Genomic DNA, 112,567 nt, shown 5'->3' on the forward strand with positions numbered 1-112,567 from the left:
TGATCCTTTATTTGACCTTTATTCAACATCTTTAAAATCAGAGACTGAAATTCCTTTTATATATTTCACTGATATTTATGACACCTAAAAAAAAGGCATCAAAAGTACGGAAATGTTTGCAATAAATTGAGAAAGCAGCAGTATAGCTTTCACTGTTGAAAAACAAAATTAACACCAGTCCACTAGCCAAAAATTGATAAAATAGGTAAGTGGGTGTTTGATTTGCTTCACTCATCAGCCCAAATAACCCTAACACAATAGTAATCTATCGAGCGACTGGTAAAATTTGAACATTTACAAACCATTTGGCTGCTGGCCCTGGCTGAAGTAGATCTCCAGTTCATTCTTTACAAATTTGGAAAGAAAAGAAAATCATTATGAGACTGCATAGATCTGTTAATTGTGATTAATCATCTGAGTCCTAAACTTTGTCCCCCAACAGAAAATCTTTTTAAAAAGCAGCAAACAAATAGATGAGTGCACATGGCTGGCATCCAAAAGGGCTTTGTGACCCTCCCTCAGTTAATACTAATGAGTAAACCTATTTGTGGTGTCTCATGTAGTTTTCCGTTAGAGGAACTACAAGGACAGAGCTAGAGGAACTACAGTTATATGTAATCGTGTATCTATGTCTGCATTGTGGCTGTGTGAATGAAAAGGAATACAGTAATATTTTATAGAATTTTCTAGAAAGCTTATTGACTTTTCAGAAGTTCAACACATCAAAAAAGCAGCCGTGCAGATACCCGAAGAGTCTTTTTGGTGATGAATATTTTAAAAATGAACAGAATGCTTCAATACAGAAATTCAGACACTGGCTCAAAGTAGCAGAATTAAACTCTAAAACACTCATGAATAATGTCTAAGGACTTAGAGGATCAGTAAATTAACACAATTCATGTTTTTGATGATAGTTTTGATGAATGGTAAACCGTTTCAGCCATTTCATATTTAAAAATAGGATGAATAATTATAACCACATATTAGAAGTAGACGTCTTTATTATGCTTTTAAGAACTTATGATGGGTAACTCATTATGTAGAAAAATGACAGTTCAATACTCATCAGATTAATTGATCACGTATTGTTTATAGTGTAATAATGAAGCTTTATCTGTCAAATAAAAGTAAAATGAATCTTACATGTATAAAAAGATTAAGGAAGAAAAGTTGTTGTCTAACTGCATGAGAAGAAAACCCTCAATTGTAGACAAAACTCTAAACACTCCTAAATGATGTGACTAATGTGTTATTGTGGATTTTTACTTGAACACAGAGCACAAAAAGAAATAAATAAATCTCAAAAAGAAAAAAAAATCTGTTTGCACTTATTCTCTCTCCGCTGAGAGTTTACAATCCTTCCCAATTATCTTTTGTAATACCAAGTGCAAACTCATTCACATTTGCACAACAAATCAAATCTGAACTCTCGGGGAAAAAGCAATAAAAATGAAGACGTTTAAAAATTTTCTATTGCTTCAAGAAGTGTCACTGGGATAAAAAATTGAATTCAACCCACAGTGTGAAAAAAAAAGCTGGTCTCATGCAGTGCAGTGTGTCCTGTTGTATTCCTACAATGGTGGTGTATTAACTAGAACAGAAAGAAAAAAAAAAAGAGCCTTGATGTGTGATGTGTTCAGAGCCGCATGACCCTGCGGACTAACTGAAGTGACACACCTTTCCTTTGCAGCCTAACTATGAAAAATGGGCCACTGGTTACACTCATCGCCAACCACAACAGAAGCAGACCCCATTTTCTGTGGTATGTCCCCATTTTAAAAAGGCAAGAGCACAGCAGCACTTTGCACCGATAGTTTGAATGCATGGTTAAAGCCTCTGTGAGTGACATTCACTTCTCTAGATCACTACATTGCATGATGTTAATCTTCTAGGTAGATTACCCAACATGCAGTATCCTTCCTTTTTGAGCTGCTGTGAACACATTAATATGACTGTAATCAGACAAGTGAGTCACAAAAGCCAAGTGTTATCTTAAGTCTGCTTATATGGGTCAAAGTTTAGTAAAACGCAGCCCTGGAACAGGATTAGCGCTTACTATGTTTTATATTTTGCTTTCAGTTTGTTTCCTCTCTGAAATTTGATTCTTTCGACGCACTTTATCCAAGCGTGCCCATTCAAAATTTGCACCTGGTGGGTCACTCCATCGAGAACCGTGCTCCAGAAAGATTCAGATCCTTCAGTTTTACAGTAGTGTTGAAGTGCGGTGGACTCGTAAAAACCTCAACAAACATAATAATAGAAACAATCCTTGACAGGATGTGATATGGAAGCCTTCAGAGGACAGCGCACACAGGAGTTATTTGTGCTGCTCCGAGGTCATCCGATGTGGCTGCTTGAAGCTGCTCAAAAACACCCAACAGCGAGGCGTTCAGCCGAAGGCAAACAAACAAGGGCAGCGGGCATTTTAATTAACGCCACTCAGATGAACAGAAACACTCAAAAAAAACATCTGTCAGCTGTAGATCGTAGCGAAAGATTAAATAAGCAGGATGATACGCATGTAGTAGTTGTTATTCTGAGGTCATGCTGCTGCTACCGTTCCACGATCTCAATGAAAGCGTTAACATTCTCGGACAGTGACCGTCCTCGGCTAAGTCAGGGTCTAAGATGATTCACTGCGCTGACTGAGCACGACTGTATAGATACACAGGACCAACAGAGTGCCGTGTAGGTGGAGGAATAACTCTACAGACGATGTATATTGAGTGTGCAACAGCTCATCATGCTGTGCGTTGTGAGAGAGTGATTCATGCCTCTGAGGAGAGAACAATGCGCAGACCACAGAGCTGTAGCGGATCATATTCTTTGGTTTACGTGACTGGGCTTCGACTAATATGTGACATTCACCACGCGCATGCTTCTAAATGACTGTTTATAGAGAGATGCTGAATATTAAGGTCATGAACTCAAGTTAAATGGGTGATGCTTAACCCTTAAATAGGCAGGAGTTGAAAATGAGATGTTAATTATTCTTTTTTATTTACTTTAATGTTACTAGTTATGTTGTTTGCACCTAAGTAAAACATTTCCACAAATAACTTTTAAAAATATTTTGTATATTTTGGACTTCATGAGTTGTTTCTCCCCCAGGAAATGTGAAAGGTCATGCTCATGGCCTGTTTGAGGGTCAAAGGGTTATGTTTCAATAATACCATTTTTTGTTTTAATTCAAAAAATAGCTTGGCAAACTGTCCACCTTCCTCGAAACTGCTCCAGGTCTGCTTTTCATTTAAGTTTGCAAAGAGGACTTGGATGATCCTTACTAAAATGTTAAATATGAAATAAAAAGCCTTTTTCTTAAAGCTCTGACTTTGCAGCCCTATCAGGATATTAAATAATGACCCAACCCTACAATAAAATAAAAGTGAAGACAAACCAAAATGGGAAATGTTTAATTAACTTGCAGACCAGATTTAATGATATATTCTAAATATGTCGGGGGGGGGGGGGGGGGGGGGGGGGGGGGGGGTGTCCACATGGGATCGAGGCCCCCGCTGTTCATGCTGTAGGTCAGGTGTGGTTATTCTGTAGCAGTCAACATACCATCTGGGTGGTCTGAACTGTAGATTCAGTGAGGACTAGATGGTGTAGTAGCGTTAGGTTTACTGCTTCCCAACCTACATACACACATGCAGACTGCAACATCATTAAATATTAACTATACGGGCCAACAATCCAGATCATCCATATCACAGTTCTGTGGGCTGTAACAGCTACCTGCAGTCCAATTAACACAGACAGGAAGCACTCATTGTTTTTGTCACTTACCGGGGTGCAGTCTGTTCCCGTATAGATGCACGAATCATAAACAATCATTGAGTTTTACATTTTACATCTGTGACAAACCAGCTAATTCAGACGTCCCCAGTGTTTGCTGAAGGTCGTCAGTTTTTAACCCGAGGCCTAGTTTATCTCAAGCTCATTATTTATAAAATGCCATGAGGCCCTAAGAGCATATTGCCCTGTCACTCAGAGCCCTGATTATAATACCCATTGGCTGCATGCAGTTAAATAATTCAACAAGCCCGAGGACAGCTTGTCACTCTGAAATTAACCAAAAAAAAAAAAAAAAAAAAAATGTACTGATGGTGAGGACAGACAACTGCTTCTCAGCAGATGTGGCAAGCTGCCAGCACAAAAATCTGTCAGCTCCATCTTCGCCCTAATTGGACACATTTGAGAGTTTGTTGAAAGTTGAATGAGGAAAAGAGGTTTTTCCTCACTGTTTGAATCCAGGCAACGCCGGCTGAGGTGAATCATGAAAGGCCTCCGTGAACCATTCACTACCACCTCATTAGCTCTAAGAGACATGAAGATAATAAGAGATGGGTTGAAATATCCTATTATGTGCCAGAGTTGCAGACAAAGCTAGTTTCTATTTTTGTGGAGGACTCACTTTGTGTGGTCAAACTACGGTGAGTTACAACATTTCCAACCAAGCCACTCCTAAATGTAATTACACATACATCAGTGGTACAGCTTCACTGCACCGTGTGCTTACATGGAGCTCAGCAGGCACCATAAAAATATCTAAGTAATGTGGTTAACTAATCTCATGATGTCAACACGCTGCCAGAGTGAACGCTGTATTCTCTGATTCATCATAAGACAAATTCAAATATTGAGGCTAAAGTTGTGTGATAGAGGCAAAAATATCACACCATCATGTTTTTGTGAGGTCTTATCTAATTCTTATCTCTAAAGCAGCTTTAATCAATATTTTTTGTGATAATAATGTATCATGTGATAATGGCTAGATGTCAGAGATTTCACTTTACTGTTTTGGTTCCATCTCTCCGCTCTCGTAGCGTTGTTTTTAGCACCAAACAGCAATCAGATGCAGTTATCACCCAGACAGATAGAGAATGATAATGCTGTTCCATTAATAAGCAGCTGTCTGCTAACAGGTTCGCTATATTAACTTACATTAGGATATGTCGTGTTCACAACTTGTTTCTGCTGCCTCCAAATGGTCAAAAAAAATCAGTTAATGCATATTTTAAAACGATCATTCGAAACATTTTGAGAAGTAAGATAATTAACTTCCTCGTTGAGCGTGAGACGAGAAGATCAAGGATCAGTATCAATTTCCCCATCTAACTCTTAGCAAGAAAGTTAATAAGTGTATTTCCCAAAATGTGGAACTACTCCTTTAATTAAAAAACAGCAACGCTTTTATTCAAATGTTGTCAGCTCTCACCATAAAGTTTAGCCTCTGTGTGTAACTACATACTTAAAGACAGTCTCATAATAATTAAGTTTATCGAATCTAACCTTTACTACCTTAATTATATCACAGCTGCACACTTAAAATAGTCGAGCCGCCGTTTTTTCTCATGCTATAAATAGTTTTCACTGCAACTCTGGATTACATCATGACAATGCATAAATCCATGGAGAAACTCAGACATAATGACTGGCTCAAGTCACATGCTTTGTGTGAGAGCACAGCAAGGCTACAGGTGGAATTTCCCCTCGTCTCTCCTTTCTCTCTGACGTCATGTCCAGCATCAGCAGTCTACCGGCCCTGGCTGCCTCAAACATGTCTGACAAGGTGATATTCAGGTGTCAAAGGCCTGGGGGTGGTGAAACAAGCAGCACTACAATTAAGGAACTTTACAAACAAGCAGTTCCCCCTGCAAGCCTTCAACAGAAAAACAGGCCAACAAGGGCTTCTTTTTTTTCGGCACTCAAAAAGAGGGAAGTTCAACAGTTTTATTTCTCTTTTCACAAGTCGGTTCCTCCATTTCTGCAAGTCATTTACGGTTTCAGCCATCTCGTATGATTGTTTGTTTAGTCAAAGCATATGAACATTGCCATCTTGTGGTTATTTCTAAGGCACCAAATTACAATAATTTACACCTATAAGAAAGCGTCATTACAGCACGTAAACACAGTGGCCTCAGTAAATGTCACTCAGTTTACACAATCTTTTTTAAGCTCCAAATGGACAAAGTCGCATGTGTCAACACTTTGCACGCTGGAGCTGCATTTGAGCTCAGACAAAACAAGCGCTGTTACAGGAAGGTTAACCTGTCTTTTACAGACCAACACAGAGGCCAAGTTGCCAAAGAAAAAAAAACAACTATTGGATTCCCTGTGCCTTTTCTCTTGTAAGGCCACTCTGAAAGCTTTTGTGAAACTGGAGTGCAGCTTTCTAAATAGGATAAAAGCTCAGTTCTTCTTTTTGTGTAGTCAAATCAATATCCAGAAGCCCATTAAGGAGGTCGGGCGGGCGGGCAAGTCTTAGGCAAGACGAAGAAGACGTGTCTGATGTCTGAGGAGCCCTCGTCACTTAAGGGAGCACAGAACAGCTCTCGATTGTTGTCCGTGGTCATCGTTGCAGCCCTCAGCTGCTCAGACTGCTGATGGTGACATCACTGTCACAGGATAAGAAGACTACCAGGAACTGCATTAGCCTCACAACCGCACCGTCTTCAATCTGCAGCGTGCATGAACACACACACACACACACACACACACACACACACACACACACACACACAGCTGACCGTAAGCCTGTGAGCCTGTGCAGCATGAAAGCTAACAAAGCAGAGAGTGTAGGGTGAAAATAAAGGGGCTGAATATGTGAGCGAGAAGCATGGCAGGATGCTTCTAAAAACAAGGGTACACGCTTGAAACAAACAAGACAACGACTCCACACTGGAGGCAAAGTATATTTGGAAAGTCTCGTTCTGGATAATTGCTTTCAGTGGATTGAAGTTTCCAATTATCCATGAGCCTCTGCCAGCGTTCCCACCATGGGAAAACTGTAGGGGAGGGGAGTGAGGGTGGGTGGGTGAAGGGTTGGTGGGTCCAGCTGGTCCTGTCTCTGGTGGGACTGACAAGCAAGAAGCTCGTAACTCTCCCCCCCACCCCCCCCACCCCCCTCTGCGTCACGGCCTTCTCGTCTGAAGGGAGCAACTACAGTCGACCAATGAGAATCTGTTTGTACGTCCCATGGTACAAGCATCTTAGCCCAAAAATGTAAACATCTGGCAAACATTTAGACTCGCCACAGAATAAGGTCGATCAACTATTCCCAAAAAAAAAAGATTGTGTCAAGCATTGAAATATTTGTAGAAATGGAGAAAAGTCATACATATGAGTTCATATTTGTCCTCCAGTGAGTGAGTATTTACGTCTGTGAACAACTTTCTCCAAAATCATCTCTCTCTCTCGCCCATTTTAGCAAATATTTTCAATCTGAGGCCGTGTCGGGGGAATGGGTGAGTCAGATTATCAGTCTCTGCTGTAGGTTTCATATCAAGCGATCAACAGGGCTCCAACTAAGTCTGCCAATTTTGTAAAATAGTGAAAAAAAGCTCAACACAATTTCCTAGAATCCATGTTGATATATTTAAAACTGCTTGTTGTGTCTGACAAGTGGTCCAAAAGCAAAATATATTCCATTTACTATCCCTCTAGACTAAAATAAAACAGCAAATACTCACAGTTTAGAAGCTGGGACCTGTGATTATTTGGCATTCATGCTTTAAAAAATTACTTAAAATGATGAATCTAAAGCCCAAATTGCTACAATTTATTTTCTGATGACGGACAAATAGACTTATTGAGTAATCATTTCAGCTTTAAAACTAATGAACTCTAGCCTGAGGCAGTGAGTGCAAGTGGACCATATTCAAATGGTTTTGAGTGAATTCATATTTTCCAAATTTTCTAGGCAAGCCACTGAAGGCGATTGCCACATCTGGACTCACAGACCAGAGTGAAGACATATTTCTGACTAGTGAGGACAAAATAAACACTCATACAACTGAATTATAGTATGGGAGCTCTTATGAGTGTAATAAAACACAACTGAGTATTAAAACCTCCACTCTGGCATTCATCTTATTATTGTGTCTGCTATCTGATATGTGTAAATGGATTGTTATGACAAAGTTGTGGCTGTTGTAGCTTTGTCATGGCTGAGTCACTGTAACAATAATATCCAAGACTTTCTGCGCGCACACACACAGACACATACACACACACACACACACACACACACACACACGCAATCAGTCCGGTCACATGCCGGCTGACTGACACAAAGGGGAGTCACAGTAATCCACGGAATAGTATGCAAAGCAAAGCCCTATAGGTCAATGAATCCCAGAGGCTACCATTCACATCATATGAGTTCAGTCACACTCCTTCAGTTATAGCCTAATAAACTTTTGTCTCATATTGAAACAATGCATTCAAAGGCCTCTGGACATCATCCTCTAAGTGTAATTTGCATTATCTCCTAATTTCTCATGATAAGCCCTCTATAAATCTATAAATTTAGCCTGGCAGTATACAGTCGCATTAAGCTGTGTACATCTTTAAAACATGTTCTTAAAAAAAAGGAATACTTACCCTGGTAGAAGTTGTCAGCAGAGCAGCATTATTCCCTGGTTTTATTCTGGCAGAGACAGGCAGTCCTTAGAAAAACATTATCCCCGGTGTGTCTTCACTAAATGGTGCTATAAGCTACATCATCGCACAGTCACCGGTCAGCTTTTTTACCCTCCCGCTGCTGCTTTTCCTGTGCTTCCTGACACAAGGTTGCAGTTTTTTCTCCGACAGACAGTGCGTGGGGAATTCCTAGCAGTCACATTTTCCTGGGAAGTGATTGGCCCTGTACCAAAGTTTGGCTGTGCCCTCGCAGCCGTAAGCGAAACCGGAGGAGTCGGGACCGGGTTTCAGTAGTAGACTTGAGCAGTTTAAGCATTGAGAAGGATGGAAGCAAGATGTCCTTTAAAATAACTCAAAAAAAAGAGAGAAATATTTGCACTGTCCGCGGTATATCTCATGGTTTAAAACGTATAGCCTAGGTTGTATATTGGTGGACACATCGATATTTGTGGATCATTTGTGCAAATAGCAATGAAGTTTGCACTCTAAGTTAAGCTTTTAACGCGATTCAGCTAAAAGTTTCCGACCAGAAAAATGTAGGAAACAGCCTTTAAATGTCGGCTGTAGTTAGGTTAGACTACGGTTAGTATTAGCGCAGGGAAGTATAGGTGGGAGATGGGCATCTTCCGGGAATGTCCAAGCCCTTCGTGAGATGGGAGCAGCTGAGGACTTGTCACCGGGCGGGGTCGATACATTGGAGTCTCTGGAAATGATGAGGGCATGTTGCGATAGATGTATCAAATAACCAACACGTAAAATTTAAAAAAACGCCCATGTTTCCATTGGTCACTAATTATGTTCTATCAAAGTTACATACACATACATTTTTGGAGTAGTAAAATAAATCGATTGATGCTATTTGGCACAAAAAAGAAAAAGTTAGTTCCCATACCGGGAGTCGAACCCGGGCCGCCTGGGTGAAAACCAGGAATCCTAACCGCTAGACCATATGGGACTGTTGCGTTGCTCTGATGAATACATGGTTTTTATACCATAATCAATCATTCAATTGAGATCGATATACTTATATGTATGGTTTTTCAGTACACTGACAAAATCATTCAAATGCCCTCAGTTGCAATTGTTAGCTAAACGGACACCGTTGAGGCAATGAAATGTTATTTTTCTGTTCATGTCTGGTTGGTGTGGCGTAGTTTCAAACAGTAGGTAGCTGGCTGCCATCTAGCGGCCATCCAATGCAACTGTAGATTTAAACGCAGGCCAAAAATACCTTGTAAGCGTCACAATTTTTTTAGCTTAAGTAGCTGATTTATTATGGAATTTATGTTCCAATTGAATCGATAAACTAACAAGGAAAAAAAGAATATGATGAAGAAGGGGGTGATAAAACGCTGGAAAAAAACACGAAGCTCTACCGTTTTCCAAACATACTAAATATGGGTGCTAAACACATGACGTAATTTTCGGTGGAATGGTACAAGTGTGCAGACGGGGGTTTTCTCATCTATACAAAATATACTCTCGCTATATTTTCAACGAGCTTGAACTTGATTACACGTGTAAATTAATATATTATACAGTATTTCGTTCATATATACTGTTAGATCGTTTATATGTGGCTATATAGCTCACTAAATTGGTGGGTAAGGGCATTGTTAACATCCTCTTTGTAACGCAGATGGTAGCGCCCTCAGAGCAGCAAAGGCAGCCAAATATTTGTCAAACCTAGCAATCGTTGCCTAGCCAAAAGCTCGGTGTTTAAAGTAATATACCATTAAAACAAATACATTTCACTCAACTAGAGCCGCTCACGTGTATGCTAGGTGTTTAAGTTTTCCCGTGAGCAAGATGTCAACCCCAGCAAGACGGCGTTTAATGAGAGATTTTAAACGGTAAGCGAAAGGAAAACAACAAGAGAAGTAGCCGCAGCTAACGTTAGCAACCTAAAGCTAGCCTGTTAGCATTCTACAAAAAACACCAACAATCATTAAATAATAATACAATTAGACATATAAGTACCGTTTGACTGTAGTTGAATGATTGTTTAACCGTAAGGGCATAGTTTCCTATCGCTTATTTGGGGGGTTAGGGTCAGATATGGATTGGTAAGCTATAAACAGGTAAGGATATTAAGAGGGCGCTGACACGAGAAAGAGGCGAAACGTCGATGTGAAACTTTTTGGTAGCTGTTCAGTTTCTCTTCTGCTGCGATTTAATATCATACGTAACGTAAACCCAGTGGCGATTTTAGACCCTTTTTAGGGGTGCTCAATTTGATCTAAGCACCCATAAATAAATAATTTAGTATTGTATTTTTTTTGTTAGAGATGCTGTGCAGGTTCAAATAGTTTTATTTTAACAGGTATAATGTACTTTGGATAGTTCCCTCAGGGTTCATGAACTATCTTGGTGTCCTCTCTGTAGAAATCTGTAAACGTTTATTCTGAACCATTATTATTATACATTATAGTTGACCACTCTACTATGTGTTGATGTAATTTACATTATCCAGTGAAATGAATTATTTAGCAGGGGGGTTTAAGACTTGCAGGGTGTTGTATGTCAAATTCTCATAAGGAGCTGAACCCCCTAAAGGTCTGATCCTAGAATCACCCCTGCTCTAACCTTTCTCTGATGTCGTTAATACATCTGGTTACATGTATGTGGGCAGTATTTGTTACGGAGAGTATCAAAACAGTCCAGAGACATTATTGAAAGCCAGACGAAACATTTGGTAGATGTAGACTGTCCTACCTCCGGGCATTGAGAGATCTCTATGTAAGCCTGAGGATAAGCAACCATCTGCCATGCAGTCAGAAAAAAGCTGCAGATACTCAGACACAGCACATGGTTTCTTATCCCTGATCTACAATATGTTGCAACTCAACAGTACTGATGGTCACAGAGTCCAGGACCTAATCCTGGTTGGCCCAATACCAAATATAATAGAATCAAACACCACAGTATTTTCTTTTAGATGGTTTGTACACAATAAAATCTTTAAAAATGTGGTTGCAAGAACCAAGTAGATAAAGGCTTTCATTGTTCAGTCTAGTTAAGTATTTTACAGCTGAACTACACTAATATTACAATAACAGGAATTTCAAACAAATGATTTGCTTTATGTCATAACACAAGGATTGGGTTGATATCTCGACCAGCTGTAAACCTGGGCAGAGTGTTAGTCAGCTGTAATGGTGCACTGCAAATTCTCAGCCCTCCTTTGACACACAATTGCCCGCCCCAGGCTCAGAGATTTGCATTCACGTTTCATTTTCAACAAGTTCTTACTGGGAGCATGGTATTTGTAAGTGGTGATGACTTTGTCTGAAATGCTGTGTTTGACTTCACTGTGTTTACTGTACCTTTTAGGCTGCAAGAGGATCCTCCAGCAGGGGTGAGTGGAGCCCCATCAGAAAATAATATCATGGTATGGAACGCTGTCATTTTTGGGTAAGTTGAATTTATTTGTTATAAACTACAATACTTATTTGTTGGAGAATTATTCATTATTTCGACATAAAATTTCTAAAAAGTATGTTAAAAATTAGTGCATTCTGAGTTTTAAGGTCACAAGTTGTACAAATTGACTTATCACCTGTCTGTTACCTGTCTTTTAGACCAGAGGGAACACCTTTTGAAGATGGTAAGTCCTCTCTATAGCTCTAAATGCATCCATATCATGTTTATGCCCAACACAGCTTTGAAATTCATCTAGTAAACATTACTTGTTGTGGAAGATAGTACATACAATTTTAGATGATGTCTCCATGACATTACAACGACTGAACAACACTGCTACATGAATGAACTGATTTTATAAAAGTGTAATTATTAAGTCATATGTTGTTTTACAAAACATGTATGAAGTATGATGCTGGTTACCTAAAAAGGACAAACCCTGAGCTTGATTTGACTTTCCACATCTGCATAATTCATAAGAGAATTATTCAAGACACTTTTGGGCTTTGAGATGTTATTTTAAAGGTACTGTTTCACCACAAGAGTCAGTTTTCAATCATTATTAGTGTTTCATATCAGCATCACTGGCAGGCTCTGAAAAACTGATGCATGGATTTTCCAGGGGACATTATTACTGTTAAACACTCATTTTTGGTTCCACTATTAACACCATAAGACTATGACTACAGTTTATTTTTATCACCCTGTTGCTCAGATTTTTGTGTTGTCTCTTTGTTCCCTATTTGTCTTTCTATTTCAATTTCTGCTTTGTTATTGTTCTTAACTTTCAGGAACCTTCAAACTTACCATTGAATTCACAGAGGAATATCCAAATAAACCTCCAACAGTGCGATTTGTCTCCAAAATGTTTCATCCAAACGGTGACTAATTGCACTGATGATTTAAAAATTGTAACATTTATTGTTTCTTTGTAACCCAAGAAGCAGTGACTTGTTTTCTGGATCAATAAAGGATGTATTTTCTTTATGTTCTTTTGCAGTGTATGCAGATGGCAGCATATGCTTAGATATACTTCAGAATCGTTGGAGTCCAACCTATGATGTGTCTTCAATCTTAACTTCAATACAGGTAATCTGACAATCGCTTTGTAGATCTGTACATGATGCGCCAGTGCTGATAATCAATAATAAGACTATGATATGATGATAAAGGGAAATGTTGCAAACACCAGATTTTTAAATAATCAGAAATTTTATACATATAGCTGCACCCCGCCACCCAGTCCTGAACATCTGACATCTAAGATAATGTCATAAACATTTTTAGAAACCTAATCCACTGACATTCTCTGTTGTGTATTTAAAGTCTTTACTGGATGAGCCAAACCCAAACAGTCCAGCCAACAGCCAAGCGGCCCAGCTGTACCAGGAAAACAAACGGGAGTATGAGAAGAGGGTTTCTGCTATTGTTGAACAGAGTTGGCGTGACTGTTGACCCCAGTTATCGTTGGAGTATGAACAGTGTGCAGCCCCAAATCAAGAAACCACCGATCAAGAAAACAACAGATCTCACAGAAATAAAATAACACATCTTTAAAAAAATCCTTCTCAGTATATTTGTCCCATAACTGTTGCTAAGTTTGTATGCTGTTGTGTTGTGGCATTCACTCCTGCCGAATGCTATTGTTGGGCAATAGCGTATGTTTGTTAAAAGTTAATGTACCTTGTTATATCTGGGTTACTTGCTACATGCCCCAACTGTTTTTCTTCTTTTTTTAAAAAAAACCAAACAACAAAAAAAAGGCAATAGTCTCTCAGTTGTCATTTTTCTAACCGTTTCTCTATACATGAAGTAAACTGGTTGGATGATTCGGTGAACGTTTATTAGATGTGCTTGCTGTGTGGTTTGCTGTGTAGATACCAACAAGTTCATATTTACAACAACCCCCCCCCTCTCCAAAAAAAAAACAAACAAAGTTGTTCATGGGTGTTTCTCCTCCTGTTTCAGTGGGCTCACTCCTTTTTGGTTTTGTTCTTTTTTTTGCCTTTTTAAAGCCTTTCAGATGAATCAATTAAACAGAAAATTAACCTGGCATGGACATCCATCCCTTCAACAAGTTGTTTCAACAGATGCCTTAGGGGATCTTTTTTCTTTCAACTGTACTTGTAAAGCCATGCCTTTTTGATTTTAAAAAATGTTATAGGTATTCGTGAACACGTAATGTCCCTCTTCAACACAGAAACAAGACATTTTCATAATGCTGACATTTAAAGGCTGTGTGAGGACATTTCTATGCTATTTTACAATCTTACAAATCAGCTGTCATAATAAGCTGATCATACTGTATAAACAAGATGGTGTCTGTTTTCAGATTATAAAACTTTGCACTGGTAACCCATGTAACAAATTGTACATTTTCTTGTAAATAAAATAAATATACATTAGTTGTCTTTGTTGCATTTTTCATCTGAACACACTCACACACAAAAAAAAAATAGCCATCTTAATCACAACCAGCCTGTAGATGGTAATCAGTTTTAATTTATTCAGTTATTACAGCTGTGAAAACAAGCAGACAAGTTAACTGTACTCACATGAACCAACACATCTGACATTTCACAAAGGTCACAGCTTACAGTTTCCATGTGATGGTTTTTTAACCATGGATGCAACTTGTAGAATGATCTCCAGATGTTAAAAGAGCCGACAACATTGCAGGTATTGCTGAGAAGTGATGTATCACTACAGTGAGACTGGTATGAGCACCTAGTTACTGTTCGATGTTAATGCCTCTCTAATCCTGTCATGAGTCAACTGTCTACGAACAAATGAAACAAGCAGTGAAAAGCTGCATATTCTGCCAGGTTCCTCAAGTAAACACTAAACAGAAAGTGGATTTTGGTAACCAAAACTTTTTGAAAAGTTTTTCTTTTTTTTGATTCATATAACTGGAGCATCATCAGGACATGATACCACAGAGCAGTGAACACAAGCTTGTTGTGCAAAAGTGAAACAAATATAAGATATGTGGAATGGCAGGAGACAGACAAATTACTTAAAGCTGAAGTACTTTTCATGGCAAAGGAATGCAGAAACCACAGGTGTTACCTGAAAGACTCAAATTTATTCATGTGTTGTAAATTTGTCACACACAAGTATAAACACAGCAGTTACACTTGATGTGTGTGATTTGTTCTCAAGTCCGAGCCGGTGACTTTCTTCTTTTTTTTGCTTTGCATGCAAATTAGTGAGACGCCTGAGGTTTCACTAACTCATATCGTCCCACCTGTCCTTCCTGTAAAAGTTGACCAATGAGCTGGTCTTTGTGTACTTTGCGGCTGACAACAAGGAAGCGTTGCCTTCCTTGTCCGTACGACTTGCTTCGAAGACCGTATTTCTGAGATATCTGGTGGATCTGCTTGCGTTCGTCGTTGGTGAGGTCAGTGGAGAACCGGAGATCATCCTGGCGGTCCGAGCTGGCATAGTTGCGAATGATGTCCTCTATGTCACGCTTACTGAGCTGATTCCCTGTTTTATCTGTGTCCATACCCAACCCTTCTCTGGAGAACTGCTCTTTAACTCTGATCGGTTCTGCGATGCCTTCCCCGTCTCTGCCCAGACCGCCTCCCTTCCAGCCCATCTTACGGAGCAGCTGGTTTCCGATGTTGTCTTCCTTTATCTCCTGCCTTGTGGCCTCCTCTCCTGAGCGAGCCAGGATCTGGGAGCGGGATATGGCATCGCTATGTCCTTCCTTCCTTAGGTTGGATTTCACCACAGCCTGTGTCTGTCTCAAGGTGGCTAAAGCCTCCTCTGCTGCGATGTGCTTTACTATTTTTTTGGGCCCAATTCCTGCTGCGACGTACTGTCCTTCCAAGTAAACTTCACACCTCCAGCGATGATCCGGCAGAACGGTGAACTTGTAATCGGCAGTCACTTTATTAAACTGAGCTGTGTCATTAATGATACAGATAGCATTGTCAGAGTTTTCCAGAATAACCAGCTCACTCAGATGCTTCTTTTTGCCGACCGGCTGCCCGAAGCGTCCACCAGAATCTGACTGATTATTTCCTCTGGAGTACTGAGACTGCTGCTGTTGCTGAAGCTGCTGCTGCTGTTGTTGTTGTTGCTGCTGCTGCTGCAGTCTGGCTGCCTGGTTCATACGGAGTTTCCTCACTGCCTCTTCTGCCGCTGCATGCTTTGAGCTCTTTTTAGTGCCGGTGGCCTGTGCCACGAGCTCGTCCTGCAGGAAGACTCTGCACAGCCAAGCGCTGTTGTTTGGGAGCAGGTCAAACTTATAGTCTATCTTCATGCGGTTGAAAGCTGCAGAGTTGTTAAGTATGCAGATGGCATCGTGAGCATTGTCCATAACCACAAACTCTGTCCAGTGCTTCCGTTTGTCAGGCTCGTATTGGCCCTTGGAGCTGGGAGTAGGTTTATCCTCGGGGTTGCGAAGTGCCGGTAAAAAGGCCGGGGTGGGGCTGTGCATCTGGCACACCACCATGTCATTGACGATGGAGTGTCTGTATTTGCGCTGCACAACACGAACCTCAACTGGTTTCAGGAAGAGTTTTACTGCCTGCTCAGAGGCCCGGTCCCTCGCTCCATTTTTACTGCCAGAGTATCCAGTGGCAAGATAAACACCCTGGCATCTCAGTTCACAGGCATAGCCATCTGTTGGTACTTTTCTGTTCTTGGGTAGGTCAGCCTGAGGAATATCCTTCAGGTTGACATAAATATATTCAGGATTGGTTTTGCAGGCCTGGATGCTGCGGCTCAACATGAAATTGTAGTTTGGAGACTCACTTCCAGTCATGAACATCGGGTCCCTAAACGCGACAGCCAACGCAGACGCTACGTTGGCAATCAGCCTCTGCTTCTCATCTACTGTTGACTGAGATATAGGAAGAGGCTGTGATGAAGACCCTGACTGTGAAGTGGCAGGACTGCTTCTGCCTGGGCTGTTGTAGACTCTGCTGAACGGCCTGCTTGATGATTGCCTTTCTAGATGACCATACCCCAAACCCTGACGTCCTGAATCCCAGCCTCCTGATCTGTTCCCCCCTCCCCCATAACCATTGTACCTGTGGGACTGAGAATAGGAATCTGAGTTTCGAGTGGAGTGGGCATCATACTTGGCTGTGTAGTCCTGCTGTGTTTTTGACATAAAGTTTGGAGTCGACCCACGACCTCCATAACCTAACCCACTTGTACCACTAGAAGAAATCTCTCTGTCTCTCTCCCGGTCTCTATCTCTATGGGAACCCCAAGAGTCAGAGCTGTACGATGGCACTCTGTCAAAAGCAGGCCTCAAAGATGAAGAGCCTTGCACCCTGCTGGTGCTGCCGTATGAAGAGTGTTCAGAGTCCCATTGTCTCGCACCATACGGCTCATTCCTCCTGCGCTCCTTATCGTTCTCCTTCTCATCAGCGCCGGTTCCTCCGCTGCTTCCGCCGCTAACAAAGTGTACAGGCTCAAATCGAGGTCTGGAACCAAACTTTGACACAGGCATTTTCCTCATGGGCTCTTCTCCTGCAGTAATGTGACACAGGTAAACAGTTAGAAAACACAGATTAAATTTGATTTATAACACTTATAAGCTCGAATAATTATTAGTATGAATAGCAGAGTGCAGCAGAACTGAGCAGTGGTTGTGGTTTTTCCCTACACCAATTAGTCCTTACACAAGTTTCAAGTCTGTTCCGCTAGATGCCACTTAACTCTACACAGTGCACCTTTAAAGTACACTTTCATGAATGAACTGTTTAGGATGCACTGTTGGTTACGGTCTTTTAATAATGTTGGTTGACAGTAACAAAAAGATAGAATATTACAAACTTTACCCTTTAGCAGTAGCGAGAACTGCAATGAAGCTGAAACCTGACCCTGAAAAACACACCTCTGACTCATGTTACTGCTGCTACTGCTCCAGAGCCTGGCAGACTTCAGGTTTAGTACAATGTTATACAGTATATTCCCAAAATCACAAGTTTTTTTTAACTGGATAAACTTTACTAGGAACACCTGTGCAATCTAATGCAGTCCAACACAAGAGCTCTGGCATAAAGTTGCCTTTTACAAAGCTTATACATTTTCAGTTTTTGCCGACACTGTTAGAAAGGTGATGATTTTACTTTCTGTGTATTACTGGGGTCCTACTGGATGGTGTTGTACTGGAGTGCATTAGATAATACACTCACTGGCATCTTTATTAGGTACACATGTGCAATCTAATTCAATCCAAACAGCTCTGCTTTAAATTTTACTTCTATGAAGTTCATACATTTTCAGTTTTAGTTGACATTGTCAGGAAGGTGATAATTGGAGTGCACAGGTGTTTCCTAGTAAAGTGCTTGGTGACTGTGTGTACTTCATGTGACATTTAAAGATGAACACTCACTGCCATCAGAAGAAATAGGTCTCTTTTTTGCTTCAGAACTAGGACTCGGGTCAAAGGAGGGCATTTCGCCAGTGTCAGTCCCTTCTGCCATCACCAGCGCGGTCCAAATCAAACCAAGGCCATACCTGTGAATGGGGTCAGACATGAAAGTAAGTCAGACATGGAGTGAGTGAATGAATGAATGAATGAATGAGACACAGACATGGACAGCTGGACGTGGTGACTTAATGCTGCTCACAGAGACTCACAAACATCACCTGGAAAACAAACACCACCTGCCACCAGCGTGCAGGGAAGTCAATACAACTACGTGCTAGGACAGGAAATTGTATCACACAACTTTATACGTCTGAAAAATACTAAGAAAGGCGATAAAAGTGTTGGATTTTGGTGCCAACACAAGGCCTTAGCAGAGTGACGCAGTAGGCCGACTAACACATACTAACACATGCTAACACAAGCTAACACAAGCTAAACACAACACACGTGTGTAAGGAGATAGTTAACTGTGCCACAGCCTTACCTTAAGGTGCAGCCTTTGGTCCGGTAGTATATCCTTCAGCTGAGCCAGAGACGATATTTTTATTTCTTTAAAATAAATTTAAAAAAATCAGCCGGTTCTCATTATGGTGCTAGCGTTAGCCAGCTAGCCTCCAGCTAACCAAGCTCCACTTTAACCCCGTCTGGTGTCACAGTTTTAGAGCAGATTCACAGTAAACCTGGCGGGTAGCTGTGTGTCCTTAGTGAAGAAGTGTCGGGACGGAAAATGCTGCGCAGCTACAAATACTCATTGAACTAGCAGGAAGCCTCCATTTTCTGCTCCGGCTACAGTCATGGCGTCTGTCGCTGCGTGACCCACAATGCACCGCTGCGGCCGGACAGTTCAAAGCCAGCATGTCAGTGAAGCAATATGAAGACTATTGTTTACATTGTTAAGTTTATATTGTTACATTTAAATTGTTACGATTATAATTATTACTGTCAGTGAATCAATATGAAGACTATTGTTTATATTGTTAAGTTTATATTTATTACTGTCAGTGAATCAATAGACTATTATTAAGTGTATACTGTTAAATATATTACTGTATTATTTCCATTTAATGCTACTTTATACTGCCACTCTACTACACTTCACAGGGAAATATTGTACTTTCTACTTCCTTACATTTATCTGACAGCTTTAGTTACTTTTCAGGTGAAGATTTGACACAATGGATAATATAACAAGCTTTAAAAATAAATAAATAAATAAATTAGATACGGCACATTATTAACCCTTAAACGGGCAACGTGCAAGAGGAGATACATATAGATACATCTTTCATACCCTAATAAAAAATAAAAATAAAATATTATTTTGAAAAAAATGATTTATGAATAAAAAATAATAAGAAAAGTTTATCTGTTATCAAATTTTATTCCGAATGTTTTAATTGAAGATGTCTGTCACTTATACCATTTTTATTTATTCATTTTTTTCCCATTGGAGTTTTTTATTTTTCTTATTTATACTTCCTTCTTTTATTATTTTATTCATGAACTGGAATGCCCGGTTGTTTGTATATTCCTTGTTTATTGTATTATGTCCAACAAAGAATAATAAAATAGCTCCAACAAATAGTGATTTTTCCCTCTAAACGTCTCATATGGTTTCATTTCAATAAATGTTCAAATGATCCGATATTTCAGCAAAAATCAAAGATTAGAGAAAAAGTCCAAAAGCTAAAAACAGATTTGTGTATCAGAACTTTGTTTTTGTCTTCTTTCCTCTCCAATTCATCAGCTCACAAGCCCTCACATTTATCTGCTGACCCTTTGGAGGGCCCTGACCCCTAGGTTGGGAACCACTGAACTAAACTAGATAACTGTATATAAAGTAGTTGAAACCATCTGCACCTCCAGCAGATACAACATTAACATGCTGCTCTAACACTGATGCTTCAGTAATATCATTGGTTGTATAACACATCTATTGATGCACTTGGACCCATCATCAGTGATAGAGGTCATAGGGTGTTTCGGGTCTTTCAACTTCAGACACCCTCACCCACATGACTGGACCGTGAGTGATCAGTTCCCAGCCTGAAGAAGAATTAACCCACAGTTTGTCCCTCCTGATCCACAACTATCTTGATGCTCTCTCTGCTGCCTCTGAAGTCTGATGGCTTCCTTTTCTGTGCCACAGTGATGCCCAGGACACTAAAAGCTTTGCAGAGAGGTCTTGCCCCAAAGACCCTCACCTCCACTTCGACCGGCAAGTACCGTGGCCGCCACCCCCTTTTGCAGCATTCCTCCACCAGCTCCACATACCTGCTTCTCTTCCTCTCACTGGCCTCCTCCATCTCCAGCTTGACACCTGCTTTGGTGTATCTGAAGCCATACAATGTCTGGCCTAAGAGTGACTTCCATGATGTTCTCTGGGAATGTACTTGATTAGGATTTTTCATGGGGCACTTTTATGTACTTTTACTTAAATAAAAGATGTGAATACTTCTGCCACTATATCTGGACTGTTCAGTTGTGATGTTAAAACTAAAGTAGATAACATATCTTACTGCAACAATATGCAAAATGCAAAAGCTGAGAGTAATCTCAGATTCACTAAAAGCTGCAGCTGTCAAACAGAAGTCTTATCAAAAGATATTTTACATTTTTAGTTTATGTATATTGTTAAATTTGCAGCATTTTGTCAGTCTAATTGCTTCTCTTACCTTAATGTAGACATGGAGGTTAGTGTGTGTGTGTGTGTGTGTGTATCTCTTGTGCAAAGTGCATCACATTTGTGGATTATACATCAAATATTTGATCAGAACTGATTCCAAACTAGCTCTTGTAAATCAACATATGGGTCCTAACCTTAAAATTATATTTTCAATGAGCAAAAATAAACTTGACATTTAACCAACAGGGCTCACTGAACTTTTATGTAATTTGTTTGCAGCTGCTGTTTTGGCTCTATGTCAGTGTGTATGTGTGTAAGACAGGCAGCAACATACTTTCAGACATAAAAGACAGATCTATCACTCTTTAGTCCATATAAAATCATGAATAAAATTACAATAAAAATAGAAGATAAAAATAAAACCTGAACAACTATTGGAGAAATAGCAGCAACTTGAAGCATTCAAACCTCTTGGAAAAACACCCTGACACTTGCAGATAAGATGATCTGCAGGGAAACCATATATGGATATGGAGTGTGTGTTTCTCATATCTGCCTTGTGGTTTTATATTATCTTTTTTTTAACCAACATTACTGAGTTTTTTATTGTGTCCTAACAATTTCATGTATCCATGTATTTGTTATTCTAAACATTTTATGTTTAATTTTTGTCCTAAAAATGCAAAAACAGTTTAATCTTTCTTAAAATGTATTACAATTTTCTGCCATGTCATTTTCTCATCATGTATAATAACAATAAGACTTGAAATGTTATATTTGACAGTTGTGGGTTTTTTATTTGATGGAACTTCATTTTTGAACTATAAAAGCAGAGTTGGGAAACAGCAGCTAACAAGATAAATCATCTTTTGGAAGTGATGCCTCGTTAACAGGTTTACAGTACACACCACATTTAAATCATATTTAATGAAGAATATAAGGTCAGTTATGGTGCTGTACGTCATTGCTGTAACTTTATTTTGTGTTATGTGATACCTCTATGCCATTTAATTTTTGTTAAGAGACTTCTAGACTAACATTTCCATACATAAAGTAAATATTTCACAGTACAGACACTGACTGAGCAGATTTCAGATAACTTGAGTGCGTCTGTTGAAGAAAAACTAAACAGTACGAACAGGAGAATATTTTACACCACAATGAACTTAAAACACTTGCAAATAAAAGACAAAAACTTAATATGCTTGGATCACATTTTTTATTGAAAATGTACATCAATGGAATTAAACTAAAGTAAGATATTGAATAATTTGTAGTGTGGGAGAGTTTTTGACTACAAGAGGTGATGACTGATACTAGAAAAAATGTATGGCATTTTCTGACACCAAAATGTTACTTTATACTCGTCACGTCCAAAGATCATAGTAATAAACAACAAGTCTCCACTTCAATACACAAAATATATCCTTATAAATTATATAAATGCATGAGTATCTTTTTTTCATTTTTCTTTTTTTTTTTTAATACTCCTATCTGGGATTCAGTTCAACTCCACGTCATACTAATATTTGGCAAAAAAAGGGAGCTGAAATCAAAGGGCTGAGCAAATATACATTAATAATATGCACCATTGGAAGAAAAAAAAAATAACAGCAGTGAAGTTGAAATAGACTGCGAAAACAGAGTTATTTTAAGGGATAAAAACAAGCAGGTCAAAGGTCAAGATCACAGCTGTAACAAAATAAAAAGATGCATGCAAAATATAGAATAGGCTGTTGAATATTAAAGCACAATGTGTGAAAAAAAGGCCATTACATGTGACCTTCATGGTATCCAACAGTGACGTGTAAACATGGGCAGCATCGGATGAAGTGCTAAATATAAATATTGCTTTGGCTTTTGCATGATTACGACTCTAATTATGTCCTGTGAAGATGATCATTCGCTGATGTTCGGGAACCCTGGAAGCAGATTTGCATTTCAAACATGACTACTTCCCTTTTATGATTCAACACACACTTCATACAGTGCAGTAAGTGCATCTATCATTGATGAGTTTATCTTTAATCAGCAAGCCTAGATGTTCCTGTAACGTTTTATTCTAATGTGCATTTAAAAGATGAGTGCATAGTGCAGATCATTGCAATTCTGTTTCAAGTCCTGTAAAAGCGTGAACCCCTCACCGACGACTTCTACTGAATTACATTAACGACACTCTTTTATTTTATATACATTAAGACATGTTAGATTTGAATTGTGCCCGGGGGTTTTCCAACCTGCGCGTGCCTGGGTTTAGAGCTTCATTAGGTGGTCAGAAATACCATGCGAGTCCACATAAGGCCAACAAAAAGAGATGCGATGGGAGAGAATAAAAAAGGTTGATACAGCGAGAAGAAACAGGAAGAGGTAAAGGGTGCTTAGTTCTTGCTGAAGCTGCAATCCCCTCTTCAGGTGGTCAAGACAGATTAAAAGAAGCTGAAGAGACAAAGAGAAAGAGCCAGCTGTTAGAGGAGTCGGCAAAGCAGAAACGCTCACAAAAAGAGAGAATCTGAAGTGCATCTGATAGCAGTGAAGAAAAAAAGTTTATGCTTTATAATAAATACAAACTCTGAGGGTGATTAAAACAGTCATTCTAGCAGATAAAGTACAAATATATGAGAAAATATTGTGCCTACTGACAATGGTGCAACACTTTTAGGCTTTAAAGTAGGTGTTAAAATTCAACGTGATGTCTACATTCCCTATGAAGCCTTTCATTCAGCAAAAATGTAAATATACAATTCAAATATGACTTAAATGAATAAGTGCAATCACTACTGAAGTGGAAAAAGGTGTTAGTCACAGCAAAAACAGCAACAACAAACAAAAAAAAAACAGTACACATAAAAGCAATAAAGCAAGAATTAGCTCAAGGTGAAGTTAAGAGCTGCAGTGACACACAGATAACACATTAACCCTGTAGTATGCAGAGAAGGTAACTATTGAGAAAACCCTGAAGAATGGGAGAGGGGGGGAGTCCACAAAGCCTCTGGTCACATTTGAGGTACTCAGTACCCACAAAATGCTGGTGGTCCCTCAGCAAAGCTTGAGGGCTGAGGACCTACTCAGTGCAGAGCCAGGGATTACTGCAAAGGAAAAGTGAATACACACAGAGCAGTGAGCGGAGGATTAGGAGGAGGGAATGGCTCTTCTCTTCTTGTATGTTGTATTCTGGCATCATGTGGGACCAAAGTAGTGAAAAACACTGAATAACAACACAAGTCAACAGACACTTTGAGTTAAATATTCAAAAGCTGTGGGATACTTGTTTTGGTGAAAAGGGGAGACTTTACTAAAAACTTAATGATGTTTAACATTTATTTTTTATTATACCTTTTTTTTTTATTTAGTCTTGTTGACTTAGAGAGGAATATCTTAAATGAACCACAACCAACAGATCAAACACACCCACTGTCACCACTGTGGCTAATTTAAGTTTGATTTAATCTTATAAACATACATGCAAAGATCATTGCATCATCATCAAGTCTATAAAATATCAGAAAATAGTGAAAAATGCAGATCATGATTAGCAACTGAGGAGCTGAATGTTTGCTTAGAAAATGACGTAAACAATCGATGATCAGAGTAGCTGCCTGTTTCTATGCCGATGATAGACTCATTCATTAATCCTCTAATTGTTTCAACTCTAATTTATAGCAATATTTGTCATACACAATGATTATGGCCACAGTTGTAATATTCGGTGAAAAAATTTGGCCTTTATTGTCTTTTAAGATAATGTTTTCTTTTCTGTGTGACACTGATACAAACACACACTGGTCCCTGCAGGACAAAGGACATCATGATGAATGACTTTCAAATGTGCCTTCATGAAGAGTAAAAGTAAAAAGAAAGTTACAATTGCACTGACAACATATATATAGTTTTTTGTTCTTTTAAAAAACATCACATTTGTGTATAAAAAAAAAGTGCAAATGTGAAAGCTAATACAAGTATGCATGTATCACATGACAATGAATGAGGTATGGGAGAAGTGGCAAAGAGATTAGGCTCACATCTATTCATGCACGGAGCTAAAATGAAACAACATCAGCAAAGGGACGTAAATACCACAATAAGAAAAAACTGTCATGTTCGTTTTAAATCTAGAGTATAAATGGCTGAGGTAATATTTAGTCGAACCTTAAAGTAATAATCATTAAGATTTTCATGAAATGTCAAAACCCTTTTTTTAAAGCTCTAATAGGCAGACTACTTTTTATTGCTGCATTACAGCTATAGTTTTATCTCCCTGTCAGCTTCATTGTTTACTAAACACTTACTGCTGTAACTGCTTCACATTAATAGTTTTGAATTACGGTGCTCCCAGAGGGTCATGGACATTTTGAAGTGTTCGGAAAGAAAATATGCAATCCCTCACAGTATTTTGCATTCTCTTGAAATACATCTTTGTGTTCTGGATCAGCTCTATTTTACTGTGAATGGAGCATTAAGTATGCTGATATAGTACCACAGCCCGGTAGGCATGGATATGTGATTAGTGAAAGTAAACTTAACCAATTCTAAGATCAAGAGGTCTCACCATAAGAAAGCAGCGGTACTGTAACCTGCAGGACGCTGACGGTTTAACTCATGACCAGTTAATGTACTCTGCATGAATCACGATGGATCTATTCTACACCTCCAGGGCTGAAAAATGAAGTGCCAAAATCTGCAGTTCCTCCAATGGCCGCTTGAGGCTGGCTCCAAATACTAGCAGCTAGCAGCTTTAGGGTAAGCTCATCCCTCTCATCCAAATGTAGTCCCTTCTGGCTCCAAAAATCCAAGATGGCAACGGTCATAATTGCAAATTCAAGGCTTTAAAACGAGAGTCCACAAGCCAATGGGTGATATCACAGTGGCTATGTCTATTTTTATTTATTTATTTTATAGTCTGAGAGTTTAAATGTACAGACTCTAGCCTGTGAGTAAGAAAAAAGGATGTATGTGTGATTATCATAGAGGTGGAAACTCAGGAAGGCTGAACTATTGAAAGGGAACACAAAAGTATTGGGAGGTAAAAACACAAAATAAATCTTGCAGTGACCCCTGGGGGCCTCCGTACTGAACTGTCAAAGTGGCTTTAACAGTGAAAGTCACAGAAGACTCAGTGTTCATGTCAGATAAATTATCCTTGACAACGATCACTGATTAAAAATGCTTCTTTAAAACCAAATAGTATCGTTGTTTTTTGTATTTTTTTTGACAGCGCCAGTGTGAGCCGTTGACGACGAGCTGCATACGTACTTTTCAGCAAACTAACAAACTTTACTGTGCTCTGCTGTTGTGTAGAAGAATACAAACACTGTGTGCAGCATTAATCAGATTATGATTGCTCATGACATGACGGAAAAAGGAAATTATTGATTGGCTTCTTTACTAACACGAGGTTGTTTAGCTGCACTGTTAACTAATACAATGGTTGCTCTTATGCTATATGTATTGTATGTTGTATTACATCTGTTAAAAAACTGAATATGTGTTGTACAATCTAAGCATTTACATCACACACTGCTGTTGCATTGAGTTCATGAAATCACTGAAATTAGCCTGAATTAGTTTTATAGATCTACTGCAGATTTTACACCACACATACACACTCAGGTCCCGATGTTTGATGCATGTTTCGTTTTAGCCTCAACACAATTTCTGCCCATCACAACAGTAGTCATGTATGTTAATAATAAAAAAAGCACACTCCACCATGCAAAGAGTCACAAATAACAACAATGGTAGATTTATATAAAAAATAGACAAGCTGAATAATTGCTTGTACAAAAAAGAAAAAAAAAAAACACACATAATAGACAAGCATCATTCAGCTAACAAAAGGTGATGTGTAAAAAGGAGTCAAACTGATAGCAATGCCCGGGGTCTTCCAAAGAGCGGTGGGACATGTGGAGGGTTGAATAATGGAGGGGGGGGGGGGAGGGTTGGGTGAGGGTGAAGGTGGGGAGGGGGTACTGTAAAAGGATGATGGGGTGGAAACTCATTCACAGCAGGATGGTCACAAGGGAGCACTTTTCTACAGGAATCCTTCTCTGGAAATAAGAGAGATGGGCTGTTATTGCTTTCTTTGAGTTAAAACATCATCAGGACACACACTGTTTAACATCGCTCACATCACATCAACATTAGTGACTAGACGGCATTTAAAAAAAGGACATCATGCTATCAAGAATACTCAAAAAGTGTATAGAGGTGAGAGTGCACGTACATTGGTCTAGTTTTTGGCTCAGGAGCGTTGGCTGGACACAGTAATTTTAAATTAAGTGTTTTTTGGGGGTTTTCTTAGAGGCTTTGTCCCGCCTCTGCACTTTAAACAATGTATCGGATTGTGTCTCTCTCCCTCATTGCTCAGCAGACAGCAGCTTGCTTTCATCTATTTTAACAGTCTTGAGCTGCTTAAAGGAGTTTACAGATTGCAAGACAGATGTCTTCATTCACTTCTGCCCTCCCCAGTGGTTGAGCCTCAACAACATCTCTCTCTCTCTCTGTGGATTTGGCGTTTGTATCCAAACAGAAGGGAGGGGAGGCAGTAGGGGGTCGTCATATGGCTGTGAGATCAACAAAACATGTCATCTCTCTAAACAGAGATGGGCCCTGAGGCTGTTAGCTGCTCTGGTGTGACCTGTTAGTCTCAGTTCAGCCTTGAATGGCTCTTTGTGCAGAGGCAGGGCCGGATGGAGAGAGACTTGGGAGCGCCACAAAAAGGAGGCTGTTGTGGATTTAGGGAGACAGATGGGACAGTGCATCAAATGGGTGTGTGAGGATCTAATAAAGTGGTTGATTTAGAAGCTGGCGCGGGGACGATAAACACTTGCCAGCTCGAGGATATGATCGACACAGATGTTACAAATGAAACGGTGCGCAGGCACTTTCGCTCACTCCTGAATTACTGGAACCATTTCTCAAACTTTATCGCATTTAAAAAAAAATTTTATAGGCAAATTAAATCCATGAGAATTTAGATAATAGTTTTAACAGATTCAAAAAGATTTACCGGTATTGGATTATGATTAAACTCTAATTTGGAGATACAGAAAGGTGCAGGATCTGATTAAATCGTGGAGGAAAAGGAGAGTATCTGCACACTGGATGAAATCTCCCAAAACATCACCTTCAGGCCTGTAACTAACCATCATTTTCATTATCGATCATATCGGTACAGAAAATGTCAGTCAGTGTTTCCCAAAGTGACGCCCCAAATGTCTCGTTTTGTCCTGACCAGCTGTTCACAACACAAAGACATTAAGTTTACTGTCTCAGAGGGTAACTAAATAATATTCACATTTGAGGAAATGAAAATTTGGGGATATTCTTCTTAAAATAAAACCCCAAAACAGACTCAAAATGATTAATTGATGATCAGAAGTTCGCAACTAATAATTTAATTGACTAATTGTTGCAGTTCTAATTGAATTTCTTCAGTCCAATTAAGTTTTGGGTACATTCATTCAGTATATAAATACTCTCCATGTGCTCCTAACTTCTAATGTTGAATGTACATTTTAAAACGATTCTTTACCGATATTCCTGTAATGAAAACCCTTTTTGTTTTATCTAATTAAATCACAGTTACAGGTTTTTGTCTGGTGGTGGTGTAACTCAAGAAGGGGGCCTTACCAGAAAAGGTGCCTCATGCAGCATGCAGCAAGTGTGGGAGGAGTTAACTGGAAAACATTATGGATGCAACATAGGTGACACATGCACTCACAGGACAGATTCACATCTACACAACATGCAGTAAATCATTAACTGTCTTCTGGGAACTGACGTAAAGCCTGAAGGTTAAGTACAGACAGATAGACGTCATTGTTATCCTTCTAACACTCTGGAAGGGCAAAAAATTCCCTTGAGTTTGTTTTGATCAGTGACCCACAGACAAAGCTGAAGATGCACAGCAGCCCTTTTTGGATGAGGAATGTTCCAGGCAGAGCTTATAGAGGGAAAAAAAGTGGCTGTGAAGAAAATAAATTAAAACAGGAGAGAAATAAAGCAAAAAAAACAAAACAAAACAAAACAACAACAAACAAACAAAAAAAACCTTCTCAGTGCAAGTGTCTTCTTCCTTTTCTAACAGGCACAGAGTCACATCAGCTTCAACGCACAACCAGGACGGACCAAAAATGTCCATATTTGAATACATCTGGACACAAACACTGCCTCCAAACATGGACCATACTGTGGAGAACAGTCTTGTAAATCCATAATTTAATTAATATAAATATAAATATGGGGGGCAACAGAATCAGTCAGAGAGCCTAAGAAATGATTTAGAGAATGTGGAGAGGCATTAAAACCAGAGTACTGGAATTGCCATATTTATTTTTAATGTTCAAGTTATTGTAACTGTCCAGTAATTGTTAACAAAATTGTAATAAAGTTGTTTATAGTATTTAGTTTTATGATGGTTTTTGGTCACGCCATTGGCAACATTTAATTGCAGAGTGATGATTTCCGACTGCAATGCACTCAAACAGCTTATAGTTGGCTTCCTTTCAACTATGTAGATGAGGACAGTTGGTGAGTTTCACTTCTCTTTCTCTCTCTCTCTGCTCCTCTTATTTTTCCACATTGGTGATAAATTATGAATTCTGGTCAGCTCTCCTAGCGTGGATTGTAGTGCTGACAGTATTATCTATTATTACATGGAGGGTAAACTGGAGCATTTATCCAGAGCTGAATGAGAGTCTTAGCCGTCTTTCATTTCCTGTGTGCCTTAAATTATAACAACTCTCAGGTGGATTTGTTAATGAGTGACAGAGAAACCACTGAGCGCTCGGTGATATTAATGGAAGAGATCCAAACTGAGTGTTCTGACTGCAGCATGTGTGCACAAAAAAAGAAGTGAAAAGAGTTTGCATTTTTTTGTCAGGAAACATCTACATATTTTTGCCTGTGAACAAACAGCAACGTCGGATGTACATATGGACCCCAAAGGCTGTTAAACAATGGTATCCATGTCCTGGTGTGAACCCAAACATAAACACAGAAGGCAATTGTTTTAACAGTTCTCAGAAAGGCTGAAACGTCAGTGCAATAATGTGAGGCCATTTTCCTCCCAGGTTCACGATATCCAGGCTTTTCAGATTTTCACTGGAGGTGGTCGTTTGCACCTGTGATGTGAGGATAAGACATTGAAGAGAACAATACTTACTTTTTCCTCTCTTTGTCCCTCTTGAGTGTGGTGGAGCCCCCTGCCTGCTGAGCTTGGTTCTGCAGGAGCTCTGCAGCAGTCTTTTTCTGTTTGAACATGTTGAGCTCGTCGTCCAGGGACTTCTTCTTCTCCTCCAGTTTCTTTTTCTCGTCCTGGTGGAGCTTCTTCAGACGGTCAAACTTCTCGTGCAGCTATGAGACAGTGACAGAGGAAGCAGTGATTTTATGTCAGTCACAACAGGAACAGCAATTACTGTAGCTTCAAACTGATGTGTGTGGATGAGGCAGGATAACGATGCACACCTCTTTCTCTGCTTCTTTGAGCTCTGCCTCCTTTTCTTTAACTCTTTGGACGAACATTTGCCTCATTTCTTCTTCCTTCTTCTGCAGCTCACCCATGAACTCATTCCTCTTGGCTTCATATGTCTCCTGCAGACTGGAAGAGGAAAAACGAGAAAGAGAACTAAAATTAAACACAGAAGCAATCCACTGTGTTTGATCACTGCGCACTAAATGTAGGAAACAAATAAAAATGATGTCACGGGCAAAATAATAATTAATCTTAATACTAAAAAGGTTTAAATGATGAATAGAAGCAAGAAATTCAGAAAAAAAGAAGATATATGTGGAGAGGAAGAAGGTTAAAAGCTGTAAGAAAGTCGTCTTGAGTCTCCTACCTGAAGGGCTTGCTGTCAGGGTCCGTGTCCTTAAAGCCCATCTCCTCCAGCTTGCAGCGGCGGTAGAGCTCGTAATGGCGCGTGTGAGTCTGCTCTCGCAGGTCTTCCATGTTCACTCTGATCAGCATTTCTCGCAGTTTGACGAAATCACAGTGATTCTCATTTTCCACTGCGAGAGACACACAAGTGACACACACACACACACACACACCACATCAGATGGCATCACATTCATTATGGATTATTAGTAAATGTCCGGCAGCAGAAACAAACATCAAGGAACATTTGCACGATATCACATCTTATAGTAATCTCTCAAGGACCTTTCATGGCTGCAGTGATTCACAATTGTTGAAAAACATTTTATACCGCCGCTGACTGCTGACCCCCTCACTCCTCTTGATGAGCCGGTCGGCCGCGAGTGATCAACAACTTCAGAAGAAACGCATTTCTGGCAATCAGCTAAGCTAAAAACAAGTCTGTGTTAGTCTTGACAGTAAAGGAGCTGGGAGGAACAAAAGAGTGGGATTCAACTCTTCTTTGTTTGGGAGGGGAGTGGGAGGAAGGGAGGGGTTTTATTTAGTGTGGTGTGTTAAAACAAAATGTTCTAAATAAATAAAAATGTTAAAACTGAGAAGTCGGTGCTCATCGTCCCTTTTTCTTGTTTCTATATTGAGTTTATATTGTAAGGTGAACCCAGGACGCTCAGTTACAATACGATAACACTATTCTATACCTCTTACAGACACCCGAGACTACACACGCCCCCCTGGACTAGCCTAGTGGAGACCTGCTCTCTCCTAGTTTAATTCATCATCACTTCAGAGAGTAATCCACAGATGCACCAGAACAAAACTGAGCAGTGTTCATGTCCTGTGGCCTCTCTATTGATCCTCCTAGACTGAACCAAGCACCGCGTTCCCACATACCATGTGACATCATGTGAGTACACATGCGAGCACACGGTGTGAGGTAAACAGACCCAATGTCAGATAACGCCTCGGGTCAGAAATATTACACAGTGTAGCCTGTGAGCATTACGGCAGTGATATGTAATTCAGCACGTTGAACTCCAAATGAAACAATGACTGTGAAGTTAAAGTGCTGACTTACAGCTGAGTGTATTCTCATCTGTACAAACAAATCAGTGTAGGAGTTGTAGTCGTATTAATGGATAAAAAAGGCTAAAATTAAATATATTAACCGACACAAAACTGTCCACATCCTTATGGACTGCACTGTTCTATGGCTATGTGTGTCAGATAGGGGAAAACCACACCACCACCCACAGACAGCCCTCAGACTACAGAGAGTTCTCATATAACCAAAGACTAGTAACTCCTTGTAACTTGAGCTCGGCCACACATTTCTGATACTCTCATGAGCCAATACGTACTTAGTGTGTGCTTGCTATTTGCAAATACATTATACTTTATCTGTTATGGATTGATGAAGCAAGTCAATAACAAATCAATTGAAACATCTTCATTGACGTAAATATCAGTCAGAGCTCAGAGCAGCAGCAGCACTAACATACAGCATAATGACAAAGAGAGAGCGAGAGAGAGTGCTGTGTGGAGATGAGGTTATGTAACTGATTATCTACTAGTTTGCTGTAGTTTGAACCGAGGAGGAGTACAAGGGGAGAGAGTGCGTTCTCATTTCCTGTGCAGGATGTGACCCAGGACTTACCCTGCACCGTCCCCCAGGGGTACTGCCTGGCCTTCACCATCTTGTTCCCGATCTTCACTTCTTCCGTGCTGCCTACCACGGCGAACGGCAAATGGCTCTGTGGAGCAAGATAAAAAGCAAAGGTTTGATATACTGCTGTCCACACCTGAGAGATCAGCAGATTCTCCTTACTGTCCCTCCACGGAGCATCACGTTCCCTGACAAAACTTAACATTTACACTATATACTTTTTATTACTGTAAAATCTGAGTGTTATCAAAACTATCTCACTCATATGTGAGGAATCAGGACATCCTATACACAGCAAAGGATCCCTAAGCAGTGTTGAAGTCATTAAGACAATTGAAAAAATATATTTTTTGTTTTCATGTAATTCAACCACTTACAGCTGATTCTCAGAGATTCAGATATAATGTACGACCTTTTACGAGAACAAAGCTGCGTTCAGACTCTGCATCAAGAGCTGAGAAGAAACGGTCTAACAGCATCAGTCAGGGAGAGGTACGGCAGTTCATAAACAGCTAAGTGAGTCTTGGCCTGTCTGTCAGTGGACACAGGCTTTTTCCCACACTGCCGGCTTCCTGCAGGGTGAGCTGGCTGATTGTGCCGCTCTGGACACACTCCTCCCCAAGTGGGGCGGCTTCCGGACAGCCCGAGCAGACACAGACGATGCCTGTCCTGATTCTGCATCACATGTTGTTTATGCCGGGACACATAACAGAATTTATTATGAAATTACAAGAAAGACAAGAAAGACAAGAAGCCTACTGCACACACACACACACACACACACCACTGCATGTCCTAAAAACTGAAATGAGGATTCAGCTTGACCAAACATGACCTGAAACATCATCTTTAATATGAGTGAAGCTGCATGTAGTGTGATAGAGACAGAAAGCCAAGTTGTAAGCCTTACGTTCATCGTGGAGTTGATCTCCGCCACGGACTCGTCATCGGTGGGAAACTGGTAGATCTGCACTCCGTTGCTGACGAGCTCGCTGGTGATTTTGATTTTGAACTTCGCCAGCTCGCTCTTGGAGATGGCATCTGACTTGGCGACGATTGGAATAATATTGACCTACAGTTGAGAAATGAGGAAAGAATGAATGCAGGCCGACAAAACGGCGATGCTCTCGGATATGCAGCTAAATTTAGTCTTTACTTCTAGATGTCTGTCAGTTGCAACTTTTCTTCACCTCCGTTTGTGTAGTCCAAATTTAGAAATCTTAGAAACTTCAGAGCTGTTCTGTATTGAAAGGTGAAATCATGTTACAAATAAATAAAATCCGGCCTTTTAGAGTAACAGAATATTTATACTATGCAAATTTATTTCACTAGTTGAGTCACTGGTTGTAAAGGTTTTTAGTGGTGATTTAAAATGCTGATTCTTTTCATCTTGACAACATACCACAGTATCTCTATCTAGCTCCAGGATCTCTGCGAATAAGGTCTTTGTGCATGGCAGACTTTTATACACATTCTCAAGCATCGAGGTAAAAATAGACAAACGCAGCAAAGGGAGCAGCAGGCTTCCATCTCCTGCTCCAGATCTCTTAAAAAGCTCTACAAATGTGGCGTTAAGAGTCAGAATCCAACGACTTCAACAACATTTACGTAATTCACGTTATCAGATGATGGAGAGAGAGAATGATAGAGAGAGGAAGGGAGGGGAACGGGCAGGGTCATTCTCATGTATGTACTTACAACCACACTTTCACTCCCACACAAACTATGTTCACTGTGCCGTGTCGCCTACACAATCCCAAATCATTTGCTGTCCAACAAGAGCGGGCCCCTTTAACAAATAGCACGGGACCTTTGGGGTCATGTGAATAAAAAAATACTTTACTGTACCCCCGAGTCCAGTGAGGGTTTTAGTGTTGCTCAAGGATACATCAGCAGAGCACTGTTTGAACCCCCCCCCTAGGTGGATGTGTAAACACAGGAGGCTCTGCTCTGGATCACGCTGTTGCGAGCGTTTGCCGGAGGGCACAGCTGCTCTGGCAAACACTGAGCAGCCTCTTTGTACAAAAGCCAGGGCATCCATGCAAATAAACTACCGGGGAAACGACCTCACAAAAAAAAGAAAGAAGGAAAAAAAAACGAGGCTGCAGTGACTGAGCTGACTGCATTTCACAGCTGACCTACACCAACGCAGTAACAAGACTAAAGCCAATCTGCATTGAGGCAGACGGCCTGGAAAAGGTTTATGACCCATGACAAGAGGAGATGGATTAAATGCTGCAAACAGCAGTGCAGCACCAGAGGATTTACCCACAGTGTGTGTATGACGTGCTACAGTAAATCTATCAGTGCTCACAGACATTATAACAGTTACTCTTTAACATCGTCCTGCTGTGATGTGACTGTCTTCACTTAATGCTTTAAAAAATAACCAGGTATATTTAATGTATGAATCCTGCACAGCTACAACTAAACTACAAGAGGTATACGAGAGTCATTAGTAACTCTAACAGGAACAAACAGGAATTGATTTGGCATTGGAAACATCCAGGAGTGAAAGTGGGTCTCTGAACTTATCACCCCCTGGCTTCCACATCAACAGAACAAAGCAGACTGAAAACACTACTAGGGCTGGGAGATAGTCAGAGATAAAACCAAATATCACAATATATTTGAACAAATACCTGGATATCGATATTGCAGCAATATTGTAAGGATGACTATCTGTGCTTTTACAAAATATTTACACAATTAGATTTTTGATAAATAATCATCAGTCATTTGGATATAATGACAAAATGGGTAAAGACAAATAATAGAGCAGCTACAACAGTCTGGTAAGTTAAAGATATTACATCATTTTGATGTAATGCTGCCTTTAGTCTAGCCTTATATCACGATACCAATATAATATCGATACATTGTCCGGCAGCCCTAAACACTACACATAAAAATGGACATCACTGGTTGGATGAAGCGAAGTGAAGCTCACCTTGCTGTCGAGTTTTTTCATGGTCACCAAGTCCAGGGATTTCAGCGAGTGTCCCGTGGGAGCGATGAAGTACAGGCACGCGTGGATGCGGGTGTCATGGTAACTGTGTAGCGTGCGCTTGATTTTCAGCTCCTCCTGTAGATATGCTTCGAACTGGGCGTCGATAAACTCCACAATGGACTTGTAGCTGTCAGAGCGAGAAAGAAAAGAGAGAGAAGCGATTTTAGCATTTTCTTTCTTTTGTAGTACAAGCATCACAGCTACAGTATATTACAAAAGGTTAAATCCGCTGGTTGGAAACAGAAACACTGTCTCCTTTCAAAAGTTCCTCCATGAAGAGAAATGCAAACAAATTAGATTTTGGAGCATGTGGACTCTTATCCCAAAAATCCATCGTGCTGCCTTCAGTCGTTTCATGTTTATTTCATTCAGGCGATCCTCCTCATCAAGTCAGGAAACATTATGTGACCACATTTTAATAGTAGGTGCACTCTTTCTTCACTTGCTTTGTATCCTGCTTTTTCTGCACAATAAAAACAGGAAAAAACAACAAAGAAGCCTCTGAAAGATGTAAGTGATGAAGACCGGTGCCCTGATGTGTCATTTAACACTGGATGTTAGAGATAAATAGAATCTGTATGTGCATATATTTAAAATACGGACACATAGGTATCATGGAGTTTGTCTCAGTTTACTGCCGGTATTTAATAATCAGCCGCCTGAATGCATCATCATTTATAGTTTCTGTGAGTCCAGACTGTCTCATTTGTGGAGGAGGTGCAGACTCTCTAACCTTCAGGACCTGTTTTACTACATTGTGTCCATCTTAGAAGCTCCAACCCAAAAAAATGAGCATCACTTAATAAATGACTGCACTCATTAGTAGATCATAAAAACTGTCAATCATTTTAACTCAGCTGACTAATCAATGTATTCATTCAACACTACTCATAAACCTGAATCGGGACACACGCTGTAGGAAACGGACATAAGTAAAATATGTGTGACTCATTGAGGACAGGAAGGAGGCGTCCGCCCTCCCTGACAGGCGGAGTACATACCGTAGAATATTCTGCTGGTGGCCGCTCATATGCCTGAGTGTGTGTAAAATGCAGTTTCCTCCGTCATCAACAACTTGATGATGAGTGGAGCGTGAAACTTGGAGACTCCGGCCCCGCCATTGACCTTGCACAGCTATGGCTCACATCACATCATCCTCACCCTAAATTTGCCTCATGGGCATTTCAGAGGGCGAGCTTTGTAAGAAAATCTAATGTGTGATCAAATGTTTCAGATCTACTTGAGACGGAGACACACTGAGGGAACATTTGGATCAACTGAATGAAACTTGAGCTCAGAAAAAGGCTTAGAGCGCTCATGGAGTAATTGTTTGGGAGGAATATTGGATTTCTTACTTAGAAAAACCCAGTAAAAAAAACAAAAGTGTAAGATGTCACTCCATCAGACCAACAGAGCAGACTTTGACCTCTTGCTCGGGTGTGACAGAGGGATTTACCTGTCTTCTTTATTGATCTGGTCTCCGAAGCCCACGGTGTTAACCACAGTGAGTTTGAGACGTACGTTACTCTCCTGGAGCTCATAGGTGTTGGATTTGAGCGTGACTCCCGGCTGGTTGTGCTGGGTGGGCTCGCCCTCAAACTTGGTGTTGAACAATGTGTCCATGAGGGTGGATTTCCCCAGACCCGTCTCACCTGGACAACACAGAGAAAACTGTTACTGTTATGTCATATTCATATTTTTTTATACATTTTATCATTTGAATCAATCAGATTTTGTCCTCTTCACCTCCACTTACATGACATGTTCTGTGATTTTACTTAAATTTAATATTTACACTTTTATTGACCACGTGTCAATAAAAGTCAAAGCAACAAGAGAAGAAGTTGTCTAATAAAGTGAAAGAAGATTCAGTGTGACATGTTGAAGATGCTTCAAACTAAACATATTATTTACAAAATGTGTGCTGCCACAAACGAAGCTGAAGTAGCTGCTTATTAGCTGATGTGTTCTGACATCCACTTACTGTCAGATGACTCAGTTACAGAGCTCCCTCTGTATGAAAGGCTATTTTTATTCCTCACAGCATGGCCTACAGTCGAAGCATGTTAGCCCATTTTTACAGAGTACCTCACTATGTTAAAAATCTCTAAACTTTCTCTCCAGAATAAAAAGTCACTGATGCAACAAGATTGTTCTTGTTTCTGAGCTCCATTTAAGTCACTTTGTAGTCTCATGCTTGAGTGAATTTGGCTTGTTTGGAGAAGCCACAGACTCATGCTGGAGAGGTCAAAGCTAATGTCTAAAATGAGGATTAGAGCTTTCTGAAATTACAAATGTCACTCATGTTTGAGCTTGATGGAGCCACATCACATTTTTTCTTCCCTCTTTGTTAAACCACAACAATGATCACATTTCTTTGCTCCACTAAGTGCTTCTACTATTACATTTTATATGACGTTTTTTATATTATATCATGTTTTATTCTACTGTGCGATGCTGTAATTATGAGACACACGACAGCTCTCACAAAGTGCAGCAGAAGATGTAAATCCCCTGCAACATTTTGCTTCCATAATCTTGAATAAGGTATTAAGCTGATTGTAAATCTTTAATCAACAGATAGATAATAATAATGAAACTACATCTAACAGATCACATATAACAGATATCATACAGTGTGCTATGAGTCCACAGACTGTTAAACAATAGCTGCTGCGTTTGGAGCAGTAGTAAACAACAAAATGAAAAAGCAACACTGCCAGAAATATCATTTGCAAGATATCAACTGAGAATGTAGAGCTCAAATGTGTTAAACATTTGCATGAGGGTGTGCAAAAAACATCTGTGAGGACCGCACTGACATATGCACCAAGTCTTCTTCTGTGCTTAATACAACTAGAAAACAAAATGTAGAATTCATGCTCCAGAAAATGAAAATGTGTGTAAAGGTTCATTTCAGGTTCAAAACTGAAGTATTGTCGGAATCTGTGCAATAGGCAGTAATGCAGTGTTGCCTAAAACCACCGTGACTCTAAGTAAAACTGGCCTTCATTGATAAAAATCTGCTGAACAAAAACATCTCAGTATGGTGCAATTTAATGCAACAGCACCACAAACTGCAGCCATTTCACACCAAGAGGAATTAGTTTTGCATGATCATTTCTGAAAGTCTTGTTTTGAAGACAGAGCATCTTACTCATCGTGTCAGCCGACAACTGACTCGCCCAGAGGAATGAAAGCGGGTCAAACATCGAGCAAACTGCTTTGCATCTTGTGGAGAAGCCTGAGACTCAATGAAGCAAATAAGTCGTCCTTCGGAGTGAGAAGAGACAGAGGAGGAGCATTTTCACGCACGATACACTCACCAACGCAGAGGATGTTGAAGCAGAATCCGTGATTGACAGACTTGTTGACCAGCTGGTCTGGCATGCTGTCAAAGCCGACATGGCCTGCAAGAGGTACGGCACGAGCACCCTCTCCCTAAACAAAAAGAAACAACATAAAACAAGTGAATCACAGGACACATTATACCTTGACTATAATTTCCTTTCATGCCTCTAAACATGCACAATATTTCCTCCCTGACTCTCTACACCGTACATTTACATCTCACTGATTGTTGAAAAAAAAGACATACTCTCAAATTAACACCACATTTAATTCACATTAGTCTCTGAGACATGCTTCAGGTGCAATGTAACCGACTTCCTGTTTCCTGTATGACTCTCTTCCCACAGTCGAGACAGTTGAAACCACTATGTACATATATGGGTAGGTATCGCTGTTGCTTTTAAGACAATTGCAAAAACAACAAAAAGGAAGCGAGTGAAAGCTTTAGAGAAAATATACATTTGAGTTAAAAGCTGATCATGAATGCAAAAACATGCATTTTGAAACTACAAAAATGAAAAAGAATCAAAGAGTCTGTTTATTACTGCCATCGCCGTCTGTGTCAGACCTGAACCTTTAAACTCTCTATTTCTGGCTTGTTTTCGTTCACCCTCACTCTACTATTACACCGTTTGTACACCAAACACATGAGTGTAAAAGCACTATTGTGTTGTTACATGAGCGTGTGGGCGTGTGGCTGGTGGTCGAGCATCTCCATCTCCTCAAATCCCATTTCTGCAGCCTACATCTAACATTATGAGGTGTAGGAAAGCAAAGAATTTAGATTATACGGCGAAGCAAAAGCTCTCCGGCAGCTAAACTTCAGCCAACCGACCATTATGTGGCTTAACATAACACAGTTGCTTTCCAATGTGGCCTGAGCTTTGAGAGGAAAACATTCCAGTTGAGGTTCAATTCAAAATAACCAGACAAGCTGATGCTAGTAGACAGTTGTGGATTATTTGGATAGTTGAAATTGGGGTTTGAACAGCTGAGGGACTATTTGGAAAACTGAGGATAATGTCACTGGACAAACAGCCTTTACTATTTAAGCTTGCAAGTGTAACATTCCTCAAATTATTCCTGCTCTTAGCAAGACACTCACAGCCAAGTTACACACCGCGGGGTTTTTCATTTCATTCATTGAGCCGCAAAAAGGGATATCAAGCTGCAAAACATCGCTATTCTGAGCACTTTCTCTGGGTTTGGTGGCTTCTTTTTTTCCCTTTTTTGGGGGGCCAAACAAAAAAGAAATCCAGGGAAACATAACACATGCGTCGCAAATTGCAGGCCTTAAAATGTCTATAACCAGCCATAATCTGCTTTTATTTTTTCCTGTTTTCCCCCCCTATACACATCAGACAACGCCCGACTGAAAGTTAACGGGACTTGCATGAAACAACATAACGGAAATGAACACCGTAGCTGTGCTGAAATGGGGGCGTTCAAGAATGAATGGCCTACCGATGGCTTTATGGTAGGTGATCGTTTTTCGACGTGAGCTAACACAGTTTTTACTATACACTATACATGTTCCATATATTTAAATAACGCCACACTGAGCATCAATCGTTTTTGGTTTGGTTTTGTTGGTCAATTTTAGCTACTGATTCAATCACAGGAAAACCTGCTGCAGGCGTTAGCTCATGAAACACAAAATAACCTTAATGGGGTTTTTTTTTAAACTGAAAGCTTAGCAACTTAGAACTTAGCAACACTGAAATCGGAAGTCATGAAATATATAATAAAAGGCATTTTTTAAGATTTTTACTGCGTTGCAGTGAATTTTTTGGACGAGAATATAACGATAACCATGAAAAGCGGGTGGTGACTAACTTCCGAGAGCTGTTTCAAATTACATTCTCTATGAAAATTATATTTAGGGCCTATATTTAGACATTTTAAGACATTCATATTTAGACAAATAAAATAGGCTAACGTTACTCACCGCTTGCCTTGCTATCTCAGTTGACGCCATGGTAATAGCCGTTAGCCGGAGGACGAGCCCTCTGCTGAAGCTGCACAGTGACACCGAAAGATGGCCTACTAGGAATGTACCACTGCACGACGGGCTACTTTCTTTGTATATTAGTAGGTAACGTTACTCATATGGAATGCTGTTTGGTGAAAAAAAATAAAAGAAATTACATGAGGTTCGCATTACTTTGTATTTATTTTTTTCTACATTATTTATATATATAAATATTTCAAATGAGCACTACTCACGGAACGCCCCTACGATATTAATGTATGGATTCGTCCATCTAGAATGGCAGTGAACCGCAGTGAATGAACGTAACAAACGGACGTTATTATTTTTAGTAGTTAAAAACTCAACCAAACGTGATGTTACCTGTCGTGACAACTCATAAATATCTTAAAATGGCAAAAAAAATATATGGGGTTATGGTTATATGACGTGGTATTTATATTAATAAAATTTTTTGGAGGGGGGGCGTCATTTCAAGTCACATGTGCAACGGTAACCAATAGGATGGAGGCAGTTAATTTAAAAAGGAACCGCTGTCTCCACCAGTTTGTACCAAAACAACGCTGTGGTTCGAGGAAGACGGTGAAGCACAGCTCAGGTAACGCTAACGGCAGTGTATTAATGTCACTGTTTATAGCAGTCTTAGCCAATAATGTCAAGTTTGATAAAATAACAAAAATGAGTGCCAAACGTGTTGAATTTTAACGCTACTAAGTTAGCTACTAGCTTATGATTAGGGTTAGCTAACGTTACGTTTTACCCACCTTCCCAATACATCCATGATTTAACCCAAAACTCAGCTGAAGTTTAACGGTGCAATGCAAATTACTAAGTCTTCAGACCTTTTATGTTTGTGAAAATTACAACGGTTTTGTGTAACGTTGCCAATGTGATGAAAAAGTAGTATGCAAGTCAATATGAGAAACACACAACACAACTAATAGTACTAAGTGCATCAACAATGGCTGTTTGTTTTAATGATGAGGCTGATGAGAGTATCTTGTAGTTAATGTTCATTTCACATGATCTGAGTCAAAGAAAAAGACAGTTTCTCAGAAAAATGTGAGGTGGAACTGCACAAAACTTTAGCCCTAACCTGTAGTCTGAATATGTTGGGTCAGGTGTGATTTGTATGTAGGTGTTAGATACTTGAATGAACAAAGGCTACATCAAAATGTGTCCAATTGAGATCATGTATGCATAAACTTAGTGTCTTATTCAGTCTGTGCACACAACATGGGAGCCCTGTAACTGACAGGTCTAAATCAAATGCTGCCTTTACACCTGTGATTTTCCTGCTATAATGTGCCAAAATGTTGACCACAAAAGTCTCCATGCTGACGGATTGTCGTGATGTGTGGTTTTTCTTTCCAGATACAATGGACAACATAATCTTTGCAGAGCGAGAAAATGCTTGTCTTCATGGACCAACACTCAAGATGCGACAGCGGCTGCAGTCTGCTCCAGGTGCAGCTTTGTTCCATCTCTAGTGGTAATATTGGTCTGTAGGGAAACTGACTTTTAATTCATACACTTTTTTTTTTTTTTTTTTTTTTTCCTCTACCAGAGAAACTCCTGAAGTCTCCAATGACTGCCAAAACCTTGTTGACTCCTCTGCCATCTGGTCGTAAGGCTTTGGGAATAGTAAACAAAAAAATCTCCACCCCTGCCATCAATGTACAAGAGAAGAAACTCCTAAAACCACAGGTTGGGATGAAACACATGTGTACAGTGACCATTGAAAAGTCAACCTGTTAATAGTTTGCTGTATAACTACTACACGTGCATTAATATAATAATTTGTTCCCCTCAGGAAACCAAAGTCAAACATGCTGCTCAGAACAAAGTGGAGGAATATCCAGAAATTGAGAAGTTCATTCCTTATGACCCAATAGGTAACATACATCTTTTACTGGTTAAAGTTACCACCACTAAATGTTGTTTTTTTTTTTGGACAGCATCAAATAAGTAAAATTCCCATTTGTATCAGGGTACCGTGTCAGTTTGCACTCAGTCACATGTCTAATATAGTAACAACCACTGAACTCCTTTCCTGTTAATTCCCACTGCAGCGTCACATTGGCTGTTCTTCTAGAGAATTCTGTTTATTCCCTCAAGACTCTGACCTTTTGTCACATTAGTTTGCACATGCTGTATATATTAATGGTCTTCCACATGTAAGCCTTGATCACACATGAAGCTTCCACATTCCTTTTGGAGATGGTCCACTTTAAACAAAAGGGTTTTTGTTTTTTTTCCCCCTAGAGTATGAGAGGTACAGTATCCCTGAGGATTTGATTCATCTCAGTAGTTTTGCTCTGCCTGGACTGGCTTGTTTCCCACAAGCTCCACCTTGCTGTGAGGAGGACCTGGAAATGTTGGAGCCACTCCCAGACACATCACCTGTAAAGATGCCAAGACACTCAGGTATCAAGTCCCTGTGAAATTAATGTACACAAATGAAGTAAATATAAGGGGTTACTTTGTAGTATCTATCCATGCCTAGGTTTTTATTTGGTCAGCTTTTGTGATATCTGAGATTTGTACTTTTACCCTACCCAGCATAAAGGAAGTGAATGGTGTTGCTCACTCCATTTTTATATATATATATATATATATATATATATATATATATATATATATATATATATATATATATATATATATATATATATAAAAATAAAATGTACACCTGTGCAATCTAATTCAATACATCTCTGCTATAAATTATTTTATACAGAGTTTAAACATTTTCAGTTTAACATTGTCAAAATGATAATTCTACTTTATTACTGAAGTTTTACTAAGTGGTGTACTGAGGTGCATTATATTGACTGGTGTTCCTAAACTTTGGTTCACTCATTAACATACATGAGGGGGGCAAAATATTAGGAACACCAGTCACCCACTATGACTTATAGTAGTAATAAACAAAGCAGCATTATTACCTTCCTGACAATGTCAACTAAAACTGAATGTCTACACTTCATACATGTAGAATTTTAAAGCAGAGTTGTTGTAATGGATTGCACAGGTGTACCTAATGTGTGTCAAGTTTGGCAAAATTACCATTGCAATTTCCCAGAGCCTATGGTGTTTCATCAACAGTTTAGACACACGATTAATTTCAGTATGAAACATAACAGCAGCACTTTCTCGCTGGGCCCAGAGAAAGTTTGGTAATCACTGACAAATAACTTTAAACAATTAAGTGTGTTTACAACTTTCCTGTCTCAGTGAAACAACAGACCAGTTGTGTAAATGAAACTATTTTGCGCAGACATAAATCACATGCTTTTCCTTTTTGCTTTTTTCCTTCAACTTCATAGTCTCAAACAGGAAACTATCTACATCTGTTAGATGGTGATGACTGTAGCCTTTAAGTATGGGGTATACTGGTTCACTACAGGTATCATTAACTAAAAGTATCATTAACCTGCTGAATCTCTGCCCAGATTATTGCTCGGAGCTGGACGCCTTTCTTCAAACGCTGGATGAGCTGACCATTGACCTTCCTCCAGAATCTGTTACTGACTGAATATAAGTGTTGTGTTGTGTTTTTAAACTTTTTTTTATTTTTGATTATTGAAATAAACGTTTTTAAATATCACTGCTATCTGGGTTTGGGTTTTTTTGCACTGCCGCAGACACAGCCAATGCCAGTTTATAATTACCAGTTTGGAGACAGACTGAAAGTATACACAGTATTACTTACTTCCTGCTTTGAAGTCCATCAGTCAGTGGTCACATGGAAGGCATTCTCGCTATTGGTTTTGAGTGAGATTAGATTGAACTTTGTTTCCCTTTTGTCGAGAGGAACTGACTATCTCCACTTGCATTTTGTCGGTAAGAGTTTCACAATATCCTTTTCTAAAACACCGATCACAAGCCTTACCAGTAACATTTCACAGTGAATGAAATGGTTAATGGAGGACTCAGTCTGAGGGTCACTGCGCGTTTTCATTGTACGTGAGTATGTGCGGTGTGGACACAGCTGAACAGGTGAGCAAGATTGGCGTGGCCAGCAGTCTGACACACAGCTAGACTAACATTAATTTAATAAGGGCTTTTGGTAGTTAAAGAATAATGTGGTTATTAGCATGGCCGCAAAATGAGGAACTTGATTATTTGTCCTTCAGACGCTTGTTTGATATTACATGTTTACGCATATCTGATGTTTTTAGACGGGTAAATGATTAATAAAAAATAAAAAAAAAACTTCCCCCTTTTAACACAGGGAGTCCAAACGCTGTGGAGGGAAACTGTTCCCAGTGTTTAATTTGATAGTGACATCTTCGGGGTGTTGTCTAAATAAAAGGAAGTGGTGTTGAACTGAGGCGTGCGGAATGCATGGGAGCAGACCGGAGGATGCTGGATCTGAACCAGCTGTCACCGACACAGACGCCCACCGCAGGAGGTCGTCCAGACAGGGCACCGTTGTGGAGCGACTCTCGAGGTATGGCATGCAAGTCATGCCCAGTGCTTTCCAGCGTAGGTTGAGGCTGCAGAGGCAGCAGGACGTGTCTGACAGCTCCGCACCGGGAGCTCCGGAGAGAGGCTCGATCACACCCGCTGAGCGTAAAAGGATCCTTAAGGAGCTGGTTCTGGGTAGCTCCACTCACAGTGGGCTCAGCAGTGTGTTGACCTCCCAAACAACCAGCGTGTCTTTAGAGCAGGACACAAAGTGGGCTCTGGATCCAATGGAGCACGATTGGATGATTGCTTCTGTGGATGGAGACTATGAAATCATACAAGGCTTCATCAACCAGGACCCCCTTTTATTAACCAAGAAGGATTTCATCAGCGGGTATTCTGTCCTTCACTGGTTAGCCAAGAGGGGCCAGGACGAGACTCTGCTCAAACTTTTCCGTCACGCACAAAGCGAGGGGATCCCAGTTAATGTAAACATGCGGGGCAGTGGTGGACTCACCCCTCTGCACGTCGCCTGCATGCACAGTCACTACATGGTCATCAAGCTACTGGTCGGAGCTTTCAGCGCAGATGTGGATGCTATGGACTATAATGGCAGGAGAGCCTGGCAGTATCTGAGGGGAGACGCCCCGCCGGAGATGAAGGAGCTGCTGGGGACATGGGATGATGATCACAGCGCTGGTTGGGCGCAAAACGTCAACAACAACTGCGCCACCAATATGAATTTGACCTCGAGTGATGAGGTGGATAGTGGACACACAGCTGAGACGGGCTCCTTTGAAAGGACTAAGAGGGGGGGCAGCTGGAGATTTGGGTCGTTCAAGAAGATGCTACCGTTTTCATTTTTTGGAAATAAGAGCTGAGCTGTTTGACAGACTCCTCCAAATACGTCAAATGTGTGTTGTGTTTGGCATTAAAAGCACCAGAAACACACTCCATATCAACACTACTTTCCAGGAATCTCGATTATGAAAAGGGAATATGAGTACATTTTTTATTTTGCACTAAACCTAATAAAAACACTCACTCCACATGATGTTTTTTCCTTTTACTAACCAAATCCTGCTTGCGTCAACTCCAGTATTATTAACTGCTGACATGGCAACTATTTCTTCAGATTTAGCAGTTTAAGTCAACACTTCATAGTTTTTCTTTCTACTGCTTTTGGGTGTCTTAAACACCAATATTGTGTTTGGCTCAAGTAACACAGCCACACTTTCAAACCAACTACAAATAATCACAGCATTCATGACACAGTGATTCAAAAGTGTTTGCTGTGTGGTCAGGGATTGAAAACCCAGCAGAGTGCTTCTTTCTTGCAGAGCTGTGTCAGCATGTGATCTTTGGTAGAGCACTCAGCCTGTAAATGGACTGTTTAGCTCCACTTAGTGAAAAGGAAGAAGACATACAGGCACGTTTTCAGTTTGATCACAGATCTTTTATTGTCAAACATGAGTATAACCAGAGTATTTGTACAAAAAGACTGCCGCTCCAGATAACATGGCTCCCTCCCTGCACTCAGGCCCAGCAGCTGGAGGTCCTGGCAGATGTTGTTAGGATGGAGGGATGATTGGATCCACAGATCCTCATGTTTACAGGCCGAGCTTGGTCCTCCTCCAGTGTCTCCTCTTGGAGTTGTACCTGAAGTGAAATGAGGCCAAAATGTGTCAGGGTATTATAAACACAACACAGGTGAATATAGTCATCTCTCCTTCTCTAAGCAATAATTTACTGACCCATTTATTTGTGAACAACAAGTTAACAAATTTACACAAAATGTTCAGGAGAAATTTATAATTGCAATGACAAAAAAAGGTCACGATTCACCTTGCTGAACAAGGAATACATTTTACATAGAGATGACTGAACTGAACTTAACTGAGATTAAGATTGAACAGTGAGGTGACATTTTGAGTGACTGGTCACTGGTGTACATAAGGGCTCCAACTAAAAATCAATTAATTGTTGGTAAATCCATTTATTCAGCTATAAAAAGGTCAGAAAACTGTTAAATATTGATCACCAATTCCTGAAGATGCAACTTTAAATGTTCTGTCCACAACCCAAAGATACCCTGTTCACTGTCATAAAAGTCTCAAATATTCACATTTAGGAAACGAACAAGAATTTGGGCATTTTTTCTTTAAAATAGAAAGACTGAAGACAATTAAAGTAGTTGGCAATTTTCTGTCAAAGAAATCATTTCAGCTCTAATCTGCATCAGGAGCTGTTCACGTTTCCAAGATCTGGTTCACATAACACTCAAGCAGACCATCTGTGTCTTAGCAAACATCTTAAATTTGTCTCTTGTGCAATTCTTGAGTCTAAGTTCAGTTCTAAGTACTTCACTGACAGCAATAAAAGTTTATTTTATTTCAATCCCACCCATCCCATCAAGTTTTAAAATAAATCACTTTCAAATCATTGATGAGCCTTTATTTAAAATCCTAGTTCTGTATTTATTCGGTAGGTCAGGTAGGACTGGGCTTTGTTACACTGCCACCACATTCAAACACAAACATGTAGTAATATTAAGGAAAGGTGGCAGAGCTCACTTGAAACAATGCTAAATCTAACTAATTCTGCTCAGATGTTTGTCTCTGACCGCGACACATCAGCTTGTTTGACAGTCACTCTCTGAAGTTACTGCTATAATAATAGACTTAAAATAAATGTTTGTAAATGTCCTTCCCTGAAGCATCACTGAGATAATTATGGGAAATGTTTCAGGTCGAGACGATTACACAAACAGTCAATTTCCAAAGAAAGCTATTCAGTGGGCAGATCTTGTATTTGAGCTACGACATTTAAATGTTCCAGCAACAGACGTTCCTCCTCACCAACATGGCAAGCAGGAGGACAGACTCTGCAGCAGAAAGATGCTCTCAGCAGGGTTAATGACAGCACTCCACTGCAATGAAGTACTGCAATTGCAGACCTGCTTTACACAATGAATTCCGGCCTCTTCCCAACATTGATAACATCTGCACTTAAATGTGGAAGCAGGACACAAACCATTAAGACGAAGAACACTGAGGATTTTACCATCCTCTACACCACTGATTGAGGAAATTCGGAATGCACTACAAGTTTTTCCTGCTAAAATGAGTCAAGTTTTAATCTGATAGTTAATAGCCAGCCATCATACATGTTTGTATACACTCAGTTGCAGTAGCTGCAGTTGGTGATTAATGTTGTATTTACTTTGTTAATGGTATCAGAATAAAAGAAAGGTCACTATGTCTAACCAAATACTGTTAGAACAACAGAGTTTGACATTTGTGTCAAGAGAAACACCACTCTGTTTAACCAAATACAGTTACACAGAAGTAGTTGAGTAACTAGTCATGTCACAGATGAAATGCAACTATTGTGATGTACACACATACGTTCACTTATACAAAATTCAACCATTATTGCTTTCATTCATTTCAGATTTACTTTTTCCCCTTATTGTATTGTTGAGCCGCAAGAGTTTATGCTCACTAATGTAGGGAACAAGAAGTTTGGTGAAGTAGTTTGACATTTTGGTCAGTTAAGAAAACAAGACATCTAACCTAACCTTACCTTCTGCAAAATTGTAATGTTCCATCATCATCATCTTTAACACACCAAATTCATAATTTGCAAATTAATCACCAATTACAGCCTTTACACTGCACCACAAACAGTATTAAGAGTTGCCATGAAGTTGAGTTGACAGCTCTCTAAACTTTTAGTTTATTTTCATTTTTACTAAGTAAAAAATGAATTAGTTGCACAGATGTTATAGTTTATATAAATATGCACCTAATGAACTAGCTCACAAGTACATCAACAGTATATTATAGGGACTTTAATTTATTTCTTGTGTCCATGTGTTCAAACAGTTTGCTTCCAATGCATTGCCTGTAAGATGCTAACTCCATAGACCACTCAACACATTTTAACCCCATGCACACGTAAAAACACACACTATAAACTCACCTGATCTTGTTTCCAGTCTTCATTCTGATCCACTGAGGGATTGGCCTGTTCTGTTTCTGCTTCTTGGCGAGGAAGCGTTTGATCCTGAAAGTCTTGTGGGACGACTGAAACACAAGGCACATTAACACCACGTCAACATAACTCACTTATGCACTTACATTTACAGATAGATATATAGGTCTTAAAGATGATAATTTTGAAGTTTATATAATGTTTGAGTCAACATTATAGCAGCTAAGACACAGTAAAGGAAGCTGTAGGTTAACATGCGTAGCGTTTCAGAGGAGCTACCGGCTAGCATCGCTAATCATCTATAATAAGCTCATATCTCGACTTTTAAGATAAAATAAACATCTGTGGAGCTCCATAGACTTATTTATTAAACTCTCTTGGCATCTTTGCGGGTTTACACAGGCTACAGACGTGGATGTTTAAAGATTTTGTATTTACCATTTTGTCCACAGTCCTTTCCCCACTATGGCGGTGGAAGAAGAGAAAGAAGGAAGTGACGAAGAGGGTTTTATCCAATCAGCGCCCGGTAAAGAGACCCCACTCTCTGCAGACAGCGACACCACGTGGGGGTCTCATAGATTAACAGGTAAAGATCATTTGTCTTGCAGTCAGTGTGAAGTGAATTCATTTATTTACTTCTAAACACATTAAACATGTTGGAAAATGGTTACAGAAAACATGTGAAAAGGCTGATAACTAGCATGGAATTGTGGAGATAGAGCCTTAAACTGTTTATCACCCTCTCATTTTTCCTGATTTTCTGAGTTTGCAAAAAAAAGGCAAAAGTTATATTTCTATTTATTATGTGCATGCATTTATTATCTTCTTCTTCTTATTATTATTATTATTATTATATATTTTTTAATTTTTTAAATTCATATATTTTTGTATATTGTCACTGTAGCCTTGGTGTTGTTTTGAATCTGCTTCCCTCTTCTTTTTTGTTGTTGTTTTTGTTGTGAAGAATACATAATCAATATTCCTACCAGAAATTGAACGTTGTTGCATTGTTCTGAATAAAAAGTTCAAAATAATACTTTTCATTTGTATTTCTATAATCTAAATCCCAGGAAAATTGTACACATGTATATAATCTTCTGCTTCTGCATATTTCACATTTATATATATTGTAGGCTTATTTACAGAGGTTGTTTACTGTATATAGTATATTTATCACTTTCACCATTACACTACTACTTTTTTTCCACACTGCACTGCTGTGTCAATATAAATTTCTCCCAGGGGGGGATCAATAAAGATACATCTTATCTATTAGTAAAAGTAAAAAATTGTGAGTAAAAAATACTGCATTACAATTATAGCAAATTTTTGTTAAGTAATTTTGCATGTATTTAATGAATAATTTATCAAACATTTTACAGAGAAGGTTTTGCAATTTGGTACAAATTAACATTTACTTTATTTATTGGCATTCTTTTTCCTTTGCTATATTTGTGTTAGGTTACTACTGCCTATTGTAGGTTTTCTCCAGATGCAGTGTTTGTATTTTGGTATTGAAATGCTCATGGATCAAGAAATACATTGATTCATTAAATTATATCAAAATAAAATAAATGAACTGCCTCAAGGCCCTTAAGCCCCCAGATTCACTACATCTCAACTGGGTATTAGAAATTTTATCTTTTGAATATTTGTTGGGGAATTTGCATCTTTAAAATGGACAAGATCAACTAAGCCAGGTCCTGCACTAAAAGTTAATTTTGTAGGTATTATGCTATGTTTAAATCTAGTTTTCACATTATGCATACAAACACAAAAAGTATTATTCCAGCACAGGAGGACTGGTTACACTGGATTTAAGGGCAATTTTGAGTGAAAAGGATGTGTCGTCAATAGCAACCAAAAAGCATATTTTTATCCAGGGGTTTCCCATTAGTTAAATAAATACCCAGTGTAACTAAAACAAGAAAGAGAGAAAAGACAAAACTAGAAAAGGCACAAAACCTTAACTTATGATATAAAATAAAAAATAAAATCTCATCTTCCTTGAGTTTTTTTGTATTATAGGACTGAACAGAAGAAAAAAAGACAGGTTCACTTTATCAAAGACCTTTTATTTCCAGTCAAAAGTGGCTGTTAGCATTACCAGCAGTGATATGTCTTCATGCTGTATTCAGTTTAGTGCACAGATTCATGTTTAAAGGGGAGTGTCAGATTAGAAAAGGGGGGAAAGGCCACAAGTCGATCACTCTGATTGAAGTCTGCATGCAGGCACGGCTTTCACATGGCAGTCTAGTCAGAAATGGCTTTTTTCTTCTTAAATGACTGAATGGATGAAGGGAAAAAAACACATGATCCCAAAACAAAGTACAGACTCTGTCATTGAGTATGCATAACAACAGTTGTGCCCATAAGACTAACAACTATTTTGGAGTTATAGACCATGAAAAGTTTTAATACACATATATTTGGATTGTCTAGCTCCCCCGTCAGAGTAAGATGTTATTTCCATGTGTACACATCAAACTGAAAACAGCAACACTACAACAAAAATCTAATTCCAGACAGTGTAGAAATTATGCTGATGAGCTTGGCAATGTTGATAGACTGAGTAAGTAGAAAGCTAAATGCAGGCGACACCTGTAAAAGCGAATGTCTGCAGGCTGTACGACACTTAACTTCAGAAGAAACGATACTGAAATAAGGTCACTTGTTGAGAATTCATGGTCCAAGAAAGCTTTGGCTTCACCCTCATGTGCCCTATAGCCAAATTCTTTCCAAAGGTTACTGTCACCTTTCTTAACAAATGAAACTAAAGAGGGTCACATTCAGGCACTAAAAGGCTCCTTAATCACATCTCTGCCTCTGAGACCGGGAGATGTAGTCCAGCTCAAGCTGCTCGTAGCCCTGAGGCGACACATCGCTGCTCTGAGCCTCACAGGCCTTTTTCCCGCTCCCCACCAAACTAGGAGATGCCACAAGTAGAAATCTGCTCAGTCATCTCCTTTATCAGCCAGTTTCTTAGTCTCAGTATCTGGCTTCCTGTCGACAGAGCCAGATTCAGCTCCCCCTCCCCCTCCCCCTCCTCCTCCTGGACCTGTTCGATTGCGGCTTCTGGCTCCTGGCTGGTAGAGCTGAATAGCCGGTCGGTCCTGAACAGACAACAATGTTTTAAAACAGCAATCACAAGAAATGACTTGATCATTTTGAAGTCCAGAGTCTTTACCTTATTTCGTAGCCGCTCTCTTTTGGCACTTTCCTCCTTCTTATGGTCTTTGGCGGTCCTTTCTGGCCTCTCTGGCCTCTCAGCATGAGCAGAGTCGGCCATGCTTTCGCCCTTCTTCTTCTCTGAGGAACGCTCTTTCTCTTTTTTACCCATCTCCTCCTCCCCCCGCTTCATACCGGTGTTCTCTCCATCCTGCCGTTCCCTCCTTCTTCGCCGATCCTCATCCTGACGCCTGATGCGTTCCTTCTCTTTCTGCCGCCGCTCACGCTCCCTTTCGCGGTCTACATCGCGCTCTCTGAACTCCTTGCGTCCATCTTCGTCCGCTCTGTGTGTGAAAGCACAAATCCTGCTTAAGCATCCTGTTCAAAGAGAGTGATTCCTTTTTATAAACAAAAAAAATGACTGTAAAAACTCACTTCCTTCCCCGGTCCTCTTTATCAATGTTCTGACGTCTCTTATGATCAGCACTTCCCATGGATCTGTCCTCTTTATTTGGTCTCTCTGGTTTCTTGGCTTTTTCCTTGGGTTTCTCAGAATCAGCATCATCCCCCCCTCTGTCTGGCTTCTTCAGGAGCTGCACATTAGAAAATTAAGACAGTGTTATATTAAGATTTGGGGAATTACAAACTCTTATATAACAGCTTCTTCCTACTGCAGCACATACTTTGATTTTTGGTTCCTCTTTAACATGGTCCTTGTCTTTCTCCAGCGGTTTTTCAAGTCTCTTCATCTTCTCGGCCTCTTTGCGTTTCCTTCTCTCCTCCTCCCTCCACTTTCGACGCTCCTCGTCACGCTGGCGCTTGCGTTCGAGTTCCCTCCTCCTCCTCTCCTCTTTCTTTTCTTCCCTGATCCTCTGAACAGCATTAAAATACATGACAAGACATGAGTCCAGCTGCCATCATGCATTTTTACATAACTAATATCACATTGTTGTGACATATTTACCTGTTTATTCTTCAGGAAGTCCAGCAGAGGAGTTGTTTTTTTAGCTTGATGGCAAAAACAAACATGTTTAAGTTTACTGGAAAACTATTTTTACTCATTATTTAGTAACAATACCACTTCTAGGTGCTCTATGACTACGTACATACCTACAAGTTCCTTCGTTTTCGCCTCAATCTCCTCTAACAGGGTTTCAGGCGTGGATGTGAATTTTTCCTCGTCTCCATTATAATATTCCAGGAACTTCTTGTAATCAGGATCTGAAAGAAAATAAAGGACATACAAATACACACATGTTGCTGATTATCTGCAGCTTTAAATAATGAAAAGTCAAACTGTACCTATAACTAGCAAAGTAGGGCATTTTCTTTTTGAGGAACAATTGAGCTTTGATACAAAATTATTAAGATAACCAGAATTAAAGGATAGGTCTGTCTGTCTTAGACAACAATTCACATGGCCATATAAAGTATACATTTTGGGTATTTTCCACTAAAATTCCCCTTTGATTTGACTATGAGACACTGTTGAAATCTCTTAATGGAGAAAGGATGGTACTGCATTAAGATAAGGCTAGAAAAAAAAAGTGAAACTATCCTTTAATCCAAATCAGAAATGTTAATGTTAGCAGTGTCGATGTAGCTTGATAGAAAATATTTTACCTTCATTAATTGTTCCACATTTTGCGTCCTTTTTCTTGCTTCTTTTTTTGGCAGTTTTTTGAAACGGTGCAAACTCCACAATGGCGGGATACTCTTGTCCTGTTTGGAAGCAATGTGTGGATAATCATGAAACCTCAATTATTTTATAAGAAAACCCACAAGTTTGTCTATATAATTGTGATGCCGTGCTCCTCTCATACCTCTGCTGTCAATGAACACATATCCATCAAATCGATCCCTGAAGAGAACTATATCCTCTTGATTTTTGAAATTGATGTAAGCCCTTGCGAAGAGATGAGGGTAAAGGCTGAAACGACAGAATAATCTTGTCAGGTTAATTCATGTTAAACTCAAAATTCATATTTTTAAAATAATGAAACGTAAAGTCAAATTCACCTGGTGTCATTGGAGAAAAACTCCAGGTAGTCCAAGTCTGGGAGCGGTTGCAGCTGCTCCTCCAGCTCCTCTTTGGTCAGACTTGGTGGTAATCGTCTGATCACGATCTAGGAAAGATTAATACACTGTTATTAAAACAGCAAGGGTAATCAATCTGAAAACCTTGCTATCTGAATTGATTAACTATTCAATTGTTCTTTATATATTTCATATTCTTAATTAGGTATATTACCCAACACCAAAATTAATCTTGCATATAATGTAACTATTATTTTACTACATATTTTTGTACTACTATTGCTTTTTAGCTTGCTTATTTATTGTCCTTTTCTTTTCGTTTCACTTTGCAGCTGCAATAATGTACATTTCCCCATCGTGGGACTAATAGAGGAATATCTTATCTTAATTGACTTTTCTTTATTTTTAGTATTCTTTCCTTTCTTCGGGAGTATGTTGTTGTGTCCTTTTGGGGGCTACTACCTAATTACTCTCTTTTTTGAGCTTTGTAAATAATAAAATGTGCTCTGAACTGTCTGAGGAAAAAAGAGGGAAACAGCTGATGTCAGTGTTAACTTTTAGTTAGACTTTAATTAATTAAACCATAAATACATTGGACTTTTCATATTAAACCTGACTGTCTAGATGAACTCTGTTGAATTAGACAAACTTTATAAGTTAGTGTTTAAAGCTAGCCGCTAACGTTAGCCTGTTAGCATGTTTTTACCTTTGTCATGGCCTCCTTCTTTTCCTTCGACTTTTCCGTTTTTTCTCCATCTTCGCACCTTATTTCCACCCTTTTGTCTTTAGGCCGAGTGTTTTCTTTGTCTTCCTTCATGGTTCAAAAAACTACTTTGTCCCACAAGCTGAATTTCATCTCATCCCTCAGACTTGTTTACTTTTTTAGCAACTTAGCCGGCTAGTGGCTAACTTCCTCACGACGGTCAGAGCTGCAGTTCTGTAACATCGCCTGATGGAGGCGCTGTGGCTGAAAAAAAACACGACTTTTAAATATATAATTACTGTATTTTTAATTTATAATAATTATTTAGTATTTTTTATATACTCTGTGTCTTGACTTTAATCTCCGTAGAGTTCTACATTTAAAAAACAATTACTTCCCAAAACCAGTAAAATAAAGTGTCAGTGTTTCCCGTGGCCTTCATAATAAAAGCCTGACAGAGGCTCAGTTTCTGAACTGTGTTTTTGTCAGACTGTTTTTGTCTGCAACACTTCGACACCCAGGGTTGGAAAGGTTACTTTGGAGATATAATAGAGTTACAGTGTATAATCTGAATGACAAATAAAATCAATCAATCAATCAATCAATCAAGCAATAATCTCTCTCTCTCTCTCTTTTATGAAAAAAGTCAAAAGTCTGGCATGGGCTTAATTGGTACTGTGACACCATTTAAGCCCATGTATATATATATATATATTATTAAAGCAAGCAATATATGTATTCAGTAGCAAGTTGAGGAAAAAAATGTGGAAAAAACCCTCCTCCTGAGCAAAATCTTAAAGGTCTGATTTCAGATGTAACCCCCTTTGTCGGTAACTGTAATTTAATTACACATTTTGTTTCTCAGTAACTGTAACTGCATTTATTTTATTTATATTAAATTACATAATACTGTTACGTGTAACTAATATTAATGATAATATCACTATTATGACTATTATGTGATACATTTAGGTGATCCTGACTTTTCCTGTAAACATGTGTCGTATAAATCAGGCATTATATGTTAATATAACTGGAGAAGCTATATTATTGTTCACTATTGTTCATGTTAACTATTACCCCCTGCTCTTAGATTGTCATATACTTTTATCCATTTTATTGTTTTTACTCTGTTCCTTTCTTGTGCCCTACATCACATGATCTTGTGCAATATTATTCTGTGCAATATGCCATGCTTTGAATCACTTTGAAGCACTTTTTGTGATTTTGTGTTCTCGTGTATGTTTATTTTTTCTGTGCTTATGTATTTGTTGTATATGTGCAGCTGCACCTGGCACTTTTAGCCCAAGACAAATTTCCTTCAGGACAATAAAGTTAATCTAATCTAATCTAATCTAATCTAATCTAATGAATCATTTAGACAACTATTCCAAGTTGAAACATTTGAGTGTAAAATAACAATAACTGTATTTTTATTATGAACTGTGACTCCGTGTAAAGAGGTGGTGCTTTTATTGTGAAAACCTTACAGGAGGTGTGTTTCCTCTTCCGCTGGCCGATCATAGGTCATCAGGACGGTCGACATTTTGTTAGCTCCTTAGCAAAATAAACCTTTGGGGTTGTGTCAGGGCAGCTTGTTTGTGATCAGAGTTTTTTTAGTGGCCTGACAGTGAAACTCTGAATCATGTGGTATGAGATCCTGCCTGGTTTCGCCATCATGACGGCGTGTCTGATCATCCCCGGCGTCGCCACCTCGCAAATCCACAAGTTAATGAACAACGGGAAGGTGAGGAGAAAGTTGCTGCCTGCTAATGTAGCACACGAGCAGCTATGAATGTGCTGCTGGTTGTATTAAGTGTATTTATCTGAGTAAAAGCCCCACCCCCCCTGTTTTCACCCCTTGCAGGAGAAGAGGGTCGCCCGGGTCCCGTGGCACTGGTACATGATGGCCAGAGACGAGCGGCTGTCAGGAACAGGAGAGCACTATGTCACCAAGGTGAGACTCTCATGTTTAAATATTAACATCAGCACCTGCACCAAAACATTCACTGCCCTTGAGTACTTGCACCTGTCAAATTCAGTGCAATTCAATACAACAGTTCTGCGATAAAATGACACCTTTAAACAAGCTTATACATGTTCAGATGTCATTATTGAGGTAGTGGTGGGTGGTGCTGGTGGTGTACTGGGGTGCATTGTATTGAATGGTGTTTCTAATATGTTGTCCACATCATTAACTTACATAAAGGGGTGCAAAATATGAGGAGCACTTTTCAATACAATGCACCCCAGTACACCATCACCATCACCCACTATGACCTCAGTAATAAACATTAAATAGAATAATCACCTTTCTGATAATAATAACAAAAACTTAGTGTGTATATCTAGTTTATTTCACTTAATCTATCTAGTTATTAGATTTAGTTATCTAGCTTTGTATTGCTTATGTTTCTTGGACCTACTTCATTGGTTTTGCATTTTGATTTATGCCAAGTCGCTGCTGTAACAGAAGAGAGAAACTATATATCGCAAACATCCGCAGGTTCATATCAATACAATAAAACACAAGACAATTGAAGGACAAGACAGTACAGATATATACAGGGTTAAAACAGATAGATATGTGTTCCAGTGCTTCCAAAAACAAGACTCTCTGTAGGCTGGGTTAATGCCATTATGACTACATTTTTTGATTCATTTAACCCAGCCATGAATTTGTACATTAACATCCTCAACACAGCATGAAAGGTGGACACATTGTTAGAAAACAAACATATGACTAGCACTCGTCCATGTTGGAAGCTTAAGCACGATTCTGAATGCATCGTTAAAAGCCACCTGAAGCTTTTTATGATTACAACATGCTTTAAAAAGAGCTGTGTTATAATTGAAGCAGCACATCATCATCATCATCATCATCACATAGATCATTCCTGATTATGTGACCCAAATATTTTACTCTGCTCACTACATTTAGCAATTGATCTGCCAAAAGAAAAGAAGGGGAATTTTGCTTCTCATCCTCCTTGGCTTTAACAATCATGACAATACTCTTTTTAGGATTGTAGTTGTTGTAATCCACTATATGTCCTATCCACTATAAAGGGATAGGACAACTAAATCATCAGCATACACCAGATTATTAATAAGACTCCCCACTACACAGCCAGTCTTACACTCTTTTAGCTTTTTAGAAAGATCATCCATGTACATATTGTATAGAACAGGTGACAAAATCCACTTTGTTGGACCCCATTGGTCACTGGAAAGGGCGCAGATATGCTCTTACCCCATCTACCTTGCATGGTTTGACCCTAACCCTTATCAGTGGTGGGGGGGACCACTCACTCTTTAGTTTAGTGAACAGTTTAATAACACTTACATTTCCCTTAGGGGTTAATAAAGCTATCGATTGTTCTGTTAATCTGTCTGTCTAGCTAGACAACAGCCATGTCATAAAGTAGATTTTCACTAATACTACTACTACTACTAATAATAATAATAATAATAATGATTCCACTTTATTTTTTTTAACATACTTGCAAGACAGACTTTTATGAGAGGGATGCCTTAAAGTAATCATTTTTTCAGAACAGTAAAAATAAGTATAGAGCCCCTGATGTTTTGAAGGGGTGATATGTTTTATCTTTGTGCTCTAAAAACAGTATGTTGTGTCTATAGAATATTAACTTGTGCAAATCAGATCCACAAGATACAGAATATTATCTTATGGGTTTTGGGGGGCTCTGTAGATTTGTGATGACTGGGATATTTTTACTTTAAAATTTTGAAAATACATTTGTCTGTGCTCTTAACTTAAACCCTGTAAAATGTCAGTTTGTTCATAAATAATTTGTAAATACTGAAGTTTTGATCTCTTTTTCTTCTACAGGGACTTGAGAACATCCACTAACGATGAGGACAGAAGACCATGAGAAGGAAGTTCTTTGTTGTACATTAAAAAATTATATTTAACAGTCGGTTTTGTTTTTTTCAGTCTTTTGAGGCAGTTGTGATCAATTAAATCGTTCCATACTGGGAAACGTGTGTGGCTGATTGACTCGTGTATTACATTCCTGCAGCAACAGATAAAAGGTTAGGATTAAAATGAAATAAATGAAACAAGAAACACACATGATTTTACCAATAAACACCAGGTCAAGCCAAGTGAGGAGGTACAGAGAATTCCTGTTATTCAACTCTTATCACTCTCTTTTAAGCCTGGAAGTAACTAATGTAATCTAAATGGTTACAGCTCTGAAATGATTTACTATTAACGCTGTGATTCTTAAGGAACCACCAAAAAGTTGTATTTAGCCTAAATGATACTGATGCAAACTCAGAGGAAAGATGTGGTAAAAGCCTGTTGTCTCTTGTTTCTCTGTTTAGTAGACACTCCTGTAACAAAACTAGAAGCTGCTGGCTGAGTGTGTAGATTAGAAAGATCTGTGAGACATGTTGCTTTCACATGAGGATTTCTTTGTCAAAGTTGACTGAGGATTTAATTTCACTGTAAATAAGCTAATAAACCCCCATCTGGCTGCTGCTTAGTAACAGTCTAACCAGCCAGAACACTATATATATCTGCACTAGTAGCTTTGAAAACTATATTTTTTTATATTTGGTAAATAAATCATGACGTCACAGTACCAAATAAGCCCATGCCAGACATTTCACTTTCATAAAATACCTTTATTTTATTCTAAAATCTGCATGAACTAATGAAATACATTTTCAAATGAGAGATAAATCTTGCTTTATAAGAAATGATCTCCTTTATAAATCATGTCAGTATCCATGAAAAACACCTGGACTTAGATTTTGGGCTTAATGGGTAGACTTGAAAACATTGGTTTGAAAATTAGAAAAGTAATCAAAAGTAATAAATTACATGACTTTCCTAAGTAATTGAAATAGTTACATTACTCATTACATTTTAAATAGTAATCTGTAATCTATTACATTTACAAAGTAAACTTCCTAAACCTGTTAACAAGATTGTGAAGCAGAAAGGAAGTCATTTAGGTTCCACAAAATTACATTTTTCACTTTTTTTCTCAAAATGATCTCCAATTTTTGCTTTTTGGCTCGTGAATTATTGGATTAAATAGAACAAAACTTTTAATTTGAAAATGACTCCAGTAACATAACTTTTCAGAGCACGCAAAGATGCTTTCCATATGTTAAACTGATCATAGAGAAGTCTAAAATCATATATTTCATGGCTGAATTTGTTGTGCTTTGTGGTAACAGGTCGTAAGTGGACAGTTGAAGGAGCCACAAAGGCCGGGGAATCACAGCTCTAACAGACTGCATGTGAATATAGCCTATAACTTTACAGAAGAAACACACTACAAGACAACTTTACAACAAACATTTATTAAGCACTCAGTTCAGGAATACATGTGAAAATTTACAAGAGGATTAACCATGAAAAAATACTAGTCTCAGTGAGTTATAATGAAGCAAAACAAAACCTTTAAGTCTCATCTTTACACATTTCTTTACAAATAGAATATAAAAATCCTCCCTGCTCGCTGCACATTATTCTAAAACTAAAATAAAACACCTCGGGTCCTAAAGAAAAGAGTAAAGGTGTCTGATGTGATAATGAGTGAAAACTGTGGATGGGAGGTTCACTTCTCCTCCTTGCCTTTGGTTTTTCTGTACACCATTTCTCTGAAGCTGGACAGGATCTTGCTCTCCCTCTTCCTCCTCTCTTCCTGGTTGAAGGAGGCCAGCGCTCTCTTTTCATCCGCGCTGTAGATCTGGTTTTCCTTTCTCAGACGCACGGCCTCCATACGACGATGTCTGCAGGGTCACAGTAAATCCATCAGTGTCACGGGAAATACAGATACAGATATTTTAATTGTGTAACATTGTAAATAGCTACTGAAAGAAATATTTGGCTGTAATGCATTAGCAAACATTCAAACATTATATGAGATAAAAGTGATGTATGAACATGAAACTGATGCTTTGTTTTTTGTTGTATTTTGAACATTTCGCACCTGCTGCCGCTCATCACATAACCAGACTTCTCAAAGTTTGCGATCTCCTCACTGGTGAGACCGATCTCTCCTCTTCTCGGGATACGTTTGCCTGCTTTCACGTACTCCGCCATGGCCGCACCTTCACCTGGCAACAGAGCGTGACCAAAGCTGTAGGAGGAAAAAAAAAAGAACTTATTAATAAACAAGTCACATATAAAACAACAAAGGTTAAAATGACTTTTAAATGAGGAACTGAACAGCTGGGGGGCTGCAGAGGGCTCTCAGAGTCTGAGACCATTTTCCCATTCGCTTGAAGAGGAAAGCGGTTTCAGATTTTTGGGCCCTACTGTATGTAAAGTTTTGATTTGACTGGTCTCAGTTTGTTTGTGATATCATGTGACATAAATACAGATTCTGAAAACACATTATTTCTACTTTCTTAGCAGAATACACAAAACAGGAGCAACTTCTAGGACTAGGACTAGGACTAATTACTTATCCCTTACAGCTTAGATATTCAATTTACTATCATAGAGGATGAAGAAACACAGTGAATAATCTAATTTTAGAAGCTCATCTGTAGATTCGTGTGCCTTTTGAGTCATTTTATGAAGGAAAAAAATCTAATGTATCTGATTCCAGCTTCTTAAATGTGAGTATTTGACATTTGAATATGTCACCTTGGGCTCTGGGAATATAGATAATAAAGTTAGTGGCAGCCCTTCAAAAAAGCAATTGTGCACATAAGGTTTGGAAAAATGTTGCTCACTCATCACTTTTTTTCAGTAGATGATTAAAGACGATTACAGAAACAGGAAGGATAAAGTTCTCTGTATCACCACCACAGCTAACTTCTTTTCATCTTTTGAAGTGTTGATTTTAAAGATATTTTAATTTCAAAGTTGTAATAAATTGTGCAGCTCCAGACAAACGCGCTAATCATGTGACTGAAATGACAGATAAACTCACTCCAGAGGCCTGTCGTCCTGGGACATGTGGGTGAGTGGAGCTTCAGGTCCCACCAAGTGATCATCAATGCAGGTTTTCTCCACCCACATCACGCTGCTAGGATCCTCTTCCTCCTCCTCCTCCTCTTCTTCAGACTCTTCACTGCTGGAGTCACTGGACTCCTTGCGACTCTTCTTCGCCTTCTTCTTCTTGGACTTCTTGGACCTGAGAGGAAAACATCTGGTTATTCATCACGTCCCGTTCTGTGTAGAAAATGTGAAGACGCATGTTTGATCTTTACTTTTTGCTCTTCTTTTTCTTTTTCTTCTTCTTCACTTCTTCCTCTGAAAGACACAAACATAATATTTAATAAGAAAAACACAATATATAAAACGGATGAAAATAACTTTATTGAGCTTCCTTTGAATAAATGTTACCATCTGATTCTGATTCCAGCTCGCTGTCTTCTGAATGCTTCTTGTTCTTTTTTTTCTTGGATTTCTTTTTCTTCTTTTTTTTCTTCTTCTTTTCTTCTACAAATGACAGACAGGATATGATGTAAATGCAAACAATACATGGTGTCACAGTAAATGTATCCATGTACATACACTGTGTGCGCCTCACCTTCTGAGTTTGAGTCTGAGCTGCTGTTTTTCTCGTCTTCTACAGGAGTGAATTCATCAGAGCTGGTGGAGACAAAGAGGTGAAATGTCAACTTCTGGAAGTTTCTGCAGGGAAAATGTTGGAAAACATGCGGAGGAGAGTTTCTGAACTTACTCTGGTTCCTTTACTCGCGGCGAATATCCCCACACTTCAGGACAGCCTAACTCACCTATCCTCTCTCGCTCTTGCAGGCGCCTGTAACACACACACATATAAATGTACTGTGAGCATATTACAGATATTACAGATTCTAATAAATGGTGTTTAAAAACTAGACTTTGTCGTTTGTGTTTAACTCGAACATTTGAAACAGCATTTAGACTTTTGTATGTGGATGTTCAGCAGCTGCTCCTTCTACTGACAAAAACCTCAAGTCATCTAGTTCATATAGAAAAGAAAAGAGTAAGCAGTAAAGGGCCAAATTTGAGCCTGGTGTCATCTATAAAAAGGAAAACTTCAGCCCTCATTTAGGGCCAAATATTTATATTATCTAATATCTCTAAACGAGAGCTGATGTTTTCCTTTTTATAGATGACATCAGGCTCAAATTTGGCCCTCGGTTCCCTATTTGTCCCCCACTGTTTTAACCCTCCTCTTGTGGAGCCAGCCTTTAACTGGATTGTCCCTTTATCGATGAATCGATTACTCGATCAAATCTTCCGTGTGTTTGTTTACCTGGCGATAAAAGCCTCTTGTCTCTGCCGCTGAGCGTCGTCTCTCTGCTGCTCGTAGTAGTACTCGTCCCGGTGCTTCCCGACCGGCTCCCGCTGCTCGGACCAGCTGCTGCTGTTGTTGTTATTGTTGTGTCGGTCTCTGGATCGGGACCGGGACCGGGAGCGGCTCCGATGTGGGCTTCCGATGCGGATCCGTCTGATGTTCCTCGCCTCTCGGAACCGGCGCTCCCGCTCCTCTCGCTCACGCTCCCTGTTGCGGGGCTTCGGCAGTTTTGGCCCGAAGGCGTCCGGGGAGAGGCTCCGGTCCCGGCTGTCGCTGCGGCTGCGGGTCCGCGGCCTGCGGGCCCGGGGACTGCGAGTCGGCCCGCCTCCGTCTGAGCTGGACCGGTCCGACATAGGCATAACGTTACCGACAACACACAACACACGAATAAAGAAATAAAGTCTGAAGTTAAAGTAAATTTAAAGTGAAGTTAACAAACTATCACAACATGTTTCTACGTTAGCAGCGCGTCCAATAACAGGAAGTAGTGACAAGTCCGTCTACTAAACCAACCCGGTCCTCTTTAAACAGTAATACACATGGTTCCGCCATAGACTGTATAAAAGAAAGGTTCCGCTTGCGTATGTGGCAGGAACGTTTAGCCTGTAAATAAATAAATAATTAGATAATATAGATAATTATAATGGGTATGTTTTTTTATTCGCGATAATAAAATGTCGTTAAAATATTTGATCTGTTCCTTCATGATATCAAGCACAGTGTATAGTTTGTTACAGCGCTGAAAGTCAAACTATTTGTTCCCTAATAAATGCAGCATCAGTGTGTGACATCAGGATGACTTCACACAAGCTAATGGAAAATGTTATTGGTAATTTTGTGTCTGTTTTTAGGGATGAGTATTAATGATTAAATGATCAAAGTGCTTAAAGGTAGAATATGTAGAATGAGCAGAACAACGCCATCTAATGTCTCGAGATCGTAGTCGCAACAACCAAAAAGTAATTCCAGCAGTCGGGTTGCCAGGTCCGGTGCCGGATTTTATTTTAGCTCTAACTCTGTAAATATACCACTTTATCCACATGTCTAACCTTTTTAGGCGAGAAAGTAGCCCTTTAGATCCACAATGTGACGCTAATTTGTCCAAATAACATCTGCTTAAAGTTTTGTTCCTTCGAATTCGGAGCCACTCAAGTTAGCCGTAGCGAGTAACGCACTTCCGGTCATTTTCACAAAATAAAAACACCCGTTGCCTTTTATTATTAAGTAATATATAAATAATAATATATAACATAAATAAAACTGCCTTGCCTTGCCTTAAGAAAACCATAACGATAGAGTTGGTGCTTTTATTTTGAAAACAGGAAGCGAACATACCCTCGCTGTAACTGACTTGAAACCACCGAGGTACATTACATTGTAACGCCAGTGGGAGTAGCAGCCAGCAGCAATGTCTCTGCATGTACTGCCTAATCCTAAACACCGATTGGCTTGTGTGTGGTGTCGTCAGAAGCAGAAGAGGCTCACGGTCGTAAACATCTAGTCACGTGTACTCTGAGATGGACGTGCAGGTCAGGAAATGACGTAAACGGACCGTATATGGTTTGTTATTTGTGTTATTACGTTAGGTGTTGGACTAAATACATGGACATATTGAGGAAAGTATTCCGTTTTATGAAAACGGATTTCATATTTCACAAGAATGGATACTTGGCGAGCTGTACAGAAAGTCCTGTGTCATAAGATGATCGTTGTGGATAAAGGGAAGACTTTGAAGGTATGTAGGCATTATAGCTTTTCTCACTTAGCTGAGTGGCTAGCCGAGCTAATCGCTAATACTATTGCGGCTGTGAGCAACCATATAAGTCGTGAGTGGTCTTGAATGAATCAGAACAATCTAAGCTTTCCAACAATGTACGGCATGAGTATATATGTTTAAGGGTTGGTGTTTAAAACATTCAGAAGAACGTGTGGCTACCTCCTAACATCCGTCCCGTCCCGTGAACGGAACAGCGTGCGTTAAGAGGTTAATGATCAAATATCAAAATCCGAATAGCGTCAGAAAGTCAACCCACTCTCCACATTTCCATTACTACCGTTTTGATACTTCATGGTACACAAACAAATAGCATCTCATATGAAAGCTAAGACCCTGGCGAGTTCAACAGTACCACTATTATTGCGCTAAAAACTCAGTGAACCAGCAGCCAAAGAATACAAAGGTAAACAACCACTTATTTACAGCGACTAACAGATATTCTGTCTTACCTTCGAAGTTTTGTGATGAAAAGTTGTACTTGAGAGCAAAAAACGCTGGTTTTAGTAAGTCCAACACGGCCGTGTTTGTTTACAACTCCATTTCACCCAGTGCCAGCCTACAGTAGCTGCACCGGAACAACAGGCAACCCGCAATTCCGGCCGCTAACTGGCTGGTACAATGTACACAGTACGTGTCAGAACGTCATTGTCAAACCCGTCAAAAAATTTTAAAAATATTAATTCAGACTAAATATTTTTTTTTATGGAAAAGCAATAATTTCATTCTGTACCCCTTAAAACGCCCCGTGGCTGTATTATTTTTAAAAAAATATATAGCTTTTAATAAATATTCTACATTCAACCTTTAATGAGACATCACCTCATTTTCTTTTACTTGCATGTGTGTCCAGCAGGGGGCGCTGTTGATCCCAACTTAAAGACGTATATTTGTGCTTTACAACAAAATAAATTACGTGCACCTAAACTTGATGAAGTGAGAGTGCAATATACATAATGTATACTTCAGTGGGGGTAATCTGAGACTTTGTAAAAGAAAATGTTTGCAAAAAGTATTTCACCCTGTTTACACAATCCATTAATGAGGGCCTCGGTCTCCGAAGCCACACGCAAACAGGACCTCATTTTTTCTCAGCACAAGGTTTGATTAATTGAAACCAGGGGGTTGGAAACCAAATTTCTATGTGGAAAACCGTTATTGTTATATAACTTTTATGTCCCAAACTTGACCATCTGGGACAAAATAACGATCATTTACACTAAAGCATTATTTACAATACTTTGGAAAGACCTTGTTAGTCCTGATGGGTCTAATCAGATGTTCACTTTTATCACAGGAAGTAGAGTAAAACAAAGTCTGGAGGCAAAGTAGAGTCCAGCACAGACAGCCATTAAGCGTAGAGGTTCATCCAACAACTCTCTGGTTGTGGTCTCGCAGTAGTTTCTTAGGTTTGGGCTGATCAACAGCTGCTGAAAAGGACAGAAAAAATAATAATAATAGTAATAACAATAATTGTACTTTTATTCTACAAATTCTATTATCCCAACATTCAACACTCCTTCTTGTGACACCTCACACTGTTTATGTGCAAAAATAACTGTTTGGGTTTGAAACAATGTGGACTACAACCACAGACACATTAGTCATTTGTATTGTAAATTACAGAAACAACTTGTCTCTGAATACATTTAAAACTTAAAAAATATTCAGTTTCTCAAGTGCAGTCATGAGTTTTGTCACAAGATGGCGCCAAAAGACTTTTCAACGGTGTACGTTTGTCACAGTAGATACAAATTCAAATGAAACGTCTCTACAAAAATACAGGTTACACCCAATATGACATGAGGCATTACACTTCCTGCACAAGGAATATAATAAGTTTGCTTAAAATATGCAGATTACACTTTCTGACCTCCTGAAGTTGGTTTGAGATTGGATGTTGGATATTCGACACATTCAAAAAATCAATTTAGCGCATGCAACATGACAAATTTATGTTAGACCAGTAGTGATGTATTCATACAAGCAAGTCACATGTCACATTGCCAGACTTGATGTGAATGAAGCCTTACATGAAACCAAGGTTTATGAATGGTACTAAAACAAAGTTTATATTACAAATATTAATCTTACATAGACACAAGTAGAGACATTGCCTCATTGGTGTGCATCCTGCAAACAAAAGTGTTTAAAAAGAATTATTTATTTATTTTTTATATATCAAAAAGTGTCTCTCTTTCACTCGCTTCCAAAACAAATGCACACATCGACGGATTCTCACATTTCTTGATACCATTTACTTGGAGCAGTCCACTGCTCGTGTGAAATCAAATTGATCCATGGGTGTCGGTGGCGGGAAAAATAGAGGAGCGGATCTAGCCATCTAGCCTGCTTGTACCATTTGGTTCTGGGGTGGTGAGAGGGAGTGGGGTTTTATCTTGTGCTGTTTAGTTTTTTGTTTGTCTCCCTTTCTCTGCCCTTGTTTTTTACCCTGTTGTTAATTTTCTAATATTGTGTCTACTTTTATTTTTCATCTTTATGTCTATCGCTGTGTTGTATTCTGGTTATCATTGTATATTGTCTTTCAAAATTTGAATAAAACAATTGATCACAAACAAATGCATGCATCAGCAAAGATCATGTGATATGTGGTGGTGGTGCTGATGGGAACCCTATTATGAAAAGAGTATAGATATTCTTTAAATAATTCTCCCACAAGGTAATTTAGGGAGAAAATATACTTCAAAAACTTCAAAATTTGGCAAAGGGAAAAAATGGCAGATACTGTATATTGGTGTGTTGAGCTGTGTGATCACATACAAAGTCAATGCAAATATGTGCTTCATTTATATGAACTGCAGGTGTGCAACTGGACCGAACTTGACAATTGATCAAAAATGTTGCAGGTTACTGATAAATAAAGAAGTACATATAACATTAATTATTCTGTCAGTAAAGGAACCTACATATATGTCCAGGCTATATAGTGGAGTTTATTTCTTGTTTACCATTAACCCTGCAGTGTGTTTTCTTAAGAACAATTAATATCATATTGAGTGACCCCTGACCTCTGACCACCTTAACTCAAACTAACACAGGGAGGAATGTGGTTTCTTTGATCATTATTTAGAAATGTTTCCAGTAAATGTGGGCGTGGTATCTCCACTTCCTACCACTATGCAAAAGTGAAGCCAATGTTGCCTGTGTGACGTTATTTGGAGCCAGAGTCTGAGAAATAGAGTCCAGAGATGGAATGACGGCCTGTGGGACACGACCTTCAGCCGTCCCACCTGACACGAGTTTTGAGAGTAGCTGTCAATCATGAGGTCACAAACTCCTGTCATATCTTCAAATTACTAATTGAAAACAAACTTATCAGAAAAATGAGCAGTTGGACAAATGTCAGCGAATTAAGAACTACCAAAAGCGACAGAAATCATCTTTGGGAAAGATTTATTTGATATTTACATTTTTTTTTTAAAGTTTTGTTCATGTCCCATCTGCTAACATGGAGGGGGTGGGATTTATAACCATGTTGATTATTCAAGCATTTTGTGTTTATCAAATAAAAATCACATATGTAATTACATGCAAAGAATTCAACACAAAGACATTATAGCCTGTGGTTGTCAGAAATTTTGTGAGTAATAAAGCAACTGAACAAGCTCTCATATTTTATAATTAGTCAAGATAAAGAATACAAAAACAACACACACACAGATTCAAGAACTCAATATGATCATCATTTAACTTGAGAGTACACACTGTCCTCTGAAAACTCTCTCTTCTTTCTTCCTCTCTTTGCTTTTCTTTCAGAGAAATTCAGTGCAGCGTAGTTCATTGTGTCATCAGCTTGAGTCTGTGCAACACAGGACGTAGTTATGTATATTTATTGTGTGTATATATAATGTGATATAAATATACAGTATAATCAATGGAATAATAATAAATGTTCATTTTATATATATGTATTCACAATATCATGTACCGGTTGGCGCAAGTTGTCATGTTGAGCCTCTGAAATAGTGCTTTCCTTTCCTATAAATGAATGAAATCATAAGAATTAATATTTAGTTTGAGCAGTTAACCTGATTTTTTAGAATGATATATAATTAAAATCCAAAATTTAGAAATTTTATTGAATCAGTCTGATATAATACAGTTTAATGTTACAAAACTCTTTGAAGACTTAAATGTTTGTGTTTTGAATCCATGTTGCTGTTATTGTTCAACAGTTTATTGATAACATACAATATGATATGATTTTACCGTAGAACCTATACTGTAACGATTTCTTCAAACTTGAACATAATATGTATAAATACAAATATTTTACATAAACTGGACATGTTTATATGTAAAAGAAGCATTTAGTTGAAACAACACTTACCTTTATATTGTTCACATTCTCTTAGACTTCGGTTGCAGATGAGGACGATATTTGCAACAACAGAAACGGCCAAGCAGACTGTTAATATCACTATTCCAATTAATAGTGAATGTGTTTTTTGTACTATAAAACAAAAAAACAAAAAAAAGACATGTCAATGTTTTCTTAAAGAGAATTATCAGTCATGATTAGACTATTATTTTCATTATTGAACATCAAATCATACCAAGTTCCACTTTTGTTCCATTTCCAAATAATATCTTTCCACATGTGGCCACAGCACAGTGATAAGTCCCAGCATCAGAGGAGCTGACCTTCGTAGAGAAGTCACAGCTCTTTGGAGACAAATTCAGATCAGATTTCTTTCTACATTCATCAGGGCTACTTCCATCAGTGTAGATGAAGTCAGGGTGAGATGCATTTGATCCGGTTCTGAACCAGTAAACACTGAGTCCGCCTGAACACGTCTTGTTCCCAGAGTCAGAGAGGACTGAACACTGGAGAGTCTCAGAGTCTCCTGGACGGACTGGATTAGATACTGTTGGCCACTGAACAACAGTATAGTTTGATGTCCTTTCACTGTTTCCTGTGCAAAGTAAAACTATGTTAAAGACTTCCACAAATTTAGTATATACAAGTATTTCTCAAATATACATTTATGTTTTGTAATGAAATTGAGAAATTTAGTGAGGCTTTAAGATTAAAGTAAAATTGATATCACGTTATTACCTTTTACTAACAAATATATCCCACTCCAGTTAGTATTAGGCCAGTTCACGACTCCACAGTGGTACATTCCTTCGTCTTCTTCGGTTGTCTTTAAAATAGTCAGGTTAATACATTTCTTATCTCTATGTACTTCAAATCTTGAGACATTAAACTGTGGTGCATATTGAGGTGTTGCATGTTGTATCAGTTTCACAATTAATTTCAGAGTATCACCAGCACTCTGCTTGTACCAGTAGACACCTTCACTGTTCAACTTAACATCAGAGAAAGCACATGTCAAGTTTGCAGGTTCACCAAGTTGAACTGTGATCATTGGAATCAGCGCATCTGAATTAAATGAAAATTGACATTTGACATTGAAAATAACAATTATCATATGATGTAGAAAAAAAGTATTATTCATAAAGATGACATATGAACATCCAAATATGTAAATTCTTACTTGTATACAGAATGCAAAGAATTAGACGATACTTACATCCTTGATGAAGGACAAGCAGTGTTACCCACAACACAATCATCTTGACTTTGTCTCTTGTTAGAAACCTTGTTGGTTTTTAAGTGAATAAAGGAGAGGATGTGACGTGGCCACGATCTGTATGTCATACTGAGAAAAGCGTGTGATTGGTTATCACAGAATCTAGATTCAAAGTGTACTTCCTGTCACATTGGTCTCATCCATCTTTGTGAAGCACATTGCATCTAGCATTGTTCACAATTCACTCTGTGGTTACAATGATAAGCTTTTTTCTTTTTAATTCAATTTGGGAACGCTTCCATTACTGTATACTCATTACATACATATGTAACATATCATTACATATAACTCATATTTTAGTGCTTTTCATCTTTGGTAGTCATGTCCAACAGCTGTCCTCACTCTGCATGTAGCTGCACAGCTCTGCAGCGAGGTAAACTCACTTCACAGTGTTTGAAGACAAGAGTGTGCTTGAGGATTTTACTGGAGCAAACTGTGAAAGTGTCAAAAATGGTATTGGAAAAGAAATCTGATAAGTAGTGTCTTTCTTTTTCTCGCTTCCAAAACAAATGCATGCATCAGCAAAGATCATGTGACGTGGTGTTGGTGCTGATGGGAAACGCAGTCTTCATTCTGGGAAAACACTTCCCCTCGTCCCCACAAAGGTCACTAAAATCAACACAAAGTGAAAGTCCCTGGTAGTAACTTTAAAATGTGATTATGTCAATGTTGTGTTCACAACCTGTTTCCATTCAAGTGACCAAAATAAAATGCAATCAGTTTGAATAGAAAGAGAAGCTAAAGGAGGTAATAGTTTGTCAGTGAAGTAAGAGTTGCTTTGAATATTGTATTAGCAACACAGTCTGAGACAACTAGTTTAATGGCTAGCTTAGTTAATAAACTGATCGTAGAAAAGATTAATAAACACATAATAACCGAATAACCCTACAGTGAAAACAGTATAGATAATCTTTAAAAAATGATCCCACTAGGTAATTTAGGGAGAAAAAGTACTTGTCAAAATTTGGCAAAGTGACAAAATGGCAGATACTGTATATTGGTGTGTCAAGCTGTGTGATCACATACAAAGTCAATGCAAAGATGTGCTTCATTTATTATGAACTTGTTCATTTATTACTGGTAAATAGAAAAGTACATATAACATTAATTATTCTGTCATCATGTGTCTAAGAAGTAACATATATGTCAAGAATATAGAGTGGAGTTCATTTCCTGTTTACCATTAACCCTGCAGTGTTTTCTTCAGAACAATTAATGTCACATGACCCCTGACCACCTGAACTCAAACAAATACCAAGTAGAATGTGGTTTCTTTTATCTTTTTGAGCTGCTGTAGCGATACATTTTCCCCACTGCCGGATCAATACAAGTTTTTATCTCTTTATCTTTGATCTTTATCTTTATATAGCATTCGTGATTGTATGTCATATGTGTTTCAAACTCCAAACACACTTACTATTACACATGATAAACTATATAGTTAAAGTTTTTTTTAAATTGCAATAATTGACAAATTTCAGATTAAGACATCAAACATTTTTAATTTACACGAACAAAAATCATAGATGTCATTACATGTAAAGAATTCAACAAAAAGACATTGTAGCCTGTGGTTGTCACAAATGTTGGCAGTTATGAAGCAACTGAAAAAGCTAAGCTCTAATATTTCATAATTATTAAAGAAAAAGAATACAACAACAATCGAACACAGATTCAAGAGCTCAATATGATCATCATTTAACTTGAGAGTACACACTTTCCTCTGAAAACTCTCTCTTCTTTCTTCCTCTCTTTGCTTTTCTGTCAGAGAAATTCAGTGCAGCGTAGTTCATTGTGTCATCAGCTTGAGTCTGTGCAACAAAGGATATAATTATGTATCTGTTTGTATATATAATGTGATATAAATATACAGTACATTCAATGGACTAATAGTAAATGTTAATTTAGTATATTTACTCACAGTATCATGTACCGGTTGGCGCAAGTTGTCATGTTGAACCTCTGAAATAGTGCTTTCCTTTCCTACAAATGAATGCAATCATAAGAAGAAATACTTTGGTAGATACACAAAGTTAACCTGACTTTAATTTAAATATACAATTAAAATCCAAAATGTGGAAACGTATGCAATGAATCTGATAAAATATTACAGGCATGTAAATGTTTGTGTTTTGAATCCACGTTGCTGTTATTGTTTAACAGTTCATTAATAATATAAAATATGGTATGATTTTACCCTAGAACCTATACTGTAAAGATTTCTTCAAAACTTGTACATAAAATGCATAAATAAAAATGTTATAAATACAAATATTTTACATAAACTGAACATGTTTTTATGTAAAATAAGCAATTAGTTAGTACAACACTTACCTTTATATTGTTGACATACTCTTAGACTTCGGTTGCAGATGAGGACGATATTTGCAACAACAGAAACGGCCAAGCAGACTGTTAATATCACTATTCCAATTAATAGTGAATGTGTGGTTTTTACTAGAAAACAAAACAAAAAAGAAAGACTTGTCAATGTTTCTCAAATTGATTTATTAGTCATGATTTTATCAATATAATTTGAGTATTATTTTCATTATTGAACATCAAATCATACCCAGTTCCACTTTTGTTCCATTTCCAAATAATATCTTTCCACATGTGGCCACAGCACAGTAATAAGTCCCAGCATCAGAGGAGCTGACCTTCTTAGAGAAGTGATAGTCACAGCTCTTTGGAGACAAATTCAGATCAGATTTCTTTCTACATTCATCAGGTCTACTTCCATCAGTGTAGATGAAGTCTGGGTGAGATGCATTTGATCCGGTTCTGAACCAGTAAACACTGTGTCCTCCTGAACACGTCTTGTTCCCAGAGTCAGAGAGGACTGAACACTGGAGAGTCTCAGAGTCTCCTGGATGGACTGGATCAGATACTGTCGGCTGCTGAACAACAGTATAGTTTGACGTCCTTTCACTGTTTCCTGTGCAAAGTATAGTACAAATTTTGAAAACTGGTTTCGAAGTATTTCTCAAATATATATTTATGTTTTGTAATGAAATTGAAAAATTTAGTGACGCTTTAAGGTTAAAGTGCAATTGATCACATTATTACCTTTTACTAACAAATATATCCCACTCCAGTTAGTATTAATCCAGTCCTTGACTCCACAGTGGTACATTCCTTCATCTTCTTCTGTTGTCCTCAAAATGGTCAGGTTAATAAAATTCCCATCTCTATGTACTTCAAATCTTGAGACATTAAACTCTGGTGCATATTGAGGTGTTGTATGTTCTATCAGTTTCACGATTAATTTCAGAGTATCACCGGCACTCTGCTTGTACCAGTAGACACCTTCACTGCTCAACTTAACATCAGAGAAAGCACATGTCAAGTTTGCAGGTTCACCAAGTTGAACTGTGATAATTGGAATCAGCGTATCTGAATTAAATGAAAATTGACATCAGACATTGTAAATAACAATTATCATATGATGTAGAAAAAAGTATTATTCATAAAGTTTATATATGAACATCCAAACATCTTGTTGGCATGTAAATTCTTACTTGCATACAGAATGTAAAGAATTAGACGGTACTTACATCCTTGATGAAGGACAAGCAGTGTTACCCATAACACAATCATCTTGACTTTGTCTCTTGTTAGAAACCTTGTTGGTTTTTAAGTGAATAAAGGAGGGGATGTGACGTGGCCACAATCTGTATGTCATACTGAGAAAAGCGTGTGATTGGTTATCACAGAATCTAGATTCAAAGTGCACTTCCTGTCACATTGGTCTCATCCATCTTTGTGAAGCACATTGCATCTAGCATTGTTCACCATTCACTCTGTGGTTATAATGATAATCTCAAAGTTTTTAATTTTTATTTCATTTTGGGAACTCTTCCATTACTGCTCTTATATCATAGTGCTTTTCATCTTCGGTCGAACATCTGTCCACAGCTCTGCAGTGAGCTAAACTGACTTCTAACAGTGTTTGAAGACAAGAGTGTGCTGTGAGGATTTTACTGGAGCAAACTGTGAAAGTGTCAAAATGGTGTCAGGAAAGAAATCTGATAATATTGATTATGTATCAGAAAAAGACAAGATAGCATAAACAGGTAGTACAGAAACAAGAAATGTGTATTTATAAAATGTTAAACTAGTTACATTGTCCCTCATATATGATGAAAGAAAGTATCATTAGTACATTAAAAAAAAGGCAATAATCAACACGTCACTCATACTAAATATACAAACCTTCTTTTAAAGCTACCCTTACCTTTGTTACATTCTTCCACTAAGAAAGAGCTTGATGCAACAAGAGCTAAAACAAGAATCAACATTGGCTCTGCCTTCGAGCAGAGGAGTCTGATGAAGCTTCAAAAAAGGAAAGGAATTTTTATTTTGCATAAACATACAACATCTGTAGCAGCTCTTCTGCACTTTATACTGTATACTGGTTGAAGCAGCAATATGGACAGGAGACTCCCATTAAAGAGTCAGGGAATGGATGTTTTAATTTATTGAATATTTAATTATAATTCTTCATCAGCAGATGTTACAGGTGCTGGTATAGATGATTGGAGGTGGATGATGTGAGGATATGATGATATTTGGGTGTGTATGTGGTCCGGAAACAATATAACAAACGGTAACGTTAATCACCATGGCAACAATGGCATACAATGTAACTGGAGGCTATCGTGTAAATCATAAACATTCAATAAACTGATAAAGATAGATAAAGATAAAATAAGTTGTTGCTATTTATGGCACTAATAACAGAAAACCGTTATAAACGTTATAGAAATGCGCTAGCATAATGCTAACGAGTGCTAACGAGTGCTATAACTGCCGTTTAAATTCTATAAATGCCGTCAGATTTACATAAATCAACAAACAGGTTATAGTCAAACAAACAATCAGTGAAACATCAATTGACATAACTTACTTATCATTTAAGGACACTCATTAGGGAAAATAAAGTTAGCCGGCTTCATAGCGTTTAACACAATAACTGGGCAGGGAGGAAACCATGGCAACAACAAACTTATGTTCAGTCTTTCTAACAACATCATATGTGATAACGTTACGTTTGACTGTATTTGTTGTAACATTACAGTCACCGGATCACGTTACCGGATGGTGGAGGGGAAGGGAGTGTGGGGGTGGGACATAGGATCGAGGGAGGAGGGGTTGTTGCTGCTCAAGTTTTTTCAATGTGCTGTGTGAAATGCAAGAAAGGTAAGAGTAGCTTTAACCATACCTGGCAAAGCTATTACTTTCAGCTAATTGTAGCCTATAGCTTACTGAGAGCCAAGAGAGCCACAGAGTGGTTGAAGAGAATGAGTGGCGGTGTGGCGTGAACACAACAGTGAATATGAGAAATAAAACATTTTCTCATTGTTTCACAGAAATAAAAACACCCACACCTCCACACAAATCTGCCAGAAAGGTGCCACATTGCAAGATTTGATGTGAATGCAGCCTTACATGTAATCTAAGTGTATGAATGGTACTAAAAGTCTATTTTGCCTCACCATCATTATATTACAATTATTAATCTTACATAGACATAAATAAATACATCATACATAAATTATCTCATCGCTATGCATCTTGTAAACAAAAGTGTTTAAATAGAATATTATTTAAGATAAGTAGTGTCTTTCTTTCAATCGCTTCCAAAACAAATGCATGCATCAGCAAAGATCAGGTGATATGTGGTGGTGGTGCTGATGGGAAACGTAGTCTTCATTCCTTAGAAAACACTTCGGTCACTAAAATCAGCACTAAGTGAAAGTCCCTGGTACTAACTTTAAAATATGATGATATGTCAATCATGTGTTCACAACCTGTTTCCATTCAAGTGACCAAAAATAAAATACAATCAGTTTAAATAGAAAGAGAAGCTAAAGGAGGTAATAGTTTGTCAGTGAAGTAAGAGTTGCTTTGAATATTATATTAGCAACACAGTCTGAGATAACTAGTTTAATGGCTAGCTTAGTTAGTAAACTGGTTGTAGAAAAACTAAATAAACATATAATCACAAAATAACCCTAACAGTACCTATAGATAATCTTTAAATAATTCTCCCACAAGGCAGAAAATGTACTGGCAAAGTGACAAAATGGCAGATATGATGGTGCGTTGAGCTGTGTGATCACATACAAAGTCAATGTTGAAGGTTAATGGTAAATAAAGAAGTGCATATAACATTAATTATTCTGTCATTAAGTGTAAAGGAATGTCCAGGCTATAGAGTGCAGTTTATTTCTTCCTTGCCATTAAACCTGCAGTGTGTTTTCTTTAAAAAAAAAGTATGTCATATTAAGTGACCCCTGACCTCTGACCACCTCAACTCAAATAAGTAGAATGTGGTTTCTTTTATCTGTATTTAGTTATACTCCATATTATAATACGTATATATTATTCATGATTATATGTCATATGTGTTTCAAACTCCAAACACACTTATTTTTACACATGAGAAACTATATAGTTAAAGTTTTTTTATTGCAACAATTGATAAGTAATTTCAGAAGACATCAAGCATGTTGTGTTTATAAAATAAAAATCACAATTAGAATTCAACACAAAGACATTATAGCCTGTGGTTATAAGAATATTTGTGAGTAATAAAGCAACTGAACAAGCTCTAATATTTCATAATTAGGATAAAGAATACAAAAACAGTCACACACAGATTCAAGAACTCAATATGATCATCATTTAACTTGAGAGTACACACTGTCCTCGAAAAACTCTCTCTTCTTTCTTCCTCTCTTTGCTTTTCTTTCAGAGAAATTCAGTGCAGCGTAATTCATTGTGTCATCAGCTTGAGTCTGTGCAGCAAAGGATATAATTATGTATCTGTTTGTATGTGATATAAATATACAGTACATTCAATGGACTAATAGTAAATGTTAATTTAGTATATTTACTCACAATATCATGTATCGGTTGGTGCAAGTTGTCATGTTGAGCCTCTGAAATAGTTCTTTCCTTTCCTATAAATGAATGAAATCATAAGAACAAATGTTTTGGTAGATACACAAAGACTTTTTAGTATAATATAAAATTAAAATCCAAAATGCAGTCATTTTATTTAATCAGACTGATTTAATGCATGTTGCTGTTATTATTCAACAGTTCATTAATAATATACAATATGATATGATTTTACCGTAGAACCTATACTATAAATATTTCTTCAAACTTGTAAATAATATGCATAAATAAAAATGTTTTACATAAACTGGACATGTTGAATGTAATAGAAGCATTTAGTTGAAACAACACTTACCTTTATATTGTTCACATACTCTTAGACTTCGGTTGCAGATGAGGACGATATTTGCAACAACAGAAACGGCCAAGCAGACTGTTAATATCACTATTCCAATAAATAGTGAATGTGTCGTTTTTACTAGAAAACAACACAAAAAAGAAAAACCTATTAATGTTTTCTTAAAGAGAATTATCAGTCATGATTAGAGTATTATTTTCATTATTGAACATCAAATCATACCAAGTTCCACTTTTGTTCCATTTCCAAATAATATCTTTCCACATGTGGCCACAGCACAGTAATACGTCCCAGCATCAGAGGAGCTGACCTTCTTAGAGAAGTCACAGCTCTTTGGAGACAAATTCAGATCAGATTTCTTTCTACATTCATCAGGGCTACTTCCATCAGTGTAGATGAAGTCTGGGTGAGATGCATTTGATCCGGTTCTGAACCAGTAAACACTGTGTCCTCCTGAACACGTCTTGTTCCCAGAGTCAGAGAGGACTGAACACTGGAGAGTCTCAGAGTCTCCTGGATGGACTGGATCAGATACTGTCGGCTGCTGAACAACAGTATAGTTTGACGTCCTTTCACTGTTTCCTGTGCAAAGTAAAACTATGTTAAAAAGTGGAGACCTCCACAAATTTTAAAAAGTGATTTTCAAGTTTATCTTAAATATACATTTATGTTTTGTAATGAAATTGGGAGATTTAGTGTGGCTTTAAGGTTAAAGCAAAATTGTTCACGTTATTACCTTTTACTAACAAATATGTCCCACGCCATGTAATATTCTTCCACTCCTGGACTCCACAGTGGTACATTCCTTCATCTTCTTCAGTTGTCTTTAAAATAGTCATTTTAATCAAATTCTCATCTCTTTGTACAGCAATTCTTGAGGGAGGAAACTCTGGTGCATAATCAGATGTTGCAGATTTAAGAAATTTTACAATTAATTTCAGAGTATCACCAGCACTCTGTTTGTACCAATAGAGCTCTTTAAAGCTAAACTTATCATCAGAGAAAGCACATGTCAAGTTTGCAGGTTCACCAAGTTGAACCTTGATCACTGGAATCAGCGTATCTGAATTAAATGAAAATATAGAACACATAAATAATATAGAAAATATAGATATGGTATATATTGTCGTAATATGTAGAAAACGTATAATGCAAAAAGACTATACATGAAAGTTCTTAAATGTACACAGAATACACAGAATTAGATGGTACTTACATCCTTGATGAAGAATAAGCAGTGTTACCCACAACACGATCATCTTGACTTTGTCTCTTGTTAGAAACTTTGTTGGGTTTTAAGTGAATAAAGGAGAGGATGTGACGTGGCCACGATCTGTATGTCATACTGAGAAAAGCGTGTGATTGGTTATCACAGAATCAAGATTCAAACTGCACTTCCTGTTAGGCAAAAACAGTGAAGTGCTGCTGGGTCTTTGTGGTGGTCAAATACAGGAGTACGAATAACACTGCACTTTAAAATCAATATTAAGTATTTGTAAAATAAATAAACTAATAGGCTTTCCAGATACATGTTATGCTTGTTTACCATATCTGCCTACTTTGCTGAACATCTCTGGTTGCAGCATTCGTATGAAGATGAACTGTAACTGTATTGTAAAATTAAAAAAAAGAGCACTGTGTGAATCATGGAGTCCAATTTTGCAAAATATGTTTCATCGAATAGTGTATGAGTGACTTATCTTACCATTACAACAATCACAAGATTGTTGTAAAGTTGTAAACACATTTATGTAAAGATTGTGTATCAAGGCTCTTGTCACTTTGATCACCACTGTTTCCATGAGTATAAATAAAACTGGGATGATATTTATCCAATGTGGCACTGAACCAGTAAACATTGTGTTCTTCTAGACTTGTTTGCAGAGAGGACTGAACACTGGAGAGTAACAGAGTCTCCTGGCCGAACTGGATCAGATGGCGGGACTGTAGTGATATCTGTGTCTGGTCCTGGTCCTTAGAAATTGACAAAAGATAAAAACTTCAAACGTTAATTCATATCTTCAAGTCTGTAAATTATATGAAAATTACAATGGACATTTTGCCTTATTTACCTACAGCTGTTAGGTTTGTTCCTTTCAAGAACATTAAGTGTAGTTGTGGTGCTCTCATACAGAAGTAAACTCCAGCATCACTTAGCTTTGCTTGTGTTATATGCAGAACACATTTTCCAGGTTCTTCTTCATCTGTAATGTGAGAACGATCCTCAATGCTGTATGATCTTCCTAAAATCTGAGGCATGTTCAGAGACAAGTTTAATCCAATACATTGTTTCAGTTGACTCGTGGATACACGTCAGTTTCACATCATCTCCAATACGGACAGGCTTTAACTCATAGATCTTGACATTGGTTTTTCACCATACCACAGTGGAAATAATCTCCACTATCTTTCCAAACATAAGACACAAAACCAACAGTAAGTCCCTCTTATCTCATATTTGATTCTTGTTGTGGATTTCTGTAACTGACACTTAGGTTAAACATGACTGGTTAAACATTTTGTTTACAGTCTGCTGTAAATACTACAAAATCTACAAAAACAAATCTGATCTTGATATGGAATAATCTCCCACTGTCAATATTTGGATGTATTCTCATGATGATAGTCTTACTTATCTGAAAATGTCATCTAAGCTGTTGAAGCCATACACAGATTTGTCCAATGTAAACACATATTTTATCCTGTGTGGTCATGTATCAAGTGTATGTGCCCCACTTCCCTAAAAGAGGAACTCCACCAATTTTACACATCAAAATCCTTATTACAGGTGCGTGGAGAATAGAGTTTGTACAAAAAAGTATTTTTTGGTTCCAGAGGATGTTGCACAGAGTTTCAAAATTACCTAAAGTTATGTCACTTGAGTAAATGTCAGTTGGGGCTGAAGACCACAACTTTACAGAATGAAACAAGTCTGCAGTGTGCAGCTAGACAGACCAATCCTCGGTAGCCTGCTCCTCATCTCTGTTTAAACCAGAGGCTAAATGCTAATGCACTCTAATCTGTTGAGTCAAGTTAATAAAGTCAAGTTGCATTGTAGGTAGTGAAGGCCTCAGCTTTTGACAAGGGGGATGAATGAGTGGAGTTTTCATCCTTTAAAAAAACTAAAAACTAATCAATGGATTACTCTTTTTGACACAATACAGCACATTACATTGTTTTGTACATCTTATCATGTCTTGCTGTCATTCACTGTGAAGATTTTTGTAACCTGGTTTCCAAAATTCCTGAAATAAATAGTCTGAACTTCTTGTCTTGATTTTGAGTCCTTCAGTCAATGTCAGTAGTTTCAGATGTTCAGTGCCATTATTGAAGGAAAGTGCATATTATGAGCTATGGAGGGGGAGAAAACTCAATTAAATCCCCAAAATAAAGCAGTAGGAAATGTGAACTTAGGACCTTGCTGGTGTGAGGCAGCAAGTCACAGAACACAGAACGGGAACAGGAACACACAATGTTCTCCAATACAACATCACAAAGAGCTTTGATTAAAAAAATGACCTTATTGTGGATTCCCTGAATGAGATGAGAATGAATGAGAATTCAGTGTTCTTCGTGTTCTGCTTTGTACTTTATACTTCCTCTGTGCATGCACACATGCACACACACACATGCTCTCTCTCTCTCTCTCTCTCTCTCTCTCTCTCTCTCTCTCTCTCTCTCTCTCTCTCTCACACACACACACACACACACACACATGCTCTCTCTCTCTCCCTTTCTCTCTCTCTCTCTCTGTATCTCTCTCTCCCTTTCTCTCTCTCTCTCTCTGTATCTCTCTTTCCCTTTCTCTCTCTCTCTGTATCTCTCTTTCCCTTTCTCTCTCTCTCTCTCTCTCTCTCTCTTTCTCGCACACACACATGCACACACTCTCACACTACTTAGTCACATTCTGTTTACTGAAATGTATGGAAAGTTTAGCATTGTTGTGGTTGGTGTATCTTAAAATAAGGTGTGAACTCAAAAGGGGCTGCTTCCTGTCTCACTCTCAGTCTGTAGTCTCAGAAAGCTACTGTTTTACCAGTTCATCAAGGCAGGTGCAGTAACAATATCATCATGTATCGTCACAACCATTTACAGTAGACAGGTTTTGTCACTGGTCACTACAAGAAAAGAATAACTTCCTCATAGCATCATGTTACAGAAATTCTTGTCACTTGTTGTGTCATCCCTCTGTTATTTAAAGCAACACGCTGTTACTAGCCCACTTGCAAGGCTGCTTTCACTATGACTGCCCACTTACTGGCATGTCTGCTATATCAAGCACCTCCACCTCACCTACCCTTCATAAAACTACAGAACCAAAAGGTAAAATACACAATACAGATCCTTAATTCACATAGAGATACAAAATTTATTTTGAGTATTGAGCCAGGTACATTCTGTGTGAAGTTTGTACTCCTTTTCGACAAAGGCAGTTTCTGGGCTAGTTCTGAGCTGGTGCCTTATCTTGAACAAGTTTCAAACCAGTTGCATTTCAACAGTCAGACAGCCAGCCAGGAAAACTGGTTCCAGAGCAGCACCATCACTTTAGTGGTCTAGAAAAAATAATCGCTTATATCAGGAGCTCGGGTCAGGATTGGCTATCGAAACTAAAATGCATCGCATCCTCCAGTTGATGGAGTATGAGTCCAAATTAATGGTTAATTAATGGATACATTTACATTACAATGAAATCAAAGCATAAACTAATATGAAGATGGTATATTTTGAGATTGTCTATGGTTTTATCATTAAAAACACAACTATCAGACAGGAGCACATTAACAGTTTCAATTTCTTCAACTGAACTTAACCTGCTGTTGTAGCTTGTCCTTCCTTGTAACTCTAACCTCACTACGCATCCTGTTGAAGCCCACATTCAGGCCTGTTCTCAGTAAACAGGATCAGTGGTTGGTCAAAGGGCAGAGAAAAGGGCTGTCTCAGTTTTGTCTTTCAGTGCAGCTGTTGCATGTGGCTTTGATCAAGTTTTCTCAAGCAGGCTTCACAAGGTTATGTGATACTAAGTAGAGGTGACTTGGTGACCCCATGGACATAATAAGCACTGAATTTGCAGAAGGGGTAGGGCGTCAAATTGTGCCAAAAAGCAAGAAAGTGCAGCAATCAAGCAACTTTCATGTCTGACTGTTGAGTCACATAATGGACCCTTTTAACGTCAGACAGTTGACTTGTCATCGTGGGAAACACACAGGTGCTACTAATAACATTAATGCCACCTTTGTTCAAGTGAATGGTACTTAACCAGAATAATGTTGTCAGACTCTGAACACTGACAACCACGATCATTTTATTGTATGTTCAAATTCTTATTAGGCTGATAAGATTTGCACATCTATAGTCAGACAGAGGTACATTAAAGCAGTATATCTTTAATTGACAATGATGATAATAATAATAACACACATATTATTTTGTATTATTATTTATTTTTACATTAAGGACAGAACAATGTGATTAAAGAATATTTGAACATTTCAATCAAGGCTATACTTGGAAACAATAAGACAAATCAGTCAAACAAAAGCACAAAAATGAAATGAAAACCAATTAAACAGATCATGCATATTAAGAAGCAAGAAACATACACAACATGCAGTAAGAGATCTGAACCTTGTAGTTTTCAGGTAAACTGAGCTGACAGATCGCGTTTTGAATTGCATGTTAAAAATCCTGTTATTTTACATTTCAAGGCAGTTTTAAGCCCATAATGTAAAGCATTTCTTACCAGAGTGTCTTAACTGGGAAACAATCACGGCTCTGCTGCGACTCCCACACTCCAAAATGGTACTTTGGTGGAGGTGCTAACTCAAACTCGACGTACTCCGGTGGTAGTTAAACTCCGTTTGACACAGGCTGGATTTTACTTTTGACTTGTCAACTGAACCGTCTTGAAGTTTTTTAAAGTTAAACAAACCGTTCAAAAGTCCAGTAGCTCTCTTACTTTCCATCACCGCGGTAGGTTTACTGCAGGAGGCCACTTCAAAGCATAGCGCTACAGCTAGAGGAGCCATCTATGGATGAGTAGAAAGGACAAAAAGGCTTGCAAAATTAAAATGTGATTTAAAAAAATTAACACGTTATGGATTGCATTAATCTAATTGCAATTAACGCGTTAACACTGACAGCCCTAATAATAATACATTTTATTTGATGCCACCTTTCAAGTCACCCAAGGTCACAAAAAAAAATAAATAAAAAATAAAAACCTTCCTATATTATATTGGCATCATTATTTAGCAAATCCTGTGTTTGGATTGTCAATCTGCCACAAAAGCTCTGACATCGTTGTAGATCGTCTCTCCTTCCGATGCCTTTACATTCCTTCTCCCCACTTTGCCAACTTTCCTGTTGGTAAAGTTTGGTGCAGAATAAACCAACGAGTCTTCATTTCTCTGAGGAAATAAAAGTACAATTGTTATGAGATGTTAAAACAGGCCAATAACACTAACTTCTCATATATCTTACCTGCTGATGTTGCTGATCATTACTGTCTGTGGCAACATTTGTTTGCAGAGCAGCTGTATTAAAAATAAAAACAAAGATTTTTAAAACAGTAGAACAAAGATGCTGTAGGTTAAAACAAAGCAGTTATGTAAATCTCATGAAGTTAATTTTTGCCAAATATTAAAAATCTGTAAGATTTATTACCATTGCAACAATCACAAGATTTTTTCTTGTTAGAATAAATCAGGAGGGAAATGACAAGCAGACTCGCAGCCAAAGCTGCACACAACAGAATCAGAACTGTGTTGGCCTTCTGCAAATCCCACACGCTGACTGCTTAACATGAAAAAAAAATTGATAAAAGTTGATGAGATATTATGTAAAACAGTTTGTGCAGGATGTGCACATCCAGAAAGACAAATAAAGCAGGTGCTGAAAAAAAAATACAAATGAAAAACAAGAGAAATTGTACTCTCTCTTAAAGAGAATTATCAGTCATTATTTTATCAACATAATTTGAGTATTATTTTCATTATTGAACATCAAATCATACCAAGTTCCAGTTTGGTTCCAGTTCCAAATAATATCTTTCCACATGTGGCCACAGCACAGTAATAAGTCCCAGCATCAGAGGAGCTGACGCTTTTAGAGAAGCTGTAGACACATTTCTGTGCAGAACGAGCCTCAGGACTCTTTTCACATTCATCAGCACTGTTTCCATGAGCAAAAATAAAACTAGGATGAGATTCATCTGATCCAGCTCTGAACCAGTACACTTTGTGTTCTTCTAGACATGTTTTACTCTCAGAATCAGAGAGCACTGAACACTGGAGAGTCACAGAGTCTCCTGGATGAACTGGATCAGATGGAAAGTCTTCAGTAACAGTAATGATATCAGGTTCTGGTCCTGGGGGATTGAAAACACACATATTAAACTTATTTTACCCACTTTAATGAATGAAAATAGTTATTGCCACAATAATTTAGACATTCCTTCATATACAAAAACACTAAATTATGGAAACATGAACTCGTAGCAAAATTACACCATAAACTTCTGTATAAAAGGTTTGATGTAAGCATGATGATAACATTTAGGGAATGTGAAATTTTAGCTTGCTGACTTTTATTTACCTTCAATCCTCAGAAATGTTCCTTTCAATAATGTCATGTTAACTTCATGTACATTTATACAGTAGTAAAGTCCAGTATCGCTTAGTTCAGCTTTATTAATATGCAGGACAAATGTGCCAGGCTCTTGTTTAGCTGTAATGCGAGGAGTGTGAGGAGTCTTATTAACAAGACCATAATTAAAACTATATGTTCCTCCCAAGAATTCAGGCAAGTTTCCAGCAACAAGTCTGATCCAGAATAAGGTGGTTGTTGGAGTCACAGAGCGGGTACATGTCAGAGTCACATCATCTCCAACACCAACAGTCTCTGTCACAAAAATCTTATCGTCTGCACATCCTGAAAAAAAAGATTAAAACATATAGATTACAACAATATAGATTAATGTATGCTCTCTGCTAAATTACTACTGAAGATAAAAATATACTTAATATAATAATTATAACAATATAATTGATCTGGAATCGAGCTGACTTTATACACTTACGTGCAACTCTGAAGATGAGCAGGATGAAAAATCCAAACAGCATTTTCTTGTTAATTCATGCAAGACATTAGTTAAATTAAACAGTATCAGCAGATGAACCGCCTTAATATAACCATATGAAATGGGAGGGAACAACTTCAGAATAATCTGATTGGCTACTCGTTATGTAGTCAATTCAGTGTACTACCACAGTGGAAATAATACCAAGCATCTTTCCAACCTGTACAACACCAACAGCAAACTTTTGTTTCAGGTGTCATGGTAGGTTTCTATTATTGGCACTGAGAGTAAACACAAGAGATGGTTTCATTCAATTGAGTCACTTCAATAATAACTTCAATCTCAAACAATCATGTTCATAATATTTACAATATTTGGACTTTTCAGCTGATAGTTATGGTCAAGCTGTTTACAACACACACAAAATCAGCACAATTAGATGTAATTTGATTTTGGTTGGGATCATCTATCCAGATTGGACAATGTATGTAAATATATCAGATTCTCATTAGTGGAACGTCACATTTCGAGTGTTATTGTCAATACTATCATATTTATTGGCCAGTAGCTTGTTTCCAAGAATCCCTGAGAAATTAGGTGCTAATGTATCATGATTGATTGTCCATTTCCAGCACAACCAAAATATGTTCAGATGTCTTTCCAAACAAAACCTTGATGTTAACAAATTATTCAAAACCCAAGATTATGTATAAAAGTTGAGATTTTGGTTCCTGCCACTGAGTACTAGCACTGGATGCTAATTTTAGTCTCTGCAGAAAATTATTATTCGTACTAATACTCCTATCTCTATGTGCAAGCTAGGAAATTTAGAATGAAAGGGTTCATATTAAAACGACAATATTGCCTTTTTACTAGCACGTTAACATGATAGTGATGTTTTCTGTTGCTTCAGTAGTTGTGTGCTGAAACATGATCAAACCGTATAATTTTCTCCTTCTGTACATCACTGCAGTCTTTTAGTGAAAGTCAGATGACTCAACAAACAGAAGATAACACTTATAAAACACTTTTCACTGGATTAATGTTCATTTTAAAGGAGGTACTGATGCCATAGTCTTTGAATTTGATCATTACACATATCTGTAAATATAGAGGATGATGTACAATTCTGTAACAATGTCTGTATTATTCAGTAAAAGATGATTTATTGATCTGTTTGATTTGTATACAATTAAAAAATTGCATCCAGCCATTTGCCACACTGACAGACAAAGACAAAGCAGCCATCTTGAATATTGTGGAAACCGGCCAATCCAGATGTTCCACATCATCAATGATGACCCGCCCACTGTGCCTGTCAGTCACATCAGAAGAGCTGACGATTGTAGTCGGGGGTGGGGGTGGGGTGGGGTGGGTGCTGGTGAAAGGAGAGCAGAGCACAACTGTATCACAGCACTGTCACAGAAATTAACTCAGCTACAGGAAGTTTACAATTTCAGACTCGACTAACCTGCATGTTTAAATCAGAGGGAGGAGACTTATATAAAATAATGAAATAAAACAACCAAGCTGAGATTTGAACTCAAGACGTTGCTGATGTGAGACAGCATCTTAATCACTGACAGATTATTCCAAAAGGAAGATTTTCACTTACAGTAAAAGAGTAAAAATGCCACCTTTTCTAAAGATGCATTTCTGTTTGTGGTTTGACAAAAAATGGTTCTTAGAACTTCAAGTGTTGATATGACACATTAAAATGACCATACTGTACATTTAAACCAGCTGTTCCCTGACATGATGCTGTATCCAGGCAGGTGGATACAGGAACAGCAGCAACTGCAAAATGTAATGAAAAATGAGAAACACAGTATGTCAATAACACTGAGTAAACCTCTGGTGACTTTTTAATGTCCCAGTCACCCTGAGAACCATGGGAACTGTAAATAAAAGTATGCAAAATTGCTCTCTTCACCCACAGGCTGCAGGCTGCACAGACCATGAACAGATTGTAAGTTCTGCAGTAAATACTTTCATGGACTTTGAGTCCTGCTTTGTACTTTCTGCCTTTTCTCTTTGTGCACAGTATTGCTGGAAAACGACACACCATCAGACACAAATGAACACACATTCACAGTCAACATTGAGTAACAAATGACAAGTGGAAAGTTAGGTATCATTGTGGTTGGGCTTTCAGTGTGAGGTGTTGTTTTCATTGGTAGTTGCTGTGAGAGAGGAGTGCTACTCGTTCACACGGCCCACCCCAGTCAGTTTGAACCATTATCATAAGTCAGTTCATATCAATTTCATATCAAGATCATTATTTGCATAAAATGAGCATTCCAACAATAATTTTAGTTTGTCCAATATAAAATCAGCCTGCTGAAACTTCTTGCAGCTTTTCTCTCCTGCTTTAAACTCACTTCATATCCTGTTGACAGTCAGGTCTATTCTGAGTCAACAGCCTCAGTGGTTGGTCAAAGGGCGGAGAAATGGCCCACCACAGTTTTTCACTGTCAGTGTAGCTGTTGCATGTGGCTTTGCTCGCTTGTTCTCAAGACAGACATGCAGCATGCATCTACAAAGTGCTGCAAGACAAGAAAGTTGGAGGTGTTTATTCATTTGAGTAACTATCTCCTTTTTTAGGAAATATATTCTTTAAAAAAGAAACATCAACTTTACCTTTGAGTTCTTCACATCTCTTTACTTTCGGTGTGGTTTTTGCCACATTTCCTCTGGCTTTCTCTTGCAACTGTCCTTCAAACCCACAGACTAACAACTACACTGTGGTTAATGTTATTTCAAATGTCTTGTTTCCTCCTCTTAAATCTGATGTGGACATCCAAATTCTACCAAATACCAGTTTGAAATAAAATTGGTGACCTGCTGATTTGACCATTCATCTACTTTTGTGTGGATTACACAAACAAAACAACACAAACTGCTGGTTTATGGTGAGATTAGCCTGACTTAATGCAGAAACTGAAAGAAAAACAGTTAACACTAAAAGACACGTTCAATTCCAATATTGTCTGTTTTGTTTCCCATTAACCATCAAATAATATGCCAATGAATTCAAAAGCATAATTGGGGCTTTAGCTCTTAATGTGAGCATGGGATGTTTTTGTTGTGTGCAGCCATCGGGCCCAGTTGTTGTGGGTCGGTAAATAGCTTCAATGTGTGAAATGACTTCCCATTAAAAGTTCAGCACACCCATAATATAACAACACAGGTGATTTCACTTATTCTGGCTGATTCTCAGATCTGTGTGTTTTTCTACAGGCTGTTTGAACGACATCTACTGTACATTACTTTATACTTAGCTTTGCTGCATCTGTTACACCTTTATCATGGTAATTAGTTCAAGTAATCAGGTGACCTCATGTGCACCCCAGTGTAGTGAGCAGACGGCTAATCAGCTAAAATAACTGAAAACACCTGTGTGCATGTGAATAGGTTTTCAAGCTACAGTTACATGTACACTATTTCTAGCTTCATTTGAGTCACTCTACATTGTTTGGCAGCCTACTTCACACTATTCTGCACTCTGTGGTGGTAATGTGGCTAGAAAGACAGCATTGCTAGTGCTAGCTAGCAAACATGGCTGCAAATAATGCTAAATGATGCAAAGTATTAAGTGACTGTTCTGTCAAAGCTTTTATGAGGAAAGAGTTACAGTACATCTCCAAGAAGCATGCATAGTGTTCTGGTAAGAAACACAGGATATATCATTTTTATTTAAAAGAAAATTTCTCAGTTCATCCTCGTGTCTGTGTCATGTAGGTATTTATAGGTGGAGAAATACAATCATAAAAGTAAAAACATTGCTTCATTGTTACATCTTTATATAGAGGCACACAACTGTTAGATAAAGGCTTCTGTGTTTCTGTTAATTTAAGATGAACACAAAAACTGGAATTATAGACAAAGAAAATTAACTTAATCATTGTTAAAGTTGTCAGAATAAAGATACTGCTGTAAAAACAACACAAATACAATTATATGCATGTACATCTCTTATCAACGAAAAAAATCACTGGGTTGTCTAAGGGGAAGTTCATGTTTTGTATTTCAGCCAATCACAGTGATTTCCACTTTACTTGAACAACTTATGACCAAAACTTCCATCTGGTGGGAAGACATCAGTTGTGCAAGTCAAGAGTGCTGTACCACAATGATCGTAGAACTGACTGCTTTGACTCTTCTGACTGCAGTGTGTAAGTACAATTATAATAAATTCTTCTTAGCACATACAAGAAACCTTTTTCTAGTCTAATTAGTCTGTTACAGAAATGAATATGAGACAAGGAGCTGTAGGAAAATGATTATTTTCTTTGTTTTCTGCTTTTGTTTTTCTTCAGCTCTGATTCAAACTGCAGAGGTTCCTCGCCTGATCCCTTTGACTGTGGTTGAAGTTGGCGACAATGTTACTTTTCACTGTAAAGTCTCTGATAGAGGCAACTTCTTTTATTGGTATAAACAGTCTCTTGGAGAAATGGGCCAATTAGTCGCTTCTGGACTCAACACAATAACATTCAGTGATCAATTTAAAGAGTCACGTTTCAACATCACAAAAGAGCGTGATCACTATTCTCTCATCATCAGAAATATAAGCAAAGAAGATGAAGCAACATATTTCTGTCAAAATGGAACAGTGTATTCATTGACTTTCAGCAACGGCACGTTCTTGGTTGTAAACGGTAAAAATAATTTTCAATCATCATTTACTTTTTTTGGCCATTCAGATCATTTAGTTTGTGAATTCCTTGTGTTTTACTTTTAAATCTTATTTTACTGAATCACACAGACAGCAAGCAGCAGAAATCAGTGAATGTGAAACAAAGTCCGGAGACAGCATCAGTCCAGCAGGGAGAGCCACTGACTCTTCAGTGTTCCCTGCTCTCCGAGAACACAACAAAAAACACAGATCAGTGTCCAGGTGAACGCAGTGTGTACTGGTTCAGAGCTGGATCAGAAGGATTTCATCCAGGTGTTGGTTACACTCACAGGAACAAGAGTGATGAACAAGGGGAGAGGAGCTGTGTCTACAGTCTGTCCAAAACTATTCAGGACTCCTCTGATACTGGGACTTACTACTGTGCTGTGGTCACATGTGGACAGGTCCTGTTTGGAGAAGGAACTAAAGTGGACACAAGTATGTATTTACTTATTTAATTCATCAATAGATTTTACATACTTATTAAACCCAGTTAAAATATATTAGACTGACACATTTTTGTATGCATTTTTTTAGTTTAAGAGTTTAAGTTTAAGATGGTTACTATGATTTTTTAAAACTTTAATTTAATTTACTATTTAACTCACACTAAATAGTTAGCTCAAGAAAAATAAGATTAGAGACATTCATGAATTTTAGTCACTTGTTATCATCAACATCAGATGTAAGTAACACTAATTTCACATCTATAAAATATGGAGTATTTATTTATAGGATTGTTTACAGAAAGTAGTGTACATGTTTTGGCCGCTAACTTTTTCATTACATTGTCAAATTTCTGAGATCACTACATAGTGGATATATTTACACACTCATTCAGACAAGCTGATGAGAGTTACATGGATCCACAGTTGTTTTACTTGTATTTGAGACCACAGTTAAAGTTTTCATAGAATGGTTAGGAATGCCTCAATCAATCAATCAATCTTTCTTTGTATAGCGCCAAATCACAACAAAGTTATCTTAAGGCACTTTACACATAGAGCAGGTTCTAAACCGAACTCTTCAGGTTTTAACTTTAAAGAGACCCAACATTCCCACATGAGCAACAGTGGCAAGAAAAAACTCCCTTTTACCAGGAAGAAACCTCAGGCGGAACCAGACTCAGAGTGGGCGGCCATCTGCCTCAACCGGTTGTAGTAGAGATGAGAGGGAGGAAGGATAGGAGAGAAAAGCACAATGAAAATCAACTATGAAGCTAGAAGGCCCAGGACTGGAATCTGTCATCCGGACGTCTACAGGCCCAGATTACCTGTGAGACGAGAAAGCACACACAACTCCGGGGAAGGAGTTTAGGTTATTCAATGCATTAGTAGTACATGAATGTTAATGGATATAGATGGATGGATAGAGAGAGAGAGGGAGAGAGGAGGAGAGAGGAGCTCAGTGCATCATGGGAGTCCCCTGGGAGTCTAAGCCTATAGCAGCATAAGCTAAGAGCTCTAAGAGCCCTAATGATAAGCTTCATCAAAAAGGAAAGTTTTAAGCCTACTGTTAAATGTAGGCAGGGTGTCTGCCCCACAGACCAAATCTGGAAGATGGTCCCACAATGCCTCCATCCAGACTGCTCAAAATGTATTAATGTTTTATGACCATAAAGTTATTTATAGTCCACAAAGAGACTTGTACCTTGTTTTGTTGAAATGAAGAAAAATCTGGCAGAGAATATACCACATCAAGCTGTTTAGCCAGCAGCCTGTGCTTGTGCACACTGACAAATACCTTGGTGGATTTTGGGAGACAAAACATAACTTGCTGAGGCGCTGTCCATGGTGCTGAACTGAGCACTGGAAGTGTGCTAAAGTTTAATATGTGTCGTACAACTCAGGGTCCCAGTTTGTCTATTTGGAAATATGGTCAACTTGGCCAATGTTGCTCTAAAAATACATGAAACAGCTCACAAGCTAATTAAATCTGTATTTAGAGCTGTGTGAAAATGAATCATCAATCTTTTCTAAGAAATGGAACAAATCCAGCTGCATGCATTATTGCAGACAAGTCATGAACTCTGATTTTAATCCTGCTGCTTTTGGTTGTTAACTTGTCACATGTACTCCGATATGAAAAGTTGGTCTATCAGTCAAACTGTCAAGTTTTATGATGTTTTATGTGAGCAGCCTGCTTTCACAAAAAGACAGCAATATTAAATCTCAACATTTTTGAATGGAGTTCTTCACACAACAAGCTGCTCCACTGTCATATCACAGTATCACTGATGCCGGTTGACCATGAAACCATACAACGTTGGTTACCATTTAACATTTTCAAAACCGAATGGATTGATTCACCATCAGGAAACTTGTTAAGACGGGTTCAGACTTCAGGAGTTTTGTAAGGATTAGTCTCTTATGATGCAACCCAATTTCAAACTTGGTTAGGTTTTTAAAACTCTCGTAGACTGAGCCTAGCTTTAAGTAGCAACTACAATACAACTGTGCCATTAGTGGTTGCTATTAGAAACTTTGATGTATCAATTTTGCTTGTTGCCAAAATGTAATTACTGAAGTTTAAAAAAAAAAGTGTTTATAGTAATACATGTTGACTCCTGACAGTCCATTATTTAATAATGTGTCTTTGGATTTTTTTCTGATTCCAGGATCAAAGTTGGATCCTGTTGTCGTTGTACTTGCAGCACTGTTGGCCTGCTGTGTGATGATGAATGCCGTCCTTCTGTTCTACATTAAAGGGAGGAGAGTTTGTGACAATAGGAAAGGTAAGTTCACCATATTTTGCTTTCTGTTTCACTCAGTTCACCTCCCGTCAATATATTGTTACTTCACTTGGATGTTGGATCTTCACTGTGCAGAATGATGCATTGGCTTTTAAACATATTCATCTACTAAATCTGGCTTTAAAGGATTTGGCTGTTTCATTGCAATGACCCATTTTATACTTTATACTGTAGCTTTTTCTTTTAAAATTATATATATTTTCCAAAGTTGCAGTAACTTCCACTGGCTGATGATTATTTTATCATGTGAATAATGATTGTCATTTTTCTATATCGAACATTTAATTTCAGATGTTAGATTACAAACAATAGTTTCCCATGAGCAAAACACTTCACCTCTGACTGCTCAGTCCTCTGGTAGCCTTGGTTGGGATCAAATAAGAGACTGAAGTGAACTGCAGTGTGTAACTAAGGCCAAGACCTGATCACTGTGAACAAAGACTTGCTTTGTTTATTTTTGTTTGTTTATTTTCTTTTAATGTGACACAAAGCTCACTGATATGACAGTATTAAACACACTGGAGGTTTTTCTTGTATTAACAGGAGCAACAGGAGCTTCTCATAATCGTGGACACAACAAGTCAACAGTGAATCAATCAAACAACCTGGTAATTATGCTTCTCGTTAATATACACCAGTGTATTGCCGTTTCCACTAGTTAGGTATAGTGATCTTGATTTAGGTGTGCAATGAATATTTTGCCAACTTTTCCACTATTCCTTCATCAGATCCAGAAGGTACAATGTAAAATAAAATAAATTCACTGTTGAGTAACATAATGTTTGTTACTTTATGATAATCACGAAAAAAAATCAAGCTATATGAGTACAGAACAGAAAGTCCTGGAAATATCATGGGGACATTTTGATTAGAGTGAAAATAGAAATGACACAAAACAATGTTAAGCTTTTTTTTAATGCAGTTCTGTTGAATAATATAACACACCTGTTGATTTCATGACAGAGAAATGAATAATCATTGACACATTTCATATTTTATCTAATGACACTGAATCAATAATCTAAGATCTCCATCTAAGAAAATAACTTCACTGTTGACATAATGATGTTACACTCCTAATCTCTAAATCACTTAAAAAACAAATATTATATTTTTTGCAGGATGGTGAAGCAGAGGCAGTGAACTATGCAGCGGTGGATTTCTCCACAAGGAAAGTGAAAAGAGGGAATAAAAAGAGGAGCGAGTACAAACAGGACAGTGTGTACGCTGATGTTAGGTCAGATTACCACAGCCAGTAAAACCCCTCTCTATAGGCAGAGCAGGACCTTCACACTGCTCCCCAACGCTCTGCAGAGGTCTGTAGCTTAGCTTGTTTTAGACAGTGATAGGAGGAAGTTGTGCAGTCTTCTCAAAATTCTTCACAAAATATACATTTTATGATGCAAATTTGTTCATTTAAAACAAAAGCAGAACATGTATACAAACTTTTAATAGATGTAAGTAAAGGGGGATTGTTAAAACCAGATGAAGGAGGCAAATTGAAAATCATGTTGAAGATTCATTTTAAGATTAATCGTTCGACAAAAAAGGGGTTTCATCACAAGCTTCTTTGAGGAATTTAATCAAAAAATCCCCCAAAATGAAACAAAATGTAAAAAGCTGTGATAAACTGTCCCAAAATGTTAAATTATTACATGTGAATATTTTTCCATCATTATGATTTAGTTCTGTTTTTTAAGTAAGTAGAAGACATTTGTGTAGACACAATTCTCCATCGATGCTTTTGCGTTCCTTTTTCCTGCTTTGTCAGTTGTTTGTTTGGTTGTTGCAGAATAAACCAACATGTCTTCATATCTCTGAGGAAATAAATCATTGATGTCAATATAAGAAGGAGGAAACACACAAAATGTGTTGAGATCTTTTCTAGTTTTTTTCCTAACTTGTACTTAAAAGCATATTAAATGGATATGTCATGTATCAGAACATGTTTTTAGTGCAAAAATGTTGTTAGTTACAACACTTACCTTTACATTGTTCACACACTCTTAGACTTTGGTTGCAGATGAGGACGATATTTGCAACAACAGAAACGGCCAAGCAGACTGTTAATATCACTATTCCAATAAATGCTGAATGTGTCGTTTTAACTAGAAAACAAAACAAAAAGAAAGACTTATCAGTGTTTCTCAAAGAGATTTATCAGTCATGATTTTATCAGTCATGATTTTATCAACATAATTTGAGTATTATTTTCATTATTGAACATCAAATCATACCAAGTTCCACGTTTGTTCCATTTCCAAATAATATCTTTCCACATGTGGCCACAGCACAGTAATAAGTCCCAGCATCAGAGGAGCTGACCTTCTTAGAAAAGTGATAGTCACAGCTCTTTGGAGACAAATTCAGATCAGATTTCTTTCTACATTCATCAGGGCTACTTCCATCAGTGTAGATGAAGTCAGGGTGAGATCCATCTGATCCGGTTCTGAACCAGTAAACACTGTGTAATGAGTGGTTGAAGAGAATGAGTGCGGTGTAGTGTGAACAAAACAGTGAATATGAGAAATAAAACATTTTCTCATTGTTTCACAGAAATAAAAACAAGGTGCATGTAATTTAAGTGTATGAATGATACTAAAAGTCTATTTTGCCTCACCATCATTATATTACAATTATTAATCTTACATAGGCATAAATAAATACATTATCTCCTCTCTATGCATCCTGTAAACAAAAGTGTTTAAATAGAATATTATTAATGATAAGTAGTGTCTTTCTTTCACTCCCTTCCAAAACAAATGCATGCATCAGCAAAGATCATGTGACATGTGGTGTTGGTGCTGATGGGAAATGCATTCTTCATTCTGGGAAAACACTTCCCCTCATCCCCACAGAGGTCACTAAAATCAACACAAAGTGAAAGTCCCTGGTAGTAACTTTAAAATGTGATGATATGTCAATGTTGTGTTCACAACCTGTTTCCATTCAAGTAACCAAAAATAAAATGCATGCCATGCATCAGTCTGAATAGAAAGAGAAGCTAAAGGAGGTAATAGTTTGTCAATGAAGTAACAGTTGCTTTGATTGTTGTATTAGCAACACAGTCTAGGACAACTAGTTGAATGGCTAGCTTGGTTAATAAAATGATTGTAAAAAAATGTAATGAACACATAATAACAAAACAACCCTATTGTGAAAAGAGTATAGATATTCTTTAAATAATTCTTCCACTAGGTAATTTAGGGAGAAAATATACTTGTCAAAATTTGGCAAAGTGACAAAATGGCAGATATATTGATGTGTCGAGCTGTGTGATCACATACAAAGTCAATGCAAAGATGTGCTTCATTTATATGAACCGCAGGTGTGCAACTGGACCGAACTTGACAATTGATCAAAAATGTTGCGGTTTACTGGTAAATAAAGAAGTAGATATAACATTAATTATTCTGTCATTATGTGTAAAGGAACCTACATATATGTCCAGGCTATATAGTGGAGTTTATTTCTTGTTTACCATTAACCCTGCAGTGTGTTTTCTTAAGAACAATTAATATCATATTGAGTGACCCCTGACCTCTGACCACCTGAACACATTTCACATTTAATACAATAACTCTGATCAAACAAGTCATCTAAGAAAGTAAGTTGATTGTTCAGGTAATGATGTTACAGTCCTAATCTCTAAACTGCTTAAAAACACACAAATATTATATTTCAGTTTCAGTTATCAGTTTGAATGGAAAGAGAAGCTAAAGGAGGTAATAGTTTGTCAGCAGGCCTGGACTGGGACAAAAATTCAGCCCTGGACTTTTTGGTCCAGACAGGTCCACTACAATCCGCGCACAGATACTGTGCCAACTCGCGTTGATGTACACTTAAACACACAAGCCCTTAATAACACTAGTATACTGAACAATATCCATTATATTCTGGAGACTTGAATAGGCTTGAATTAGTTTTAATTGTATAATGTGAAACTGTTGAATGAGCAATAAACCATAAACAATGACTGAAAACAATATGTAAAGCATAGGCTACATATGTGTTATGTTAATGTCCTTCATGAACAAATTTGACTGTGGGCACGAAGAAACGTGCATGTTGACACTTAAAACACTTAAACTCTGGTGACCTGATCTGGGGGAAGTCATTATAGGTAGAAATGATCAAAAACTGTGAAACTAGCAGATCTACATGCTCAAACCACATCACATTGCAACATGTGAGTTGTAAGCTTGCAGATTTGCAATTATGTGGCATCCTTTGATGAAAATAGTGGTTAAGTGGTTAATAAAAGCAACTAATCAATTCATCAGGATAGTATATGAATATGGTTATTGTTTTCCAATACTTTAGATAACTAGATTTAGGCCTAGTTGTAACACACCACACTATGCAGAGTTTGCTATTTGTTATGTCAAGTAAAGTTCATAGACAATTAAGTAACCGTTCTGAACATTTAATGAGTGTTTGTCCACACCATGCTGGCAGGCTCACACCTGCTGAAGACTGTATCACCACTTCCACATGGTGGAGAGTCTTCCTCAACCTGCTGCTGCACCACCATGGCAGCGGGAGCCTCACTCTGACACACCTGCTGCTGAGAGGAACCACTGCTGCTAGCTCGAGCTTTGTTGGCTGCAGCAGCAAACATTTCGGACAGTTTTTTGCTCCTAGCAGCGTCGTTTGCATGACTTTTTCTTTTCTTTTCTCCGTTTTTCAGCTCCGCCTTTTCGTTTTTTAACTGCATTTTCCATTTTGTAATCCTCGCTTTGTTTTTCGTGTGCTGGTGTGTTGTTGTTGTTCTCACTCGCTCTCTCATCATGACTACTTATCATTAAAGGTGATTGGACGACGGGGGGGGGGGGGGGGGGGGGGGGGCTAGAACATATGTTGGTGGGACTCCTGGGTCTCTGTAGCCCATTGGGCCAGGTATTCTTTAGACAGACAAGCCAATGGGCCTCTAATGTGTCTGCAGCAGAGCTCTGTGAGAGATACCATGGCAAAAACTAAATGAACAAATAAAAAATAAAAAAACCGACAGCCATCGACCCATTATTGATCGGCCCACTGGGAAAAATCCCGGTACTCCCAATGGCCAATCCACCCCTGCTTGTCAGTGAAGCAGGAGTTGCTTTGAATATTGTATTAGCAACACAGTCTGAGATAACTAGTTTAATGGCTAGCTTAGTTAGTAAACTGGTTGTAGAAAAACTAAATAAACAAAACAAAACAGTACCTATAGATAATCTTTATATAATTCTCCCGCAAGGTAATTTATCGAGAAAATGTACTTGTCAAAATTTGGCAAAGTGACAAAATGGCAGATATAATGGTGCGTTGAGCTGTGTGATCACATACAAAGTCAATGTTGAAGGTTAATGGTAAATAAAGAAGTACATAACATTAATTATTCTGTCATTAAGTGTAAAGGAGCGTACATATATGTCCAGGCTATAGAGTGGAGTTTATTTCTTCCTTGAGTGACCCCTGACCTCCGACCACCTGAACTCAAACAAGTAGAATGTGGTTTCTTTTATCTGTATTTAGTTATACTCCATATTTTAATACATATATATTATTCATGATTATATGTCATATGTGTAACTCCAAACACACTTACTATTACAAATAAGAAACTATATAGTTAAAGTTTTTTTATTGCAACAATGGATAAGTAATTTCAGATTAAGACATCAAGCATGTTGTGTTAACATAAAATAAAAATCACAATTAGAACATATTATAGCCTGTGGTTGTAAGAATATTTGTGAGTAATAAAGCAACTGAACAAGCTCTAATATTTCATAATTAGTCAAGATAAAGATACAAAAACAGTCACACACAGATTCAAGAGCTCAATTTAACTTGAGAGTACACACTGTCCTCTGAAAACTCTCTCTTCTTTCTTCCTCTCTTTGCTTTTCTTTCAGAGAAATTCAGTGCAGCGTAGTTCATTGTGTCATCAGCTTGAGTCTGTGCAGCAAAGGATATAATTATGTATCTGTTTGTATATATAATGTGATATAACTATACAGTACATTCAATGGACTAATAGTAAATGTTAATTTAGTATATTTACTCACAGTATCATGTACTGGTTGACGCAAGTTGTCATGATGAGCCTCTGAAATAGTTCTTTCCTTTCCTATAAATGAATGAAATCATAAGAACAAATATTTTGGTAGATAAACAAAGTTAACCTGACTTTTTAGTATAATATAAAATTAAAATCCAAAATGCAGTCATTTTATTTAATCAATCTGATAGAATACAGTTTAATGTTAAACAACTTTATGGAGACTTAAATGTTTGTGTTTTGAGTGCATGTTGCTGTTATTGTTCAACAGTTCATTGATAACATACAATATGATATGATTTTACCCTAGAACCTATACTGTAAAGATTTCTTCAAACTTGTAAATAATATGCATAAATAAAAATTTTATAAATAAACTGGACATGTTGAATGTAATAGAAGCATTTAGTTGAAACAACACTTACCTTTATATTGTTCACATACTCTTAGACTTCGGTTGCAGATGAGGACGATATTTGCAACAACAGAAACGGCCAAGCAGACTGTTAATATCACTATTCCAATAAATGCTGAATGTGTCGTTTTTACTAGAAAACAACACAAAAAAAGAAAGACTTGTCAATGTTTCTCAAATAGATTTATCAGTCATAATCTGAGTATTATTTTCATTATTGAACATCAAATCTTACCAACCACTTTTGTTCCATTTCCAAATAATATCTTTCCACATGTGGCCACAGCACAGTAATAAGTCCCAGCATCAGAGGAGCTGACCTTCTTAGAGAAGTGATAGTCACAGCTCTTTGTCAGAGACAAATTCATGTCAGATTTCTTTCTACATTCATCAGGGCTACTTCCATCAGTGTAGATGAAGTCAGGGTGAGATGCATTTGATCCGGTTCTGAACCAGTAAACACTGAGTCCTCCTGAACACGTCTTGTTCCCAAAGTCAGAGAGGACTGAACACTGGAGAGTCTCAGAGTCTCCTGGATGGACTGGATCAGATACTGTTGACCGCTGAACAACAGTATAGTTTGATGTCCTTTCACTGTTTCCTGTGCAAAGTAAAACTATGTTTAAAACTTGAGACCTTCACAAATTTTTCAAGTTTATCTTAAATATACATTTATGTTTTCTAATGAAATTGGAAGATTTAGTGAGGCTTTAAAGTTAAAGTAAAATTGTTCACGTTATTACCTTTTACTAACAAATATGTCCCACTCCATGTAATATTCTTCCACTCCTCGACTCCACAGTGGTACATTCCTTCATCTTCTTCAGTTGTCTTTAAAATAGTCATTTTAATCAAATTCCCATCTCTTTGTACAGCAATTCTTGAGGGAGGAAACTCTGGTGCATAATCAGGTGGTGCAGATTTAAGAACTTTAACAATTAACTTCAGAGTATCACCGGCACTCTGTTTGTACCAATAGAGCTCTTTATAGCTAAACTTATCATCAGAGAAAGCACATGTCACGTTTGCAGGTTCACCAAGTTGAACCTTGATCACTGGAATCAGCGCATCTGAATTAAATGAAAATATAGAACACATAAATAATATAGAAAATATAGACATGGTATATATTGTCGTAATATGTAGAAAACATATAATGCAAAAAGACTATACATGAAAGTTCTTAAATGTACACAGAATGCAAAGAATTAGACGGTACTTACATCCTTGATGAAGGACAAGCAGTGTTACCCACAACACGATCATCTTGACTTTGTCTATTCTTGGAAACTTTGTTGGGTTTTTAAGTGAATAAAGGAGGGGATGTGACGTGGCCACGATCTGTATGTCATACTGAGAAAAGCGTGTGATTGGTTATCACAGAATTTAGATTCAAAGTGCACTTCCTGTCACGTGAAGACAATAGAGTAGAATTGCTGCTGGGTGTTTGTGGTGGTCAAATAAAGGAGTACAAATAACCCCCAATCTCCTGTGGTAAAGTCAGTAGCATTAACCACTGAACTATCCAGCGGTATAGTCCTAGGAACAGGTAAGATACTACGCAGAACCCTCAAACTCCCAGACCTCTGATATATATATATATATATATGTGTGTGTGTGCGCGTGTGTATTTATATATATATATATATAAAACATACTGATAAACTTTCAAGATACATGTTATGCTTGTATACAGTATCTGCCTACTTTGCTGGTTGCAGTATTCGTATGAAGATCAACTGTAACTATATTGTAAAATAAAAAACAGAGCACTATGTGAATCATGGAGTATGAATAAAACTGGGGTGATATTTATCCAATGTGGCACTGAACCAGTAAACATTGTGTTCTTCTAGACATGTTTTGTTTGCCGAGAGGACGAAACACTGAACACTGGAGAGTAACAGAGTCTCCTGGCTGAACTGGATCAGATGGTGGGACTGTAGTGATATCTATGTCATATATTCAAGCCTGTAAATGATATGCACATTTATCTACCTTCAACTCAAAGGTTTGTTCCTTTCAAGAACATCAAGTGTAGTTGTGGTGCTCTCATACAGAAGTAAACGCCAGCATCACTTAGCTTTGCTTGTGTTATATGCAGAACACATTTTCCAGGTTCTTCTTCATCTGTAATGTGAGAACGATCCTCAATGCTGTATGATCTTCCTAAGATTTGAGGCATGTTCAGAGACAAGTTTAATCCAATACATTGTTTCAGTTGACTCGTGGATAGATGTCAGTTTCACATCATCTCCAACATGGACCGGCTTTAACTCATAGATCTTGACATTGGTTGTTCACCATACCACAGTGGAAATAATCTCCACTATCTTTCCAAACATAAGACACAAAACCAATATGTGGATGTATTCTCATGTTGATAGTCTTACATCTAAGCTGTTGAAGCCATACACAGATTTGTCCAATGTAAACACATATTTTATCCTGTGTGGTCATATATCAAGTGTATGTGCCCCACTTCCCTAAAAGAGGAACTCCACCAATTTTACACATCAAAATCCTTATTACAGGTGTGTGGAGAATAGAGTTTGTACAAATAAGTTTCAAAATTACCTAAAGTTATGTCACTTGAGTCAATGTCAGTTGGGGCTGAAGACCACAACTTAACAAAATGAAACAAGTCTGCAGTGTGCAGCTAGAAAGACTAATCCTCGGTAGACCGCTCCTCATCTCTGCTTAAACCAGATGCTAAAGGCATCTTTTGACAAGGGGGATGAATGAGTGGAATAAAAAAGATGATTTCTCTGGTTGTGCTGCATCAGTTTTCATTCTTTAAAAAAACTAAAAACTATCCATTGTCAATCTGTCAGTGTTACATGAGTGCAACACTTAATCAATGGATTACTCTTTTTAACACAATATAGCACATTACATTGTTTTGTACATCTTAACGTGTCTTGCTGTCATTCAGTGTGAAAATTTTTGTAACCTGGTTTCCAAAATTCCTGAAATAGATAGTCTGAACTTCTTTGTCTTGATTTTGAGTCCTTCAGTCAATGTCAGTAGTTTCAGATGTTCAGTGCCATTATTGAAGGAAAGTGCATATTATGAGCTATGGAGGGGGAGAAAACTCAATTAAATCCCCAAAATAAAGCAGTAGGAAATGTGAACTTAGGACCTTGCTGGTGTGAACACAGAACAGGAACAGGAACACACAATGTTCTTCAATACAACATCACAAAGAGCTTTGATTAAAGAAATGACCTTATTGTGGATTCCCTGAATGAGAAATTCAGTGTAATATACTGAGAGTGAACAGAAGAACAGAAGCCCTGTGATAAATACTTTTATGTTCTTCGTGCTTCGTGTTCTGCTTTGTACTTTATACTTCCTCTGTGCATGAACACATGCACACACGCACATGCTCTCTCTCTCTCTCTCCCACACACACACACACATGCTCTCTCTCTCTCTCTCTCCCTTTCTCTCTCTCTCTCTCTCTCTCTCTCTCTCTCTCTCTCTCTCTCTCTCTGTATCTCTCTCCCCTTTCTCTCTCTCTCTCTCTCTCTCTCTCTCTCTCTCTCTCTCTCTCTCTCTCTCTCTCTCTCTCCTTTCTCTCTCTCTCTCTCTGTATCTCTCTCTCCCTTTCTCTCTCTCTCTGTATCTCTCTCTCTCTCTCTCTGTATCTCTCTCTCCTTCTCTCTCTCTGTCTCTCTCTCTCCCTTTCTCTCTCTCTCTGTATCTCTCTCTCTCTCTCTCTCTCACACACACACACACACACACACACACATGAACACACTCTCACACTACTTAGTCACATTCTGTTCACTGAAATGTATGGAAAGTTTAGCATTGTTGTGGTTGATGGTGTATCTTAAAATAAGGTGTGAACTCAAAAGGGGCTGCTTCCTGTCTCACTCTACTGTTTTACCAGTTCATCAAGGCAGGTGCAGTAACAATATCATCATGTATCGTCACAACCAATTACAGTAGACAGGTTTTGTCACTGGTCACTATAAGCAAGGAATAGCTTCCTCATAGCATCATGTGAAATCATGAAATTCTTGTCACTTGATGTTGTGCCTGTGTGTGAAATGAAATGAATTGTATTGTGTCATCCCTCTGTTATTTAAAGCAACACGCTGTTACTAGCCCACTTGCAAGGCTGCTTTCACTATGACTGCCCACTTACTGGCATGTCTGCTATATCAAGCACCTCCACCTCACCTACCCTTCATAAAACTACAGAACCAAAAGGTAAAATACAGATCCTTAATTCACATAGAGATACAGAATGTCTGAGTATTGAGCCTAGTACATTCTGTGTGAAGTTTGCCTGGTATTATTGGCTTTCTCCCATAATCCTCAACCATGTGAGGTTAAATGACTAGTGACAAAGTAGTACTCCTTTTTGACAAAGGCAGTTTGTGGGCTGGTTCTGAGCTGGTGCCTTATCTCGAACAAGTTTCAAACCAGTTGCATTTCAACAGTCAAAAAGCCAGCCAGGAAAACTGGTTCCAGAGCAGCACCATCACTTTGGTGGTCTAGAAAAAATAATTGCTTATATCAGGAGGTGGGGTCAGGATTGAATATCAAAACTAAAATGCATTGCATCCTCCAGTTGATGGAGTATGAGTCCAAATGAATGGTTAATTAATGGATACATTTACATTACAATGAAATCAAATCATAAACTAATATGAAGATGGCATATTTTGAGATTGTCTATGGTTTTATCATTAAAAACACAACTATCAGACAGGAGCACATTAACAGTTTCAATTTCTTCAACTGAACTTAACCTGCTGTTGTAGCTTGTCCTTCCTTGTAACTCTAACCTCACTACGCATCCTGTTGAAGCCCACAGTCAGGCCTGTTCTCAGTAAACAGGCTCAGTGGTTGGTCAAAGGGCAGAGAAAAGGGCTGTCTCAGTTTTGTCTTTCAGTGCAGCTGTTGCATGTGGCTTTGATCAAGTTTTCTCAAGCAGGCTTCACAAGGTTATGTGATACTAAGTAGAGGTGACTTGGTGACCCCATGGACATAATAAGCACTGAATTTGCAGAAGGGGTAGGGCGTCATATTGTGCCAAAAAGCAAGAAAGTGCCGCAAGTAAGCAACTTTCATGTCTGACAGTTAAGTCACATAATGGACCCTTTTAACAGCAGACAGTTGACTTGTCATCGTGGGAAACACACAGGTGCTACTAATAACATTAATGCCACCTCTGTTCTGTGAATGGTACTTAACCAGAATAATGTTTTCAGACTGTCTGAACACTGACAACCACGATAATTTTATTGTATGTTCAAATTCCTTTTAGGCTGATAAGATTTGCATATCTATAGTCAGACAGAGGTACGTTAAAGCAGTATATCTTTAATTGACAATGATAATAATATTAATAACACATACAGATATTATTTTGTATTATTATTTATTTTTACATTCCCTTAAGGACAGAACTATGTGATTAAAGAATATTTGAACATTTCAGGGCTATACTTGTAAACAATAAGACAAATCAGTCAAACAAAGTACAAAAATTAAATGAAAACCAGCAAAACAGGTCATGCATATTAAGAAGCAAGAAACATACACAACATGCAGTAAGAGAACTGAACCTTGTAGTTTTCAGGTAAACTGAGCTGACAGATAATAATGTCATCTTTCGAAAACAGCAGAAACATTTCCTGCTGTATTGTCTCTCATCTCATCTCTTGCATTATCATGCTACAGGTCTGTCACTTACTTTTGCTCTCTGTTTTGCTCTCTGTTCCCAGAGTCAGAGAGGATTGAAGGACTGAACACTGCAAACTCACAGAGTATCCTGGACGGACTGGATCAGATACTGTAGGCCCCTGAACAACAGCATAGCTTGATGTCCTTTCAGTGTTTCCTATCTAATACAAAACTGTTAAAACATTCAGATCATAATACTCTGAAATAATATCGAATGAGGATTTTAATATTCATTACATGTGTTCCAGAAGTAAAATAAAACCCAAAACCTCTGCGTGGAGTAAAATTACAATTTCATACTTTAAATTACACTGTATAATGAAACTGAGGTTTTGATTTTGGTTTTGATTTAGGTTTTAAATTGTTCAACTGAGCCACAATAAATCTCCTACAGTCTGCTTGTACCAGTAGATACCATCAACCCTGAACTCTTCATCAGGCCAATCACATGTGATGGTCATATAAGATACTTCAGGTTATTATTCTCATTATATTATTATTATTTCTGGGTAACTACTTTTATATTCTTTGCACTCAATAACTTATAATCACAGTGTAAATACTGTCACTAAACAGGGTTGCTTTTTACTTACTGCCCTTTTGCCTTGTTGGCTACTTTTTATACTATTTGGCTTATTTTATTTATTATGTAATGTTGAGTTGACTCTGGTCTAAGATTTTCATTATGGGAAATGATGTTGCATTGTTACAAATATATGACTATAGACTTTAACTGAAAACATTGTTTTCTTCCTTTGCATCTTATTAACCTGTAACTTCTCTCACAAACCATCATATTCCTAACCAGCTGTCAATCACTATAAAATATCTATTACTCACTACAACTCAATATTACATATAATAATTTGTATATTAAGCACATACTTTAATTACTATTTTGACCACTATGTGATTTTCAAAAAAATCAGATATACTAATCATTAAAAAATGTAAAGAGTATGCTTGATGTAGAATGTAATTACGCTTGGTGGCATATTTGTTTTTACCAGTATTGAATGAAATGTGAAAGAAAGTTTAATTTGTAGTGCGTAGATCTCCAACAGCTGTCATTGTTTATCAGACAAAAGACACATGCAGGAAACTCTCCTCAAATCCCCCTTTTCTATGAAGACAGTTTGGATGGTTCCATGATAAAACTATTTGAAGACTTTAATTTTAAAAAGCACAAAAATATCATTAATATGAGAGATACAATAATATAAGGGATCACAAAAATACATCAGTAGTAAAAAAAAGAGCTTTTTTTAAGCATCATGTAACGTCAAGTAACATGATTTCAAATACAATTCATACAATGATTGAAGCAGTTTGAAACATGTTAAAATGATACATCTTCAAGATTATCCATAAAATATGTTACCGACATCAGATGTGAAATTAAAGTTCTGCTTAAGCAATATACAATAATAATATAATAATACATTTTATTTGATGCCGCCTTTCAAGTCACCCAAGGGCACAACAAAACAAAATAAAAAATAAAAAAACTCCTATATTATATTGGCATCATTATTTAGCAAATCTTGTGTTTGGATTGTCAATCTGCCACAAAAGCTCTGACATCGTTGTAGATCGTCTCTCCTTCCGATGCCTTTACATTCCTTCTCCCCACTTTGCCAACTTTCCTGTTGGGAAAGTTTGGCGCAGAATAAACCAACGAGTCTTCATTTCTCTGAGGAAATAAAAGTAAATTTGTTATGAGATGTTAATATTTCCCTATGTAGAGAAAAAATACTAACTTGTCATATATCTTACCTGCTGATGTTGCTGATCATTACTGGCGGTGACAACATTTGTTTGCAGAGCAGCTGTATTAAAAAATAAAAACAAAGATTTTTAAAACAGTAGAACAAAGATGCTGTAGGTTAAAACAAAGCAGTTATGTAAATCTCATGAAGTTAACTTTTGCCAAATATTAAACATTATTAATATTAAATATTATTACCGTTGCAACAATCACAAGATTTTTTCTTGTTAGAATAAATCAGGAGGGAAATGACAAGCAGACTCGCAGCCAAAGCTGCACACAACAGAAGCAGAACGGCGTTGGCCTTCTGCAAATCCCACATGTTGACTTCTTAACATGAAAAAAAAGTTAATAAAAGTTAATGATTAGTAAAAGAGTAATAATATTTGATGAGATATTATAGTAAAAAAGGTTGTGGTGGATGCGCACATCCAGAAAGACAAATAAAGCAGGTGCTGAAAAAAATACAAATGAAAAACAAGAGAAATTGTACTCTTTCTTAAAGATAATTATTTTATCAACATAACATAATTTGAGTATAATTTTCATTATTGAACTTCAAATCATACCAAGTTCCACTTTTGTTCCATTTCCAAATAATATCTCCCCACATGTGGCCACAGCACAGTAATAAGTCCCAGCATCAGAGGAGCTGATGTTTTTAGAGAAGCTGTAGACACATTTCTGTGCAGAACGAGCCTCAGGACTCTTTTCACATTCATCAGCACTGTTTCCATGAGCAAAAATAAAACTAGGATGAGATTCATCTGATCCAGCTCTGAACCAGTACACTTTGTGTTCTTCTAGACATGTTTTATTCTCAGAGTCAAAGAGCACTGAACACTGGAGAGTCACAGAGTCTCCTGGATGAACTGGATCAGATGGAAAGTCTTCAGTGACAGCAATGATATCAGGTTCTGGTCCTTGGGGATAGAAAACACAAATATTAAACTTATTTTACCCACTTTAATGAATGAAAATAGTTATTGCCACAATAAATTAGACATTCCTTCATATACAAAAACACATTATACAAATTATGGAAACATAAACTCGTAGCAAAATTACACATCATAAACTTCTGTATAAAAGGTTTGATGTAAGCATGATGATAACATTTAGGGAATGTGAAATTTTTGCTTGCTGACTTTTATTTACCTTCAGTCCTCAGAAATGTTCCTTTCAATAATGTCATGTTAAGATCATCTACATTTATACAGTAGTAAAGTCCAGTATCACTTAGCTCAGTTTTCTTAATATGCAGGACAAATGTGCCAGGCTCTTGTTTAGCTGTAATGCGAGGAGTGTGAGGAGTCTTATTAACACCATTGTAATCAAAGGAAAATGTTCCTCCCAAGAATTCAGGCAAGTTTCCACTAACAAGTCTGATCCAGTATAAATTGGTTGTTGTAGTCACAGATGTATGGCGGGTACATGTCAGATTCACATCATCTCCAACACCAACAGTCTCTGTCACAAAAATCTTATCGTCTGCACATCCTGAAAAAAAATAGATTAAAATAAACACAAAACAATAATAAACAATATAGATTAATATAATTGCTACTGAAGATAAAAAGATACTTAATATAATAATTATAACAATATAATTTATCTGGAGTCGAGCTGACTTTATATACTTACGTGCAACTCTGAAGATGAGCAGGATGAAAAATCCAAACAGCATTTTCTTGTTAATTCATGCAAGACATCAGTTAAATTAAACAGTATCAGCAGATGAACCGCCTTAATATAACCATATGAAATGGGAGGGAACTACTTCAGAATAATCTGATTGGCTACTCGTTATGTAGTCAGTTCAGTGTACTACCCCAGTGGAAATAATAGCAACCATCTTTCCAACCTATACAACAGCACCTACAGCAAACTTTTGTTTCAGGGGTCATGGTGGGTTTCTATTATTGGCACTGAGAGTAAACACAAGAGATTGTTTCATTCAATTGAGTCACTTCAATAATAACTTCAATAATCTCAAACAATCATGTTCATACTATTTACTATATTTGGACTTTTCAGCTGATAGTTATGGTCAAGCTGTTTAGAACACACACAAAATCACCACAATTGATTTTGGTTGGGATCATCTATCCAGATTGGACAATGTATGTAAATATGTCAGATTCTCATTAGTGGAACATCATATTTCAAGTGTTATTGTCATTACTATCATATTTATTGGCCAGTAGCTTGTTTCCCAGAATCCCTGAGAAATTAGGTGCTAATGTATCATGATTGATTGTCCATTTCCAGCACAACCAAAAGATGTTCACATGTCTTTCCAAACAAAATCTTGATATAAACAAATTCTTCAATACCCAAGATTATGTATAAAAGTTGAGATTTTGATTCGCGCCACTGAGTATTAGCACTGGATGCTAATTTTAGTCTCTGCAGAAAAGTATTATTCGTACTAATACTCCTATCTCTATGTGCAAGCTAGACAATTGAGAATGATAGGATTCATATGAAAATGACAATATTGCCTTTTTACGAGCACATAAACATGACAGTGACGTCTTCTGGTGATAAAGTGGTTGTGTGCTGAAACATGATCAAACCGTATAATTTTCTCCTTCTGTACATCACTGCAGTCTTTTAGTGAAAGTCATATGACTCAACAAACAGAAGATAACACTTATAAAACACTTTTCACTGGATTAATGTTCATTTTAAAGGGGGTACTGATGCCATAGTCTTTGAATTTGAACACTACACATATCTGTAAATATCTGTAAAATTTTGTAACAATGTCTGTGTTATTCAGTAAAAGATGATTTATTGATGTGTTTGATTTGTATACAATTAAAAAATTGCATCCAGCCATTTGCCACACTGACAGACAAAGACACAGCGGCCATTTTGAATATTGTGGAAACTGGCCAATCCAGATGTTCCACATCATCAATGATGACCCTCCCACTGTGCCTGTCAGTCAAATCAGCAGGAAGAGCTGATGATTGTGGTCTGTTTAAATCAGAGGGAGGAGACTTGAAATAAAACAACCAAACTGAACTCAAGACGTTGCTGATGTGAGACAGCATGTTAATCACTGACAGACTATTCCAAAAGGAAGATTTTCACTTACAGTAAAAGAGTAAAAATGGCACCTTTTCTAAAGATGCATTTCTGTTTGTGGTTGAGTCTGAAAAAAAGTGGTTCTTAGAACTTCAAGTGTTGATATGACACATTAAAATGACCATACTACATAAACCAACTGTTCCCTGACATGATGCTGTGTCCAGGCAGGTGGATATAGGAACAGTAGCAACTGCAAAATGTAATGAAAAATTAGAAACACAGTATGTCAATAACACTGAGTAAACCTCTGGTGACTTTTTAATGTCCCAGTCACCCTGAGAACCATGGGAACTGTAAATAAAAGTATGCAAAATTGCTCTCTTCACCCACAGGCTGCAGGCTGCACAGACCATGAACAGATTGTAAGTTCTGCAGTAAATACTTTCATGGACTTTGAGTCCTGCTTTGTACTTTCGGCCTTTTCTCTTTGTGCACAGTATTGCTGGAAAACGACACACCATCAGACACAAATGAACACACATTCACAGTCAACATTGAGTAACAAATGACAAGTGGAAAGTTAGGTATCATTGTGGTTGGGCTTTCAGAGTAAGGTGTTGTTTTCATTGGTAGTTGCTGTGAGAGAGGAGTGCTACTCGTTCACACGGCCCACCCCAGTCAGTTTGAACCATTATCATAAGTCAGTTCATATCAATTTCATATCAAGATCATTATTTTTTGCATAAAATGAGCCTTCCAACAATAATTTTAGTTTGTCCAATATAAAATCAGCCTGCTGAAACCTCTTGCAGCTTTTCTCTCCTGCTTTAAACTCACTTCATATCCTGTTGACGGTCTATTCTGAGTCAACAGCCTCAGTGGTTGGTCAAAGGGCGGAGAAATGGCCCACCACAGCTTTACACTGTCAGTGTAGCTGTTGCATGTGGCTTTGCTCGCTTGTTCTCAAGACAGACATGCAGCATGCATCTACAAAGTGCTGCAAGACAAGAAAGTTGGAGGTGTTTATTCATTTGAATAACTATCTCCTTTTTTAGGAAACATATTCTTTAAAAAAGAAACATCAACTTACCTTTGAGTTCTTCACATCTCTTCACTTTCGGTGTGGTTTTTGCCACATTTCCTCTGGCTTTCTCTTGCAACTGTCCTTCAAACCCACAGACGACCAACTACACTGTGGTTAATGTTATTTCAAATGTCTTGTTTCCTCCTCTTAAATCTGATGTGGACATCCAAATTCTACCAAATACCAGTTTGAAATAAAATTGGTGACCTGCTGATTTGACCATTCATCTACTTTTGTGTAGATTACACAAACAAAACAACACAAACTGCTGGTTTAGGATGAGATTAGCCTGACTTAATGCAGAAACTGAAAGAAAAACAGTTAACACTAAAAGACACGTTCAATATTGTCTGTTTTGTTTCCCATTAGCCATCAAATAATATGCCAATGAATTCAAAAGCATAATTGGGGCTTTAGCTCTTAATGTGAGCATGGGATGTTTTTGTTGTGTGCAGCCATCGGGCCCAGTTGTTGTGGGTCGGTAAATAGCTTCAATGTGTGAAATGACTTCCCATTAAAAGTTCAGCACACCCATAATATAACAACACAGGTGATTTCACTTATTCTGGCTGATTCTCAGATCTGTGTGTTTTTCTACAGGCTGTTTGAACGACATCTACTGTACATTACTTTATACTTAGCTTTGCTGCATCTGTTACACCTTTATCATTGTAATTAGTTCAAGTAATCAGGTGACCTCATGTGCACCCCAGTGTAGTGAGCAGACGGCTAATCAGCTAAAATAACTGAAAACACCTGTGTGCATGTGAATAGGTTTTCAAGCTACAGTTACATGTACACTATTTCTAGCTTCATTTGAGTCACTCTACATTGTTTGGCAGCCTACTTCACACTATTCTGCACTCTGTGGTGGTAATGTGGCTAGAAAGACAGCATTGCTAGTGCTAGCTAGCAAACATGGCTGCAAATAATGCTAAATGATGCAAAGTATTAAGTGACTGTTTTGTCAAAGCTTTTATGAG

The 112,567-nt window shown here is 37.9% G+C and overlaps 15 protein-coding genes and 2 non-coding genes across 20 annotated transcripts; 5 read left to right on the top strand and 12 right to left on the bottom strand.

The window, feature by feature from the left end:
* Nucleotides 1-9,310: 9,310 nt before the first annotated feature.
* On the bottom strand, nt 9,311-9,382 carry trnae-uuc (transfer RNA glutamic acid (anticodon UUC)). The gene has a single exon. It is a non-coding gene; the product is annotated as a tRNA-Glu (tRNA).
* A 714-nt stretch (nt 9,383-10,096) lies between these two features.
* LOC128363260 (ubiquitin-conjugating enzyme E2 A) lies at nt 10,097-14,255 on the top strand. The gene is made up of 6 exons (XM_053324210.1): nt 10,097-10,280; nt 11,761-11,841; nt 12,009-12,034; nt 12,642-12,731; nt 12,851-12,939; nt 13,177-14,255. Exons 1-6 carry the CDS (start codon nt 10,237-10,239, stop codon nt 13,303-13,305), a joined length of 459 nt encoding a protein of 152 aa, XP_053180185.1. The 5' UTR covers nt 10,097-10,236; the 3' UTR covers nt 13,306-14,255.
* An 81-nt stretch (nt 14,256-14,336) lies between these two features.
* On the bottom strand, nt 14,337-19,039 carry nkrf (NFKB repressing factor). Its single transcript, XM_053324252.1, has 3 exons — nt 18,732-19,039; nt 18,209-18,333; nt 14,337-17,340 (listed from the first exon to the last, which is right to left on the bottom strand). The coding sequence occupies exons 2-3, from the start codon at nt 18,297-18,299 to the stop codon at nt 15,056-15,058; spliced, it is 2,376 nt and encodes a 791-aa protein (XP_053180227.1). The 5' UTR covers nt 18,300-18,333; nt 18,732-19,039; the 3' UTR covers nt 14,337-15,055.
* A 3,056-nt stretch (nt 19,040-22,095) lies between these two features.
* septin6 (septin 6) lies at nt 22,096-40,773 on the bottom strand. Of its 4 annotated transcripts, none has more exons than XM_053323396.1 (11): nt 40,723-40,773; nt 38,750-38,864; nt 36,880-37,075; nt 35,364-35,550; nt 33,324-33,485; nt 32,405-32,501; nt 30,713-30,881; nt 30,339-30,471; nt 30,037-30,227; nt 28,503-28,549; nt 26,584-26,912 (listed from the first exon to the last, which is right to left on the bottom strand). In XM_053323396.1, the coding sequence occupies exons 1-10, from the start codon at nt 40,750-40,752 to the stop codon at nt 28,546-28,548; spliced, it is 1,284 nt and encodes a 427-aa protein (XP_053179371.1). In that variant the 5' UTR covers nt 40,753-40,773; the 3' UTR covers nt 26,584-26,912; nt 28,503-28,545. The 4 variants fall into 4 exon arrangements, with proteins under 4 accessions (XP_053179368.1, XP_053179371.1, XP_053179370.1 ...); XM_053323395.1 differs by having other exon boundaries at nt 26,584-26,917; XM_053323393.1 differs by lacking the exons at nt 26,584-26,912; nt 28,503-28,549 and adding an exon at nt 22,096-23,959.
* Nucleotides 40,774-41,338: 565 nt separating this feature from the next.
* On the top strand, nt 41,339-44,368 carry pttg1 (PTTG1 regulator of sister chromatid separation, securin). Its single transcript, XM_053324153.1, has 6 exons — nt 41,339-41,362; nt 42,139-42,231; nt 42,332-42,471; nt 42,578-42,659; nt 43,030-43,191; nt 44,220-44,368. Exons 2-6 carry the CDS (start codon nt 42,144-42,146, stop codon nt 44,300-44,302), a joined length of 555 nt encoding a protein of 184 aa, XP_053180128.1. The 5' UTR covers nt 41,339-41,362; nt 42,139-42,143; the 3' UTR covers nt 44,303-44,368.
* A 224-nt stretch (nt 44,369-44,592) lies between these two features.
* sowahd (sosondowah ankyrin repeat domain family d) lies at nt 44,593-46,220 on the top strand. Its single transcript, XM_053323988.1, has one exon. It carries the CDS (start codon nt 45,111-45,113, stop codon nt 46,056-46,058), a length of 948 nt encoding a protein of 315 aa, XP_053179963.1. The 5' UTR covers nt 44,593-45,110; the 3' UTR covers nt 46,059-46,220.
* A 387-nt stretch (nt 46,221-46,607) lies between these two features.
* On the bottom strand, nt 46,608-49,704 carry rpl39 (ribosomal protein L39). Its single transcript, XM_053323857.1, has 3 exons — nt 49,612-49,704; nt 49,162-49,265; nt 46,608-46,836 (listed from the first exon to the last, which is right to left on the bottom strand). The coding sequence occupies exons 1-3, from the start codon at nt 49,612-49,614 to the stop codon at nt 46,788-46,790; spliced, it is 156 nt and encodes a 51-aa protein (XP_053179832.1). The 5' UTR covers nt 49,615-49,704; the 3' UTR covers nt 46,608-46,787.
* On the bottom strand, nt 48,005-48,140 carry LOC128363533 (small nucleolar RNA SNORA69). The gene has a single exon (XR_008321689.1). It is a non-coding gene; the product is annotated as a small nucleolar RNA SNORA69 (small nucleolar RNA).
* A 1,534-nt stretch (nt 49,705-51,238) lies between the features above and the next one.
* On the bottom strand, nt 51,239-55,303 carry upf3b (UPF3B regulator of nonsense mediated mRNA decay). Its single transcript, XM_053323734.1, has 10 exons — nt 55,085-55,303; nt 54,361-54,467; nt 54,165-54,271; nt 53,965-54,063; nt 53,452-53,562; nt 53,306-53,349; nt 53,025-53,213; nt 52,777-52,934; nt 52,361-52,685; nt 51,239-52,286 (listed from the first exon to the last, which is right to left on the bottom strand). The coding sequence occupies exons 1-10, from the start codon at nt 55,193-55,195 to the stop codon at nt 52,128-52,130; spliced, it is 1,410 nt and encodes a 469-aa protein (XP_053179709.1). The 5' UTR covers nt 55,196-55,303; the 3' UTR covers nt 51,239-52,127.
* A 1,298-nt stretch (nt 55,304-56,601) lies between these two features.
* On the top strand, nt 56,602-59,088 carry ndufa1 (NADH:ubiquinone oxidoreductase subunit A1). Its single transcript, XM_053323936.1, has 3 exons — nt 56,602-56,828; nt 56,949-57,038; nt 58,938-59,088. The coding sequence occupies exons 1-3, from the start codon at nt 56,727-56,729 to the stop codon at nt 58,956-58,958; spliced, it is 213 nt and encodes a 70-aa protein (XP_053179911.1). The 5' UTR covers nt 56,602-56,726; the 3' UTR covers nt 58,959-59,088.
* Nucleotides 59,089-60,408: 1,320 nt separating this feature from the next.
* Nucleotides 60,409-63,859, bottom strand: nkap (NFKB activating protein). Its single transcript, XM_053323827.1, has 8 exons — nt 63,325-63,859; nt 62,764-62,844; nt 62,611-62,672; nt 62,424-62,519; nt 62,288-62,330; nt 62,008-62,211; nt 61,057-61,206; nt 60,409-60,856 (listed from the first exon to the last, which is right to left on the bottom strand). The coding sequence occupies exons 1-8, from the start codon at nt 63,723-63,725 to the stop codon at nt 60,682-60,684; spliced, it is 1,212 nt and encodes a 403-aa protein (XP_053179802.1). The 5' UTR covers nt 63,726-63,859; the 3' UTR covers nt 60,409-60,681.
* A 105-nt stretch (nt 63,860-63,964) lies between these two features.
* LOC128362817 (uncharacterized) lies at nt 63,965-70,741 on the bottom strand. Its single transcript, XM_053323667.1, has 8 exons — nt 70,699-70,741; nt 70,221-70,547; nt 69,718-70,077; nt 69,492-69,614; nt 69,078-69,139; nt 68,853-68,960; nt 65,921-65,945; nt 63,965-63,969 (listed from the first exon to the last, which is right to left on the bottom strand). The coding sequence occupies exons 1-8, from the start codon at nt 70,739-70,741 to the stop codon at nt 63,965-63,967; spliced, it is 1,053 nt and encodes a 350-aa protein (XP_053179642.1).
* A 355-nt stretch (nt 70,742-71,096) lies between these two features.
* On the bottom strand, nt 71,097-74,358 carry LOC128362819 (uncharacterized). Its single transcript, XM_053323669.1, has 5 exons — nt 74,316-74,358; nt 73,828-74,154; nt 73,331-73,696; nt 73,093-73,215; nt 71,097-71,191 (listed from the first exon to the last, which is right to left on the bottom strand). The coding sequence occupies exons 1-5, from the start codon at nt 74,356-74,358 to the stop codon at nt 71,097-71,099; spliced, it is 954 nt and encodes a 317-aa protein (XP_053179644.1).
* Nucleotides 74,359-77,444: 3,086 nt separating this feature from the next.
* On the bottom strand, nt 77,445-79,284 carry LOC128363316 (signal-regulatory protein beta-2-like). The gene is made up of 6 exons (XM_053324276.1): nt 79,242-79,284; nt 78,762-79,088; nt 78,248-78,607; nt 78,023-78,145; nt 77,665-77,726; nt 77,445-77,561 (listed from the first exon to the last, which is right to left on the bottom strand). The coding sequence occupies exons 1-6, from the start codon at nt 79,282-79,284 to the stop codon at nt 77,445-77,447; spliced, it is 1,032 nt and encodes a 343-aa protein (XP_053180251.1).
* A 5,013-nt stretch (nt 79,285-84,297) lies between these two features.
* LOC128362820 (uncharacterized) lies at nt 84,298-86,145 on the bottom strand. Its single transcript, XM_053323670.1, has 5 exons — nt 86,103-86,145; nt 85,619-85,954; nt 85,038-85,391; nt 84,744-84,817; nt 84,298-84,432 (listed from the first exon to the last, which is right to left on the bottom strand). The coding sequence occupies exons 1-5, from the start codon at nt 86,143-86,145 to the stop codon at nt 84,298-84,300; spliced, it is 942 nt and encodes a 313-aa protein (XP_053179645.1).
* Nucleotides 86,146-90,234: 4,089 nt separating this feature from the next.
* Nucleotides 90,235-94,788, top strand: LOC128362821 (uncharacterized). The gene is made up of 6 exons (XM_053323671.1): nt 90,235-90,277; nt 90,422-90,760; nt 90,868-91,215; nt 93,395-93,511; nt 94,073-94,137; nt 94,651-94,788. The coding sequence occupies exons 1-6, from the start codon at nt 90,235-90,237 to the stop codon at nt 94,786-94,788; spliced, it is 1,050 nt and encodes a 349-aa protein (XP_053179646.1).
* A 3,589-nt stretch (nt 94,789-98,377) lies between these two features.
* On the bottom strand, nt 98,378-101,256 carry LOC128362822 (uncharacterized). The gene is made up of 5 exons (XM_053323672.1): nt 101,214-101,256; nt 100,734-101,060; nt 100,226-100,591; nt 100,001-100,123; nt 98,378-98,481 (listed from the first exon to the last, which is right to left on the bottom strand). Exons 1-5 carry the CDS (start codon nt 101,254-101,256, stop codon nt 98,378-98,380), a joined length of 963 nt encoding a protein of 320 aa, XP_053179647.1.
* Between the last annotated feature and the right edge of the window lie 11,311 nt (nt 101,257-112,567).

The sequence above is a fragment of the Scomber japonicus genome, chromosome 8, assembly GCF_027409825.1.
Source record: "Scomber japonicus isolate fScoJap1 chromosome 8, fScoJap1.pri, whole genome shotgun sequence".
NCBI lineage: Eukaryota > Metazoa > Chordata > Actinopteri > Scombriformes > Scombridae > Scomber > Scomber japonicus.

Bases quoted from the DNA above. Each gene is read 5' to 3' on its own strand.
- LOC128363260 (XM_053324210.1), top strand. From the start codon at position 10,237: ATGTCAACCCCAGCAAGACGGCGTTTAATGAGAGATTTTAAACG. The intron at 10,281-11,760 runs GTAAGCGAAAGG...TGTACCTTTTAG, and splicing joins TTAATGAGAGATTTTAAACG to GCTGCAAGAGGATCCTCCAG. The intron at 12,732-12,850 runs GTGACTAATTGC...GTTCTTTTGCAG, and splicing joins CAAAATGTTTCATCCAAACG to TGTATGCAGATGGCAGCATA.
- nkrf (XM_053324252.1), bottom strand. From the start codon at position 18,299: ATGGCAGAAGGGACTGACACTGGCGAAATGCCCTCCTTTGACCCGAGT. The intron at 17,341-18,208 runs GTGAGTGTTCAT...ACATTACTGCAG, and splicing joins ACCTATTTCTTCTGATGGCA to GAGAAGAGCCCATGAGGAAA.
- septin6 (XM_053323393.1), bottom strand. From the start codon at position 40,752: ATGGCGTCAACTGAGATAGCAAGGCAAGCG. The intron at 30,882-32,404 runs GTAAGTCCTGGG...TGTCTCTCGCAG, and splicing joins CCCCTGGGGGACGGTGCAGG to TGGAAAATGAGAATCACTGT. The intron at 23,960-30,036 runs GTAAGTATTGTT...TTTCCTTTGCAG, and splicing joins AGGGACAAAGAGAGGAAAAA to TAATCCCTGGCTCTGCACTG.
- pttg1 (XM_053324153.1), top strand. From the start codon at position 42,144: ATGGACAACATAATCTTTGCAGAGCGAGAAAATGCTTGTCTTCATGGA. The intron at 42,232-42,331 runs GTGCAGCTTTGT...TTCCTCTACCAG, and splicing joins GCGGCTGCAGTCTGCTCCAG to AGAAACTCCTGAAGTCTCCA. The intron at 42,472-42,577 runs GTTGGGATGAAA...TGTTCCCCTCAG, and splicing joins AGAAACTCCTAAAACCACAG to GAAACCAAAGTCAAACATGC.
- sowahd (XM_053323988.1), top strand. From the start codon at position 45,111: ATGCATGGGAGCAGACCGGAGGATGCTGGATCTGAACCAGCTGTCACC.
- rpl39 (XM_053323857.1), bottom strand. The intron at 46,837-49,161 runs GTGAGTTTATAG...ATTTCACTTCAG, and splicing joins AAGACTGGAAACAAGATCAG to GTACAACTCCAAGAGGAGAC.
- upf3b (XM_053323734.1), bottom strand. From the start codon at position 55,195: ATGAAGGAAGACAAAGAAAACACTCGGCCTAAAGACAAAAGGGTGGAA. The intron at 54,272-54,360 runs GTGAATTTGACT...CTGTCGTTTCAG, and splicing joins TTTTTCTCCAATGACACCAG to CCTTTACCCTCATCTCTTCG. The intron at 52,686-52,776 runs GTGAGTTTTTAC...TTTCACACACAG, and splicing joins AAAGAGGACCGGGGAAGGAA to AGCGGACGAAGATGGACGCA.
- ndufa1 (XM_053323936.1), top strand. From the start codon at position 56,727: ATGTGGTATGAGATCCTGCCTGGTTTCGCCATCATGACGGCGTGTCTG. The intron at 56,829-56,948 runs GTGAGGAGAAAG...CACCCCTTGCAG, and splicing joins AGTTAATGAACAACGGGAAG to GAGAAGAGGGTCGCCCGGGT. The intron at 57,039-58,937 runs GTGAGACTCTCA...TTTCTTCTACAG, and splicing joins GAGAGCACTATGTCACCAAG to GGACTTGAGAACATCCACTA.
- nkap (XM_053323827.1), bottom strand. From the start codon at position 63,725: ATGCCTATGTCGGACCGGTCCAGCTCAGACGGAGGCGGGCCGACTCGC. The intron at 62,212-62,287 runs GTAAAGATCAAA...TTTTCCTCTCAG, and splicing joins AAGAAAAAGAAGAGCAAAAA to GTCCAAGAAGTCCAAGAAGA. The intron at 60,857-61,056 runs GTGCGAAATGTT...GTGACCCTGCAG, and splicing joins TATGTGATGAGCGGCAGCAG to ACATCGTCGTATGGAGGCCG.
- LOC128362817 (XM_053323667.1), bottom strand. From the start codon at position 70,741: ATGATTGTGTTGTGGGTAACACTGCTTGTCCTTCATCAAGGAT. The intron at 70,548-70,698 runs GTAAGTATCGTC...CATTTAATTCAG, and splicing joins GCTTGTCCTTCATCAAGGAT to ATGCGCTGATTCCAATGATC. The intron at 68,961-69,077 runs GTGAATACATAT...TGTGTTGCACAG, and splicing joins GCCAACCGGTACATGATATT to ACTCAAGCTGATGACACAAT.
- LOC128362819 (XM_053323669.1), bottom strand. From the start codon at position 74,358: ATGATTGTGTTATGGGTAACACTGCTTGTCCTTCATCAAGGAT. The intron at 74,155-74,315 runs GTAAGTACCGTC...CATTTAATTCAG, and splicing joins GCTTGTCCTTCATCAAGGAT to ATACGCTGATTCCAATTATC. The intron at 73,697-73,827 runs GTAATAATGTGA...TACTTTGCACAG, and splicing joins GATATATTTGTTAGTAAAAG to GAAACAGTGAAAGGACGTCA.
- LOC128363316 (XM_053324276.1), bottom strand. From the start codon at position 79,284: ATGATCGTGTTGTGGGTAACACTGCTTATTCTTCATCAAGGAT. The intron at 79,089-79,241 runs GTAAGTACCATC...CATTTAATTCAG, and splicing joins GCTTATTCTTCATCAAGGAT to ATACGCTGATTCCAGTGATC. The intron at 78,146-78,247 runs GTATGATTTGAT...GTTGTTTTCTAG, and splicing joins TGGAACAAAAGTGGAACTTG to TAAAAACGACACATTCACTA.
- LOC128362820 (XM_053323670.1), bottom strand. From the start codon at position 86,145: ATGCTGTTTGGATTTTTCATCCTGCTCATCTTCAGAGTTGCAC. The intron at 85,955-86,102 runs GTAAGTGTATAA...CTTTTTTTTCAG, and splicing joins GCTCATCTTCAGAGTTGCAC to GATGTGCAGACGATAAGATT. The intron at 84,818-85,037 runs GTATGATTTGAT...CATGTTAAGCAG, and splicing joins TGGAACCAAACTGGAACTTG to TCAGCGTGTGGGATTTGCAG.
- LOC128362821 (XM_053323671.1), top strand. From the start codon at position 90,235: ATGATCGTAGAACTGACTGCTTTGACTCTTCTGACTGCAGTGT. The intron at 90,761-90,867 runs GTAAAAATAATT...TGAATCACACAG, and splicing joins CACGTTCTTGGTTGTAAACG to ACAGCAAGCAGCAGAAATCA. The intron at 91,216-93,394 runs GTATGTATTTAC...TTCTGATTCCAG, and splicing joins AGGAACTAAAGTGGACACAA to GATCAAAGTTGGATCCTGTT.
- LOC128362822 (XM_053323672.1), bottom strand. From the start codon at position 101,256: ATGATCGTGTTGTGGGTAACACTGCTTGTCCTTCATCAAGGAT. The intron at 100,124-100,225 runs GTAAGATTTGAT...GTTGTTTTCTAG, and splicing joins AAATGGAACAAAAGTGGTTG to TAAAAACGACACATTCAGCA. The intron at 98,482-100,000 runs GTAAGTGTTGTT...TATCTCTCACAG, and splicing joins AGTATGTGAACAATATAAAG to AGCTCTGCTGCAGACACATT.